The sequence below is a fragment of the Macaca mulatta genome, chromosome 8 (genome assembly GCF_049350105.2).
Source record: "Macaca mulatta isolate MMU2019108-1 chromosome 8, T2T-MMU8v2.0, whole genome shotgun sequence".
NCBI classification, from domain to species: Eukaryota; Metazoa; Chordata; class Mammalia; order Primates; family Cercopithecidae; genus Macaca; species Macaca mulatta.
The window spans coordinates 133582322-133700259 of record NC_133413.1 but is presented as its reverse complement, the minus strand read 5'-3'; the positions used below and the strand labels follow the sequence as shown (position 1 = coordinate 133700259).

General features: G+C 45.6%; 4 protein-coding genes, 3 non-coding genes and 1 pseudogene across 18 annotated transcripts; 4 read left to right on the top strand and 4 right to left on the bottom strand.

Moving 5' to 3' along the window:
* Positions 1-565: 565 nt before the first annotated feature.
* Positions 566-4002, bottom strand: LOC144330849 (uncharacterized). Its single transcript, XM_077944005.1, has 2 exons — positions 2876-4002; positions 566-2674 (listed from the first exon to the last, which is right to left on the bottom strand). Exons 1-2 carry the CDS (start codon positions 2896-2898, stop codon positions 2245-2247), a joined length of 453 nt encoding a protein of 150 aa, XP_077800131.1. The 5' UTR covers positions 2899-4002; the 3' UTR covers positions 566-2244.
* On the top strand, positions 3415-30517 carry ZHX1 (zinc fingers and homeoboxes 1). Of its 3 annotated transcripts, none has more exon segments than NM_001267014.1 (4): positions 3415-3486; positions 10287-10399; positions 22608-25457; positions 28788-30179. In NM_001267014.1, a coding segment is annotated over 1 exon segment (2622 nt). In that variant the 5' UTR covers positions 3415-3486; positions 10287-10399; positions 22608-22832; the 3' UTR covers positions 25455-25457; positions 28788-30179.
* LOC114680520 (small nucleolar RNA U13) lies at positions 10926-11028 on the top strand. Its single transcript, XR_003732737.1, has one exon. It is a non-coding gene; the product is annotated as a small nucleolar RNA U13 (small nucleolar RNA).
* LOC114680456 (U6 spliceosomal RNA) lies at positions 14770-14876 on the bottom strand. The gene has a single exon (XR_003732681.1). It is a non-coding gene; the product is annotated as a U6 spliceosomal RNA (small nuclear RNA).
* A 7722-nt stretch (positions 30518-38239) lies between the features above and the next one.
* On the top strand, positions 38240-60477 carry C8H8orf76 (chromosome 8 C8orf76 homolog). Of its 7 annotated transcripts, XR_013396816.1 has the most exons (7): positions 38263-38402; positions 41923-42018; positions 43463-43606; positions 50441-50898; positions 54159-54291; positions 59013-59176; positions 60149-60459. XR_013396816.1 is itself a non-coding variant. In NM_001194150.1 (6 exon segments), coding segments are annotated over 6 exon segments (1143 nt in total). In that variant the 5' UTR covers positions 38240-38285; the 3' UTR covers positions 60344-60477.
* LOC106999929 (ubiquitin-ribosomal protein eL40 fusion protein pseudogene) lies at positions 44115-44590 on the bottom strand (annotated as a pseudogene).
* Positions 60478-70795: 10318 nt separating the features above from the next.
* On the bottom strand, positions 70796-105176 carry FAM83A (family with sequence similarity 83 member A). Of its 4 annotated transcripts, XM_028852219.2 has the most exons (6): positions 103042-103139; positions 99978-101292; positions 89297-89464; positions 87105-87229; positions 73461-73720; positions 70796-71442 (listed from the first exon to the last, which is right to left on the bottom strand). In XM_028852219.2, the coding sequence occupies exons 2-6, from the start codon at positions 100455-100457 to the stop codon at positions 71363-71365; spliced, it is 1113 nt and encodes a 370-aa protein (XP_028708052.1). In that variant the 5' UTR covers positions 100458-101292; positions 103042-103139; the 3' UTR covers positions 70796-71362.
* Positions 102746-102961, top strand: LOC114680545 (small nucleolar RNA U3). The gene has a single exon (XR_003732753.1). It is a non-coding gene; the product is annotated as a small nucleolar RNA U3 (small nucleolar RNA).
* Positions 105177-117938: the final 12762 nt, after the last annotated feature.

Below are 117938 nucleotides of genomic sequence, written 5' to 3'. Positions count from 1 at the left end.
TTTGATGTCTTTTTTGACTGTTCTATTTCATGGTATCATGTTTTTAAAAAAGACTTTTTCACAAAAAGTAGAAAAAGGAAAAATAATAACAGAAGGGAGCTACTACAAAAAGTGCTGTTGGAAGCCGATTCCTCTTCAGATGACACCAGAGCTTAGAACTTTTTATCCAAAGCTCTTCATTTCCTACCAATATTTTTTTTCACTGTTCCAAAGGTGGAAGAGGCTCTGAATAGCAAAAGTGCTGTGCTTTTTAAAACCTGCTGAACAACTTCTATCTCTAAGAGTACTGAAGTTTTGCCATACCAGTTTGAGTATGACAAACTGCAAAACATATGCATAAAAAAATCTAGACTATTCTAATTGTGCCAATCCATGGTTTAAAAAAAAAAAAAAAACTTCTGGAGCCACGCAGCTGTTAAAATCCATCATATTTACAATTTTTATAAATGAATTTATTTTAATAAAAACAAGTTCCTCTGCGAGGCTGATCTCTAAGCAGATTTATGTGGGCTGGCACAATCTGCTATGCTAAACATATATTCATATTGCTTAAGTCTGCAACCAGTTTTTTTTTTTTTTTTTTTTTTTTTTTTTGAGTGGTGATGATAACAGTCTTGCTTTGTAGAAGGATACCAAGTAATTGGCAGCAATTCAGCTAAGGATATTGTTCTCAGCACTGTGTTTTCTTGGACAGAATTGCCCTGTGGGCATGACCCAAAACTGGGAGAATTCTGGGCTGCTGGCATTGGGCAGTGAACCAGGGAGACAGCTTATAGGGAGGAGGAGTGACTCTATAAACTAGTGCTAAAGAAGAGGAGGAGGAAGAAGCAAGCAAGGGAGGAAGTGGGGGTAAAACGTGAAGTTGCAGTCAAGGGCTCCACGTCCCTAAAGGGGTCTCTTCTTACCTTTCACTTGAGACATCTTTATGCTACTGTTTTTGCTTGGCCACTAGGCTGTACATTCCTGGAAGACAGGAATGTTGCCTAACTCAGCCGTACATCTCCCACAGTGCCTGGCATACACTGGCACACACAAAAACTAGTCATTGGCCGGGTGCAGTGGCTCACGCCTGTAATCCCAGCACTTTGGGAGGCTGAGGGCAGATCATGAGGTCAGGAGTTCGAGACCAGCCTGACCAACATGGTGAAACCCCGTTTGTACTAAAAATACAAAAATTAGCCGGGCGTGGTGGCGCGTGCCTGTAATCCCAGCTACTCAAGAGGCTGAGGCAGAAGAATGGCTTGAACCTGGGACGCAGAGGTTGCAGTGAGCCAAAATCGCGCCATTGCACTCCAGCCTGGGAGACAGAGCAAGACTCCGTCTCAAACAAACAAACAAACAAACAAAAACAAACGAACAAAAGAAAACTTGTCATTAAATGTGTAGACAAAAGAATGAATTTCTCTATTTGAAGCATTTCCAGACCCTTCCTTGGTCTAAAGAGGTTCCCAGTGAGGGCAGTACTGCCCCTTGGGGGCGTACTGAAGTTTTGCGGGGGGAAGTTTTTGTTTTGCATTGTATTGGTGGCAGAGTATTCGCATTGTGAAAACTCTGTTAAATTTTAAATTTTTTCTTGATATTAGTACATATTTTATTATAAACTACTTTCTATTTTTTCACCTTTATTAGAACATTACATTGTAGAGATAGTATTATTTGTAGAGATAGTATGCATTAGGAATTTAATTCCAGAGGAGTAAAGCAGTGTTGTATTTTTTGTTGTAAATACAGGGTGTGGAATGTGGCAGGGTTGAATACCTTTGCTTATAAGATTAAGCCTCATCCTACACAAGTTTTAGGATTCTAAGATGAAACCTATAAATAAAAAGAACATTGTAGAACACTGATTTCAACAGATTCCACGGGCAGGCGCGGTGTCTCACTCCTATAATCCCAACACTATGGGAGGCCGAGGCTAGCGGATCACTTGAGGTTAGGAGTTCGAGACCAGCCTGGCTAACATGGTGAAACCGTCTCTACTAAAAATACAAAAATTAGTCCAGCGTCAGGTGATGGGCGCCTGTAATCCCAGCTACTTGGGAGGCTGAGGCAGAAGAAACGCTTGAACCCGGGAGGCGGAGGTTGCAGTGAGCCGAGATCGCGCCATCGCACTCCAGCCTGAGCGACAGCGCGAGACTCCGTCTCAAAAAAAAAAAAAAATCATATTTCCACTTGAAACAACTGCATCTTTTAGGATTAATGTGGCTCAGCGGAGCTCTGCTGTGCTTTTAGGATTAATGTGGCTCAGCGGAGCTCTGCACAAAGGGTCCGCGACTGGGATGGGGGTGGGGAGTGAACGTCAAGGGGCCCAGGAGCGCTCGAGCGTCCAGGACCCGGCGTGTGGAGCGGCTGGAGGGTGAGTTGCCGCTCTCCGCTTTGGTTCTGTTCCTCCTCGTTCTGACGGCGGTGCGGGGGAAAGGGAAAGTGAGTGGAGAGGGTCGGCGACGCCGGGCGGTGTTCCCGAAAGCCCGGGCACTCGCTGACCCCGCTGCAGGGCTGGTTCCCTGGAAGCCGTCGAGATGTGAAGCCCTGGACTCGGAAAGAAGTCTCGGGAAGAGAGAGTGGCTGTTCGAGGGGAGGAGGGCGGCTCAGGGACAGAGGGCGGCTCCGCCTTACTCGGCGGTTCCAATTGCGGCTGAACTGAACTTTCGGTGTCAGCGGGTGGAGCTGCGGCCTGCGGAGGAGCGAGGAGAGGTGGAGCTACCGCTGACAAGGGGCGCGGCGACATCTGTCAGGGCACGGGGTTCCCAGCCGGACTCGCGGCGGTCTTGGAGGGGCGGGGCTTCCGCCCAAAGGGGCGGGGCCTGGGTCGTGTCTCCCCTGGGGATAGGCGTGTGATGACAAGGGGCGTTTCAGTAGAAGCCAGCATGCTTACCTCTCACGATCCAGCAGTGACATTAGGAAGGCGGAGTGCAAGGAAGGCGGGGCTGCCTTCTGTGCTGACCCGAGAGAAGACTAGGCTTCCGTCGACAGTGGGCGGAGCGGTCGCCGGCAAAGGGCGGGGCCATTTCGAGCCCTGGGAAGGCGGGGCTTCTCCTGACAGAGGGCGGGGCTTCCGCCGCCTGGGGCGGGGCTTCTGTTGACAGGGGGGCGGGGCGGCTCCCTACCTCCCGCGGTGCGCCAATCCCCGGACTAGGGGCCGGGGTCGGACCGCAGTGGAGTAGCAGGGTCTGGGCGTGGAGAGCCCGGCGCTGTACGGGGTGGGGGCGCGCGGAGGACGCGCGCGCGGGAGGGCCCCTCCTTGACCGGCTCTCTCCCCTCCCCCTCCGCCCCCGACGGCCGCTGGGGCGCGCGCCTCTCCTCGCACCCCCACCCTGGGTCCCCACGCTCTGCGGGGCCACCGAGCTGCTGAGGCCCCTTTGCGGGCCCGCCGAGCGGTTCCGGGTTTAGGGTTCACAGGTCAGAGTTGACTCCCTGAAAAGTGCAGCCGGTTTGAAATGCAAGATGGCGGCGGCGTGGCGCTGAGAGGCGCGGCGGCCCCTGCAGGTAGTGGCGTGAGCCGGCCCCGCGACCAGCGGGCCTGGAGACTCTGGGCTGCGGGTGGGAACCGGAGCGCAGAGTCCGCGACCGGCACGGGAAAGGCGAGTGGCGCGGGGCCCGGCGGGAGGAGGGTGACCTCACAGCAGAGACCCCTGGGGCTGAGCCCGCTCGCGGCGGCCGGTGGCGTGGTGGACCCGGCGCCGGGCGTCCAAGGGGACGGACTGGGCCTGTCTCGCGGCTGGGCAGTCGCCGCAGAGGGACAGACCCACAGCCTCCCTCGCTCTTTTTGGGTGTCTCCGCCACCGAAAGAGCTTGGGGGCGGGGGGCTTTCTGGAGGGAAAATCTCAGCCCCCTGCCTTGGTGAGGACTGAGCAACTTAGGATTGTTGAGGGGAGTGAAGACTGCGTATTCCCAGCGGAGGGCGCCGCCGGAGGGAGCACCCCAGTGATGTTGGGAGTCCTAGAGAGGTCGGGAGCGCTGTCCTCCGGGGGCGTGTGGCTACTTCGTGGGGACTCAGTCTCCCTGAGGGTAAGGAGAGATTCTCTTGCTGGAGCTGAGCGCACTGACTGAGGTTGGAGCCCGAGCAAACCCTTCGGGAGAAGTCCTTACCTCCAGTTCAAGGAAGGCTGTGCGCACCCGTTTCGGGGCCAGGCCATGTCCCAACTTTGGGGAAGACTGGGAGTTGAGTCCTTAAGAACCATATTACGATTGTGAGGAAGCCCTGGGATTTAGGGAGAAGTTAATTAAAGAGGATGGTAGGGGCGGGGGGGTGTGGGGGCTGACCCATGGGAATCCTCCAAGCCTTAGGGCCCACAGTGAACAATCTGCTAATTCCTCAAGGGGAATAAAAGGCTGGGAAGGAGAGGTTTGAGAGGAACAAAGTCTAAGGGCAGGAAAGAAGAGCCCTGGCAGATGCCCTTTCCTTATATATTTACACCAAAGTTGGAGGTAAAGGGACTTGGCAATTCTTTGTTTTAGTACCTTTCCTGTCCTCTCTCCTCCGTGGGTAACTGTGAGGAAAGAGCATAGCCCCTGAGAAGGAAAAGATTCCAATTTGATATCCTTAGCTTAGGTTAGTGAAGGATCCAGCAGCTGGGAAGGCGTCAATGAGAAACAGCAGGCAGGGGAATTAGAACAGGGACTAGGGATGAGAAAAGAGAAATACAGGGAAGACATCGGACAGCAGGAATTCCACAGCCCTTTCTGTCAACTCAACCCAGCTATTAGAAAAAAAAAAAAAATGCGAAGAGATAATCTTTGAGAGAAAAACGTAAGAAAAGGCTGAGAGAGAAGTTGTGATGTGATTAGGCTGGGATTCCATGTAACTTAAGCAATTCTTTTGGAGGTTAATGTGATAGCAGAAAAAGGAAAATAACAAAATTGGAAAATATACAGCGGTTCACGGTTAGGGAGGAAGAAGCAGTTTTCCCCCAGGAACAGTTAATATTTGGTTTGGGGTGTGTGTTGTGTGTATACATATATAAGAGCACTTTAGATTTGTTGGTATTGGTCATTGTTTCTCAGTCTTTGTCTGAAAGCTTTAATTTGTGTTGTATGGTGCTACATTAATTATCTTTGTGTATGAAAAATTATTCTGAAAAAGTCATTCGTTTTTTTGTTGGGAGTGAAGGTGAGCAGGAGTTGGTTTTAACAGGGAAATTGACCCTAGTATACCCATCGATTATTTTAATTTCTAAAGTAGCAATTCTGACTCCTGATTTTTAAGCAAAAGAAATGTGAGTGCTGCCATTGACAATAATGCGGGAACAGGACATAAAAGGAAAAGGGCTTTCATGAATATTTTTTTCCTTTTAGTTTTTCTCTCCTTTCCCAAAGCATTTGAGGGCTAAGCAGACTAATTTTATACAAAGTAAAATGTATAATCGTGGAGCTTTTCGATACAAAATGATAGCATTTCAGTTACCAATGAATCTTTATTGTTGAAGTACCTCTTCAGATTCCTTATTTAACAATCAGGATTAAAATGAGAAAGAGTAATACTTGGGTAACTGATGATAGTGATGATTCATAGAGATTTCTTGAACCATTCTTGTAATTTCAAAAGAACTTTAACGTCTTCAGTGGAAATGTTTTAAAGATAGAGTTCAAGTATAAACTAGTTTAGAACTTCACATTTGGAACATTGTATGCATGTGTGCTGTTCTTTGGTTTCCTCAGTGTGCATGTAGCTCTAGTTTTATATTCAATTCTGAACAGATTAGGCTGGGTGAACCAGAGAGGCATTAATGCCAGATGGTTTGAAAATATGCTAAAGCCGAAAACATAAATGTGTCTGTGCTAGTGAACACTCATTAGTACATTTCTTTCCTTTATAGCTAAGCTTATTATTTCACTGGATTTGGGAGGTAGTTCATGCATGATGTAGCAATTATTTCACCTTTAATGATAATCGTAAATTCTTTTTTTTTTAATAAATGGGGACAAAGTTTTACAGTTATTAGCGAAATTAATAGCATAGGAGAGGTGGTTAATTTTGAAGATTTTTCTCCCTTTTGTATTATTTTATATTAAGGTGGAAAGGTTACATTATGATGTATTATATTTCTTATGCTAATTAAGCATAAAATGTGATATTTGAGACTTAGTTTGCTGTAAATTATAACTTAATATTTAAATGAAAATGCTTTTAAAATTATTAAAATGATCACAAATGTTGCTGAGGAAATAACCCTTTTATTTGTGTTGCAGCATTGTGGATTTGGGCCCAAAAGACTTTACTTAAATTAACAGTGTTGAAAGTTCAGCATCTAGTTTTTAATCTAATATGATAGTCAATGCAATTATTCAGAGAGATTTTTAGAATTATCTGTTGTACTGTTTATGGTGCTAGCCAGTAATACACATTTTTTAAACCATTGTAAGTATTTATTTATGTTGTGATAAGCACATTTACTGTTAAGACTAAATTTTTTGAACTTAAAATCCTTTTAAATAATCATACGTATTTTCAAAAGTAAGTTATATTTCTGTTTTTGAAACTGCTACTGTCTTTAGAATAAGAGTCAATGTTTCTATACTACTACTGATAAATTTTATTGTATCCTTGTTGCTCTGATATATTTGTAGTCATGAATAACCAGATTTGCATGACTGAAGTTGCTGACTTAGATTATTAATCAGAATATACATTGAGTTTACATTCTGGAGATCTGCATTTTATACAGGATATTCTTAAAGTAAATAGTAATATGTAAATTTTTAGGTAGTTGCCACGTTTTGATCTTAAAAGATACTTAATCTTGGCATTTTATACAATTGGTTTCCAATTTAAGAGGTAAGACTGTATACCTTTGGTCTAAACAAATATGATGACATACTTTGGAAAATAAGTATACATGAGCAGTTTAAGAATGATGTTTAGTCAAGGGAGCCAATTGAATACTTTTTTTTTTTTTGAGACAGGGTCTCATTCTGTGGCCCAGGCTGGAATGCAGTGGCATAATCATGGCTCACTGCACCCTCAATCTCCTATGCTCAAGCAATCCTCTCTCCTCAGCCTCTCGAATAGCTAGGACTACAGTCATGTGTCACCCACACCCGGCTAATTTTTAATTTTTTTTTGGTAGAGATAACGTCTTGCTGTGTTGCCCCAGCTGGTCTCAAACTCCTGGCCTCAAGCAGTCCTCCGCCTTGGCCTCCCAAAATACTGGGAGTACAGGCGTGAGCCACTGCATTCGCTAAATAAATAATTTTTAATGCAAGATTTTAATTTTCAGTTCTTAGTTTTAGATTTAAAAAAAAATCAGAATTTATCTTAACAAAATTAAAATATTGAAGTCATAGCCATATCATATATTATTGTAAATAAAATAACTCTTTCATTAAATTTTGGCGATTTCCTATTTCTCAAGATTTCTAATCCTTTTTCCCCTTCTTAAAAGTCTTTTCCTTTTTTGTTTTTTAGTGAGAAATGAAAGAAGATAGGAGGTTCTGATATTTCTAAGCACTTAACTCATAATTATGTTTTTCTTCTATCCTAAGTTTATTCTCTTTTACAATCCAATATTCTTAAAAAGAAGTTTGTTAAAACTTTGCTAGACATGGGCTGTACTTGGGAGTGGGGAGGATCATGAAAACAATTTCTGCTCGTTACTATGATAAAATTACTTACATCAGATGTTTGCTAGTTCTATGAAATACCCCTTAAATATGTCATACAGTAATGATTCATTTTGAAGCTAAGGTCAGAAAATGTTTGTGGGGGAGAGGTTAAATTTGATTGATTAATACCTGCCTATTGAAGCCAACTTGTTCCAGCATGATTTAATATGCTCAAAGGTATGAAATGGCAAATACATTTTGCTGGTTGGTTGTTACCCAGATTCTTAAAGTATTTTATCACTTGTCAACAGTTAGCAAATTTTAAACAAAGATTTCTTTGCTAACATTCATTGTGTTCTGAGTACCAAGAAGTATTCCAGAAACTTTACATGTGTTACCTATTTCAATCCTCACAACCACCCTATTAAGTAAGTAGTATCCTATTAATATTACTAGCCCCATTTGTAGATGACAGGGCTGAGGCACAAATAGGCTAAGCCATTTGTCTAAAGTCACACAGCTAGTAAGTGGCAGTGCTGGATTTGAACCCAGTCTGTTCCAAATTTTTCAGGCTCTTGGTCTTTTTTTGTAATCCATCTACTACCAGAACAGCTTGTTCTGTTTTATTATATAATGTATATAGCTGAGATGAGCTCTTTAATTTTTGGAATTCACTCATACTAAATTAAGAAAAATACTTTGAATTAGATAGAAATGTTCTGAAGTAATCCCAGTATCAGGAACTTAACATCAGGCAACTCGGATTTTCATTCAAAAGCACTGATGAGCTCATTTTTGCTCCTCTGGTATCCTTGTGTCTTTACATGTCTTGGCAGCTCTTCTTAAGAGACTCATTCGGTAAAATATCTTACAATTACTGTGTGATTTTAAGAATGGATTGAAATAGGTTACCATTTTCCTACAGTATTAATAATTCATTTTGGAAAATAACCTTCCCTCTTTGGCAGCTGTTTCCTATCTTCTTTTCTAGTCCACATCCGTAGATTGATGGCTAACGAGTGGCAGAACAAGGAGATACCAGGAAATGAAATTGTAGAGTCCCAGGCTACAGAGATAACAAGATGCTTCACTGGGCCTACCAGGAAAATGCTCTTTTGCTTTTCATAAAAATAGTGTACTTATTCAGCCTAAGTTTTAACTTAATCTAGAGATATTTTACTAGAGGACTGGTGTATTTACATTATTTCTTGATGTGAGAAGTTTCTTCATAAACCTGTAATAGTAGCAGGAATAAAAAAATAAGGTTAATTGGGAAAATAATCTTCCTTAATATTTATTCATTATAGTTTACAGAGAATAGTGCTTAAAGAATACAACAAAAGGCCAGTTAGGGATCACGCCTGTAATCCTAGCCCTTTGGGAGGCCAAGGCGGGTAGATCACTTGAGCTCAGGAGTTTGAGACCAGCCTGGCCAACATGGTGAAACCCTGTCTCTACTAAAAATACAAAAATTAGTTGGGCGTGGTGGTGCATGCCTGTAATCGCAGCTACTCGGGAGGCTGAGGCAGGAGAATCGCTTGAACCAGGGAGTCAGAGGTTGCAGTGAGCCGAGATTACGCCACTGCACTCCAGCCTGGCGACACAGCGAGACTCTGTCTCAAAAAAAAAAAAAAAAAAAAAAGAATACAACCAAAATGCTTTAACCCTTCAAAAGTGTTATTTATGACTGTTCTAGTAAGAGAAGCAGTTGTAGCTTTATTAAACTTTTCTGATTGGTTTAACTGCTCTAGGTTATATACTACAACATATTTGGACAGTAATTGAATTTTCAGACAATTATTTTCTATTTATTTGATTGCATGATATTAATGCTTCACAGTGCACTGATTGTAAAGCCATTTGGTAGTAGCTTTCAGGCAAAAACGACATGGCTAAACACCAGTCATTCTGTTAGATAATCCCATGTTTACAGATCAAATACTACTAGTTTGTTTAACTTGTTTTGGCTTGTGTTGTCAGCATTAATAATCCTCTCCATTCTGATTAACGTAATAAATTAGGATACAAATGTCACTAGGTTTATGTACAAACACATAAACATATACAACAACTTCCATTTCTTAGTTTAACTAAATTGTCTTCATAACCTTTGTATACTTATTTATTTATTTTGAGTCAGAGTTTCGCTCTTGTTGCCCAGACTGGGGTGCAATGGTGCGATCTCGGCTCACTGCAACCTCTGCCTCCCCAGTTCAAGCGATTCTCCTGCCTCAGCCTCCTGAGTAGCTGGGATTACAGGCATGCGCCACCATGCCTGGCCAATTTTGTATTTTTAGTAGAGACAGGGTTTCTCCTTGTTGGTCAAGCTGGTCTCGAACTCCCAACCTCAGGTGATCTGCCCGCCTTGGCCTCCCAAAGTGCTGGGATTACAGGCATGAGCCACTGCGTTGGCCTATATACTCATTTTAAAGAACTCCCAATTTCTACATCTCAATTTTCACTTTACAGATGGCATAGATTCACATTTTGAAATTTTATTGAAAATGGTGTAGTAGTTATTTGGTTGTTCTGTATAATACAAATAGAATTTTTTAATGTGTAGTTTTTGTGTTTCCTACCAATATTAGGATTGGTATTTAAATGGTTCTTTTAAAGTTTTGATGAGGGAATAAACTTTTTTTTTTCCAAAATTACATTTATTTATTAAAAACTAAGCCATAAATTGTAGAAATTTCCTAAGGCTAAATTATATCTAGAATAATAAAATGTGAATTTTTTTGTAGGAGAAGACAGACAGCTGCTTTGGACCTGTTGGTGATGATGGCCTGAGCTAAACATCTAACTAGAAGGGATACCCTTCCATTTCAAGAACAGAATGCTAAGGAAGCTGTGGCAAGTATGTGTTTCATTGTTTTGGTATGGTAAAACTCAGATACTGAATGTACTCACTTTAGATTCCATGATACTATATTTGGCTGAAGTTTTTAAAAGCTTTCCTTAAAAAGCAGCAGACATATGTTAACACTTTTTTTAATATACTTTCAAATTTTAAGAGCTATAACTATAGGACTGCTTTAATTTCAAAAGAGACAGCATCACACTTCATAATAAAGCTTATATGGTATATTTATAATTGATTTTAAACTTAGTATTTGATGAAATCTGCGGTGTCAGGCACTATACCAAGTGCTGTGATAACAGAGGTAAACAAGACAAAATGTACCTTTGGTGTGGGGAAATTGATCTAGAAATTTTGCTATGCTTTTACCTATATCCAGAAAAATGCTTCAGGATGTTCAAGAACAAATCCTGAAACTATATTTTCAAAACATACGCTACTAATAATAGTTAATTATAAGAGTCAGAATATTAAATACTCTTACTTATATTAACCATACCAAAACCTAAATATTTGAATATTGATCCTTTTGTAGTTCATAAGTGTGATGGTTGGGTTTCATGCTCACGTGTGAAATGTGCCTTTCTCAAACCTTGTTATGACACTGGCACATTACCTGTGTGACGTTAAAAATGTATATATATATTTGAATATATTTGTACATAATTGCTTTTATATTTTATCTGATTAATTAATTGGCTTTTATAAGAAGCATTTATCCAATTGTTATTTTAGATGATTCCAGAAAATACTAGGAAAGATTTGATAAACATTAATGTGGTAGTTTTCATTTTTAAAAAATTGATAACAGAGTTCTTTTAAGTTGATACTGCCAATACTGATTACTATTATCTTTCAAAGTATTTTGAAAAATCAAATTATTATATCCTCAGTGAAGTGGGTAACAGTTACCTTACCTTTATAAATAGAGAAGATAATGACCAGATGAATGGTTTTTCAGTCTTCAGAGATAATCTCACTTGGAACTGAGAATAGCATTCTTGTGTTAGACTGTCTGTAAAAGACTTAACACACCTTCTTGAGAGAAGTAGGGAAAAATTGTTTTCGGCAGAAAATTACTTTTTGATCACGTTCACAAACTCTTCACAAGATAAGATATTTCATGATACTGCTAGTTTATATATCACTTTCAATGTATTACATACCTACCTACCTACCTGCCAGCTGTGCGGAGAAAACTAGGATGTTAGTGTCCTCGGGAGAGACCTTTCAAAAAGAGATTTCACTCCTCCAATCTGTGGTTGGAGCTTGCCAGAAAAAATCTGTCCAGTTTGGATTCTTCTTTTAATCTTTAGTGTCATTAAGGTCTGCTTTTTCAGATGGAAAAAAACAGGTAGACAGGATAGGGTTTCTTACCTTTCAGCCTTAATTAGCATTAGCAAAGGTATCCTCTGACATTTGGTTATCTTTGACCACAATTTCTTAGATGCTTTCACTTTTACTATTTTTATTCCTGTTTGTATATTCACTTTAATACTTGATTTTCTGTTGTCTTGAAACTATTTTTTGGCAGTTTTCTTGAGATTTATCTCTCAGGTAGTGATTCTAGGTTACCAGCAATCGTTAAGAACATCTGCTGTGGATATAAATTTGTGTTGTCAAATTCCTAATTTAATTTTTTAAGAACTTGATGTTTCTAAATATTTTAACATTTTATTTTTATTTTTACATTTTAACTTTGAAAATACCTTAATTGTGTAAAAGTAACCTTTATTTTTTTTTAACACAGTGGGTACCTTTTGTTTTAATCTGACCTCATTCTTTGTTCGTACTGTTTAGGCATTCCGTGATTTTTGTGTAATTGTAACTTTTAGTTTAATACAAACGTGTTAAAGTATTTTCAACTGGCTAAACAGAACTCTTGATTCAGAGAGAGAGAAGTGACACTAAATAGAATACAGAATCCTAAACATTCTCGGTATATATACAAATGCAGATTCCGAGGGATTCTCCATGTGCATGTTTTTGCTACCTAAGAACAGTTTTAGTTTTGATGCTACATCAAAATTAACATGATCCCTAAAAACTATGGTATCTTCTAAATGCTCTTTTTTTTTTTTTTTTGAGACAGAGTTTTGCTCTTGTCGCCCAGGATGGAGTACAATGGCATGATCTCGGCTCACTGCAACCTTCTTCTCCCAGGTTCAAGTGATTCTCCTGCTTCAACCTCCCGAGTAGCTGGGATTACAAGTGCATGCCACGATGCCAGCTAATTTTTGTATTTTTAGTAGAGACGGGGTTTCACCATGTTGGCCAGGCTGGACTCGAACTCCTGACCTCAGGTGATCCACCCGCCTCAGCCTCCCAAAGTGCTGGGATTACATGCGTGAGCCACCTCGCCCAGCTCTAAATGCTCTTATTTGACCCAGAATTGGTATAAAAAACAAAGTTAGTGGCCAGGCACAGTGGCTCACGCCTGCAATTCCAGCACTTTGGGAGGCCGAGGCAGGCGGATTACGATGTCAGGAGTTCAAGACCAGCCTGGCCAAGATGGTGAAACCCCATCTCTACTAAAAAAATACAAAAATTAGCCAGGCGTGGTGGCAGGCACCTGTAATCCCAACTACTTGGGAGGCTGAAGCAGAGAATTGCTTGAACCTGGGAGGCAGAGGTTGCAGTGAGCCAAGATCGCAACACTGCACTCCAGCCTGGGCAACAGAGTGAGACTCCGTCTCAAGAAAAAAAAAAAAAAGTTCGTTTTTATTCGCATAAAGTCTTACCAAATAACATGCTTTTGTGGCTAACTAGGCCAACATATTGTTATCTGTTAATCATTTAATTTGAAGTCCAAGACAGCCAGAAAAACCAGAAGCTTGCAAATTCAGTGCAGTTGTGGCTCTGCTTAATGATAAAATATTTTAGACTTTTTTTAGTAGTAGTAAGCATAGAATTTGAAACAGTCCACTAACTTCTTAGTGTATTACATCGAGGACTTTTTAATTTTTTAAAAAATGTAGTAGAACACTATTAAAGTATAGTTTTCTCATAAAACAGAGAAGTAATGATTCTAAGTACAAATTTGCATTTGCTGTCTTTATAGTAACTATACCCTTTTCTCCTGAATTTCACTGCCAAAATCATTCTTTGAATGTTTGCTCTCCCTTGTTTTACTCTTAAGTAATCCACAAATTTAAATATACTCAATTCATATATAAAACTGATGTATTACAATAACATTTTAGATGTTAGTAAATGTTTATTGAATGTTCATTGCTATACTTTAATAGAATGTTTTAGATTCAAGGATGTTTTAATATTCTTGACTAAGGTAATTTTTATTAAGAATTTTACCATCCAAAGTAATCTATGGTAAATCAAGCACAATTGTTTTTATAGCTCTTCTATAAATGAGTGTTTAATGAAGTAAAATGTATGTAATAATACATAGTATAGCTATATTTAATTTTTTTTTTTTTTTGAGATGGAGTCTCACTCTGTCACCCAGACTGGAGTGCAGTGGAGCGATCTCGGCTCACTGCAACCTCTGCCTCCTGGGTTCAAGTGATTCTCCTGCCTCAGCCTCCCAAGCAGCTGGGATTACAGGCACCCGTCACCACACTCTGCTAATTTTTGTATTTTTTTTAGTAGAGACGGGGTTTCACCATGTTGACCAAGTTGGTCTCGAACTCCTGACCTCAATTGATCTGCCCACTTCAGCCTCCCCAAGTGCTGGGATTACAGATGTGAGCCATCACGCCCGGCCTAAAGATATTTTTTAGCAAACATTATTGGGGTCCTAGTAAGTATTTTCTTGGGCCCTGAGAATATAGTGGATAGCTAAATAGATATTCTTTCTGATCTAAAAGAAGAACTTGGATAAGAACTCTTAAACTTTTTAGATTGTGATGAAACACATTTTGCTTTACTAAAATGCTTTTTTGTAGAGAAACATTAATTGTAAAATTGTAAAAATCAATTGTTTTGATGAGTTCAGAATCATAAGTTGATTGAAGGGTATCCTACCCTCAGGAGAAGATCCAGTATACAGATAGATATATGGTAACTGGCTAGTCTAGATCTACACCCTGGAGATTGTGTTTGGGTGGTCTTGAGGGCTCTTAGAGCCAGTCTGACTTCTCAGAGCTCCAAAAACTATACCTGAATGCTACATACTGAGGGATTCCTGCTTCCCTGGAAAATCCTTTTTTGTTGTTGTTATTTCCTTCCTTCCTTCCTCCCCTCCCTTCCCCTCTCTTCCCCTCCCTTCCCCTCTCTTCCCCTCCCCTCCCCTCCTCTCCCCTCCCCTCCCCGTCCTTCCCTTCTCTTCCTTCTCTTTCTTGTCTTTCTTTCTTCCTTTCTTTCTTCCTCCCTTCTTTCCTCTCTTCCTCCCTCCCTCCCTTCCTTTCCTTTTTTTTTTTTTTTAAACAAATTTGCATGTCATCCTTGCCCAAGGGCCATGCTAATCTTCTCTGCATGGTTCCAATTTTAGTATTTGTGCTGTGGAAGCCAGCACTGGAAAATCCTTTATGTAGCCATGTTTTTTGCCTTAATAATAGAAAAGAAACTTTGTTTCCAGCTTGACCATAGAAATATTGGTCATACATTGGCCATAGAAATATTTTAGTCTATTTGCAATTTTAGGGTCTTGAAAGTATTGTTTGTGGTACTTTATAATAAAGCAATGTGATAACAATATTAAAGAAAATTTGTAGGCTAGGCAGGGTAGCTCATGCCTGTAATCCCAACACAGGGAGGCAGAGGTGGGAGGATTACTTGAACCCAAGAGTTCAAGACCAGCCTGGGCAACATAATGGGACTCTGTTCTCCACAAAAAGGAAAAAAACACAAAAGAAAAAGAAAACTTGTGAATATCACACATAAAAATGTCACCCATAATCTCATGTGAAATTTTCATTTTTTACATATTCTCGTCTCATCTTTGTTCACATGCATACATATTTCCTCACAGTTATTATAATTAATATGCAAATTTTCTGAGTTTTAAAAAATTTAACAGTAAATGGGTAATTTTTCCATATTCCTTAATTACTCTTAAGATTATCAATTTTAATGGCAGTATAGCAATTAATTAATTTGATCAATTTTCTAAAAACACTTCCCCTACTGAAAAGTTAACTGAAAGCAGTTTTGTAAAGTAATTACATTCACAGTGCTGGATGCATTTACAGCATACTTTTTTTATTGGCAGACTTAATTTTAATTGTGTTTTAATTGCAGAGTCACCTAGCTACTGAGTTGTGCAACTGACCTCTAACCTCTTTTTATAGGTAAATAGTGCAAGCTTCCCCAAATTGATTTTGAGCCCTGTTTTTAGTTGACCTTCAAATAGAGGATGTGATGCCTTCAGCTAATAGTGATTTCTATACAGCAATTTTCCTGTCCCAGTCCCATTGCACTTTAATGATAAAGGGAGATGAATAGGAACAACATCCTAGAAATTCTTATTCTGTATTTTTACTCCTACTTTTTCATCCAATTTTTGTGCATTTTCAGCTGATTAAGTTGCTTAAAAAAAAAGTGAGAGAACTTATAATATTAAATAAATGGTGTTTCTTTTTTTTCCGGAAATAATTTTTCAGGGACTGAAAATAGCAACAATTAGGCACCTACTTTGTGTCAAAGTAAGTGAAGGAAGCATTTTTACTTCCTCTGATGTGGATACTACTATTTCTGTTTCCCCCAGGGAAGCCTTCTCTGCTTCTTTTCTGGAAGCCTCCTGCAGTGTGCTCATATAGTTCCCGATACTTCCTGTCTTACTGCACTAATCATAGTTATTCTAAGTAATTGTTTACTGCTTGCTTTCCTTGCTTCACTGCTAGTACCTGAAAAACCAGAGACTGCCTGTCTTGGTCACCATTGCATCATTACTGCCTAACACAGTACCTTTCACATGGTTGACATACAACAAATAGTTGTTGAATAGAATTTGCTGAATTGAAGAATCTTGGTTTTATACGTGAGAAAATTGAGGTTGAATTGAATAGCTTTTCCAGGCACCTAACTACTAATTGACAAAGATGACTGCAAAACCTGTGGTTTTACCCTGTCCACAATGCCTTTATGAATTAATTACTCTGGGCCTGGGATTCTTCTTCCATAAAAATGGGGCAGTTGCACTAAGATCCTTGTTTCCTCCAAACTTATGACTTTATAATAAGAATTCCAAGGATACCTTTGTTTGCTCTTTGGTCTATTTTTAGACTATAACACATTATGCAGAATTGAGCTTTTGGACCAAATCTTGAAACTCTTTTGGGACTTCTCAGTCTCTTTTTAGAAATACGTTAAATAATACATTGACCTTACTTTTGTTATTAAAATCATGGGGGTCTGACAGTAGATAATAGCAAGCAAATAGTCTTTTTTTCTTTTTTTTTTTTGAGATGGAGCCTCGCTCTGTCGCCCGGGCTGGAGTGCAGTGGCCGGATCTCAGCTCACTGCAAGCTCCGCCTCCCGGGTTTATGCCATTCTCCTGCCTCAGCCTCCCGAGTAGCTGGGATTACAGGCGCCCGCCAACTCACCTGGCTAGTTTTTTGTATTTTTTAGTAGAGACGGGGTTTCACCGTGTTAGCCAGGATGGTCTCGATCTCCTGACCTTGTGATCCACCCGTCTCGGCCTCCCAAAGTGCTGGGATTACAGGCTTGAGCCACCGCACCCGGCCTTCTTTTTTTTTTTTTTTTTTGAGATAGAGTCTCTCTCTGACGCCCAGGCTGGAATGCAGTAGTGCGATCTTGGTTCACTGCATCCTCCACCTCGCAGATTCAAGTGATTCTCGTGCCTCAGCCTCCCCAGTAGCTGGGATTACAGGCGCCCACTACCAGGCCCAGCTAATTTTTGTATTTTTAGTAGAGATGGGGTTTCACCATGTTGGCCAGGCTAGTCTCGAACCCCTGACCTCAAGTGACCCACCCACCCCTGCCCCCAGCCTCCCAAAGTGCTGGGGTTACAGGCATGAGCCACTGCACCTGGCCTCTCTAGATGAGTTTTTGAATTTCATGGCTGAGCAATGGCTCAATGAGAGGAGGATTTTTGATGAAACTGATATATTGTCTTCATATATATATGTATACACACATACATATATATACACACACATATATACACATATATATATTTTGTTTGTTTGTTTGTTTTGTTTTGAGATGGAGTGTGGCTCTGTCGCCCAGGCTGGAGTGCAATGTCTCAATCTTGGCTCACTGCAACCTCTACCTCCTGAGTTGAAGTGATTCTCCTGCCTCAGCCTCCCAAGTAGCAGGATTACAGGTGTACGCCACCACACCCATCTAACTTTTATATTTTCAGTAGAGATGGGGTTTCACTATGTTGGCCAGGCTGGTCTCGAACTCCCGACCTCAAGTGATCCGTCCTCCTCAGCCTCCCAAAGTGCTGGGATTACAGGCACACCCAGCCGGTACGTTTTAAGTTTTAAGCCAAAGGCTTTTATTTATTTTAATTAATTAATTAATTAATGTATTTATTTTTTGAGACGGAGTCTTGCTCTGTCGCCCAGGCTGGAGTGCAGTGGTGTGATCTCAGCTCACTGCAAGCTCCGCCTCCCAAGTTCATGCAATTCTCCTGCCTCAGCCTCCCAAGTAGCTGGGACTACAGGCGCCTGCCACCATGCCTGGCTAATTTTTTGTATTTTTAGTAGAGACGGGGTTTCACCATGTTAGCCAGGATGGTCTCGATCTCCTGCCCTCGAGTTCCACCCGCGTCGGCCTTCCAAAGTGCTGGGATTACGGAAGTGAGCCACCGCTCCCGGCCAAGCCAAAGGCTTTAAACACATCTCAGGATCCCTGAAAGGTGGAAGTGGGGATTGTAAGATTCATGGAATTTGGTCAGAGAGTAGTTTAACCTCTGCCTCCTCCAACCAGATAGCTCCTCTTTTTTCTTTTTTTTTTTTTTTTTTGAGACAGAGTCTCGCTCTGTCACCCAGGCTGGAGTGCAGTGGCGCGATCTCGGCTCACTGCAACCTCCACCTCCCGAGTTCAAGTGATTCTCCTGCCTCAGCCTCCTGAGTAGCTGGGGTATTACAGGTGCACGCCACCACGCCTGGCTAATTTCTGTATTTTTAGTAGAGACGGGATTTCAGTGTTGTCTAGGATGATTGATCTCCTGACCCTGTGATCCACAGGCCTCGGCCTCCCAAAATGCTGGGATTACAGAAGTGAGCCACCACACCTGGCTGATGGCTCCTCTTTTATCTGTTTTGACCTGGGATTTCTCATAACATTTTGTTTGAAGAAAGGGCTCCCTTGCTTAAAACAAAAAGTTTGAAAATCACCACTTTGAGGAAAAAGTTTCAGAAAGAAACCCTCTTGCCTTCCAACTATTATTATACCCCAATTAAATATAGTCTCTCTCAGATTCCAGGAAAGTAACAGACACAAAATAGCTTACTCCTCTGCCTTTCAACAATTCCCTTTACTGTTCAAAATACGAGTGCTGCTCATTTATTACTCTTCCACTTACAATTTTTTTAGAAACAGTATCTTCCCATGTTGCCCAGTCTTGAACTCGTAGACTCAAGGAATCTTCCTGCCTTGGCTTCTTGAATAGCTGGATTACAGATGTATAACACCATGTCTGGACCACTTATTTAGAGCCATTTAAGGAATTACCTGTTTCTAATGAGAAAAAATTATCAAACATCTGTGTTGATACTTGAAAAAAAGTAATGGCAACCCCTATTTGATTAAAAGATAACATTGGCTTAGTTTGTAACATTTGGTTAAGAAATAGTTGTAAATATGAGTGATTTCTTTATAATACCTTAGAAATCAAGAATGTTTTATTTTTTTTATTTTTTTTTATTTTTTTTTTAAGACGGAGTCTCGCTCTGCCACCCAGGCTGGAGTGCAGTGGCTGGATCTCAGCTCACTGCAAGCTCCGCCTCCCGGGTTCACGCCATTCTCCTGCCTCAGCCTCCCGAGTAGCTGGGACTACAGGCGCCCGCCACCTCGCCCGGCTAGTTTTTTGTAGTTTTTAGTAGAGACGGGGTTTCACAGTGTCAGCCAGGATGGTCTCGATCTCCTGACCTCGTGATCCGCCCGTCTCGGCCTCCCAAAGTGCTGGGATTACAGGCTTGAGCCACCGCGCCCGGCCAAGAATGTTTTAAAGAAGAAAAGAATGACGCCTTTGAGAGTAGGGATCTGGATTATTAATACCACTATTATTTTTAAACTGATGCTCTTTATTTGGTAATATGGGAAATTAGGGAACAAAGGACATTTAGTCCAACTTTACTTCTGCTGCTTGGATGTGTAGTCTCTATTTGAATAATTCCAATGAGGAGGATTTTACCATCCTTCAAAATCGGGGTATTCTCTCTTGGGACTGCTCTCTTTCCTAAAAATGTCTCTCCATTTACTGACTAGATGTATTGTCTCATAGGGACCTGGTTTTGCTTTATAATTTTTGAAGCACTCTCTTCTCTTCCATTAAGCTAGTGTGCCAGTAAATTAAAAAGAGCTCTAATTTGTGGTGGAGAATAAATGAAATCACTTACCCATTTTATTCATTTTCATTTGGATTAGACTTCAGAAACACAAACTTTAGCAGTAAACTTTTTATTTTACAAATTTTAGGTATAAAATTTATTTAAATATATTTGTATGATCCTAATTCATGTTTTCTTGATGATTTAGTTATTGTGAATTTCAGATACTGTTCTCTATGGTGACGCCTCCTGCAGGTCCTGTTGAGTTTTGTAGGACTATTTTCCTGTTCGTTCTAGTGAATTTAATAAACATTGAGTGATTACCTCCCTGAATTCAGGCTTCTTGTATGCACTTGGGAATGCAACATTAATGAGATATCAGCCAAAATAGCTCAGCTAGGAGAGCATTAGGTTGAAGATACAAAGTTTCTTGGCTCAATCCAGAGTTTTGGGGACTTTGTTTTATCTCAAAAAAGTTGTGTCTCAGTCTCTTCGTGTTCCTATAGGAATACCCAGAGCTAGGTAATTTAGAAAGATGAAGGGTTTATTTGGTTCACAGTTCTGCAGACTGTATAAGAAGCATGGCTCCAGCATCTGCTTCTGGTGATGGCCTCAGGCAGCTTCCACTCATGACAGAAGATGATGGGGAATCCATGTGTGCAGAGATCACATGGCAAGAAAGGAAGCAAGAGAGACAGGGGAGAGGTGCCAGGCTTTTCCTAACCATCAGCTTTTGTAGGAACTGATAGAGTGAGAACCACATGGACAGCACCAAACTGTTCACGAGGGATCTGACCCCATGACCCAGACACCTCCTGTTAGGCTCTACCTCCAACATTGGGGACCGAATTTCAACATGAGATTTGGAGGGATCAAGCATCCAAATTATAGCAAGCTGTTATTAAAAAAAAGAGAGAGACACAATATCTATAGTAAGGAGACCACAGATATGAATGGGGGTGCAGGGACAGAAATGTAATATTACTCTGCCATGTACAGTATGGTAAGTACTAGACTAGAAAATAAACAGGGGAGGAAATGAGACCAAGTGAAAGGGAGAAGGTGGTCTCTAGTAGGGCTCCCCATCCCCTGTACCACAGACCAGTACCAATCCATGACCTGTTAGGAACTGGGCCGCACGGCAGAAAGTGAGAGGTAGGCAAGCAAGCATTACCACCTGAACTCTGCCCTCTGTTAGATGAGTGGCGGCATTAGATTCTCATAGAAGCACAACCCTATTGTGACTGCACATGCGAGGGCTCTAGGTTGCACACTCCCTGTGAGAATCTAATGCCTGATCTGAGGTGGAACAGTTTCATCCCAAAACCATCTCATCCCCCTGCAGTGCGTGAGGTATTTGGAAAAATGGTCTTCCATAAAACAGGTCCCTGGTGCCAAAAAGGTTGGGGACTGCTGTCCTGGAGGGCACACAGAGAGATCAGTGCATCCAGTGTCCTAACCTAAGGAAGCGCCTGAGCAAGGGTCTGAAAGTGCATTGAATGTCTGTGGATTGTCAGTCATTTCTAGTGTACCTAAAGCATAAGGAAATAGGAGGAAGGAAAGCGGGGTTAGACTAGGTTGTGAAAGGGATTATATGTCTGTCCCACAAGGAGTTTGGACTTTATTCTTTCAACATTGGGGACCTGTATCAGGAGACTGATGTGGTTGGATATGCTTTATAACTTTTGGTAGCATTGTGGCAAGTGCTAAGAATAATGTTTCTGGTAGACCAGGCACGGTGGCTCATGCCTGTAATCCTAGCACTTTTGGAGGCCAAAGTGGACAGATCACCTGAGGTCAGGAGTTCGAGTCCAGCCTGGCCAACATGGTGAAACCCCGTCTCTACTAAAACTACAAAAATTAGCCAGGCGGCTGGTGGCAAGCACCTGTAATCCCAGCTACTCGGGACGCTGAGGTAAGAGAATCGTTTGAACCCAGGAGGTAGAGGTTGCAGTGAGCTGAGATTGCGCCACTGCACTCCAGCCTGGGTGGCAGAGTGAGACTCTGTCTTTAAAAAAAAAAAAAAAAGAGAATGATGTTTCTGAAACTTTGATTATTCATCCTCCATCTTTGCTATTTTTGCCATACTTGAAGCATGCTTTTGGCTGATGAGTTAGACCAGTAGGAAGAAGCGGACATAACTAATGAACTAATGGATTAAATTTCTTGTCTTTTTTTTTTTTTTTTGAAACGGAGTCTCACTCTGTTGCCCAGGCTGGAATGTAGTGGCGTGATCTTGGCTTACAGCAATCTCTGCCTCCTGGGTTCAAGTGATTCTCCTACCTCAGCCTCCGGACAAGCTGGGACTACAGGCACCTGCCACTGCACCTGGCTAATTTTTGTATTTTTAGTAGAGATGGAGTTTCACCATGTTGGCCACGCTGAATTTCTTACACACTTAATGGCCATAATATTTTAGTAGCTGTGAATGTTTTTTATAGTGTTAAAGTTCCTCCCTTGTTAACATTGCCATTTCACATTAATAGTAGTGTGCTTGCCAAAGCAGGCCCTTTCCCCCTTGTCTTCTAATATATAGCTGGCTAAAAAATTCAAATGAATAAGCTTGTGGCTGACTCAAGGTAAAGTACTTAACGTTCAGTAAGTTAGTTGGCTTGGAGACATTTATTTTGATCTTCAGAGGACATTTTTTCTGATTCTTATCTTATTCTAGATCTTTATAACTGAGCTATCCAGCCACTTCATATAAGTGAACTATAACTATAATTTGTTTAAAAGATCATAGTTACTTGTTTTAAAACATGTTTAAATTTATTTTAATGTAGGTGATTGGAGTTGTGCTTCAAAAATTTCAGAAATTCAACAGCATTTTATCTGCCAACAATAAGCTCTTTACTTGATTGCACCATGAGAAAGCTGCTAATGAGACTTGTTGAGCACAAAAATGGACTTGAAGAACGAAAAGCCATTGTTTTCAAATGAAGAACACTGAACAGTTTTAAGCCTCGATGCTTTTTAATCACCACTGAGCTTTTCCTCATAACATCAGAATGGCAAGCAGGCGAAAATCAACAACACCTTGCATGGTCCTTGCCAGTGAACAAGATCCAGACCTTGAGTTGATATCAGATTTGGAGGAAGGTCCTCCTGTACTTACACCTGTAGAAAACACCAGAGCAGAGAGTATCTCAAGTGATGAAGAAGTTAATGAATCTGTGGATTCAGACAATCAGCAAAATAAAAAAGTTGAAGGTGGATATGAATGTAAATATTGTACTTTTCAAACTCCAGATCTAAATATGTTTACTTTTCATGTGGATTCAGAACATCCCAACGTAGTGCTAAATTCATCCTATGTTTGTGTCGAATGCAATTTTCTTACCAAAAGGTATGATGCACTTTCTGAGCATAATCTGAAATATCACCCAGGAGAAGAGAATTTTAAGTTGACTATGGTGAAACGTAATAACCAGACAATCTTTGAACAAACAATAAATGATCTGACTTTTGATGGTAGTTTTGTTAAAGAGGAGAATTTAGAGCAAGCAGAACCTACAGAAGTTTCTTCTTCAGGAATATCTATCAGTAAAACTCCTATCATGAAAATGATGAAAAATAAAGTGGAAAACAAACGGATTGCAGTTCATCATAACTCAGTTGAGGACGTTCCTGAAGAGAAAGAGAATGAAATCAAACCAGACCGTGAAGAAATTGTAGAAAACCCAAGTTCTTCAGCTTCTGAATCGAATACAAGTACTTCCATTGTAAACAGAATACATCCAAGTACTGCCAGCACGGTAGTGACACCAGCAGCAGTTCTTCCTGGATTGGCACAGGTGATAACTGCTGTATCTGCTCAGCAGAATTCTAATTTGATTCCCAAAGTCTTAATCCCTGTTAATAGCATTCCCACCTACAATGCTGCATTGGATAACAATCCCCTTTTACTTAACACCTATAACAAATTCCCTTATCCAACAATGTCAGAAATTACAGTTCTTTCTGCTCAAGCAAAATATACAGAGGAACAGATCAAGATATGGTTTTCAGCCCAACGTTTAAAACACGGTGTTAGTTGGACTCCCGAGGAAGTAGAGGAGGCAAGAAGGAAACAATTCAATGGAACAGTGCATACTGTACCTCAGACCATAACTGTTATTCCTACACACATTTCCACAGGGAGTAATGGTTTACCATCTATTTTACAGACATGCCAAATAGTTGGTCAGCCTGGTCTGGTCCTTACTCAAGTGGCTGGAACAAACAGCTTGCCAGTTACAGCACCTATAGCCTTGACAGTGGCAGGCGTTCCAAGTCAAAATAATGTACAGAAAAGTCAGGTACCTGCTGCTCAGCCTACTGCAGAAGCAAAGCCAGCAACAGCAGCAGTTCCAGCTTCTCAAAGTGTCAAACATGAAACTGCATTGGTAAACCCTGATTCATTTGGCATTCGGGCGAAAAAGACAAAAGAGCAACTGGCAGAATTAAAAGTTAGCTACCTTAAAAATCAGTTTCCCCATGATTCAGAAATTATCAGACTTATGAAAATAACAGGCCTGACAAAAGGAGAGATTAAAAAATGGTTTAGTGACACAAGGTACAACCAGAGAAATTCAAAGAGTAATCAGTGCTTACATCTCAACAATGATTCCTCTACCACCATTATTATAGACTCCAGTGATGAAACCACGGAATCCCCATCTGTTGGTACTGCACAGCCTAAGCAATCCTGGAATCCTTTTCCTGACTTTACTCCCCAAAAATTTAAAGAGAAAACTGCAGAGCAGCTTCGTGTCCTTCAGGCAAGTTTTCTCAACAGCTCTGTACTTACAGATGAAGAATTAAATAGGTTAAGGGCACAAACCAAACTTACCAGAAGAGAAATCGATGCTTGGTTTACAGAGAAGAAGAAATCAAAAGCTTTAAAGGAAGAGAAAATGGAGATAGATGAAAGTAATGCAGGTAGTTCCAAAGAAGAAGCTGGAGAAACTTCTCCTGGAGATGAATCTGGTGCACCTAAGTCAGGGAGTACAGGCAAGATATGTAAAAAAACACCTGAGCAGCTGCACATGCTTAAGAGTGCATTTGTCCGGACACAGTGGCCATCACCAGAAGAATATGACAAGTTGGCCAAAGAAAGCGGGCTTGCTAGAACAGACATAGTTAGTTGGTTTGGGGACACCCGTTATGCTTGGAAGAATGGAAACTTGAAATGGTACTACTACTATCAGAGCGCCAATTCAAGTAGTATGAATGGTCTGTCTTCCCTTAGGAAAAGAGGGAGAGGGAGACCCAAAGGACGGGGAAGAGGAAGACCACGTGGGCGGCCTAGAGGAAGCAAAAGAATTAACAACTGGGACAGGGGACCATCACTCATAAAATTTAAAACTGGAACTGCAATACTTAAGGATTATTACCTGAAGCACAAGTTTCTTAATGAGCAAGACCTTGATGAACTTGTTAACAAATCACATATGGGCTATGAGCAGGTCAGAGAGTGGTTTGCAGAAAGACAGAGAAGATCAGAATTAGGTATAGAATTATTTGAGGAAAATGAGGAGGAAGATGAAGTTATTGATGACCAGGAAGAGGATGAAGAAGAAACAGATGATAGTGACACTTGGGAACCTCCACGACATGTGAAACGGAAGCTTTCTAAATCAGATGACTGAAATGTAAGTTATGTAAATTTTTAATCTGTGTATATGTTCATCAACCACATACATTTTGAACCGTCAGCTTGTTGTATCAGTCATCTTCATTTTTGATAGTTTTTTCTGAAGTAGTTTTTCTTTTCCCTAATAAGTCTAGGTACCACTAGTATAGCCAAGAGATAAATGCTTATCATGTGTAGTTTTATTATTATTATGTAGAGTTTAATGTCTTAATTACTAGTTTTCATATGAATTGGGGTTTTTTTTACTTTGTTTTGAAGGAAAGTTACCCAGTCTCTATGAAGGGAGACTGGCGGTCGGGTTGAGGGGATTCACAAACAAATACTAAAGATAACTAAAATGTATTTATTGCAACGCCCCCTTCACGAAAGCTTCATTTTTTGCCTATTTAAGGAAAGAATTCAAAAATGAAAACTAAAAGGAAGGGGAAAAGTACACCAAAGGAAAGACCACAGGGTTGAGGATTGCACAGTTTTTTTAGGAAACTAGGTGAAAATGGGTATCTTTTTTTCTTCATTGCATTGCTCTCAAAACTTTATTCGATTTTTAACTAGAGTTAAAATGTTTTATGTATTTATGAAATTACTCGGTATCTTTTTAGTAATTTATAAAATTACTCAATATCTTTTTCTGTTAAAAGTCAAAGGTCTGTTTTAGGCCATATATAAATTCATGTTTGCTTAGGTAGCATCTGTCTTTGAAAACTGTGATATAAATTATTTCTGTTTTAGAGATCAAAAGGCAAATAACAGATTTGATATTAACCCAATTACTTAAAATATCTTTTCATTCTTTGGTATAAAACAAACCTGCTACCAGCACTAACATTGTATTTGATTTAAAGTATATCTCTGTAGTCTTAAAAATGCAAATAAATATGGCTTAAATTTGAAAGGTTTTGGCATGTTCCTTAAATCTTAGTTATATAAATGGATTAATTAAAGTTGTACTGTAGTTGCAAATCAGATACCTGCTTTGGAGTTAGGAATTGAATTTTTAATACTTCTGGAATTTAATAACATAGTTTTGTTCTTTGCTATTCTTTGTTTTGGAGTGTTCCAGGGTAAAAGTACACTGTTTTGAAAACAATGCAGTTGTCATGAAATGTTTGTGTATGTCTGTCAGTAGTCCAAATAGCATCTTGCTATCAGAAATGACTGCAGTGTTCTCAAACAGTAAGAAAGGAAATGAGACGTTGACCCTCATTATTATTTTACAAGTGAGCATGCTTACTTATTTCCTTGGCTTTTTGCATCGGTATCCCATCCCCTACTTCTATGCTTTCTTATTCTGTGCAGTTTTTCCTTAATTCCCTTTTATCTCCTCTCTGGTTTTATTTATTTTAACAATTATTTATAGAGAGCTTAATGTGTGCCAGGCACTGTTCTTACTGTCTGGCAATCCTTTTTCAGGTTTTCTCCTTGTTAATATTTTTTAAGGGATAACAGATGAAACTAAAAATGTACCTATTTTAATAAGCAGTATAAATATCATTCCAGGTTATAGGGTATAATGTAATCATTTTAAGTTATAAGAATTTAAACAGTTTCGTACAGCTTTATCCTGAAGTGCAGCCCTCCATTTCCTAATGTCAGAAATCTTCAGAGCAGGCTTTCTTCTGACCCAGATACATAAAATATTTTTAACGGCCTTTTTTTTTTTTATTGCTAAATACAAGAATGTGCACTCAGCCAAGATTAAATCAACAAATTTGTTGCTGCAGTGAATGTTGTTGTTGTAACCTCTGCAATGATTTTTTTGGGGACTTGCAGTCTTTCAAAAATAATGCGAATTTTTTAGTACAATTTAGTTTGACCTTTAAGTTTGTATAGATAATTCTTATGTTATATATTAACACTGTAATGGATACTAATTCTGGTCAGAAAATTCCCCTAAAGCTACAGTTTTCAAAAAATTATATGATGTATGCTATACATGCACTGTATTAGTCCATTTTCACACTGCTATAAAGAACTACCTGAGACTGGGTAATTTATGAAGAAAAGAGGTTTAGTTGACTCACAGTTCTGCCGGCTTAACAAGAAGCATGACTGGGAGGCCCCAAGAAACTTACAGTCATGGCAGAAGGTGAAGGGGAAGAAGGGTAAGCAAGCACATCTCACCATGACCGGACAGGAGAGAGAGCAAAAGGGGATGTTCCATACAACTTTCAAACAGCCAGATCTCGTGAGAACTCACTCACTATCATGAGAACAGCCAGAAGGGAAGTCCGCCCGCCCCCATGATTCAGTCACCTCCCACCAGGCTCCCTCCCCCGACACGCCCTGATTAAAAGTTATGTATGGGCTTATACAATTTCAAATGTAAAAACAGCCTATTTACATGTGTTGAAACAATAAGATTTTGTGGTATCACTGTCCCTTAATAGTTACAATTCACGGTAAGATTTGGGTGGGGACCCAGAGCCAAACCATATTATATACATTTGTGGTAGCATAGAAGCATGCCTTGCTTTTTAAATACACAAAAGTCTAAATTTATAAAACATCAAGTTATCATTGGCTTAGTAAAATAATTTTTCAGTTATAAGAGGATTCACCATAGCCTTCTCTAAACAGTTATTTCTTCATTTAAATATTCTTCAATTTACCAAAAAAGTTACCAACCTTCCCAAAATAGTTATTACAGGAAGTGAGGTACATATATATCTTTTGTAGGCTGGGCGCGGTGGCTCAAGCCTGTAATCCCAGCACTTTGGGAGGCCGAGGCGGGCGGATCACGAGGTCAGGAGATCGAGACCATCCTGACTAACACGGTGAAACCCCGTCTCTACTAAAAAATACAAAAAAACTAGCCGGGCGAGGTGGCAGGCGCCTGTAGTCCCAGCTACTCGGGAGGCTGAGGCAGGAGAATGGCGTAAACCCGGGAGGCGGAGCTTGCAGTGAGCCAAGATCCGGCCACTGCACTCCAGCCTGGGCGACAGAGCGAGACTCCGTCTCTAAAAAAAAACAAAAAAAATCTTTTGTAGCTTATATAGAAATAGAAAAAAGTACAAGTCTTTAGATTTCATAGTCTGCTTATTACAGATGCTGACAATGAAATATATACTCCCTGCTAATACAATTTTAAATTAATTATTACATAAAGGTGATAAATGTTTATAAGCAAATCTAGCATATGAAGAACATATACATAGATGAGTTGCACACAAAGTCTAGTGTATTGTGTGAGACCTGTAGCAGGTGATTTCAAGAGAATACAAAAGATGTATTTTCATGAATAATTGATACTTTTATTTCTAAAAGTAGTAAAAATTAAAATGCGGTTTTCTTTAAATTTTCAGTGTTTTATGATGTTTTTCTTTTATAGCTGCCTAAAACGTTGAAGGAGAATCAATTCTTCAACTCAAGATGTCTGATTTACTGTGAATTGGCCCAATCTTTGATGACATTGAAAACGTTTTGGGGCATACACACTCAAAAAACAGGATCCAATACCCAAAAGAAATGGAACTTAATGTGCCAAAGTTAAACTACTGCAGTTGGTGGAAGTTCTGCAATGTAAATAGAACACTAATTAAAAAACAACTTGTAAAAATTCAATTTAAATTTTAATACAGTACATTTTTATTCTAATATGATGGAGACATTCTGAATCTTAGACTTTCTGAGGGGGTTTAATGACCACTAGAGCTTGTCCTCATATTCAGTCCAGCTTAATACTGTGTGTCTAGTAAGATGGGCTATATTGCCTCTATTCTTTGAGATATGATTAAGCTTAGAACTTTGACCAAAAATTTTACAGTAAAAATTGTTAGGAATGGGTAAAAAAACCAAACCCTGATTTATTACTATGTCTTATTTATCAGACCCTGCACTAAGATTAAAAGTTGTGCATGGGCTTATACAATTTCAAATGTAAAAACAGCCTATTTATATATGTTGAAACAATAAGATTTTATGGCTTCACTGGCCCTTAATAATTGGATCCTTCATTAAACACATTCATGGATACCACTGTTTCTAATGTTACTTGTTCCATTAGAAACTGATTTGCTTTTCTTAAACTGAAGGTAATTAATTCTGAAGAAGGAAAAGAAACTGGCATGATAATTTGGATAGGGAGAAACTTTGAAATAAATACTGCACCAAAAAATGTGAAAAATAATCATGTAGTAAATATATACTTAGTGTTTTCTTACAATCGTGGAAATCAGAAATGTTTATACAGGTGTCAGATCAGAATTTTTAAGAGTTATCTTTCAGTGAAATTCTACTTTTATAACAATTTCAGTGAATAGAGAAAAAATTCTGAACTGATCATAATGAGTTAAAAGTTAGCTTTTCACTTATGAATCATGGGAGTGTTAACTGTTAACTCGGCGTATCAGGAGACTGAAAGTTCATACTAACTTACAAACTTTGTAAAGACTGGTGCTGTTCATTCATGTTGGGAAGAACCCTTTCTTTTGTGACCATAGGACCATTTTTCAAAACGCGCTTTCTTCGTAGAAGAAATGTTCAGTTTAAATTAGCTTTGGATTTTAACATGTTTTTCTGAATGACCAGATGTAGGCTTGGCCAGTTTATTTTCTCTAATTTAATGAATAATAAATATTAAGCTCTTGGTTAAATGTTTTTCAGCCATTGAAAATGTTATGAAAAAGCCTTGAATATGCATGCTGCTTTCATTTTTATAAACTTTTTATTTTTTAACTATAGCTTTATTAGTAATTCCAAAATGCTGCAATGTAGCTGATTTCCTCACTCAGACAGCTGGCTTTGTGGGTGGCTTTTTTCATACTATTGTTAACTTTTTTAAAAAAGAAGCAATGTAAAGACTGTAATGCACTAAGCTTTTTTTTCTTTTACACGTTTAAAAACTTCTTAAAGCACTCTGTAATATAATGATTAAATTGCTCCCTTTTATAAACCATTGCTAATGTGGTCTGAGTTTTGTTTGACAATAATTTTAATGTTCTCAAAATTTGAAATGTCAAGTATTAGAAATGAAGCCTTTGAATATATTTGTTTCCCTTGCAATATGTTAACTCTGTGTAGCTGTAAATAACTATTAATAAATTTCCCTCATCTCTTTTATAGGCCTGATAAAATTCTTCTCTGACGTTTGCTAGCTTTTAAATACATTTATTTGACAGAGCAAAAGAACCCTCTTCTGGTTGATTGTGACCTTGAATACAAAATAAAAGTTAGTAGTGATTAGTAGTTTACAGTGACCTTTTTTTCATTTTATTAACGAAGTCAATTTTTAAAACATTGTGGTAAAGCATGTATCACATACTATTTGCCATTATACCAGTTTTTAAGTATAAATTCAATGGCATTAATTATATTCACAATGCTGTACCACCTTCACCACTATTTCCAAAAGTTTTTCATCACTCCAAACAGAAACTCGGAACCATTAAGCAATAACTCCCCATTCCTTCCAGCCCCTGGTAACCTCTAATCTACTTTTTGTCTCTATGAATTTGTGTATTCTTGATATTTCAAAGAAGTAGAGTCCTACAATATTTGCCCTTTTGTGTCTGGCTTATTTCACTTACAGTTTTCAAGGTTCATCCATGTTGTAGCATATATCAAGACTTTGTTTCTTTTCATGGCTGAATTATGTTTTATTATGTATGTGTGTGTGTGTGTGTGTGTCTATACACATATGCACTTCCCCCCACACACATTTTGTTTATCCATGTATCTGTTGATGGAAACTTTTTTCCCACCTTTTGGCAATTGTGAATAATGCTGCAGTGAACATTGGCATACAAGGATCTGAGTACCCGTTTTCAGTTCTTTTGAGTATATCAAGGAGTAGTATTCCTGAATCATGTGGTATTCTGTGTTTAATTTGTTGAGGAACCACCAAACTCTTCCACAGTGCCAGGATGTTCTCTGAAGCATCTGTACCATTTTACATTCCACTAGCAATATACAAGCATTCCAGTTTCTCCACATTTTTGCCAACACCTTTTGTTTTCAGTTTTAAAAAGTCATTATAAGCCCAGTGTGATGGTCTGTGTCTGTAGTCCCAGCTACCAGGGAGGCTGAGGTGGGAGGATCACTTGAGTCTAGGTGTTTGAGGCCAGTGAGAGCAATACAGTGAGACCCCATTTCTAAAAATAAAAAAATAAAAATTATAGCCATCCTAGTAAGTATAAAGTAGTGTCTCATTGTGGTTTTGATGTGCATTTCCCTAATGAAGAATGATAATGTCATTAGGAAAATGCAAATCAAAACCACATCTTTTCACATAATTATTTATATATCTTCCTTTGAATATATTGAAAGTCTGTTCAATCCTTTGCCCAGTTTTTAATGGGGTTGCCTTTTTGTCGTTCAGTTTTAGCTCTTTATATGTTCTGGATGTTACAGCTTTATCAGATACAGATGCTTCTTGACTTAGAATGGAGTTCGTCCTGATAAACCCATTGTAAGTTAAAATTTTTATAAGTTGAAAATGCATTTAATACCCTGATGAACTCACCATAAACTTGAACTATCATAAATTATTATTTTTTAAGACGGAGTCTCACTCTGTCACCCAGGCTGGAGTGCAACCTCTGCCTCCTGGTTTCAAGCGATTCTCATGCCTCAGCCTCCCGAGTATCTGGGATTACAGGTCCCCGCCACCATGCCCAGCTAATTTTTATATTTTCAGTAGTGACGGGGTTTCACCATGTTGGCCAGACCGGTCTCAAACTCCTGACCTCAGGTAATCAACCCACCTTGGCCTCCCAAAGTGCTGGGATTACAGGCATGAGCCACTGCACCCAGCCACAATCATAAATTATAAATCCACGTGTTCCTCAGTTTACCATGGGGTTAGGTTACCATGGGATTATGTGTTAGTAAATCCATCTTAAGTTCATCATCATTTGGGGACTGTCTGTATTACGATTTGCAAATAAGTTGATCCTCATCATGGATTCTGTATATGCAAATTTGCCTATACATTAAAATGTATTTGTAACCCCCAAATCAGTACTCATAGTACTTTCTTGGTCATTCCTGCACATATACAGAATGGAAAAAAACATTGTGTTGCTCAGTGCACATGTTCCCAGCAAAGGTCAACCAAAGAGATGCTTTGCCTTGTTTCAGGTCTCATACTGTAGAGACCTGAGTATGTGTGTGTGTACATAGGAATTAAAAAGCATCCTTTTTGTAGTCTATTTATTACTGTGTTTTCCATATTTTTCTGCTTTCTGCAGTTTAAAATGGTCCCAAGTGTAGTGCTGAAGTGCTGTCAGTGTTTCTAAATATTAGAAGGCTGTCATGTACCCTATGGAGAAAATGTGTGTTAGATAAGCTTCATTCAGGCATGAGTTACAGTGCTGTTGGTCATGAGTTCAGTGTTAATGAATCAACAGTATTAAGTAAGGTGTCTTTAGGCTGGGCACGGTGGCTTATGCCTGTAATCCCAGCACTTTGGGAAGCCGAGGCTGGTGGATCACGAGGTCAGGAGATCGAGACCATCCTGGCTAACACGGTGAAACCCCATCTCTACTAAAAAGTTACAAAAAAATTAGCTGGGCGTGGTAGTGGGCACCTGTAGTCCTAGCTACTGGGGAGGCTGAGGCAGGAGAATGGCGAGAAACTGGGAGGCAGAGCTTTCAGTGAGCCAAGATCAAGCCACTGCACTCCACCTTGGGCAACAGAGTGAGACTCTGTCTCAAAAAAAAAGGGGGTCTTTAAACAGAAAAATATAAAACATGGTGATGTTTTGATTGTTTGATATATATTGTGACCAGAGGCTCGCAGGACCCTAACCCTCGGAGCATGTATTCAGGATTTGCTAATTCAGTGTGACTTTATAGAATGTAATAACTGAATAATGAGAACTATTTTTCTCATTCTATAGGCTGTATTTTCATTTTCTTGATAATGTCCTTTGATACACAAAAAGTTTTAAGTTTTCTGGAGCCCAGTTTATCTATTTTTGTTGTTGTTGCTTGTGTGCTTTTGGTGTCATATCTAAGAATCTATTACCAGGCTGGGTGCGGTGGCTCATACCTATAGTCCCAACGCTTTGGGAGGCCAAGGCAGGTGGATCACCTGAGGTCAGGAGTTCAAGACCAGCCTGGCCAACATGACAAAACCCCATCTCTTCAAATATAAAAAAATTAGCTGGATGTGATGGCACACTCCCGTAATCCCAGCTACTCAGTAGGCTAAGGCAGGAGAATCACTTGAACCCAGGAGGTGGAGGTTGCAGTGAGCTGAGATCACCACCGCACTCCAGCCTGGGTGATAAACCGAGACTCTGTCTCAGAAAAAAAAAAAAATTACCAAATTCAAGGTCATGAATAATTTTCTTCTAAGGGTTTTATGATTTTAGCTCTTATATTTAGGTCATTAATCCATTTTGAGTTAATTTCTTAATATGGTGTGAGGCAGGGGTCCAACTTCATTCTTTTGCATGTGGTAATCCAGTTGTCCCAGCATCATCTGTTGAAGCAATTATTCTTTCCCCCATTGAATGGACTTGGGACCCTTGTCAAAAACCAATTGGCTATAAATGTGTGAAGGTTTACCTCTGAACTCTTAGTTCTGTTCCATTGGTTGATATTTCTATCCTTATGCCAGTACCACATTGTTTTAATTAATGTAGCTCTGTGGTAAGCCCAAGCTGGAGAGGCCGTGTTTGGGATGTGTACAAACAAGGCAGAGAAGTCACTCTGCCTAGACACACAGAAGAAATGAGAGTACCTAAGGCGCTAGAATATGGGGCAGGCAGAACCAGCCAGTGACAGACATGGTTCTCCACGTCTTCATGAAGCTCTGCCATTTTGTTTTCAGGTGATATTTAACAACATGTCAAATAAAGTTGACTTTGAACTGATCTACTCACTACCTGGGACTTTGGACAAGTTACCGCTCAGATCCTATTAATATTTTTTGTTTGTTTGTTTTTTGTTTTTTGAGACGGAGTCTCGCTTTGTCGCCCAGGCTGGAGTGCAGTGGCGCGATCTCGGCTCACTGCAAGCTCCGCCTCCTGGGTTTACGCCATTCTCCTGCCTCAGCCTCCTGAGTAGCTGGGACTACAGGCGCCCGCCACCGCGCCCGGCTAATTTTTTGTATTTTTAGTAGAGACGGGGTTTCACCGTGGTCTCGATCTCCTGACCTTGTGATCCTCCCGCCTCGGCCTCCCAAAGTGCTGGGATTACAGGCGTGAGCCACCGCGCCCGGCCTAATATTTCCTTATCTGTAAAAATGGGAATAATAACATCTAAACTCAGATTATGAGAATAAATAAAAATAATAGGGTGCCCATAGCATGACCTCATTATAGATGCTCAATAAATGTTGGTTCTTTCCCTCCCCTACTTGTAGATAGGACATGAATTTCTGACTTAGAACTGAGAAGTGCTCCTCTGCTCCTTTTGCCATTTCCTGGTTCTCGCTCTCTCTTTTTTTGAGACGACGTTTCGCTCTTGTTGCCTAGGCTGGAGTGCAATGGTGCGATCTCAGCTCACCACAACCTCCTCCCGGGTTCAAGTGATTATCTGCCTAAGCCTCCCAAGAAGCTGGGATTACAGGCATGCGCCACCACGCCTGGCTAATTTTGTATTTTTAGTAGAGACAAGGTTTCTCCATGTTGGTCACACTGGTCTTGAACTCCCTATCTCAGGTGATTTGCCCGCCTCAGCCTCCCAAAAAGTGCTGGGATTACAGGCATGAGCCACCTTTCCCAGCTCCTTTCTTTTATTTACCCATTCACCCATCCATTCAACAGGATTTGGATCTCCATAAATCAAACACATTTATTGCAGTGGTCTGAGCTAATCCCTGACTGGGGGCTGAGTTGACAAGATTGAAAAAGACACCACCTCTAACCTCCAACAGTCCACACAGAGTGCTAAATGCCACCGTGGATAGATAGAAGCATGGAAGAATTACAGGAAAGAAGGATGGCTGCCTGGAGGAGGTGGTGGTTACCTTGTGATAGGGAACTCAGTCACCTCAATCAAAAATCAGATTTTTATAGATAAAAGTCTACAGAAACAGGTTTTAATTGCAACCACACAATTTTAGATACTTGCAGAATTCTAGTTTCCTAACACTGCCTAACACTTGGCATTTCCTTAGTGTATGAGGTGGATTTAACAGTTACAGAGCATATAATGCCCTTCTATTTTATTGGTTTACTTTTTTAAAATGACATTACCCTAGCACCTCTCTATCAAATGAGGCAGAGGTGTGTAACTTGGGGTCCCAGACCCCGGGTCCTCAGTAGTGATAGGAGTCTTTGAAGTGTTTTCATTATTGCCTGAGGTCCGATGCTGATCATATTTTACCTTTCTTCAGGCTTCCCAGGGCCCTAACAGCTGCTGCTTTGCTTTCAAGTGGAATTCTAATGTACAGTGAGGCAATGCTGGTAGACTTAGGCTGGGTAGAAGTTTGGATTGGCTGTTATATAGGATCTGGATTCTATTTTTTAAAGGAAAAATAAAATAATTATTAGTTAATAAATGCAGTTTTATACAGAAATCCTCCACAACTTTCAGGGAGAAACTGAAAGAGTCATTAGTGGTAAAAAGGCTGGAAACACCCGAGCCCAGGAATCCTGAGTCTAAAGGGCAAAGAACTACCTTTTATCCGTAAGCACCCTAACACTTCCTGTTTCAGCAGAAATATGGTTTTTTTTTTGTTTTTTCTTTTTATTTGAGACGGAGTTTCGCTCTGGTTGCCCAGGCTGGAGTGCAATGGTGTGATCTCGGCTCACCGCAATCTCCACCTGCCGAGTTCAAGGGATTCTCCTGCCTCAGCCTCCGAAGTAGCTGGGATTACAGGAATGCGCCACCACACCCTGCTAATTTTGTATTTTTAGTAGAGAAGGGGTTTCTCCATGTTTGCCAGGCTGGTCTCGAACTCCCGACCTCAGGTGATCCGCCGGCCTCAGCCTCCCAAAGTGCTAGGATTACAGGCGTGAGCCACCACTCCCGGCCAGAAAAATGTTTTAAACGGATCTTGATGAATTAATTCATCAGTAGCTAATACCTGGAGGCTGTTCAGGTGGAGCCTCCCACCCCAGGCTGCTGGATAAATGAGCTGGTTCTAGATTTTGGCAATAATTAGCAGAGAGATGGATTCTGACACCTAGGGGAGTGGATTAGGTGAGTTTGTGGAGGAAAAAGTTGGGTTGAAGAAAGAAGGATGAACCTGGTTAACATGAAGGAACCCCTCTCTACTGAAAATACAAAAAGATAGCTGGGTGTGGTGGCCCGCGGGAGGCTGAGGTGGGAGGATGGCTTGAGCCCAGGAGGTTGAGGATGTAGTGAGTCGAAATCGCGCTTCTGCACTCTGGCCTGGGCGACAGAACGAGGCCCTGTCTCAGAAATAAACAAACAAAATAAAATTTTAAAAAAGAACTCTGAAAGACATAAATAGTGTAAGAGAAACTGGTGAGAGTGAAGAGGAATAGGAAAAAAATAGGGAAAACCTGTATGTTTATTACCTACCGTGTAATATGGCACAATATTGTGCTGTACGATACTGGCCAATATTTTGTCAACAATCTCTGCTTTCTAGAGTCAAAAGTGTAAGAATTGTAGTAAATTGTAGTAAATGTTAGTCTTAGAATTTTGAGATTTGGTGTTCTCCAGGGTCGAATGAATGCTCCCTGATCTAGCCTCCCACGGTATATTTCTGTGTTTTTTCTTTCATAAATGCATGAATGACTCCGGTGTTTTGTTATTGGTGGTAGTGTCTCTTGTCCGGAAGCACGGAGAGTACGAACTCATTTCTGTATTTCCCAACTTTCAGCCACGTAATGACTGAAACTTAACAAGTTACTTAACCTCTCCAAACTCCAATATCTTCAAAATAGGATTTGCAAAATGGGAATCACTGTGGCTTTCACAAGGTGGTCGTTAGCCGAAAAGAGAAAATGTGCTTAACACAGTGCCAGGAATGCACAGTGGTTAAAAATTGGTACTTGCACCGGGCGCAGTGGCTCACTCCTGTAATCCCAGCACTTTGGGAGGACGAGGTGGGCGGATCGCTTTAGATCAGGAGTTCAAGACCAGCCTGGGCAACGTAATGAAACCCAGTCTCCACAAAAAATACAAAAGTTAGCCAGGCGTGGTGGCACGCGCCTGTAGCCCCAGCTACTTAGGGGACTGAGGCGGGATGATCGGTTGAGCCCGGGAGTTCGAGGCTGCAGTGAGCCATGATCTCGCCATTGCACTCCAACCTGGGTGAGAGTGAGACCCTGTCTCAAAATTGTTTTATTTTATTTTATTTTTTATTTTGAGACGGAGTTTCACTCTTGTTGCCCAGGCTGGAGTGCAATGATGCGATCTCGGCTCACCGCAATCTCTGCCTCCTGGGTTCAAGCGATTCTCTTGCCTCAGCCTCCCAAGTGGCTGGGATTACAGGCATGCGCCACCATGCCCGGCTACTTTTTGTATTTTCAGTAGAGACTGGGTTACTCCATGTTGATCAGGCTGGTCTCGAACTCCCGACCTCAGGTGATCCGCCCACCTTGGCCTCCCAAAGTGCTGGGATTACAGGCGTGAGCCACCGCGCCCGGCCTTTTATTTTAATTTTTAAAAAGGTACCTGCGAGTTTTAAACAGCTACTCTGGGGCCAGCGTGCTTTTTGAGGCGTGCTGGTAAGGATCGTTCTGTCCATCTCCTGACAAGAAGTCAAAACCTCCGTCCTGGGGTTCGGTCAGTTAGTGGGTCAGATAATCATCTCAGCTCAACCACTACTCCCAGCCAGCAGCGGCCACATCCCCGCGTCGCCCTCGAAGACTACAAGTCCCAGCCTGCCGCGCTCTGGGCCGTGGAAGCCCCGCCTTTTCCGGCGGGCCCCGCCTCCTCGTTGCCCCGGCCGCGGGCGCGCGATGGATACCGGGTGCTGGTTGTTCGGCGGCGAGTTCGAGGACTCTGTGTTCGAGGAGAGGCCGAAGCGGCGGTCAGGACCGCCCGCGTCCTACTGCGCCAAGCTCTGCGAGCCGCAGGTGAGAAGCTGGGGCCTCTTTGACTCATCCCGCACCCCAGGCCTCGCCCTCCGGGGGTCCCCGGCCCGTCCGCCCGCGCGAACGCAAACCCTGGCCAGCTCCAGCGCCCACCGCCTCCCCCGCCGTCCCTCACCCTACACTGGGAAGCGGACTTCCCAGGCCCCATTCCGGGTCCATGGGCGAGAATCCCCGCGTTGTCAGCAGCTTGACTCCCAACTGGCATTTGGCCGGCCTGGCTGTTGCCGGCTGGACTCACGCCCCTGCCCTGAAATCTCCGGTACCTCCCATTTGCCTTCACTACTCCTACAGCCGGGCGGTCAGGCCCCCCAAAACGGTGACGTCCGGCAAACCCACTCGCCCCTCCCTCTTCAGCGACCTCCCCCTCCCCGTACCAACCCCGCGCTGTTATATTCGTTTTTCAAGGCACATCTTAAATGTCACCTCCTCCAGAAAGTCTTTTCCGATTTCGTCTTCCAGCCATATATTTTTGTCTTTGGCTCCCTTCCCTCTATTTAGCTTCTACTTAAAGCACTTGTCAGTATTCTCATGCAGTCCTGAGACCCGGAGTGCTAAATGATCGCACCAGCATGGGTTCTTGATGCCCTTGGCAGTGCCTAACAGTTTTTATTCATAATAGGGACTCCGCGAATATTTTTGAATTAGTACAGTATTACTTCCTATTCTTTCATGAGTGTAAATAGCTCATCAGTCAAAACTAATGTTTATGGAAAATACGGAAGTGTTCCGGGCACAGTGGTGGGTTCCTTCGCATATATTGTCTCATTCGTTCCTCACAATTGTACTGACAAGATGCCAGGCCCTCGATAATTACCGAATTATGTTTTTGGTTATTTCGGTTACATTTTCTCCTTATCACATAACGATCTTTCAAAGTTACCCTCAGCCCTGGATCACGTGGACTCAAAACAGGGAATGGGCTTGGAAACCACGTGGCAGAACATTAAAAAACTGGTTATGAGATAGGACTCTTGAATTCCAATATTGGCTTTACCACTTGCCTTGAAGGTGTCAGCTCCTTATTTGTCCCTTCAGAAAAATAATACATGCTGCCTCACAGAGTTATTGTGAGAGTGAAATGAGACGATGTATATGAAAATACTTTTGTCAGGTCTGATGTGCTGTACAGGTGCATAGAATTTAACACAAATTCTAAAGTCAAGTGATTTTTTTCTTTTTTTTTTCTTTTTTTTTTTTTTGAGGTGGAGTTTGTCGCCCAGGCTGGAGTGCAATGGCGCGATCTCGGCTCACCGCAGCCTCCGCCTCCCGGGTTCAAGCGATTCTCCTGCCTCAGCCTCGGAACTAGCTGGGATTACAGACGTATGCCACCATGCTGGCCTAATTTTGTATTTTTAGTAGAGACAGGGTTTCTCTACTGTTGTTAGCCAGGCTGGTCTTGAACTCCTAACCTCAAGTGATCTGCCCACCTTGGCCTCCCAGAGTGCTGGGATTATAGGTGTAAGCCACTGCCTTTCCGTATATTATTTATTCAATAGTCAAACAATCTCAGTCTCACTTTCCTTTTTATCCATAGGATTTAAATCAGTAGAAAAGCAAATAAAGGCCGGGCGCGGTGGCTCAAGCCTGTAATCCCAGCACTTTGGGAGGCCGAGACCATCCTGGCTAACACGGTGAAACCCCGTCTCTACTAAAAAATACAAAAAACTAGCCGGGCGAGGTGGCGGGTGCCTGTAGTCCCAGCTACTAGGGAGGCTGAGGCAGGAGAATGGTGTAAACCCGGGAGGCGGAGCTTGCAGTGAGCTGAGATGGGGCCACTGCACTCCAACCTGGGTGACAGAGCGAGACTCCGTCTCAAAAAAAAAAAAAAAAGAAAAGCAAATAAAGTATCCCAGATGGGCATTTCCTCAGACTTCTCTCCTACAGGTTTTTGGTATTTCGTTGCATTGGAGCCTCCGTCTAGCCTTAATTTCTGTCTCCTTTGCTGAAATTCTAGTTTTTTGCCATTATGACATTTTCATAATTGCACCATATCTATAATTCTTCTTTCCTATGTCCTTTGAGTAAAGAATTGTCAATCCCTATTCCAGTCACACTAAAATTTCTCTACAAGAGAGCATGTCTCATTTTAAAGAACCAATGTGGCCTGGATGCGGTGGCTCACACACTTTGGAAGGCCAAGGTGGGCTGAGGCAGGAGGATCACTTGTGCTCACGAGTTCGAAACCAACCTGGCCAACATGGTGAAACCCTATCTCTACAAAAAAAAAAAAAAATACAAAAATTAACTGGGTGTGGTGGCACGCACCTGTAATACCAGCTACTTGGGAGGCCCAGGCATGAGAATTGCTTGAACCCAGGAAGTAGAAGTTGAGCTGAGATCGTACCACTGCACTCCAGCCTGGGCAACAGGGTGAGACTCTCTCAAAAAAATAAATACATAAATAAAGTAAAGAACTAGTGTGAACTATGCTAGATAAATGTAGGTTCCCAGGCACCACAGCCCTATGTATTGAAAATGCTGTAGATAAAATCATACAGTTGTGTGCTGCTTTTCTAGAGAGGTATCATATTATTGTTGCGCTTATTACCTGTGATAATTTTTTTTTTTACTTATTAAATATATTTTTAGTTGAGACAGGGTCTCACTCTGTTGCCCTGGCTGGAGTGCTGTGACCTGAACACAGCTTACCATAGTCTCCGAGTCCCAGACTCCCAAGCAGTTCTCCCACCTCAGCCTCCCAAGTAACCACATCCCACATCCAGCTCCTTCTTTTTTTTTTTTTTTTTTGTAGAAATGAGGTCTCCCTCTGTTGCCCAGGCTGGTCTTAGACTCCTGGGCTCAAGCAATCCTCCCACCTCAGCTTCCTGAGCAGCTGGGACTACAGGTGCATGCCACCATGCCCAGCTAATTTTTTTTTTTTTTTTTTGAGACAGTCTTGCTCTGTCGCCCAAGCTGGGGTACAGTGGGATGATCTCTGCTCACTGCAACCTCCACTTCCTGGGTTCAAGCAATTCTCCTGCCTCAGCCTCCCAAGTAGCTGGGATTACAAGTGCATGCCACCACGCCTAGCTAATTTTTGTATTTGCAGTAGAGACAGGGTTTTGCCATGTCCACGCTGGTCTTGAACTCCTGGGCTTAAGCTATCCACCAGCCTTGCCCTCCAAAAGCGCTAGGATTATAGGTGTGAGCCACTGTGCCTGGCCTGCCCAGCTAATTTTTAAATATTTTGTAGACATAGGGTCTTTCTCTCGCTATGTTGCCCAGACTGGTGTCAGACTCCTGGCATCAAGCAGCCTACCCACCTGGGCCTCCCAAAGTGCTAGCATTGCAGGTGTAAGCCACTGCACCTGAGCAGCTTGTGATCATTTTAATAAAAATGGAGCCCTAATTAAAATGTTCGTTCTTTGTCAGTGTGTTTCTCCTGAGTCTCGTTTTGAAGAAGTCGTTGAGGTTTAATCAATTATATTATGGGAAATTGCTTCTGATATGAGGTGGAAAAGCATAGCTTCACTCTCTAATAGACTGTTTTCATGATTTCAAGTGGTTTTATGAAGAAACAGAAAGCAGTGATGATGTTGAAGTGCTGACTCTCAAGAAATTCAAAGGAGACCTGGCCTACAGACGACAAGAGTATCAGGTAGAATTCCACATACAGAAGATGGCAGTGCTGGCCGGGCGCGGTGGCTCACGCCTGTAATCCCAGCACTTTGGGAGGCCGAGACGGGCGGATCACGAGGTCAGGAGATCGAGACCATCCTGGCTAACACGGTGAAACCCCGTCTCTACTAAAAAGTACAAAAAACTAGCCGGGCGAGGTGGCGGGCGCCTGTAGTCCCAGCTACTCGGGAGGCTGAGGCAGGAGAATGGCGTAAACCCGGGAGGCGGAGCTTGCAGTGAGCTGAGAGCTGGCCACTGCACCCCAGCCTCGGCGACAGAGCAAGACTCCGTCTCAAAAAAAAAAAAAAAAAAAAAAAGATGGCGGTACTTGACGTGGGCTCTTGTTTTATCGATTATGGCATATGCAAATAACAGTGTGCCAAGTTAGTGTGGTGTTTATGAAGATGAATTTAACCTTTTGTGATGTGTGTTTGTAATCTGAGGTGCCCAAGTTTCTGTCCTTTTCTGCTTGGCTCTGTATGATTTGTTTGTTTCCTGTAACTCCAACAAAAGGATCTATTTGGGGTCCTTGTAGGTTTATTCCCCAAGGTTTTGTATCTCCTCATTACTTAGGACCCTCTAGCACAGATATTTCACTGTGCCACAGGAGCAAATCACCCCAAGATGTGTAGGAAAAAGGAAGAACTAACAACTAGATGTTAGATTGCATTACACATGTATCTCATTTCATCTTCATGAGAATCCTGTTTTTATTTTGCTCATGAAGAGGTTATAAAGTAAGTTAGTGGCAAAACCAGAATTCAAAGCCTGGTATATTTGGTCTCAGAATATTCTTTTTACTATGTCATGATTCTTTCCATAGTAGTAGTGATTATTTTCTCTAGCCATTCCTTCTCTACCTTTTAGGAAAATAGGATTGACTAGATGTATTAGTCCATTTTCATTCTACTGTGAAGAAATACCCAAGAGTAGATAATTTATTTAAAAAAAAAAAAAAAAAAAGAGGTTTAATGCACTCACAGTTCCATATGGCTGAGGAGGCCTCACAATCATGGCAGAAGGTGAAGGAGGAGCAAAGTCATGTCTTACATGGCAGCAGGCAAAGAGAGCATGTGCAGGGGAACTGCCTTTCATAAAACCATCAGGTATCTTGAGACTTACTAACTACCATGAGAAGAGCATGGGAAAAACCCACCCCATGATTCAGTTACCTCCCACCAGGTCCCTCCCATGACATGCGGGGGTTATGGGAGCTGCAATTTAAGATGAGATTTGGGTGGGGACACAGCCAAACCATATCACTAGAATGCTGAAATCTTCTTTAATTCATTTAAATATTCATTTAATTCATTGGTCAGTTATAACATTACTTTCCACCTACGAAAAAAATCACCCCTATTCTGAATCCTTTTTTCTGTTGTGTTTTCCTCCTTTCATTCCTTTATTTAACAAATAATTTCCAGAAAGCACTGCAGGAGTATTCCAGTATCTCTGAAAAATTGTCACCAACCAATTTTGCCATGAAAAGGGATGTCCAGGAAGGTCAGGCTCGGTGTCTGGCTCACCTGGGTAGGCATATGGAAGCACTGGAGATTGCTGCAAACTTGGTGAGTGATTTTATTGCTGATTTTCACACATATTTCTATAAGGGTGGTCGAATGGTGTATTTTTTGAAAACAAAACAAACTTCTTGCTGGTAGCAAAATCTATGGGTTTGGATAAGCAGAAGAAAATTGTCAGGGGTGTGAGAATTTTATTATGATGACCAACTTAGAACCTAGGCATAATCATTTTCTTGTAATACTTTTCTTGTGTCATTCTCAAAATTCTTTATTGCCTGAAAATCTCCTTTGCAGAGGTTTTTCTCTTGTTAGGAGTAACATTCAGTGTGGAAGGACTATGAGTGATCTGTTTTCTTCATTAGGTTGTTTTTAGACTTTGTTCTCCAAAATTTCTACAATGAACATATATTTTTCTAAGCACAAAAAAGGTCCCCCCCACAAAAATGACTAAATACTCATACCAAGCCACACTTAATAGTCCTTTTTATTTTTAAGTGAAATTTGCAGAATTTTTTTTTCTTTTTTCTTTTCCCCAATCAACAAAAGGGACACTTTATTGAGGCCCCAGGGCCATGGGGCCTGGGCAGGAGGCTGCTGTTTGGGGGAAAGAAGAGCCTTCTTTGGCCTTCTTCTTGGGGCACAGGTTGTTGGTTTGGCCGCCCTTCTTGTGGCAGTTGACAGCATAGCGGGGTGCAGGCGGGCACAGCACTTGCGGCAGATCATGTTGTTGCGGTTGTATTTCTGGGCGAACTGGCGGAGGGAAGGCTCAGTAATGCCACCTTGCAGGCGCAGCACCATGTGCAGAGTGGACTCTTTCTGGATGTTGTAGTCTGAGAGAGTGCAGCCATCCTCCAGCTGTTTGCCCGCAAGTATCAGATGCTGCTGGTCAGGTGGGATGCCCTCCTTGTCTTGAATTTTGGCGTTGACATTCTCAGTGGTGTCACTGGGCTCGATCTCAAAGGTCTTGCCTGTGAGGGTCTTCACAAAGGTCTGCATCTCTGCGTCTGGAGCTTGGCAGCCTCACTGAAGAAAAAGAGCGAATTTTCTTTCTTTCTTTTTTATTGATTTTTTTGAGGCAGAGCCTCACTCTGTTGCCCAGGCTGGAGTCCAGTGGCGCGATCTTGGCTCACCACAACCTCCGCCTCCTGATTAAGGCAATTCTCCTGCCTCAGCCTCCTGAGTAGCTGTGATTACAGGCACCCGCCACCACGCCTAGCTAATTTTTGTATTTTTAGTAGAGAAGGGGTTTCACCATGTTAGGCTGGTCTCGAACTCCTGACCTTGTGATCCGCCCGCCTCGGCCTCCCAAAGTGCTGGGATTATAGGTGTGAGCCACTGCAATCGGCATTTTTTTTTCTTTAAAAAAAGTTTTATTGCCTTTTTCCACACATTCTGAAGCGGAATTTTTTTTTAAGGGATAAAGAAAGGCCGTGCTTTCCAATTCTAGATTCTATTGCTTTTGTTTCTAGGTTAAGGCATTATTTGTATTGATTTTTGTGTAAATTTTATATGGGAATTAGTCTAAATGGACTAGTTTTCTTCCTCGGAGGGAATTAAGGAGACACTGTGGCACTGATTTTGAGCTCTGTGGATGTACCGCCCAGCGATCAACCTAACATATGCACACAACTGAGCTGACATCTGCCGTCTCATTAACTAAGATAAATCCCTAACCTTTGCTTGCTTAGGGCTTCACAGCATAGGACCTCCGCCTCTTGCAAGGAAACTTTGGCAGTAATTGTTCTAAGAACAAGGGAAACAGCTGTGTTTTGTTGTTTCTTTTCTGTTCTCTACTAATTGGGGGTTAATGCTTAAGCTGAAAGATACATTGCTTGAACAGGAAGCGTTTGCATGAGCAGTTAACTTGATGGGATTTAATTGTGTTCATTTCTAGTCTCCCCAGTCTGCAAATTAACAGTGCTCTTGGCCTTTCTGGTGCCTCTCTCTAGCCTTCATTACTGTCCTCCTCTCTCCGCTTTCTCGCACGTCACTGTTGTGCTTCCTCCTCTTTGCCTTGATCATTGAAGGTAGTGGCAGCTGGATTCGTGGCAGGGGTTGAGTCATCTCTGGTTCCTTCTAGCTTAGGGAGTCTGTTTTGGTGGCTCAGAGAAGGATCTGTTGCCAATCAGCCGATGCCAGGTCTTTGGTGCTGGGGATGGTTACTAGGCAGGAGAAACACCAGTCAGAGAATCCTGGACTTTCAGAACTGTGCATCAGGTGTCCCAGCAATCTAGTTGGCAGGACTGTCGGGTGGAAAGTGGGCTCATGGGGTTCGCCCCTTTCTGTGGGCTTTGCACATGATCTTGAAAAGGAGCTGGGCACATTCCTCAGCCCCGGGCTCAAAACTCCCTGAGCCTAATACAAACACATCCCATCCTCCCAACCCACCACATACCGCCATATATCTCTCAAACTCCCTGAGCCCAGTACAAACACCACCTGGAAAATCTCTGATAAGGAGACAGCCATTCAAGGTTACTGAAAGCGCGGGAGCCAAAAGAATTTCTTTGTTCCCCTGCAACTTTCGGGCTATAAAAAGCAAACGTTCGCATTGTTTGGGGCCCTCTTGCCCTCTTGTATACTGTGGAATGGAGGGACCAAGTTCGAACTTGTAGTAAAGATCCTTGCCGCTTGGCTTTGACACTGGTCTCTGGTGGTCTTCTTTGGGGAACAAACGGTCTGGGCATAACATCTGGGGGCTCGTCCGGGATTCCCCAAGCCCACCAGACCCCTGGTCAACGGATCTGCTAGGATCGATCTACTGATAGGTGAGCTGGCTCGTCTCCGTTTGTCTGTCTGTGTCTGTGTGTCTGTTCTAAATCTGAATCTGTGACTCGCGAGGTCTGAAACTGGAGCTGGCACAGTCCTGGCGGATGCGCTGTAGGATGGCCAGCGGAGTCCGGTGGGAGACGTCCCCTGGCTCTCTTCTGATTTAAATTGCTATCTGAGCTGCCGGAGCGCGTTCGCGATCCAGGCAGCAGCTGACTCTGACCCCAACTGCCGGGACACTGGTCTCTGGTGTTCTTCTTTGGGGAACAAACGGTCTGGGCATAACAATCTCAGTGGACCCTGCCTGTCTGCATGGCATTCTCATTTCCTGGTAAGCTGTGTTTTGTTTTGTTTTGTTTTAAATTTCTTCTCTACGTGAGGACCCTTGCCTTTTGTTATTAGCTCTGACCCATATCTGTTTTTTGTGACAGTAGTTACTGTCTTTTCACATTCTGTAGGGGACCTGTCACAGTATGTAACATTGAACAAAATAGACAGTCCCAAGGTGCCCATCAAGATACAAACATTTTCTGTTCACAATTTCTGCTGAAATTCATTCACCTCTTTTCATGATTTTTGGATAAGATTTATAATAGGACTTATTTCTTAAATAATTAGAACATTTTCTTATAGTGGTTGGTATGCTTACGTGGTAACTGTGGTAAGAAAATGGCTTTCTGGTAGTAAATGACTCCTTTTCATTTATCCACTCAGCACTCAACAAACATTTCAGTCCTGTTTTCCTGGTTCTGGGTTCGATGCTAAGGAGACAAACAATACATCGTGTACATGCAGTGCTCATGTAGTGTCTGGTGGGTTTACCAGCGCACGTATATATATCAGCTCTTTTTTTCCTTTCTGAGATGGAGTCTTGCTCTGTTGCCCAGGCTGGAGTGCAGTGGTGCGATCTTGGCTCACTGCAGCCTCTGCCTCCTAGGTTCAAGCAGTTCTCCTGTCTCAGGCTCCCAAGTAGCTGGGATTACAGGCACGTGTCACCATGCCCAGGTAATTTTTTTTGGTTGTTTTTTTAGATGGAGTCTCCCATTGTCAGCCAGGCTGGAGTGCAATGACGTGATCTCGGCTCACTGCAACCTCTGCCTCCTGGGTTCAAGCGATTCTCCTGTCTCAGCCTCCCAAGTAGCTGGGATTACAGGTGCCCACTACCATGCCTGCCTAATTTTTTTTTATTTTAGTAGAGACGGGGTTTCACCATATTGCCCAGGCTGGTCTTGAAGTCCTGAACTCAGGCAGTCCACCCGCCTCAGCCTCCCAAAGTACTAGGATTATAGGCATGAGCCACTGTGCCCGGCCATTTTTGTATTTTTAATAGAGGCGGAGTTTCACTATGTTGGCCAGGCTGGTCTCAAACTCCTGACCTCAAGTGATCTGCCCACCTCAACTTCCCAAAGTGCTAGGATTACAGGCGTGAGCCACCTTGCCCGGCCATATCACCTCTTCTTAAGTACCTTTTATTCCTTGACTTTTAGTATAACTGACTATAGCTCTCCTGCTTACCAGCCATATTATGCCAGGCAAGTTATCTAACCTCTCTGTGACCCAGTTGCCTTATCTATAACATAAGGAAAATTACTGAATCTACTTTAAAGAATTGTCAGGAGGATTAAATGAGGAAAACACTTAGAATAGTGCCTGCCACTGGGTAAGCACTCAGTAAATGTTAACTGTCATCATCATGTTATTGTTACAGGAGTTGCAGTATTCTGGAAAAATCACTCAAACTCATTTAAATATATGTATGTATGTATGTATGTATGTATATGTGTGTGTGTATGTGTGTATATATATATTATTATTGTTATTATTATTTTTTTGAGATGGAGTCTCGCTCTGTCGCCAAGGCTGGAATGCAGTGGCGCGATCTCAGCTCACTGCAGGTTCCGCCTCCTGGGTTCACGCCATTCTCCTGCTTCAGCCTCCCAAGTAGCTGGGACTACAGGTGCCCGCCACCACACCTGGCTAATTTTTTGTATTTTTAGTAGAGATGGGGTTTCACCATGTTAGCCAGGATGGTCTCGATCTCCTGACTTCGTGATCCGCCCGCCTTAGCCTCCCAAAGTGCTGGGATTACAGGCGTGAGCCACCGTGCCCAGCCTAAATATAATTTAATTTTAAGAAAGGAGTTTACTAATCCAGCTCTCAAAACCATACCATTGACAGGGCACGGTGGCTTACGCCTATATTCCCAGCACTTTGGGAGGCTGAGGTGGGCAGAGGTCCAGAGGTTGAGACCAGCCTGGCCAACGTGGTAAAACCCCATCCCTATGACAATTTTAAAAAACTCGCTGGGCCTGTTGGTGGGCGCCTGTAGTCCCAGCTACTTGGGAGGCTGAGGTGGGAGGACTGCTTGAACCTGGGAGGTGGAGGTTGCAGTGAGTCAAGATCACGCCACTGCACTCCAGCCTGGGCGAAAGAACAAGACTTCATCTCAGACAGACAAACAAAACCCTGTCATCAGAGTCATAGTTTGTGAGTAACAGCCTCCACCTTAACATACGCTTGCTTTCTCAATATCAAAATGTTTTTGAGGCCGGGCACAGTGGTTCGTGCCTATAACCCCAGCACTTTCGGAGACCGAGGTGGATGGATCACTTGAGGTCGGGAGTTCGAGACCAGCCTGGCCAACATGGCAAAACTCCATCTCTACTTTATGCAAAAATTAGCCGGTGTGGTGGCAGCTGCCCATCATCCCAGCTACTCCAGAGACTGAGGCAGGAGGATTGCTTGAACCTGGGAGGAAGAGGTTGCAGTGAGCCGAGATCGCACCATTGCACTCCAGCCTGGGCGATGAGAGCGGAACTCTGTCTCAAAAAAAAAAAAAAAAAGTTTCTGAACAATATAAAGCCCTATAGACTGATTACAGAAGAAGGGTAGCATTTGTTACAGATGTAGTCTATACATGTTGTTTTCCTTATAAATAAAAGACATGATTTGACTTTAGAAAAGTCATTACTCAAACGTGAGTTAACATCTGTGATGGCCGAGGAACTGTGCTCTATACTAGGAATTTGCATTGAACAAAAGCTCTTATGGAGCTAAATGGTCTGTTGGGAAGGACAGATGCTAAACAGTAGTAACAATAAAACGAGATGTGTTCTGTCTTTGGGAAGGTACAGTGTCACCACGTCAGTTGTATGGGGCTTTATCTCCTATCTCTTCACTCAGTGTGGGAATATTTAGAGCTGCCCACAGGCCTTCACTTGCTGGTGTATAGTTTCCGGGGCCATATACCAGGTAGTTTTGCTCCTGTTTCATGCTCAGTGTGGTTCTATGAGGGAGCCTGATCTGGATGCTCGCAGGCCAGGCTTTCCTTAGACCTCACATCAACTTGAAGGTAATTTGAGTCTGCCATCTGCTCTCTGCAGACTTTAACTTACAAAAAGCAGACCTGTCTTTACTAACCCAGAGGACATTTGCCATATGGCAGGTTAGGCAAGAGATGGTGGCTCTGGTTAAGGAGATTTGAAAAGGATTTTCTGATCAGAAGGAAACTAAGCAACCCCTTTTGGCCAAAAATAATTGACCTTGGTAATGGTTACCAGGGAAGGCATTTGGATTCAATTAGAATGCGTCATGAAGCATGGAGAGCTTCAGGGCTATCCTGTTTAAAATGTCTAAGCCAAATAAAATTTGGAAGTGGAGTTTGTTCAAATCCTCAAGGAAATTACCATTTGAATTTTTAGAAAGCCTTGAATATTACAGTGGAATCATTAGGCCAGGATCTAAGAAAAGTGGCTGGGTCTTTCAGATATCTGGCTGAAGACACTAAAGATTATAATAAAAATTGGACATAAATGGATATTTATGTTTTTGATGCCGAACTTCTGGCAGGCCACCATCATATGAATTGTTAAGTTATTATGACATTAGGATGTTTGAGAATGGCTGGCGACTATTTCTCTAGATAGCATGTATCTCTCTAGGTTTATGGTTTCAAACATGAAGTGTATTGAAATATATTTAGGTCACTCGTATAGCTACTGAAAGATACTTCTGATTTATAACATATACAACTTGGGTTTTTAGGCATTCTCATTTTATATGGAAAAGGCTTTGAAGTTTAAACTTTTTAACCTTTTTTTTTCTCCTTAGGAAAATAAAGCAACCAACACAGACCATTTAACCACGGTACTCTACCTCCAGCTTGCTATTTTTTCAAGTCTGCAGAACTTGGAGAAAACAATTTTCTGCCTACAGAAACTGATTTCTTTGCATCCTTTTAATCCTTGGAACTGGGGCAGATTGGCCGAGGCTTACCTGAGTCTGGGGCCAGCTCTTTCAGCAGCACTTGCGTCATCTCAGAAACAGCAGAGTTTCACCTCAAGTGACAAAACTATCAAATCCTCCTTTCCACACGCAGGAAAAGACTGTCTTTTGAGTTTTCCTGAAACCTTGCCTGAGAGCTCTTTATTTCCTGTGGAAGCAAATAGCAGCAATAGCCAGAAAAATGAGAAAGCTATTACAAATATCCAAAACTGTATGGCAGAAAAGAGAGAAACAGTGTTGACAGAGACTCAGCTGAAAGCATGTGCCTCTTTTATACGAACCAGGTAAGCTGAGAGTCGCTTAAGCAACACTTGGCAATGAGCTCAGAGTAAAGGCTTTATTTTCTAATTTTAAGCTTCAAAAAGTTCTAGGCTAGACGTTTGGTATATATTTTTGAATTTTTCCTATGGTTGTGTTGAACGTTTGTCATTCTAATACGTAATACTTGGAAACAAAACTACATTTGTTTAAGAATAAAACCTATGGTGGCTGGGTGTGGTAGCACATGCCTGTAATCCCAGCATTTTGGGAGGCTGAGGCAGGTGGATCATTTGAGCTCAGGAATTTGAGACCAGCCTGAGCAACATGGTGAAATCCCATTTCTACAAAAAAAATTTTTTTAAAAGTTAACTATGCGGGCTAGGCGCAGTGGCTCACGACTGTAATCCCAGCACTTTGGGAGGGCGAGGTGGGCAGATCACAAGGTCAGGAGATCGAGACCAGCCTGGCCAACATGGTGAAACCCTGTCTCTACTAAAATACAAAAAATTAGCTGGGTGTGGTGGCGCGTGCCTGTAATCCCAGCTACTCAGGAGGCTGAGGCAGGGGAATCGCTGAACCCGCGAGGCGGAGGTTGCAGTGAACTGAGATTGCACCACTGCGTTCCAACCTGGCGAAAGGGCAAGACTCTGTCTCAAAAAAAAAAAAAAAAAAAGTAACCAGGCATGGTGGTGCATGCCTGTAGTCCCAGTTACTCGGGAGGCTGAGATGGAAAGATTGCTTGAGCCTGGGAGGCCAAGGCTGCAGTGAGCTGAGATCACACCACAGCACTCCAGCCTGGGCAACAGAGTGAGACTCTGTCTCAGAAACAAAAAGCAATATAATCTGTGTCATTGCCCAAGATGGAATGTTAAGATTAGAAAACATTAAAAATTAGGAAAATAAAAATGTATAAAACACTGAAAAAGGGAGAGGAGATATTTTAAAGAAGGAATTTTCTGTTTATATGTTCCACAGAAATCTAAAGAAGAAAATCAGCTCTTGTGTTTGCATTGCTGATAATGGGAGTAGATGATGCTTAATTCATTCTCTAGAGAATTCCCATGGTTTGTGCCTAGGGATACCAAGTACTTTCCATCCTTAAAGTATAAGAGTTTGAGGGAAGGGTGGGGAGAATACACTTGACCAGTTCTGTAAATGATGAGAGAAGAAGCAGATTCTCTCATGTTTCAAATGGTACCAAAGAATGTACAGATTTTTCAACTCAGGAGGATTCAAGAAGTATTAATAGGCTTACTGAGAAGTGGTATCTATTTGGCAAATTTTATTTTATTATTATTTTTTTGAGATGGAGTTTTGCTCTTATTGCCCAGGCTGGAGTGCAGTGGCGCGATCTCAGCTCACTGCAACCTCTGTCTCCAGGTTCAAGCAGCTCTCCTGCCTCAGCCTCCTGAGTAGCTGGAATTACAGCTGTGTACCACTACACCTGGCTAATTTTTGTATTTTTAGTAGAGACGGGGTTTCACTGTGTTGGCCAGGCTGGTCTCGAACTCCTGACCTCAGGTGATCCACCTGCCTCGGCTTCCCAAAGTGCTGGGATTACATGTGTGAGCCACCGCGCCTGGCCAAAACCTGTGATTTAGAGAGCTCTGGTGACTGTGATGCTGGATTAGAAGGAGGAGCTAAGGACTAGAGGTTGTGGACTACTTAGTGGAAGATGATGAGGGCCTGACCTAGGCTGGTGCAGTGGTAATAAAAAAAAGAAATGGATATCACTGCATGATAGACAGGACGTGGTGACCAGCGGAGTGTGTGGGAAGGATGAGGGTGGGAGAATGGAAGAGTCTCTGCAGGCTCTCGTGGATGCACAGGTGGATGGTGGTGCCTTTCGCTGAGATAGGACACCTGGGAAGATGAGCAGAGCCGAACTGGGGTGGAAGGCAATGATTTTAGGCTTGAAGTACCGAGACTCAGGTGCCTGGAGGATATCCAGAGGGCGGAAAGCAAGTTACATCAAAGGGATCACAAAGGTGAATGCTTCCCGAGGCCGGGTAGGTGATGTCAGCGGGTCAGACTGAAGCAGACAGATGATCGTTTCACCTGTGAGTCAGGTCAGGCTCCTTTCTGAAACGCCCCGGTGGCTTCCCATTGCACTTACATCAGTTCCACGTTTCTTGCCACGGCCTGCAAGGTCTGATTTGAATTGGCCCTGCCTTTTTTTCCCCACCTCATTTCCTACACATTTTTCTCTCTGACTGTGTTCCAGCCACAGTGATCTTAATGATTTTCAAGCATGTCAAGTTTTTTCCTGTGTCAGAGCCCCCTTCTCCCTGGCCAAGCCCTCGCCCCCAGATGTTCTCCCACTGGTTCCTCGTCAGGTAGCTCATAGCTTGCCTGGTATCTCAGGAAAGCCTTCCTGCCTACACTGCCGCATCTGAAGAGGACACTGTGTCTACCCTGTCTTGGGTTTTTTGCCTAGCACTTGTCACTACCTGAAATGCTTATGTGCTGTCTCCCTCCTTCCATTCCATGAGGCCTCAAATGTGTTTTGCTCATCAGTATCTCTCAATGCCTAGCATAGTGTCGGGCACGTTCCGCAGTATGGAGAGCCGAGTGCTTCTGGGCATTGCAGTAGGTCCAGTGAGAAAATGGGGAAGATCTGCATATTATTTATTTAAAAAAAAAACAAAAAAAACCAGAAGGAACCAAATGAGGAAGACAGGAGGAAGTTAAATGAGAGAGGAGACCAGCTATGATCATGACGGGGAAGTCAGTGGTAAGGTATCGCAGAGTGGTTGTCAGAGGGTCATCAAAGATTTGGCCCTGCTTGGGGTAATTGAAGTGTGCTAGCGAATCTAATTAGTCCTTGCGGTCAAGTTGCTGTGGGGTCAGCGAGATGGAAGGGTCACAGAACACTGACTTCAAAGGAGCAAATCCAGAGGGCCTGTGTGAGAGGAGTCTGATTGGGAGGCTTGTTCCTTTCACTCCAAATTACTCATCCTTTCAATCCCTTGACTTCCACAGGAGGCTCTTTTGAGGCCGGAAGCTCTTTTCACGTGTTGCCCTCTAAAGATTTCTTTGAGCAGTTTTAGTCTTTATCTTTTAGAAAAGATGAATCTCCAATGTAAAGTTGGGCAATTGATTCCGAGTCGGAAGCTTTAGGGATTGAAATGATAGTTCTAGTGAGGGTGGGTACCTGCTTTTTAACCTGGTGGGGCTCGCAGCCAACTCAATACCTGGGCTCTCTGAACGTTTCCTCACGGCTTTCCTTTATCTGGAAGCGCTGGGACTTTTCGCCACGCATTGGGACTTTTCGGTTTTTCAGGCTTCTGCTTCAGTTTACCCAACCTCAGCAAACATCGTTTGCTTTGGAGAGGAACTTAAGGACTCAGCAGGAAATTGAAGATAAAATGAAAGGGTTCAGCTTCAAAGAAGACACTTTGCTGTTGATAGCTGAGGTGAGTGTATCCCTCGGGTTTATGTGAAACGAGGCATCATAGATATTTTCCCTGGTTCTGATAGCATTTTTTAAAAAGCAGGGTGAAATCTCATCTACTGAAGGACTTGTCTCCCTCCTTTGTGTGCCTTTTGATCACTCAGCAATCACCAAGGCGGCCTCTTGATCGGCATTCCCCTGCAGCGTGTGGGACGGCAGGGGCTGTGTTTCATGCACTTGTCAGCGCTTGTTAGCACCTGCCTGTCTGAACATCATCAATGCCCAATAATTGTTTCAGTGCTGAATAAACGAATGAATGAATGCTTACATTTGTGCAGCAGTTCTATTTTTTTTCCTCCATTCATCATAACAGCTTGTGAAGATGAGTAGAGCTAGAATTGAGGCTCAGAGAGCTTGTGACTTTCCTTCTGGTCAGATTTTCAGTGGCAGAGCAGGTCTGGAGCTTGTGTTTGCCAGCTGTAAGTCCATTTTATCTCTGCTCCACCCTGTTACTACTTTGATGGTTGCATAGAAATTCAAAGGTCAGTTTTTTTAAACTAACATTTAAACCTTCCTTGGCTTTTTTTTTTTTTGAGTCAGAGTCTTGCTCTGTCACCCAGGCTGGAATGCAGTGGCACGATCTCAGCTCACTGCAACCTGTACCTCTTGGGTTCAAGTGATTCTCATGTCTCAGCCTCCCAAGTAGCTGGGGTCACAGGTGTGCACCACCATGCCCTGCTAATTTTTGTATTTTTAGTAGAGACAGGGTTCACCATGTTGGCCAGTCCGTCTTGAACTCCTGGCCTCAAGCAGTCTACCCACCTCAGCCTCCCAAAGTGCTGGGATTACAGGCCTGGGCCACCATGCCACATCTCTTCCTTTTACTTCTGAGAGGCTATGCTAGTCTGTTTTTCTCCTGTGTTTCTTAACGTTCCTCTGCCTCTTGGGACTCAGCTGGTTTCTTCTGTAGCTTAAGTAATGGCATACTAAGGATTCCCTTGGCCTCTCTGTTTTCTACTTTTCTCTCACAGAAATCATCACCACATCCCTAGGTTCCATTGTCACCTCTGGGTTGATTACTCTCCAGTCTTTATCTCCAGTCTCATCTCTGGGACATGTGTCTCACGTCAGATTAATTGCCTATAGGTGGTTAACTTGGGATAATTATTGATTACTCTTCTGTCACTTCAAGTGCAAAATGTCTAAAATGGAACTACTCATCAAAACACTTCCTGTAATCCCATCACTTTGGGAGGCCAAGGTGGGTGGATCACTTGGTCAACATGGTGAAACTCCATCTCTACTAAAAATACAAAAAACTAGCCAGGCGTGGTGGCAGGCACCTGTAATCCCAGCTACTCAGGAGGCTGAGGTGGAAGAATCGCTTGAACCCGGGAGGTGGAGGTTGCAGTGAACTGAGATTGTGCCACTGCACTACAGCCTGGGCAACAGAAGGAGACTCCGCCTCAAAAAACAAAACACAAGAAAAACACTTCTGGTCAGTCTTTTACTTCCCCCAAGTTCTACATCCTCCAGGAAGCTTTTCTGGAATACTCTGTTCTGTTGTAATTTCTCCTTCCTCTGAGCTCAGATAGTGATTACTTGAATAGATAGCTCTTTGGGCCCTAAAAAGACATGAGAATGTGTCTTATGTTTTCATCTAGGTGTTAGGTTCCTTATAAGTAATAGTATGTTTTGAGCATCTTTGTATTCTTCACCATGCTCGATAAATCGGTTGGGTGGAAGAGTAGTTTCCTATGTGGACAATGCATGTGATATACCAGTGGAGCTTTTTAAAAAGATAGAAAATGTCCGGGCCCTCGTTAGGATTGTAATTAGGATTATAATGTACATTTTGTTTTGTGCTTGTTTTTATTTTTTTAAAGATAAGGTCTCATTCTGTCACTCAGGCTGGGCTGCAGTGCATAATCTTAGCTCACTGCAGCCTGAAATTCCTGGGCTCAAGTGGTCCTATCACCTCAGCCTCCCAAGTTCATAGGATTACAGGCACCCACCACCATGTCCAGCTAGTTTTAAAATTTTTTGTAGAGGCAGGGTCTCACTATGTTGCCCAGTCTGGTCCCAAACTCCTGGCCTCAAATGATCATCCCACCTTGGCCTCCCTAAGTGCTAGAATTACAGGTGTGAGCCACCATGCGGCCTTTTTTTTGTGCTTTTAATTTTAGTTGACTTGTGATAACATAACCCCATATCCTTAAATATTCTTTGATCATATGCTTTTTTTTTTTTTCCTGTTTATAATTCTTATATTTGAATTAGGATCCAAACAAGGTCTAAATATTGTATGTGGTACTTTTGTCTCATGTGTGTTTTTTATTCTATAACAACTGCTCTTCTCCCTCTCTTTTACTCTGATAAAATATGTAACTTAAATTTGCCATCTTAATCATTTTTGAATGTACAATTCAATGGAATGAAGTACATATACAGTGTTGTGCCACTTTGACCACTATTTCCAAAAATTTTCATCACCCCAAACAAACTCTACCCATTAAGCAATAACTCCCTATTCCCTTCTCTCTCTACCTGCTAGAACCTCTAATCTACTATTTTGCTCTATGAATTTATCTATTCTAGATATTTCAAATAAGTGGAATCATACCATATGTGTCCTTTTGTATCTGCTTTATTTCACTTAGCATAATGTTTTCAAGGTTTATCCATATTATAGCATTTATCAAAACTTCATACCTTCTTATGGCTAAATAATATTCATATGTATGTACATATCTCATTTTATTTATCCACTCATCTGTTGATGGATACTTGAGTTGTTTCTACCTTTTGGATATTGTGAATAATGCTGCTGTGAACATTAGCATATAAGTATGTTTGAGTCTCTGTTTTTTGTTTGTTTGTTTTGTTTGAGACGGAGTCTTGCTCTGTCACCCAGGCAGGAGTGCAGTGGCACTATCTCGGCTCACTGCAGCCTCTGCTTCCCAGGTTCAAGCAATTCTCCTATCTCAACCTTCCAAGTAGCTGGGGCTACAGGTGTGTGCCACCATGCCCAGCTAACTTTTATATTTTTAGTAGAGACAGGCTTTCACCATATTGGCCAGGCTGGTCTCGAACTCCTGATCTCAAGTGGTCTGCCTGCCTCGGCCTCCCAAAGTGCTGGGATTACAGGCGTGAGCCACTGCACCCAGCTAAGTCTCTGTTTTTAATTATTTTGGGTATATACCTAGGAAGGTAATTACTGGGTCATATATTAGCTTTAACTTTTTTAGGAACTGCCAAACTGTACATTTTATTTTCTATTTTGTGATATTTACCTAACATTGTGACGTGGGTATGACCCTATATCCTAAATATTATATTTGAGTACACAATTTTTAATGACTGGATAGTAGTCAGTTTTTGGACAAACTATAATTTACTTAGTTCCCTGTGTTGAACATTTAACAAATACTCAGTACCGAGTTTAATAAATCCTTGCAAGAAAATTAATGTGTGCATTTGTACCTTTTGGAACAGATTATTAGAAATAGAATCACTGGATTTAAATATATGAGTATTTTAAAGACGTAAAGCACATTTCCAAATTGTCATTTCCAAAAAGCACCTTTCCAAATTCTTATTTAGAAAGGTTAGTTCAATTTATGTATCCTCCAGCAATATGTGAAAGCACTGTTTTTTCTACGCTGATCCTGACTATTAGATTGGCCCATGTGAAATCAATCATTTTGGCCTCTTAAATCATCTATTTTGCATAATTTAACTTAATATTACTTTAAAAATTGGTAGCTTGGTAGGTAAAAATGTAATATTTTTAGCATTAATGTTTATTTATTTACTATTAAGTTGAACAATTCTTTCATATGTTTATCGACCATTTGTATCATGTCAAATGCCTGGTCTTGCTTTTGCTTCATTATTCTTTCTGTTTTTCGTAGCAATTTTAAGAGTTCTCTCTATATTACACTTAAGTATCTTTCTATATGTTACTATATTTTCTGAAGTTTATGATTCTTTTTTGGCATATGGAAGTTTAAAATGTTTATGTGGCTGACTGTTTTGGCAGATTTTTGGACACCTGTAAATATTGTACCTGCCCATCCCTCTTTGGGAAATAGTGTGTTTGGGCTTACTGTTATTCATTTATCTTTTTTTATTTTTAAGAAAGGCATTTTTGGTGTTTTATCCCAGATTTTAAAATACTACATTTCATTGAATCTAGAAAATCATCAGTTGTAAGACATATCATTTGATGTGTCACTAAAAGAAAAATAAGATGTCAGCCGGGCGCGGTGGCTCACACCTGTAATCCCAACACTTTGGGAGGCCGAAGCCGGTGGATCACGAGGTCAGGAGATCAAGACCATCTTGGCTAACACAGTGAAATCCCGTCTCTACTAAAAATACAAAAATTAACCAGGCCTGGTGGCGCATGCCTGTAATCCCAGCTACTCGGGAGGCTGAGGCAGAACAGCTTGAACCCAGGAGGCAGAGGTTGCAGTGAGCCAAGATCGCGCCACTGCACTCCAGCCTGGGCGACAGAGCGAGACTGTCTCAAAAAAAAAAAAAAAAAGAAGATGCCATTTACAGTATCACATAAAGCCTCACTCTAGTGGTTATCAAATACATTTTTTTGTTTGTTTGTTTTGGAGGTGGGGTCTCACTCTATCTCCCAGGCTGAAGTACAGTGGCATGTACTCCAGCCTGGAGCGACAGAGCGAGACTCTGACTCACAAAAAATGATAATAATAATTTTTTTTTTTGTAGGGACGGGGATCTTGCTCTGTTGCCCTGGCCGCCCTCTCTAACTCCTGGCCTTTAGCGACCATCCTGCCCTCGGCCTTCCAAAGTGTTGGGGTACAGGTGTGAACCACCACACCTGGCTCAGCTACATCTTGATTTTAGAGATGTTAAAATACAAAAACAAAAAGGTATCTTAGAACTGGTGACATACCAGGCTTTAGTAAATACTGACTGTTGCCTAGTGAAACTTGGCTCTCATTGGCAATTTCCTCAAACAATATGTAACCTTTGAAGATTTAAACCCAGTCCTCAAAACCATTCTTTGAGCTTGCTTCTTAATTCATTATAGTTTGAGTTTTCATGAACACATTCCATATCCGAGTTTGCAGGAACCTTGGAGATTATCTAATGCAAATCTATGTGGAACTTAAATTCCCTCCACAACATCCCTGCTCCATGGCTACCTACGTAAGCTTTCATGCCAGATAGTATGAAATGTTTTGGAACTTAATTTTAGTTCATTGTCATTACCCAAGGTCAGACTGCTTACTTAGTGGGTTCAGGTACAAGCTTTCTACAACCTAACTTTGTGATGTCTTCTCAAAGAAACTAACCCAGAATCTTGGGACATGACCCTGTGTTCATCTGGGCCTGATTCTGACCAGTAGGGGGCAGTATTGTACCTTCATTGGTAACGGGCTCCTTAAATCCCTAAGATTGCTTTGGTTATAGAGAGATTAGAGTCCTTTTGGGTCAGGAAAAGGTGGGCCCAGCTACATGGCACAGTTGCATTCTCACCAACAGAATATGCTCTTTGAAACAAAGAGGGTAACTCAGTACTCCTGGTAAGCCAAATAATACTGCTGCCACAGCAGTACCGAAGTGATTCTTTCACTTGGGGAGAATGAGAGTAGAAATATGGGATATTTTACTTGTCCTTGGATAACTACTTCTGAGATCAGATGAGATCGGGCACGTTCAGGGTGGTATGGCGGTAGACGGATAACTGCTTCCGAGCAAACATCTTTTCAATGGGTTGGGAATGTCCCCTGGCTGCTATTTTCTGCCTTTGAGTGAAAGCCTTTACAGTTGATAACTAGCATTCCATGTCTGCTGCCTCTTATTGGAACAGTTTTTTTTTTCCCCCCCTCCTGTTACAGGTTATGGGAGAAGATATCCCAGAAAAAATAAAAGATGAAGTTCACGCAGAGGTGAAGTGTGTTGGCTCCGTAGCCCTGACTGCCTTGGTGACTGCATCCTCAGAAGAATTTGAAGACAAGTGGTTCAGAAAGATCAAAGACCATTTCTGTCCATTTGAAAATCAGTTCCATACAGAGATACAAATCTTAGCTTAATGGGTTATAAAAAACAAAACCACAAACATCTTGTACTGTATTAGTTGTCCTTGTTTACTTCAGACAGGATCCATTGCTAATCATGGAGTATAAATGATTATTTATGTTTTATAAAACTGGCTTCTGTCTCAAATAATTTCTACTGCATTCAGTTTATGTTTTGTTTTCTTTTTGGATTTTTTCTATCCCGTTATAAGTACTGTATCTTAGGCCTATTACCCCTTTAGAAGGTAATCTGTTGGGGAAGTGTATCAAGGAGGCTTTTAGATTTGTGGTCTTTTAAAAACAGTTACTATATTATAGCCAGCACCATAAGAATCCACGTTGTTTAGGTAAATTCATTGGGAATGACCAAGAATGTTGAGATGTGAAACTAAGCTATTTCTAAGAAGGGTGTACCAAGCGCTGTGGAGGGTTGGAGATCTTACCCTGTGAAGCGTCTGAGATCTTATCCTACTTGTAAGCTAACAGGTTAGCCTCTCCCACTTTTCATGGATGCTGGCAGAAAGGAGACTCCTGGGTCAGAGACAAAGGATTTTATGACCCATGGCCCAGCAGGCAGTATAAACTTCAGTGTGTTTGCATCAGTTTCTCTTGCCTCCAAGTCCCAAGGGCACATAATGGGCACAGAAGGAATGCCTACGTTCACATACAATGAATGTGCATTACCATGTCTTGTGATGCACACATGACTGGTTGCCTTCAGGAGAGGAGTGCTGAGTTTGGGAAACTCTAATCTTTGATAATGGGCAGTGAGCATGCTTGCCCTTTGCTCCAGAGGTAGACGCTGTCTCCTTTTTAAGGCTGTTCGCCCTGCAAACATCTTGGAGAAGATAGACTGGAACAATGAGCACTGAGTGCCTCTTTCACACGTCGCACAGAAACACGAGAGCTGTGGAGCTTTGTCTGCTAGGTTGATCATCCTGTCCTTTTTCAGCCACATGAATTTTAATCACAGCCTGTAACATCATCTTAAATACAAAGGGCCATTACCTTACTCAGTGAATTAGCTGGGATGGAAGAGCTCCCTGATGAGGAATTTAATAATCAATCAAAAACTTCAGCAAATGTTGTCCTCACAGCTTTTTCTTTTGTTTTGTTTTTGAGACAGAGTCTTGCTCTTGCCCAGGCTGGAGTGCAGTGCCGTGATCTCGGCTCACTGCAATCTCAGCCTCCCGGGTTCAAGCGATCCTCCTGCCTCAGCCTCCCAAGTAGCTAGGATTAGAGGCACGCACCAACATGCCTGGCTCATTTTTGTCTTTTTGTCCTGCACAGCTTTTATTTGCTCTTTCTCAGCAGAGGAAGAGAATTCTAGCCGTGGGCTAAAAGGTGTAGTCATCAGGGTTTCCCTTCCACACTCCTCCCTCTCGCTCGCCCTTTCTAGTACCCTCCTCAAAACAGGCAAGGAACTGCTCTTACATTTTGAACAACTCTTTTTCTTTTTCTTTTTTTTTCCTTTTGTGATGTAGTCTCACTCTGTTGCCCAGGCTGGAGTGCAGTGGCGCGATCTCGGCTCACTGCTGCAGCCTCTGCCTCCCAGATTCAAGCAATTCTCCAGCCTCGGCCTCCTGAGTAGCTGGGATTACAGGCGTGCACCACCATGCCTGGCTAATTTATGTATTTTTAGTAGAGATGGGGTTTCACCATGTTGGCCAGGCTGGTCTCGAACTCCTGACCTCATGATCCGCCTGCCTTGGTTTTCCAAAGTGCTGAGATTACAGGCGTGAGCCACTGCGTCCGGCCAAACAATTCTTTTAGTGACTTTAATAGCATGACCAGCAATTGCACGTTTAGTCTTTAATCTCTAATGTGAAGCCAAAGACTTTGTATAATTAGTAGACATTTCAATTTTAGGAATTAAAAATTGTGCACATCCTTCCACAGCACCTCATTGCTGTCCCTCTATGCATTTGGTCTTTACCTATCATGTACTGAGCTATGATGTGTCAAGCGTTGTGTGGTTGCTGGGGAGACACTGGTTATCATGGAGTTTGTGGTCTAGTTGTGGATTGCCCTCAGGATGGGGCATAAACTCTAGCATGGCTTGCCAAGCCCTTCATGGTGTAGCTCTGGCTACCTAGAGCCCCATCCTTCACTGCTCCTCGCCTTTAAATGGACTGTGACCTTCACCTCAACCCCTCCCCCCACCATCCAATGGCTAATTCACATTCATTTTTCAGGTCTGGTTTACCTGCGGCTTCCTGGAAGTCTTCCTGACCTGCCATTGGTGGGAGGTTTCCCACTTCTGTGCTCCCTTACTGCTCATTCACTCCTATACTGACCCTTATTCCTGTGTTTTCTATTCCATGTTTGCCTGATGGGTTGCCACGATAGACTAAATTTTTTTAAAGTCAGGGACTATGACTGTTTTGTTTATATTTGTATCCCCAAGGCACAATAATCTGGCATCTCACTAAATATTTGTTGGAAGAATTGCTGAATGAATTGGCCAGCATCTTAATTTGTGCAAAAGGTTAATACCCTGCAGATGTGATACTGTGCTGAGGCAGTCCTAGCACCCTGCCTGTTTCTGTCTGTAGCTAAACCTCTTCCTTCTGTCCATCTGACCTCCCTAGAAAGGCCCCATTTTTTCCCCTAACCCCTCTAGGCTTCCGGTCTCTATCCTAGCCCACTTGCCAACCTGGCCCGTGCTTTGAGCGTTTCATCTTCTGGCTCTCCTCCCAGACCTGCTGTCTGCGCCATCCTGAATGCCAAAGTGGTCTTCACAGATCCTGCTCACACCTCACTTCCGCCCTGCCTCGCCTTCCTGGCAGCAATGTGTTGACGCTGTTGATGCAAGTGAGAACTTGGCCTCCTGAACTCTGATGCCTCTGCTGTAATAAAGGGTGAGAAAGGACACCCAGGAATACTGGGCATCTCTGGGTGTCATCACACAAAGTCATCACGATCATTTCCAGCACAGATGGTGAAGGTAATTGAGCAATGATTACACTAAAGAAAAACCTTCAGGCCTGCCAATTCCGACATCACTACCCGCGACAGTGAGTGAGTCACTTAGAAGGTGAGCAAATGTGTGCCACAGATGTGACTGTACTCCAGGTGCATGGGGTGGGACCTAAGGGAAATGTCTTGCCTCTTCCACTCTCAAAAGGCCTGTCTTCAACATTTGCTCCTCAAGAGGAATCTATGCTGGGTGTCTGAGCTGAGCTGATAAGAGTCTTCTTTTTTTTTTGAGATGGAGTCTTGCTCTGTCACCCAGGCTGGAGTGTAATGGCATGATCTTGGCTCCCTACAACCTGCCCCTCCCGGGTTCAAGCGATTCTCGTGCCTCAGCCTCCCAAGTAGCTGGGATTACAGGCTTGCGCCACCCCACCCAGCTAATTTTTGTGTTTGTAGTAGAGATGGAGTTTTACCATGTTGGCCAGGCTGGTCTTGAACTCCTGGACTCAGGTGATCTGCCCGCCCCAGTCTCCCAAAGTGTTGGGATTACAGGTGTGAGCCACTGCGCCCAGCCATCTTTTGTCCTTTATATTCTCACACCCCTACCATCTTCACACTGGAGCCAGAGGGATCTTAGAAAGGTCATTCTCACAGTCCTGGCTGGGCACAGAGGCTCATGCCTATAATCCCAGCACTTTGGGAGGCCGAGGCGGGTGGATCACGAGGTCAGGAGTTCAAGACCAGCTAGCCAAGATGGTGAAACCCCGTCTCTACTAAAAACACAAAAATTAGCTGGGCGTGGTGGCGGGTGCCTGTGATCCCAGTTACTTGGGAGGCTGAGGCAGATAATTGCTTGAACCTGAGAGGCGGAGGTGGCAGTGAGCCAAGATCGCGCCACTGCACTCCAGCCTGAGCGACAGAGTGAGACTCCATCTCATAAAAACAAACAGCACATCATTCTCATAGTCCTTCATGAGGCCTGCGAGGCCCCACATGGCCTGGTCCTGACCCACTCCAGCCCAGCTCGCTCTGCTCCCCTTGGTACTGTACTCACCCTGGTTTCCTCTCTTGTTCTTGGACTCCTCAAGCTTGCCCTTGCTCAAGCCTTTGCCCATCCAGTCACCTCCACTTTGAACATTCTCCCCTGCAATCCCCCAGCCCAGCCTTAAATGTCCCCTTCCTATGGATCTCCACCCAAAGGTCACTCTCAGACAAGATGTTCCTGCCCAATCCCCAGACTGGCTCACGTTCCCCTTCCAATGTCATCATATGCCCTGTGCTTTTTTTTTTTTTTTTAAACAAAGGGCTTACTGGAATTGTAATTAATTTATTGTATAATTCCTCCTGGCCAGATCACAAGCTCTAGGGTGCTGTCTCCGGTTTGCCTTCTGTGGTGGAGCTCAGCTCTGTGGACATGTGGGACATGTGGTGGCTTCTGCCATTGCTGCCTTCCTGGAGCTCAGGCCCTTGCAGAGGCAGTCTGAGGCATGGCAAGCCACAAGCACACAGCCCCGTCCACCAGCCCCACTACCAGTGCCTGTACCCTGCACAGTACCATGTTTCCAAAAAAATGTGCTTCCTTTTAGGAAAACCTTGGGTAAAAAATCTTTGTCGCCCAGGCTGGAGTGCAGCGGCGCAATCTCGGCTCACTGCAAGCTCTGCCTCCCAGGGTCACGCCGTTCTCCTGCCTCAGCCTCCCAAGTAGCTGGGACTACAGGCGCCCGCCACCATGCCCGGCTAATTTTTTTGTATTTTTAGTAGAGACGGGGTTTCACCGTGTTAGCCAGGATGGTCTCGATCTCCTGACCTTGTGATCCTCCCACCTCAGCCTCCCAAAGTGCTGGAATTATAGGCGTGAGCCACCGCACCTGGCCTAAAAGATGGTTTTAAAGGGCAGCTTTATAGTGCTTTTGAACTTGAATCTAGGTAATCTGTCTACACCCTGCTTTCCAGGGGCTTCATCAAAACAACAAAACAACGAGCAAGCAGAGAGGGATGTGCAGAAGAGCCGAGAACTCTGCCAGTGTGGCTGCACACCCAGTGAGGTCGGACTCGGTCATCCACGCACGCTCGCTTTCTCCGTGCCTGGCCCTGCGCTGTAGGGTCAGAAGCTGAGGAGAATGCCCCCTGCCCCCCAACCTGCAGAAGAACAGTCCGAAGAGTGACAGCTCCAGTTCCGTGTTCCCAGTCACAATGTGTCCATCGGGAGACTTTGCTAAAGAAGTTGGGAGAGGAAAGGCGTTTGTCCTTCTTGTCCTTTTCTCCCTCCTTCGCACAGAGTGGCTTCATCGCCTCGCGCTTTGGTGTTGCATCGGCCCAGCTTCTGAGCTAACCACCACCCCTGCCCCCCTGGGAACTGCCCCCTTCTTCACAGGGGCGAGTACCTAGCAATCATGTTTGCACTCAACGACCTTAACTGATGGGGGAGTCGGGGGGTGTACCTGACCCAAGCTGTACCTGGCCAATCAGATTCTCTCCCAGAGGTTCAGAATGATTCTTCTCATGGGTCTGACCCTAACAAGCTCAAAAGCGGGGGGTGGCTGTGTTCTGCCAAGGTGACTGAGGAATAGACAGGGCAGGTCTGCAGAGAAGCAAAATGAAGGAGATGCCCCAAAGGGCCAGAGGGACAGTTCTCTGCTTTGCTACTTTCTTTTTTCTTTTCTTTTTTTTTTTTGAGACAGAGTTTCACTCCTGTTGCCCAGGCTGGAGTGCAATGGCGTGATCTCGGCTCACCACAGCCTCAGCCTCCCGAGATCAAGCGATTCTCCCGTCTCAGCCTCCCGAGTAGCACGCACCACCACGCCTGGCTAATTTTGTATTTTTAGTAGAGACAGGGTTTCTCCACGTTGGTCAGGCTGGTCTTGAACTCCTGACCTCAGGTGATCTGCCTGCCTTGGCCTCCCAAAGTGCTGGGATTACAGGTATGAGCCACTACCCCTACCTGCTTTACTACTTCCGATTCCAGGCCCTTCCTGGTCTCTAGGGCCTGAGGCCTCCATGAGAACCCTGGAGTGTGGTCGGCAGAAGAAGGTCCTCTTCCCAAAGGTGCCCACATCCTAATCCCCAGAACCTATGAATACATTAGGTTACATGGCAAAGGGGAATTGAGGTTGCTAATCAGCTGACTAAAATAGGGAGATTATCCTGCGTTATCCAAGTGGGCCCAATGTCATCGCTGAGATCTTTAAAAATGGAAGGTCGAGGCAGAGAGAATCAGAGTCGGAAAGATGATATGGCACTAACTTAAAGATGGAGGAAGGAGCTATGAGCCAAGAAATTTGGGTAGAAAGGGCAAGGAAACATTCTCTCCTATAGTGTGTCCAGGAAAGAGCACAGCCCTGTAGAAACCTTGATTTGAGCCCAGTGAGACCCGTCTGAGAGTCGGAATGAGAGAGCTGTAGATGAAAACGTTGTGTTACTCTAAGCCACTGTGCGTGTGGTCATTTCTTACAGCAGCAACAGGAAACCAACACACCAGGTAACCCAGTCCTTGCAACTCAAGAATCCTAATGTGGGCCACTTGAATCCTTTTTACCTTGGCTTTAGAATAGCACTGTGTCTCAGAAGGCTCTTTATAAATGACATACTTTTACTCATCGGCTTAATGGTAAACCTTGATTTAGCATTGTTGTAGGCAATATCAAAGATCAGAGGCCACACCAGCTTTTAGGCAGCTCCCATCTACTAGAGGTTCAGGACATCCACAGAAGTGGAACTGTTTTTTTGTTTGGTTTTGTTTTGTTTTTGAGATGGAGTTTTGCTCTTGTTGCCCAGGCTGGAGTGCAATGGTGCGGTCTCAGCTCACTGCAACCTCTGTCTCCCAGGTTCAAGCAATTCTCCTACCTCAGACTCCCAAGTAGCTGGGATTACAGGCGCCCACCACCACGCCGGGCTAATTTTTGTATTTTTAGTAGAGATGGGGTTTCACCATGTTGGCCAGGCTGGTCTCGAACTCCTGACCTCAGGTGATCCGCCTGCCTCCGCCTCCCAAAAATGCTAGGATTATAGGCGTGAGCCACCACGCCCGGCCAGAAGTGGAACTTAAGAGGGGGTAGGAGGGAGGGAGGCCTGGATAGTGCAGCATGCAGACAAGGGCTAGGGCTCTCAAAGAAGCTTCAGGAAGGAGGTAACATCTGAGTTAGATCTCAGGAGAGGGGAAGGTTTGCAGCAGGCTCGGTGGAGAATGAGAGGTACCGTGTCAGTCCTCAGCTGAGGGATAAGGAGAGCAAAGGCAGAGAGGAAGTGGAGGTTGGTGGGCCAGGTGAGTGGCAGGAAGGGAGGTGGCAGGGAATGGGGCTGGCAGGTGAGCCAGCGCTGAATCACGAGGCCCCGTTGATGCCCTGGTGAGCAGCTTGGCTGTAGTCAGGCGGAAAACTTGTGAACGGGAATGGCTAGTATTGGGCTGTGCTTTAAATGGCAAATCTGATTTTACTTTCTAAATGTTAAACTACCTTTAAGCTTCAAGCAATATGTGTTTTCTGGGAAAGCCCCAGGTATAAGTGCTCACCTGGAGGGTGGAGGTGAACTCAAGAAGAGGCACCTTGGGGATCCATACTGGTGGAAAGGGCATCACGCTCGGTAGCTCCCTTTCCATGTTGAACAGAGCCAAGCTCTTCCCCAAGGCTCTGCCCTCTGGCTGGCATGCCTTGCCCGCCTTTTGTGTGGCTGGCTCCTTCTCCCTTCCAGGTCTCAGCACTGATGCCTCCCCTCATACAGACCTTCCCTGCCCCTGTCGCTGCTCCATATCATTCTCTGTCAGTCCAACAAACCACAGATCAGGGCAGTGCAAATGCCAGAGGCAGGGAGGCTCCGGACACCTTCATGTGAGCTGAGTGCCAGCACTAGTCTCTTTCCCCTGGCACGTTGTAGGCCACAACTGTGATGAAATACACGAATGCAGGTCCCTTTGAAGTGGAACCCAAGGCTGGCCTCCCCAAGCCCAGACCTCCACGACTCTATACCCCTTTTTTAATTGCAAATCCAGGATTTGGAATAGGATATTCAGCAGGGAAACCACTGCATGAGTCCCGTCCAGATTAGGAAGGATAATCTGTTTTACTCCATCTACAAAGTCAGGTGTTAGTATCATCCAGAAACACCCTCGCAGAAATATCTAGAAGAATGTTTGTCCAAATATCTGGACACTCCATAACCAAGTCGAAACATGAAATTAACCATCGTAGGTCTACCTGGCATCTGTGCACAGCTCCTTAAACTCTTAATCCAATTGACTGGTGTTCTTATAAGAAGAGGAAATTGGAGACACAGGAAGACCCCTGGGGCACAGGCACACAGAGTGATGGCCACGTAAAGGGGCAGCAAAAGAAAGGAGAAAGGCTGTGAGCCAAGGAGAGCGACCACAGAGGAATCTAGCTCTGTGGACACCTTGGTCTTGGACTTCCAGCCTCCAGAACTGTGAGAGAATACATTTCTGTTGTTGAAGCTGCCCATTGTGTGGTGTTTATGTCCCAGCAGCCCTAGGAACCCACTGCCCTTCCAAACACAAACAGGGAAAGCTCTGTTGGAATTTTCTTACTCCTCAGAGGATTTTCTTACTCTTCCCTTTTCTCTGGGCTGCTTTGCGTGCTTTGTCGGTGGCATCTTCCTTACCTCCAGGGTTTGCATTTCTTATTCCTCCACTTTCCTGAAAAACAAGGGAAAGTCCTGCTTATATTTTTCCAGGGAGACTGGTAAGATAGGGCTCAACGAGCTTGGCGATTCTTCACTTACCACCATGTCAGTGGGAGAATCTGGAAATCTCGGTTCTCAAGTCAAGGCCACTAGCCTAGAAAGTGTCTTCGTGTGAATTTGTGAAGGGCATCCTTGCCTGACTCAGGGAGTGGACAGTAGGGGAAGGGGGCCTTGGCAAGCATAGCTATGGTGGACTTCAGCCTCCCCTGCGTGCCGCCGCTGCTGTCTGCCGGGGCCTCTCTGTCCGCTCCGTGTGCTGCATCATGGTTTCATGTTCTCCTTCACCACACACTACAGAGGAAAGAAGGATGGAGCGCCCTAGGAAGCAATGCCTGGGTCAACGAAATATAGTGAATAACAGCAAGAGGAGGTTGTGTTTCTGTTTGCATGTGTATCTGCGATATTTACGTCCTCTAATAACAGTTGTTCCAACACACAGACAATCTTCAGGAGGAAGCTAGGAAAGTGAGTGACAGTTTCTCTGTGTCCACCGGCTTCTTGGATCAAGTTCAGAAAGTGAAATATTTGGGCTGGACGTGGTAGCTCACGCCTGTAACTCCAGCACCTTGGGAGGCTGAGGTGGGTGGATCACCTGAGGTCGGGAGTTTGAGACCAGCCTGGCCAACACGGCAAAACCCTGTCTCTACAAAAAATACAAAAATTAGCCGATATGGCGGCGGGTGCCTGTAATCCCAGCTACTTGGGAGGCTTAGGCAGGAGAATCGCTTGAACCCGGTAGGCGGTGGTTGCAGTGAGCTGAGATCACGCCACTCTAGCCTAGGCGACAGAGCAACACTGTCTCGGAAAAAAAGAAAGAAAGAAAAGAAAAAGTGAAATATTTGAAGAAGCTGCTTTGGCATTTCATGACAGGCCAGCAGGGCCAGCAGGAAGACTAAGTGAAGGCAGAGCAGCCCTTCCTCCCCTGCATTCTGGAGGGGCAGAGAGTGAAGGTGGTCTCGGAGTATCTGAATATTCATCTCCCCTGTGGGAGCAAAGCTCCTCACCAGTGTTCAACCAGGGAGGACTGACTGTGCCCTGAGACTGTCTGTGGCACCGTTGTGGCATCCTGTGGGTCCAGAGAGATACCTTTGGTCTCTGGGCTCCTATGATGTACATGGAGAGACAGGAGAGCAGGATCTGATGAGGACCAAGTGCAGGTAACAGATCGTTCCGAGGAGAGAGGGGCTCTGAGGAGCAGGGTTGATCATTAGCAGCTTACACCTCAGGCCATGCTGGCTGACAGTCCTGTAGACAGGTCCTGTGATCCTAAGTCCCTGGTTTGGGGATGCGTTTGACCCTAGGTGAGGTACCCTAGGACAATAAGATCATAGTATTTCTTTCATTCTCTCATGTTCTTCATGGTGGCTGTTCACATGCAGGTCCCTCCCAGTCCTCTCTGTGCCCTGGGAGTTCTTTGAGGCTGATAGATGTGCGTCCCGGAGCTGACATGGTGCCTGGCACGTGGAGATGCTAAGCTGCGGCTGTTGAAATTCACACTGTAGTTGAAATTCACACTGTAGTAGAGACTCCATATGTTTAAAGACACAGAGTGACACTCTAGCAAGCAGGCCCCAGCGAGGGAGGTACAGGTGTGATTATAACCCAGAGCAGAATTAACGATGGAACGTGACCTGGTTTTGTAGGATTTGAAAGTTGGAGAAAGACTTGCTCTGGCTTTCAGACGCACAATTGCCAGGTGTGTAAAACCACCCCTAATCCTCTGGTGGAAACAGTGTGTGTGGTGGGGGGTCTCGGGAATCCAGAGCAATGGCCCAGCCTGGAGTTGGGGGATCTCAGAGGCTGTATCACTCGGGCAAAGCTAGATCATGGTGCAGGAAGAAACAACCCCCAGATCGCAGCGGCTTAAACAACAAAGGTTTATTTCTTGCTCACTACATATCCACTGCGGGTTGGTGGGTGGGAGTGGGGATTCTGCTCATCGCTTAGGACCCCAGGCTGGCAGAGGAGGGCTTCAACTGGAGAGCTGCTTCTATGTGGCAACCTGTGCCCAGGCTCTCAAAGCTTCTGCCTGGAAGTGACCCTCAGCCGTTCTGCTCATGCTCCACTCGCCGGGGCAGCCCCGACCTAACCTCCCAGCAGGCAGCGCATCACACGTTACAGGTGCTCAGAAGAGGAGAAACTGCATCTTTGTCAACAAAGACGACCACGGAGGGGAGACTGCTGATGGAAGGTGGTCAGGAGTAGGGGGGCTTGTTCCTGTCTGTGGGTTCTCCCCTATCTCCCAGGACTGAGCTCGACACAGGCACAGGCTGAGGCCTTTGGAAAGCTGGGCTTGGGGGCTTCTATGACCTGGCAAGGTTTGCCTTCCTGAAACTTTCTCAGCAGATGGTGAAATCCAATTTGGAATGCTCAGCCGGGCCCGGCCATTCTAACCTCATCTCAGCCGCCAGCTGTGAAACCACAGGGTCAGGGCTGGGGTTGAGAAAGCCACCAGGAACCAAAGCGTTGTTGTTTTGTTTTTGTTTTGTTTTGTTTACTTTCAGGAACTAAGGAGAAGTAAAGTGAAGGACAGGAATACAATAATTATTAATAATAATAATAAAAGAAACTGGAAGCCAGGATGCCCCTGACCATGCTGGGAGCAGTGGAGAATTGGAACAGGATGGATGGGCAGAGGGGACTGGGGAGGATGCCACAAGCCATCAGGGGTCAGAGGCCACCAGGAGAAACAGTGCTGTGTTCTCGGCCCTCCACAGCGAAGGCTGAGCTTCCCAGCCAAAAACTGACAAAGGAGGAGAGGGCCTAGAAACAGAAGAAAGATGTGGAGTTGGCACCTGCTTCCCTCTGGCTGCCCAGCCTGGATCACATATCACTGACCCCGCTATCACACCTGAGGTGCAGAGTTAACTGTTACTTTCTCTGGGAAGTGTCCCTGATGTCCCACCCACCACAGGGCTGGCCACCCCTCCTCTATGCTCTCTCTCTCTCTCTTTTTTCCCCCCTGTGATGGAGTCGTGCTTTGTTGCCCAGGCTGGAGTGCAGTGGCACAATCTCAGTTCACTGCAACCTCCACTTCCTGTGTTCAAGCAATTCTCCTGTCTCAGCCTCCTGAGTAGGGGGGACTACAGGCGCATGCCACTATGCCCAGCTAATTTTTGTATTTTTAGTAGAGATGGGGTATCACCATATTGGTTCAGGCTGGTCTTGAGACCAGGTAATCCACCCATCTTGGCCTCTCAAAGTTCTGGGATTACAGGCATGAGCCACCATGCCTGGCCCCTCCTTTATGCTTTCTAAGCATCCTATATTTATTTACACTCAGCTAGGCTGTGCCCTTAGGACCTAGTACCACTGCAGGAACAAAGATGGGCACTGTGAATTGAGAAGGAATGAATGATGGGGTTTGTGAGGTTCAGCATTTATTCCTCAGGAGGTGACCAGGCTGGTCAGAGGCACCTGGATCTGGGGACAGCTGAGCCCTCCCTGCTGCTCAAGACTGGCCTGGGCACTGCGGTGGCGCCAGTCCTGGCCCCTGACAACTCAAGCTCCTAGGTCCAGCCTAGACTCCAGGGACCTCCAGGCCAGCCCAAGGCTCTTTGAAGCAAGAATCTGAGTCTACTAAACTGTCTTGTCCCACCCGACCCCCCAGACTCCTCAGCTAGCTCCATCCCTGGTGGCTACAGCTTCAGATGGCCCCCCATACAACTCACAGATACGGGTTCCGGGGCCTCACCCCTAACTCATCAGGCCCAGGGATACCCTAGTATTAGCCTTTCCTAGGAGGAGGAGTTTGCCCAACTTTCCCGAAACATCCAGAACGTTCCCACAGCTTCTCCTCTGTCTTTCCTGAATCTCTTGGGAGTGGACCATTCCTAAGCACTGGGAACTAGAAGTACCAACCTACCATCTACCTCTCAGTGCCTCGGATTACCCATTTGTAAAACTTGGGCTGCATTTCACACTTCTTACAGAGTTTAGGGGGCCATTAATATTAAAGCCCTGGATGATCTCTGGAAGACAGGGGCTCCGTTTTCATGATTTTGTCCTCTAGCTGCCCCACAACCTCCCTGGAACCTTCTGGAATGTGCTGCACAGGTCGAACTAGAGCAGGGAACCCAAGGATTGGTGGCGGCCCGCAAGTGGATGGCCTGGGACCTGGGAACATTGAACCATGGCAATGACTGTGTCTTTTCAAAGGGAAGTGGCTCAACGCCATTCGCTTTGTGGTGGGTCTTTGGGCCCCAGGGAGTGCCCAGTCCTGGGCCTGGAGAGGGCAGCAGGGGAAGGGACCTTCAGAAGTGAGGGGAGGCCTGCAGGAAGGGCCTCCAGGTGGGAGTCAGCCTCGGCACCAGGCCCAACTGCTCCAGCTGCAGCCGAGTGGGCCTGTAGGCCCCCAGGTTGCTGTAGACGGCGGCGGGCAGGCCGTCGTGGGGCCGCGGGGAGAAGTGGGCCTGGGGACTCGGGGCTCCCCAAGGGCCGTGATGGGGCTGGAACCGGGGCGGTGGAGGCGGGTGTGGGGCCGCGGGGCTGCCGGGCCCCGAAGACGCTGACACACTTCGGGTGCGGGGGTGGCTGCCAGCCGAGAGGCCGCTGAAGGGGTTGGAGGACGTGCGGTCACTGGCGGAGCCGCTGCTGCTGCTGAGGCGACCATTGGCGGGGGCTGCTCCGGTCGGGACGGGGGCGACCAGCCGCGGGGACTTCAGGCCCATCACGGGCTTGGAGGAGGCGTAGAGGTGGCGGAACTCCTCGTCAAACGGCTCCACCGCCTGGCCTGTGAACTTGGAGAGGATGTTCCGGTGCACGTGTCCGCAGAGCCAGGTGAAGCTGGAGGGGAAGAGGAGACAGTGAGGGAGGAGGAGGGAGGAGGAGGAGGAGGGGGAAGTAGGGGGAGGGGAAGCGGAGCAGGAGGGGAAGGGAGGGAGGAGGTGGAGGAAGGAAAAGGAGGGAGAGGGGATGTGGGAGGGGGAACAGGAGGAGGAGGAGGGGAGGGGGAAGGGGAAAGGGGAAAGGGAGAAGAGGAGGAAGAGGAGGAGGGGAGGGGAGGGGAGGGGGAAGGGGAGAAGGGAGAAGAGGAGGAAGAGGAGGAGGGGAGGGGAGGAAGAGGAGGACAGATAGGAGGTTTCGCCGGCCCGGGCCCCAAGACCCTCCTGGGTGACTAGTCTGGGAGTTGTGGGACCCCCCGGGGCAGGGACGTAAGGGGACCAACCCCCATGCCCACCCTCCCCTCCTGGCGGGCTCGTTTCATCCAGGCAGAAACCCTGAGAGGGAGACATTGCAACGCCTCTCTTACAGACGACGAAACTGAGGCTCAGGGGCCAGAATGTGTTTGCAGGCGAATAATTAAGAGGCCAGAGCGAATCCCTGGCCTCAAGGCTCCCTCGTGGTGCTCAGATTGCAGCCCCTTAGAGGCTCCCTGAGGAGGCAGAAGGGGGCTGAGTCCCAGGCTCCCGGACTCCGCGCTCAGGGGAGTCACCCAGCAGCCGGGGCCTTCTCTCTCCACCTGTGGAATGTGGAGCGCCAGCTCCTTTAACCACACAGGGGTGGGGAAAGCCCCTACAAAAGGCTGCTCTTGGGAAGCCGGGCTGTGTTTTCATGAAAATCTAAAGCATTCCTGAAAGAGGGTTCGGCTCCATTTTCAGGCACAGGGCCCCAGCTGGGATGAGCAGAGGAGGAGCGCCGTGCGGCCTGCGTCCCTGGAGACACGGGGTGGAGGGGATGGGGGAGTGGGGAGACACCCTCAAGGAGAGGCCTGGGGCCATCACTTACAGGTTTTAGGGAAAAACCAAATGCCTAAGGCAGTTATTACTTTGTATATACTTTGTATACCAGAGTTGTTTTTTTTTTTTTTTTTTTGAGATAGTCTCGCTCTGTCACCCAGGCTGGAGTGCAATGGCACGATCTCGTCCCACCGCAACCTCTGCGTCCCGGGTTCAAACGATTATCCTGCCTAAACCACCCGAATAGCTGGGATTACTGGCGCCCGCCACCACGCCCAGCTAATTTTTGTATTTTTAGTAGAAGCAGGGGTTCACCATATTGGCTAGGCTGGTCTCGAACTCCTGACCTCGTGATCCGCCCGCCTCGGCCTCCCGAAGTGCCGGGATTACAGGCGTGAGCCACCGCGCCCGGCCTGATTCCCAGATTTAACCCAAAATCTTTTCTGTTTCCGATGGAAAACTCCTTTCGTTCCCCCCTCCCTCCCCAATCCCCCCTCCCCCAAGCAATGCTTGAAACTCTGGTAATAGCATAGATCTCCCAAGAGCACCAGGCTAGAGGATCCTGGGCTCCCGCACAGGTGAACTTGAAGCAAGGGGAGAAGCATGGTCGGGGGAATGGTCAATGGTCGCCGAGCCGGGACAGCGCCAGAGCTGAGCAGAAAGGGGCCCACCAAGGATGGGGTCGCAGCCCCCAGCCCCAGCCCACCCGTCTTGCCACCCAAAGGCCTGGCCTCAGCCCGGGGTTGGGAGTTGCCTGCTCTGCGAGGCAGGGCGGGGCCGCACAAGGCTCGGATAATCCTGGGAACAGCAATGAGGCTTTGTTTAAATCTCACCTCAGGAAGGGAACAACCCACACCCCCAGAGAGGTAAGCGGAGCCAAGGACCAGCCCCGCCACGGGACAGGAGGCAAGCTGCAGGGACAAAGGGCCGCGCTACACTCAGAAGCCACTCGCCCTATGTTGTCTAAATCAGGCTACATGGGGCAACATAGCTGCTGCTTTGCTCAACAGAACAAGTCCAAAGAACAAGTCCAAAGACGTCCTGGCAATTCCTCAGGTCCCCAGCACCTGTGTCCCTGATTGCACTGTGCCCGGCACCAGAGCCCCCGACACCTACACACCCGGGCATCTCGTGCTTTAGCTTTTTTATTTCCTTTTGTTTTTGAGATGGAGTCTCGCTCTGTTGCCCAGGCCGGAGTGCAGTGGCATGATCTCAGCTCACTGCAACCTCTGCATCCCGGGTTCAAGCAATTGTCTGCCTCAGTCTCTAGAGTAGCTGGGATTACAGGTGCCCACCACCATGCCTAGCTAATTTTTGTATTTTTAGTAGAGACAGGGTTTCACCATCTTGGCCAGCCTGGCCTTGAACTCCTGACCTCGTGATCCACTTGCCTCAGCCTGCCAAAGTGCTGGGATTACAGGTGTGAGCCACTGTGCCTGGCCATGCTTTAGCTTTTATACTTTTGATCACAGCCCATGAGCAGAAATACATTTTATTTCTATTGTTGTTTGGCCCATAAGTACGTAGCATTCATTTAATCATCTTCGGCTCATGACCACTCTACTCATTGGTCTATTCATCACCCATTTTCACTTATTTAGCTATTTAATTGGTGATTTTAAGTAATATAGTAAGCACTTATGAACCCACTACCTAAAAGAAAAGGTCACATCTTTTCTTTTTTTTTTTTGGAGACGGAGTCTCGCTCTGTCGCCCAGGCTGGAGTGCAGTGGCCGGATCTCAGCTCACTGCAAGCTCCGCCTCCCGGGTCTATGCCATTCTCCTGCCTCAGCCTCCCAAGTAGCTGGGACTACAGGCGCCCGCCACCTCGCCCGGCTAGTTTTTTGTATTTTTTAGTAGAGACGGGGTTTCACTGTGTTAGCCAGGATGGTCTCGATCTCCTGACCTCGTGATCCGCCCGTCTCGGCCTCCCAAAGTGCTGGGATTACAGGCTTGAGCCACCGCGCCCGGCCAGGTCACATCTTTTCAAAAACTTTTCTCTTAAAAAAATTTTTTTGGCAGAGATGGGGTCTTGCTATGTTGCCCAGACTGGTCTTGAACTCCCGGCTTCAAGTGATCCTCCCTGCTTGGCCTCCCAAAGTGCTGGGATTACAGGCATGAGCCACCACACCTGGCCAAGGTAGCATCTTGAGGATAGTCCACATCAAGCCATAGCATCCCTCCTTGCATCCCTTTCCCAGGACCCCTGAACTAGAACTCAGCACGTCATGAATCCTGTGATCATAACAACCTTGCTTTCATTTTTCCATAATTAAAGAATTTTTTTTGTCTTTTGGTTTTTTTTATTTTTTTTGAGATGGAGTTTCACTCTTGTTGCCCAGGCTGGGGTGCAGTGGCATGATCGCGGCTCACTGCAACCTCTGCCTCCTGGGTTCAAGCACTTCTTCTGCCTCAGCCTCCCAAGTAACTGGGATTACAGGCACCTGCCACCATGGCTAGTTTTTGTATTTTTAGTAGAGACGGGGTTTCGCCATGTTGGCCAGGCTGGTCTCAAACTCCTGACCTCAAGTGATCCACCCACCTTGGCCTCCCAAAACGCTGGGATTACAGGTGTGAGCCACTGTGCCGGGCCTGCAGTACTTCATTTTTGACTGTTGTGTAATATGGCACTGATGGCTGTCTCGTGGTGCATTCATCACCTCCCTCTGCTAAGCATTTGGGTTCTGTTGTGAACAGTGCTGCCGTGAACATTCTCATACGTCTTCTACCATACATGTGGACCAGCTTCTTGTGGAAATATACCTAGGAGTACAGTTGGTGGGTTTTAAACTAGGTGAGTATTCTGCTTTTAGAGAAAGGGCCAAAATCCTTCCACAGTCAGTGTCCCAATTTGCAATCCCATCAACAGTGTGTGAAAGATCCCTGAAATCCACCATTTGGTATGGTTAGTCTTTTTCATTTCTATGCTGGTTGGAGAGGTGTGAAATGGGGACTCATTCTAGCCTCGACTCACATTTTTCGGATCTCTCATGACGCTGCACATCTTTCCACATGTTTTTTTTGTTTTTGTTTTTGTTTTTATTTTTGTTTTTTAACCATGTGTTGCCTCCTTGGTGAAATGCCTACTTACGTCTCCCACCCACTTTTCTGCTGTGCTCTTGTGCCCTTGTGAGTCTCAGCACTAATCTCTGTCAGGTGTGTGCATCTTCAATAGCTGCTTCCAGTTCGTAACTGACTTTTCACTTTCTTTAAGATATCTTTCCTTCCTTCCTTCCTTCCTTCCTTCCTTCCTTCCTTCCTTCCTTCCTTCCTTCCTTCCTTCCTTCCTTCCCTCCCTCCCTCCCTCCCTCCTTCCTTCCTTCTTTCCTTCCTTCCTTCCTTCCTTCCTTCCTTCCTTTTCTCGTTCTGTCCCCTAGGCTGGAGTGCAGTGGCTCGATCTCGGCTCACTGCATCCTCTGCCTCCTGGGTTCAAGTGATTCTCCTGCCTTGGCCTCCCCAGTAGCTGGGACTACAGGCGCCTGCCCCCACACCAGGCTAATTTTCGTGTTTTTAGTAGAGACAGGGTTTCACCATGTTGGCTAGGCTGGTCTTGAACTCTTGACCTCAGGTGATCCGCCTGCCTCCGCCTCCCAAAGTGCTGGGATTACAGAGGTGAACCACTGTGCCCAGCCAAGATGTCAATGAACCAACATTCTTAATTGTAATATCGTCAGATTAAGCAAACTTTTATGGTCAATGCTTTTTTTTTTTTTTAAAAGAAATCTACTAAGAGTTTTAAAGTTTATTTTCAACATTCAAATTCTTTTCATCAATTGCAAGTTGATTTGTAAACAAATGCATGTGAGGTGGGTAGTAATCCCGTTTTACATACGGGGGGGAATTTTTTCCACTTCCTCCTTTCCCCACTGCTCTGACATGCTCTGTCGTGTGTGAATCTGTGCCTGAGCTTTCTGTTCTGTGTGTCAATTTGTCCCTCTTCCAATGCCACATTGTCTTGATTACCGCAGTTTCATGACAAGTCCTGAACTCTGGTAGGGCAAGTTCTCCCTGCTTGTTTTTCTTCTTTGGATTTATCTTGGCTATTCTTGGAAAAGCACATTTTACATCATGACCTACAAGTACATAACCACACAATAATTTCCAGAACATCCTTTACCTCAGTGTGCTCTGATTATTTTTATTCTATTCTGTGTCATGTAAAAAAAATGCTAGACATCATCTACTAAATTGATTTCACACCCCACTAATGGATGGTAAGGCACAATTTGAAAAACTATAATCTTTCAGGACACTGAATGCTCAGAACCCAATGTGCTTTTATTCATTCATTCAACAAATATTTGTGGCCATGTACAATGCATCAGATGCCGTATTTACCATACTTCATGCCAGGAAAGCAACAGAGAAGAAAACATACCCAGTCCAGTCCCTGACCTCATGTTGTTTATAATCTTGGCTAATCAAGTTCACAAATAAATAATTCCAAATCATGATGGGAGTGAAGCCATGGAGGGTAAGAGGGCTCGGGAGGGGGTGATCAGAGGTCTCTGAGGCAATGATCTGGAAGCCGCCACCTGCAAGATGAGGAGTTAGCAAGATAGAGACAGCAGGAATGAGCTCTCCGACGGAGGGCACGAACACCAAGTGCAAAGTCCCTGAGACTTGAAAGAGCACGAAAGACCCAGGAGGCGGCCAGTGTGGCGCCAACCCCGTGGAGGAGTGGGGGCATCCTACTGAGATAGAGGCCCTGGTAAGGATGTAGTTTTTTGTTTTTTTTTTTTTTTCCCTAGGAGCAGTGGCGAGTATTGAAGGATTTTAAAGTGGTTTGATCTGGTTTGTGTTCTGTTCCTGGGAGAGAAAACCCATGGGCAGGAGGCCAGTTAGAAGCCAGGATGATGCCTTGCTGCTGTTGTTCTCCGTGCTGTTCCCAATGCCCAGTTTTGCCTGCCTCTTCCCCACCCCCTGAAATCATTCCCATCCTTCAAGACCCAACTCCAGCCAATGGCACCGACCTCCTGGACCTGCCAGGCAGAAGTGGTGGCTCCCTCTCAGCTGACCCCAGAGCACTTCCTTAGCTCCTGCTGATCTCAGAGCACACACGCAAATCCCCTCTGGCCGCTCTGCAATTTTTCTTGATGGCACTGGCATGGCACCTATGCTGGGGTCAGTCCCTCAACCAGCCCTTCAGTGTTGAAATGCACAACGTCAGCCCTCTAGCCTCAGCAGAGGAAGCAGGGCTCTTCAGTTTGGGAGAACCATATACAACCGGAAGGAGGGGCCAAAATATCTGAAGCCCCAGGTAGCTGGGCTAAAAGAAAGGGATAAAGGGCCTGCCTCTTCTGATTTTTTTTGTTTTGTTTTGTTTTTACTGGAAACAACTCTAAGGGGAGACTGGTCCTGAGGAAGATGATCCCCTGAAAGGCTAGTAAGCAGATCACCTTTGAATGTCAAGGGCAGAATCACTGTTGGTGTCCTGTGCTCCCTGCAGGAGCTGGCTCCTCCACAACCCTCAGGAATGACAGTAAACACAAATGGCCCTGCATGTATTCAGGCTACAGCCACCTTCCTCCTGGGCTGCACATCTGGCTAACAAGCCCAGCTCCCAGCTTCACAGGGATTGGAGAGCCAGTGACCCTAGTCAAGGAAGCTGGTGACCCTGGGTCAGTTGCCTCCCCTTTCTGTGCCTAAATCCCCCGCCCCACCTCTGTCAATGAGGAGGGTGATGGGATGATGCCTTCTTCAAAGTGTTGTCATAAGGATTAAATCCTGATTAAAGTCCGTTTTTTTTTTTTTTTGTTTTGTTTTGAGACAGTCTTGCTCTGTTGCCCAGGCTGGAGTGTATCTCAGCTGACTGCAACCTCCACCTCCCAGGTTCAAGCAATTCTCCTGCCTCAGCCTCCCAAGTTGCTGGAATTACAGGCACCTGCTGCCGTGCCTGGCTAATTTTTTGTAGTTTTAGTAGAGACAAGTTTTGCCTTGTTGGCCAGTCTGGCCTTGAACCCCTGACCTCAGGTGATCCACCCACCTCGGCCTCCCAAAGTGCTGGGGTTACAGGTGTGAGCCACTGTGCCCGGCCTAATTTTTTGTATTTTTAGTAGAGACAGGGTTTCACCATGTTGGCCTGGCTGGTCTCAAACTCCTGACCTCAAGTGAGCCACCCCGCTCAGCCTCCCAGAGTGTTGGGATTACAGGCGTGAGCCATCGCACCCAGCCCTTATTAAAGTTCTGATCACACCTGGCCCAGGCCCTGACATCCTTCGGCAATGTTAGTTCTGCTTCCTCCTGACTAGGGCAAGGGCCTCTGGGCTGTGTAATGGACTCTGGAAGGGCAAGTATAAATTAAAAATGAGATGCTTAGTTCTTCCCACTGAAAATAAGGGAAGAGACCTTCCCCTTCTTCGTTTTCTACTTGAAACATTTTAGCTGTGTGCAAGTCACACTCCATCCTCCGGTGTTCTGGAAGAAGATGGGCCTGATTGCAGCTGTCCTCCGACTCCACAAGCAGAACCTCCCTCCTGAAATGGGTTGGATCCACTTTGCGACATGAAAGAGGGACGTTTCTTTCTGCCTGCTGTCTCTGTAGTGAGTTGCCCATCATGTGCATTGTATTCTGGTCTAATGCTTACTTGATAACGCAACTGTTTTCCTTCACTTCTACTTTCGTAGGGAAGTTTTCTGAGAGGAGATTTTGTTTTTCATTGTAATTCCCCAGTAGCTCCCATCAGACAGGGAGGGATGAACTCCACTCCCATCTGCCTTCTGTGGACATGGTTTCCGACTTCTCTGCTGGCTTCTTTACTCGGAGAGTGGGCTGGGCAGCAGGGCGCAGAGGGGTTAGGGGTTGGGGGAAGGCATGTTTCTCCAACACTTTCCCTCTAACAAACCCTGCAGAAGGATTACCCCTTACCTTCACAAATAAAAAAATTAGTATACTTTCATAATAATAGTCCTTTTCTTTCTTTCTTTTTTTTTTTTTTGAGACAGAATTTCGCTCTTGTTGCCCAGGCTGGCATGCAATAGTGTCAGCTCACCACAACCTCTGCCTCCCGGGTTCAAGCTAGTCTCCTGCCTCAACCTCCTGAGTAGCTGGGGTTACAGGTACCCACCACCACACCTGGCTAATTTTGTATTTTTAGTAGAGATGGGGTTTCTCCGTGTTGGTCTGGCTGCTCTCGAACTCCTGACCTCAGGTGATCCGCCTCGGCCTCCCAAAGTGCTAGGATTACAGGCGTGAGCCACCGTGCCCGGCCAATGATAGCTCTTTTCTAATTCACAGAAACCAACTGGAAAGTGAGGTCAAACCACTTTATACAACAGACCAATGTTAGTTAAGCATAAAAATGCTGGTAACAGTAATAATCACGGCCTGCCTAGTAAAACTCAGTAATCCTCTTCAAACAGACCCTGCTTGGAACTATAATTATTAATATCAAAATAAATTTGAAAGTATTAAGTAATACCAATGTCTTAAACAACAATACACTCTTAAGTGACCTTTTTTTAGTGCATCTCAGATGCCCAGCAGCTAAGTATTTACACTTGCTGTTTTACTTAATTCTACAACAATTCTAATACAAAGAGAATGTGTTATTATTTTCCATTTCGTTCTGATGAGGAAACAGGCCCAGAGAGATGACAGGTACGTAGCTATTAAGAGTTGGGTATAGAAGCTGGGAGCAGTGGTTCACGCCTGTAATCCCAGCAATTTGGGAGGCCGAGGAGGGCGGATCACTTGAGGTCAGGAGTTCGAGACCAGCCTGGCCAACATGGTGAAACCCCCCCATCTCTACTAAATATACAAGACAATTAGCCAGGTGCACGCCTGTAATTCCAGCTACTGGGAGGCTGAGGTGGGAGTATCACTTGAACCAGGAGGCTGAGGCTGCAGTGAGCTGAGATCACACCACCACCACGCTAGGCAACAGAGCATCTCGAAACAAAAGAGTGGGGTACGACCTAACACATTCACATTCTTGTTCTTCTAGGGGAAAGCATAATGTATGAGAGATTGTTTGGTTTAAAAGTGAAATGATATGGATTTGAGGATTCGAGGGTGGAACAATTCATATTTTGAGAAGTTGAAGATAGACACTGTTTTCCTGAAGGTGTTACAGGGAAGTTTATCTTGGGAATGTGTTTCAGCTTAATCTGCCCAGCATTTGACACCATTTGGTAGAGGGAGGAAGCCCCCACAACTAGCGCAGTTCTGATCTCCCTGAAATGTTCGAAATCCCTCCCGGTCGCTTAAGCTCCTTCATCAGTTTTCGTCATACACACAGATAATAAGAAGTTGTTTCTCAGCCTTTTATCTTTACATCTCTGTTTCCAAATGACTGTGTTCCCAGGCCTTCTCCTTTTTTCCACAGAGATAACCGCCCCATGGTCCTGTGCAATGCAGCTAGTGGGTCCTGGGAGGGTGCAACATTTCTCAGAAATAATTGTCTAATCTTGAACTTTGGGCAGGATGTTATAGATAAGAGCCTCTGGGTAAGAAGTTTTTTTTTTTTTTTAAAACATCCAAACTTTGATCTGTTGAAGTTCAGATCACTTTATTTATTTTTTATTTTTTAATTTTTTTTGAAGGAGAGTCTCACTCTGTCACCCAGGCTGGAGTGCAGTGGTGCGATCTCTGCTCACTGCAGCCTCTGCCTCCCGGGTTCAAAGTGATTCTCGTGCCTCAGCCTCCCCAGCAGCAGGGATTACAGGTGCATGTCACTGCGCCCAGCTAATTTGTGTACTTTTAATAGAGACGGGGTTTCACCATGTTGGCCAGGCTGGTCTCAAACTACTGACCTCAGGTGATCCACCCGCCTCGGCCTCTCAAAGTGTTGGCATTACAGGTGTGAGCCACCACGCCCGGCCCAGATCACTTTAAAGTGTATCATATTTTGGGGCTACTGAGGAGACAGCTCAATACTGCACCTGTTCTTTGATTTCTTCCCCATGTTCAGGGAATCCTCAGCTATTCTAGCCCACAGCTCAACCTCCTTCTTCCCTTTAGTGATACAAAATCTGCATTCCCCAGGGTAGAATGTGTGCCTTGAAATAGAGTGTCAAGAGCGCTGCAAGAATTCCTCAGCTCATATTCACAATCGCCGAAAGGAGGAAACCACCCAATGTCTATGGATTGACGACCAGATAAACCAACTGTGGTCCGTCCGGTCCATGCAATATTGCTCAGCCACGAAAAGGGAGGCAGCACTGACACACGCTAACAGCTCGATGAGCCTGGAAAACGTTATGTTAAGTGAAAGAAGCCAGCCACAAAATGCCGCATATTGAATGATTATTCCATTTACATGAAACACCCAGAGCAGGCACTTACATGGGGACCCTCAGTGCTAGGACGGACATTCCAGACCTCAAGGCAAGCTGGGCAGGAAGGTGTGAACTGCACTTGAAGTGCCTCCTAAGCCACATTCTCTTTTTTTCCATAGCCTTGTTCTCCTACCTTCAAATTCTAAAAAGTTTGAGGACGGAATGACATATTTTAGAGATTCTTCTCTGAAAACTTGCCCCACCCTAGGCCTGGGTGAAGGGCAGCCATGTTTTCGCCACGTGCCAAGTTCCCTTCTGCCACCCCTGCCCCAGCCACAGGTTACTGGCTCTGGGGTGGACACCAGCCTCGGAGACAGCTCATCCACTGGTTGGTGATCTGGGCTGACAGAATGGCTGGACCAGAAGTGATGGTGGTGGGGGCTGGGCTGGGAGGCCCCAAAGCTTAGGGATGAGGAGGTCAGATTTAACTTATACAATCCATGAGGCAGGAGAGAGAACCAGAAAAAGAAGCTAAACAACAGGCCTGTGGACCCATAAAAGCCAGAGTGAGCAGCTTTTACCCTAGCTTTTCCCAGACTCGGGGAGGCCTGGCAGGCGCTGGTCCTGCCCTTGGCTGTGCCTGAGATTAACTGCCACAGCCTTACAACACCCCCTCCCTTCCGCCTTTACTTAGCCAGTTTAAGTAGATTTTCTGTGCCTTACAGTGAAACAGCCTTGACGAACTTAATAGGAACCAAAATGTTGAAAAACAGTGCACGAAGGTCCTTGTTGTATTTGGGAGGAGAGGAGAATTATTACACAATTTTGGACTTTGTTTGGAAAACGTGTAAAGTATTTTAAAAACTGAAGGAGTCCCATTACAAGAAAAGAGTAAAAATAAATTATTAAGCTTCGTAGCGAGCAGAGAAAAAAAAAGGAGCTATCTAAAAGAGAAGTAATATGAAAACCTGTCCATTCAACTGCAAACACAAAAGGGGAAAAGCAAAGCGAAGTCAAACTAGAAATATTAGAAATAAATCCAAATAGATCAGCAATCACAATAACTATGTGGATTATACCTATTAAAAGACAGATGATAAAATTATACTTTTAAAAACTTTAATGAGGCTGGGAGCGGTGGCTCACGCCTGTAATTCCTGCACTTTGGGAGGCTGAGGTGGGTGGATCATCTGAGGTCAGGAGTTCGAGACCAGCCTGGCCATCATAGCGAAACCCCATCTCTACTAAAAATACAAAAATTAGCCAAGTGTGGTGGCAGGCACCTGTAATCCCAGCTACTCAGGAGGCTGAGGCAGGAGAATCACTTGAACCCAGGAGGCGGAGGTTGCAGTGAGCTGGGATCGCACCACTGCACTCCAGCCTGGGTGACAGAGCGAGACTCCGTCTCAGAAAAACAAAAATTAATGATATGTTGTTCACAAAAGACACACTTAAAATCTATCAGCAAGTTTGAAAATAATGGGATGGAGAGAAAGTTATGCTCTGTGCTCTAGACTGAATGTCTGTGTCTCCTCCAGATTCATATTTGAAATCCTAATCCCCAATGTGATGATTAGTCATGATTAGGTCATGAAGGTAGAACCTTCAGGAATGGGGTTAGTGCCCTTGCAGAAGAGGCCCCAGTGAGCTCCCTCACCTTTTTACCATGAAGGGATAAAGATACACTTTCGCTGTGTGACACAGTGAAAAGACAGCAGTCTATGAGACAGAAGGTGGGCCTTCCCCAGACACTGAATCTGCCAACACCTCGACCTAGGACTTCCCAGCCTTCAGGACTGTGAGTAATGGGTTTCCGTTGTGTATAAGCTATCCAGTCTATGGGATGTTATTATAGCAGCCCAAATGGACTAAGACACTGTACAAGTATAAGCCCAAGGAAGACTGGAGGTACCAATGTTAATGTCATTAAAAGTGGAATTTCAGCTAAATGGCACTAATAAGGCTAAAGAAAGATAGCACATTTTAAATGTTAGGGTTTATTTATTTATTTCTTTTCCCTTTCTCTCTTTCTCTTTATGCTCATGTGTCTCTGGCTAGAGATTTGGCAGTTGGCTTCACCTGGCTTTGGAACAGCATTGCGGGCTCCTGCTCCCTGGGGAAAGAGGGCATCCTTAACGCCCCCGGAAGCCTGCCTTCCACTCGCAGCTTATCCCAATGTTTGTGCTCATATTTCTCTGGTCACTGCTATGTATTTGCAGCAGAGGAAGTAAGATAAGATGCAACCAGTTGCCCCCTCTGCACTCTCTGTCACACTCATCACCTTCCTAAACAAAATGTTCCCAAATGACCTTCGGCTATTCCTTCCTTCCTCAATTGCCCTCTCATTTCATCCCTCCCACAAAACCCACCATCAAATCCACTTCCCTAGTGCCACCACTAAGAACATTTCAAAGAATATCTTTTAAGCTCTGAATCAAGTTTCAAAGACAGACCCAGGCAAGGTAGCATTGTTAGAATAAATGGGTGGTCAGTCATTTGGATGCAGGAGTCTAGTGTGAGGGTCTAAACACAAACTGAGGCCGGGCGCAGGGGGCTCATGCCTATAATCCCAACACTTTGGGAGGCTGAGGCTGGTGGATTGCTTGAGCAAATAATAAAAATTTAAAAAATAAAATGGGGCTGGGTGCAGTGGCTCATGCCTGTAATCTCAGCACTTTGGGAGGCCACATGGGTGGATCACCTGAGGTCAGGAGTTTGCTACCAGCCTGGCCAACACGATGAAACCCCGTCCCTACGAAATACACAAAAATTCGCCGGGTGGGGTAGCGGGTGCCTGCAATCCCAGCTACGTGGGGGGCTGAGGGAGGAGAATCGCTTGAATCCCGGAGGTGGAGGTTGCAGTGAGCTGTGATTGCACCATTGCACTCCAGCCTGGGTGACAGGGCGAGACTCCATCTCAAAAAAAAGAAAAAAGCAATGGGGTATGCACACACACAACTAAACAAATTGCATCACTTCATAATCACATCTAAGATATCCGAGGAGGGAAAAGAAGAGGATTCTATGTCCTATTGCAATATCAAGGGAAACGGAGGCACCTGGAAATGCCTCTCTACCTGGAATTCTTGCCAGCAAGGGCCCACATTTCCTGCCTCTCCCCCCATCTAGGTGATGCAGCTCCAGCTCCAGGCAGAGGGATACCTTCCGGGAGCTGGTGGGGGTGTGTGTGTCTGAGCGATGGGAGCTGGGCTCCACCTCGCCCAGCCCTTGTCCTCCACGAACCCTTGACAGGAGACGAATCCAGGGCTCACCTGTAAGATCCAGAGAGGACGAATCTCCAGTCTGAGATGATGAACTTCTCCCGGATTTGGCCAGCGAATTTCCTGCCTGACTTGGCACAATACACCTCTCCTTCTACACTCCGGATGGAAATGTTCTGTTGGAGGGAATGTCAAGGTGTCACTTCCTAATTCTGTTTATAGAGATATAGTTGGGCTTTAGGCTGGATGTTTGTGTTCCCCTTACCCCCATTCTATGTAGAAACCTAATCCCCAGGGTGATGGTACTAGAAGGTGGGGCCTTTGGGAGGAGATTAGGTCATGAAGGTGGAGCTCTCATGAATGGGATGAGTGCCTTATAAAGGAAGCCTAGAGAGCTCCCTCACTCCTTCTGCCACGTGAGGACACAGCAAGAAGACAGCCATTTATAGGCCAGGAAGTGGCCTTCACCAGATGCCGAATCTGCCAGAACATTGATCTTGGAGTTCCCAGCCTCTAGAACCATAGGAATAAATTTCTGTTGTTATAAGCCACCAGTCTATGGAATTCTGTTATAGCAGCTATGATGGACTAAGACAATTTGTGTAAGAAAATGTCTGGTAGAATGTTCATTAAGATGAAAATGTATTATCTCTGGTTGGTGGGATTCTGGACCATATTAGTATTTTCCTTGGGCTGAATTGTTCTTCATTGTCCTGGCATTAGCTGGCAAAAACAAAACAAAACAAAACAAAAACAAAAACAAAAACAAAACAAAACAAAAAAAGGAAGGGGGTAGAATTCAAATAAGGCAGCAAATAAAAGCAACGGCCTGATGCCTATGGAGCCCCGAGTCTAGGCCCCCATGAGCCACAGGTGGCCTGGCAGTTACTTGGAGGCAAGCCCAGCCCTGCCTTGTAAGTGGCTTGACCTGAGTCCCTGACTGCAAGCTGTTCAGAGGGAAGGCTGGGTGCAGCCAGAGGAGGTAGTTTTGTGGAGGTAGCAATAGACCCTGTATTGTCTTAAGCAAAGGTGAGTCTGCAATCGTACCATGGCTCTATTTATCCCTTGTCTTCCCTGTAACACCTGCTGCTCCCACCTTAGGGCTGGAAGGCTGGAGAAATGGAAGGCAGGTAAAGTGTGGAAGTCTCAAGGTTAAGGCTGAGGGAGGTGGAGTACTGTCTGCATTCCTCAAAAGACTGCTGCCAGGCTCTGGGAAGGGCAGTCCTGCCTCCAGCCGCTTCCCCTGGGTTTCTCCATAGCTCTGTGAGATCTTGAGAGGAGGGACACCATTGTCCTATGGTGAGCAGAGTACTGTCAGGTGTGGCCAGCATAGGCCACGAAAGCAAGGCCAGTTCTGACGGTCCTGACCTGTTTCAATGGCCTGGTACCAAGGAGATGTGATCCACGTCATGCCAAACAGACCAGCAGTCAGAGGTCCCAAGGCCTATGGCAGCAGGAGGCAGCACTGAACTCAGCTGCATCCATGCATAGGAGAAGGGAGGGAGGGAGGAGGCTTCATTCTTATCTGGGAGGTTCTCCCAGAGAACAGAACCTCTCTTGCCTGAGCTAGAGGAGACTTATCAAAGGAGATCTGAGGGCCACCCATCAGCTGCTCAGCTGGGCCTACTCATGAAAGCTATGGGTGGTGTTCACATTTGAATTAGTTGTCCTCAAATTTGTGTGATGAATTGAACCCTTATCTCTGGGTTTCTTTTCTCTTTACCAGGAGAGGGAAGTACAGGGTTCAGTGAAGTCCAAGAGGATCAACATCTTGTTGGGGCCAGGGAGTTCTGAACGTATCCCACAGACCCTGGAGGTTGCCTGCCCTGTGAGATGCAGCCCCTGGGCTTCCCCAGCTGAGAGGAGAACAGGAGTACATGGCAGAGATGCTGCTCACTAGATACCCATGACCCTTTACATTTCCTAGCATCTGTGCATCTGGGTAAGGTCAATGGGTTATAAGAGAAAGCGATGAAAATCTCTTCCAGGTCAGATCCTGGAAACATCCTGCAGAGTCCTCCAGCCTTTCCCTGTCATGGCTATCTTAGAGGCCATGTATTTCTCAGGATGTAGCTACAAGATGGAGGAGGGCCATCTGACCTACATAGGAGTTTGTTTGAGCAAGAAATGAACCTTTATTATGTTCAGCTGTTAACACAAGATGGGGACATTTGTTACTACTGCATAGACTATCCTGTCTGGACTAATATGAGTACCCTTAGGACTCTCATTGGGGCCCCTACCTTGAGGTGACTGTCAGAGATCTGGATTTTGTCACACATCTCCTGGAAGAGCTTCACACCTCCCTGGTCCAGGAGCACACAAACGAACACCCCACGCTTGTTGGCTGCCTCTAGAATGTCACAGAAGATCTCCACATCCGTGAACACATCCATCAGGATGACCAGGACCTGGGCCAGAGTAGAGGGCTCAGTTACCAGAAAAGTCAGGGCCAGGTGCTAATTGGTTTCACCCAAACTGCCTGAGTCCCAGTGGCCCTGGGAGAGCTGTTCCCACTGGGCCAGAGGGGAGAGGATAGGGGTAGAGTGGGTCTGACAGGGCAGGATTAATGGAAGGAAAAGGAAGAGCTGGAGTGGAGGCCCCTGCCCCTGTCCTGATACCATCTCTCCAGCCTCACCAGCTATCTGTGGGCCCCTATGCCCACTGTGGGAGTGGGGAGTGCTGAGGAGGAAGGGAAAAGGCTAGAAAGAGAAGGAGAGCAGAGAAGAACAAGCAGCAGCATCTCAGCGGGTTCCAGGAGAGGAATAAAGTTAAGGTCATGGATTCTCAGCCACTTGGAGCTGGAGGGCACACTATGGCCACTGATTTTCAAATGCTGTTAAGCGGTGGAATCCTCACCTCAAACAAAATCCCATGTGGAGGCATCATATATAAACGCCTAGAGCAAGCTGCTCCCCGTGAGACGGAGAAGGGAGTGACGCTCTACCCACAGCTACTGTATCATCTGTCACAGCAGAAACTGGGGAGGGGAGTCCTAGACATCCAGCGAGCAGGAGAAACATCTGGGTTCCTCCTGCCAAGCATTCATTCCCCCTTCTTCTGCCAACAGCATCGCAGCCTGACTTAAGGAATTGCCTCTCCTCCACAATCAATGTGGTTTGGATGGGTCTATTGCCATCCCTTGATTAGATATGGGGAGACCACATGACCAGGGCTAGACCAATAGGAGAATTGCATCTCCTGTTGGCCACGGAGATTGGTTCAGAGGTGGTCACACGAATAGGTCACATGATCTAAGTTATTCTAATGAGAGTCAGCCCAGGACTTTAGCTGGGACTCCTAGGAAAGGAGGTGTTCTTTCTGCAAGGTTGCTTAGCTGGCATTTTATAAGCAATGGCTGCTGGCAACCATTTTGCTACCTCTTGGGGAGAGCCTGCCTGACAATGAAGCCAGCCCTGGAGAAAGCATCCAGGAGGTAGAAACCGAGTACCAGCAGTGTCATTTGGACACCTGGTTCCAGCCATGCCTGAGACCAGTGCCACCCTTGTCTTTTCCACTGTAGATGTCAATGAATGTTTCTCTTCTTCTTAAGCTTGTTTGGGTTTACTCTCTGTCACCCAATCATGAGTCCTTTCTAATACCTTGTGATATATTGACAAGCAGCTTATTAGGCAGTCATTAAAAATGTTAATTACTGCCAGGCACTGTGGCTCACGCCTATAATCCCAACACTTTGGGAGGCCGAGGCGGGCGGATCATTTGAGGTCTGGAGTTCGAGACCAGCCTGACCAACATGGTGAAGCCCCCTCTCTACTAAAAAAAAAAAAATTATTATTATTTTTTTGAGCTGGTAGCCCACGCCTATAGTCCCAGCTACTGGGGAGGCTGAGGCAGGACAATCGCTTGAACCCAGGAGGCGGAGGTTGCAGTGAGCCGAGATCACACCACTGCATTCCAGCCTGGGTGACAGAAGGAGACTCTGTCTCAAAATAAATAAATAAATAATAAATAAAAATCAAAAATGTTAATTACAATGGTTATGTAGAAGCTATAAGACAAGGTGAAATGTTTATAGCCTGAAGTTAAACCTGCTGTATAATCTCAACAAATGTGTGTTAACAATGAATTAAGTGAAGAAAGAAAACAACATAAAGTAGAAGTGTGTCCATGATGACTGCCAGTGAGTGAATACAGATACAGTCAATGGCACTCAATGGCGGAGACACAGAGTAATCCGTCATTAGGTGACTTCTTCATTGTGTGAACATCACAGAGTATATTTACACAAACCTAGATGGTATATATGTTCATATATATATATATATATATATATATTTTCACATGGAAAACCAAATGTCCCAGCACCATTACTGAATATTAATCATTTCTCCTATTTCATCTGCAATGTCAATGTCAAGTGCATATCACGTTTCTGTGTGTGCTCCATTATAATCTTTTCCTTCCTTCCTTCCTTCCTTCCTTCCTTCCTTCCTTCCTTCCTTCCTTCCTTTTCTTCTTTTCTTTTCTTCTTTTTCTTTCTTTCTTTCTTCTTTCGTTTTCTTTCTCTCTTTCTTCTTTCTTTTTCTTTCTCTCTTTCTTCTTTCATTCTTTTCTTTCTTCTTTTTCTTTCTCCTTTCATTCTTTTCTTTCTTCTTTTTCTTTCTCTTTTTTTTTTGTTCTGTAGACATGGGGTTTCACTATGTTGCCCAGGCTGGTCTCAAACTCTTGGGCTTAAGCAATCCTTAAGCCTCAGCCTCCCAAAGTGCTGGGATTACAGGAGTGAGCCACTCCACCTGGTCCATTATAATCTTATGGGAGCACTGTCATAGATGTGGTCTGTTACTGACCAAAATGTCATTATTCCGTGCATGATTGTAGATAAGCCCAAAGCAAAAACTAGCAGTCATGTTAGGATGGGGCATGTGAACCCAGAAAATGAGACAGGTCTCAGTTCATTTAGAAAGTTTATTTTGCCAAGGTTGAGGACGTTCCTGAGGAAGTCCTGATGACATGTGCCCATGGTGGTCGGGGCACAGCTTGATTTTATACATTTTAGGGAGACATGAGACATCGATCAATGTATGTAAGAAGCACTTCGGTTCGGTCTGGAAAGGTGGGACAACTTGAAGCAAAGGCAGGAAGACTCAAAGCTGGGAGGGAGCTTCCAGGTCACCGATAGGTGAGACACAAACTGTTGCATCCTTTTGAGTTTCTGATGAGCCTTTCCAAAGGAGGCATCAGATATGCATCTATCTCAGTGAGTAGAGGGGTGACTTTGAATAGAATGGAAGGCAGGTTTGCCCTAAGCAGTTTCCAGCTTGAGTTTCCCTTAGTGATTTTGGGGGCCCAAGATAATTTCCTTTCACAGGGAATATGGCCATTCACTTTTTTCAAGATTACCTGCAATATTAATGTCCCATTCTCTTTCTAATAATTGCAATATATTTTTTAAACCACTGCCATCTGGGAAATGGCAAAGGAAAGAGAGGTGTCTCGCTGGCAGGCCAAACTGATAGCTGGTATCCACTTGGAATCTACTTTCTGTGATGTGGATGGATAGCCAGACAGGAGAGGGAACTCCTCAGAAATTGCTCACCCTGGGCAGGAAATCGGAAAAGATGTTCTAATAATGAGGGTGTGATCATTAGAACCATGGCCCTGTAATCACACAATTAATTGTCTTGCACACATGTAGCCTTATGGCACCGAAAGCAGCTGAGGCTTTCCCTGTTGGCTGAAAGATAAATGCCTCCTCTTCCAAGGTATTGACGAAAGAGACCCTTGCCTCCCTGCCTGATAGGTCAGTAAGTACTTCCAGTTCTGTGCCAGTGAATCACCATTTTCCCGAGACAGGGCTGGGTGAGCTGGTGAATGAACAGAGACGGGGCAGGTTTGGAAATAACCCAGCATCTTGAATTAAAGGATGCTTGGAAATACAGGCTCACCCTGTCTAGGGTTATCTTGTTTGCTTCCTGTTGGGATTGTCTTCCAGCTGGATTAATTTGAAGCCAGTAACTGGTTTGGACCACTGTTCTTCCTTAGAAGGTATAGTGGGTTGAAGGCTAGGCACGGTGGCTTATGCCTGCAATCCTAGCATATTGGGAGGCTGAGGCTGGTGTATTGCTTGAGGCCAGGAGTTCGAAATCAACCTGGGCAACATGGCGAAACCCCATCTCTACTAAAAATACAAAATCAACTCAGCGTGGTGGCGCATGCCTGTAATCCCGGCTACACGGGAGGCTGGGGCAGGAGAATCGCCTGAACCTGGGAGGCAGAGGTTGCGGTGAGCTGACATTGCACCACTGCACTCCAGTCTGGGTGACAGAGAGAGACCCTATTTCAAAAAAAAAAAAAAGAAAGAAAGAAAGAAAAAGAAGGTGTAGTGCGTTGAACGGTGTCTCCTCAAAAGAAACGTCCAACCCCGACCACTAGAACTGTGCATATGCCCTCATTTGGGAAAAGCTTCTTTGCAGATGTAACTGAGTAAAGGATCTCAAGATGATTATCCTGGGTTATCTGGTGGGCTCTAAATCCGATGATACATGTCCTTATGAGAGATATCAGAAGAGAAGCACTGGGAGAACAGGAGAAAGCCGTGTGAAGCCCAAAGCAGAGATTGGAGCGACGCGGCCATGAACCAGGAATGCCTGGAGCTACCAGAAGCTGGGACAGGCAAAGAAGAACGCTCTCCTCAGGCCTTTGTAGTGGGCCTAGCCCAGTGACGCCTGGATTTCTGACTTTTGGCCACCAGAACTGTGAGGGAATAAATTTCTGTAGTTTTAAGCCACAAAATGTGCGGTAATTTGTTATGGCAGCCCTAGAAAGCTAACACAAAGGGTAGCACAGAACCCAGAGAAAAAGCGATCTGTCTGGAGTTAGGGAACTTTGACACTCATCCTGATGCTGCTGGGAACTAGCCTTCAAATAAGTCAACACCTCTCCAGAACTCAGTTTCTTTACCTCTAAAATACGACGCAGTAATAGCATGTTAGCTATCAGAAAAGATGGGTCTAACTGTAAACCCAGATAATGTGAATTACAGCACTATAAAATAAAGGTGATTACGTTAGTATATCACATTTAGTTAATGTATATATAGAGTTAGTACGTTAGTATATATACAGAGTTTAAAATATAACTCTCGGTTTTATGTGCATTGTTCATGAGAAAGTGTGGGTAATGTTAGAATAACAGAATGCAAGAGTGTTGTTCTAAGCCAGGTTATGGAAGAGGGTTAAAATTAGTGCCCAGGCTGGGTGTGGTGGCACGTGTCTGTAGTCTCAAGAGGCTGAGGCAAGAGAATTGCTTGAGCCCAGGAGTTCGAGTGTAGCCTGGGCAACATAGTGAGACCCAGCATCTAAAAAAAAACAAAAACAAAAACCTAGTGCCACTCCTCTATGGGTATAAGCCAAAGAAACAGGATATAGAAGGCTGTGTCTTGTAAGGCCACTCAGAGAGACCAGCACAGCAGGGAGGGGTGCCGAGAGGCAGAAGGACACACTCTCCGTGACACCTGGCTGAAGAAAGAGGGTCTAGAAGTAGAGCCTGGCACGCCCAGGAGTCCCGAGCTCCAGTGAGAGGGAGGCGCCCAGCCAGGTGATGCTGTCTGCGGGACCACAGCACTCTCAGGGCCATCCGTGGGGACCTCGCATCCTGGCTGAGAATTCCTTGCTCCTTGCCAGGTGGATGTGAGTTTCTCAGGGGCTGGAAATCCTCAGGGGAAATGAGATTTAGGTCCGGTTGGGGCCGCCATCCATGTTGGGCACAGTTGTTGGGGCCACTCAGCACCCCACCTCCACTCTATTTTCCTCTTTCTTTTTCTCGCCTATGTTTTGGTGATTTTTCTGAGCCTGCTTTTGAGGGATGAGTAATAACAACAGCAACTTCCTGTTGAGCACCTTCTATTAGCCCTGTGTCCACCTCAGATGCCTTTCACCACACCATGGCCCGGTTTCCAGATGAGGAGCGGAGGTGCAGATCACTTTCCGACTCCCCCGGGCTAGAATGCAGAGGTGGCCCGGACCCTCCCAGAGTCCACGCCTCGCACCTTCTGCTTCAGGACTAAGAGAAGGACTGATGTCCATCTGTCTGCCTATTTGTCTGTTTCCATCAGATACAGCCTGAGGGAGGGAGGGAGAAAGGAGGACATGCTAGAAAAAGAGCAATAGGCCTGGTGCAGTGGCTCACGCCTGTAATTTCAGTACTTTGGGAGGCTGAGGTGGGTGGATCACTTGAGGTCAGGAGTTCGAGACCAGCCTGGCCAACATGGTGAAACTCCATCTCTACTTTAAAAAAAAAAAGTTAGCTGGGCATGGTGGCACGTGCCTGTGATTCCAGCTACTTTGGTGGCTGAGGCACAAGAATTGCTTGAACCTGGGAGGTGGAGGTTGCAGTGAGCTGAGATCGTGCCATTGCTCTCCAGCCTGGGCAACAGAGCGAGACTCAGTCTCAGAAAAAAATATATAAATAAATAAAAAATAAAAATAAAATAAAAAAGCAATAATTCCAGCCCCCAGAGTTTCCCTGCCAAGAACATCATCCCATCTCATCCCCACTTCACTTTCTCCACTGGCCCCGGCTTGCCTGAAACACTCCCTGTCCATTTGGTGTCAGGACCCCCTTCCACTCTGAAAAATTATTGGTGATCTCAAAGAGCTTTTGTTCGTGTGGGTTATAGCTATTGGAGTTTGCCGTATTAGAAACTAAAACTGAATAGTTTTTGAAATAGTTCTTTATTATTAATAGTTATTTTAAAATATCAATAATAAACCCATTGTATGTTAACATAAAATAACAATTTTCATGAAAAAGAAATGTATTTTCCAAAACAATAACAAAAACGTGGTGAGCAGAGCGGCACTGTTTTGCATTTTTGCAAACCTCTGATGTCCGCACCTTCACCTCATCAGAGCCGCTTCTGCGTGAATCTGCCGCGAAGGGTTGTCTGGGAGGAAGTGGATGGGAATAATCTAGCCCCACATGGGATAAGTGGTTCGAAAGGGCAGGGTCTTATGGCCGCTGAAAGGGCCCCAGGGACCTCAGGGATCCCCCACACCACGCTTTGGGAACCACTGCTCTCAGTCTTTGGCTCTGACCCTGACAGCCTCTGTTCCTGTCCTCCCCCTTTATCACATCCCCAAGCTCTGGTCCCATCACCTCTAAGACACATGGGCCCTCTCACACCTCCTGGCTTTCACATGTGACCCTCCTTAGGTCTGGAATTCCTTTCCCTTCCTTCTCTGCGCAGCAAACGCTTACTCATCCTTTGAGACTCAACTCCGAGACCAACTCTTTCGTGAAGCCTGCCCTAATCCCTCTCTCCACCTCCAGGCACCAAGGGTTGCCCAAGCCTGGGACTGCCACCGTCTAATTCTTTCTCCTCGCTCCTAAGGAGCAGGTGGTTGGCAGGGAGCTCCCCAGAGGGAGGGATCCCTCTTGGTCCACTCTGCCATCCTGGGTGTGGGGGCACGTTAGGCTTTGTGGAATAAGGGAAGTGTTTTTTTGAGACAGAGTAGTCTTGCTCTGTTACCCAGGCTGGAGTGCAGTGGCACCATCTTGGCTCACTGCAGCCTCCGCCTCCCATGTTCAAGCGATTCTCCTGATTCGGTCTCCCGAGTAGCCGGGATTACAGACATCTGCCACCACACTGAGCTAATTTTTGTATTTTTAGTCGGGATGGGGTTTCACCATCTTGGCCAGGCTGGTCTTGAACTCCTGACCTCAGGCGATCCGCCTGCCTCGGCCTCCCAAAGTGCTGAGATTACAGGTGAGAGCCACCGCGCCCAGCCTGGAATAAAGGAATTTGGGCATGAAGGGAAGGAAGGAGAATTCCTGCTTCTTCTAGAGTGGAAAGTGCTCCAGGAAACACCTCTCAGGCTGGGTCTCTCAGTTTGTTCCCTTCCGACTCCGCTTGGGGGCTGAGGCTTAGGAGAGGGAGAATTCAAATCTACTTCCTCGCTCTCTCCTATTCTTCTCGCCACCTACTTCCAAGGACAGCATAGGCTGAGGCTCCAGCTCCCCAGCTGTGTCTGTGGGAACTGGCTGTCCCCGAGTCCCTGCACATGGGGGTGTGTGTATGTGCATTTGTGTGCATTCGTGTGTGTGTACGTGTGTGCATATGTGCCTATGTGTGTGACAGGGACATCACAAACCCTGCTTTCTACTCTTAAAAATTATTGGTGATCTCAAAGAGCTTTTGTTCATGTGGATTATAGCTACTGATGTTTGCCATATTAGAAACTATAACTGGCCAGGTGCGGTGGCTCATGCCTGTAATCCCAGCACTTGGGAGGCCGAGGTGGGTGGATCGTGAGGTCAGGAATTCAAGACTAGCCTGGCCAACATGATGAAACCCCATCTCTACTAAAAATACAAAAATTAGTCTGGCGCAGTGGCAGCTGCCTGTAATCCCAGCTACTCAGGAGGCTGAGGCAGGAGAATTGCTTGAACCCAGAGGGTGGAGGTTGCAGTGAGCCAAGATTGAGCCACTGCACTCCAGCCTGGGGGACAGAAAAAAAAAAAAGAAAAAGAAAAAGAAAAGAAACGAAAACTGTGAATTGTTTGAAATAGTTCTTTATTATTAATGGAGTGCCTGTTAACCAATAATTATAACCAATTAATTATTATTGGATGCCTGGCAGACATCCAAACGAGTGAACCCCTGAGGGTCCCAGGACAACAGGGAATGGTAGGGACTGTGGCAAAGAGGACCCACCCAACGAAGCAGCCACAACTCCATGCCAGCAGAGCCCACCTGCTAAGAGGAGCTGCAAGTTCTTACTTTCAGGTAAAACCTTCAGATTTTTAAGTGTTGTCCTAAGTTCGTAACACACTGTGCTGGTCCAAAGGACATCAGTGGTCTCAGGGTCCTAGAGGTAGATGCAGAAGCCTCACTGGGTGTGGAGTGGGGAGGAGAGGGACTCAGCCAGGGGACTGTGTTTTACAAGCCCTAACCAGGCTTCCTTCCAGGGATCCTCCCTCGCCCTTCGAGCAGCTGTGATTGACAATTTCCCCCAACAGTATTGATCCCCGCCCCTCAGGAGAGCACTGAACTTCATGCAGAAAGACCAGAACTGGCACACTCAGGAACAGGCCTTTGGAGCCTGGAGGGACCTTAGTCCGGCATAGAAGCTGAACCCTGAGGAGTCCAGGGACTTGCCTGAGGGGGTGCAGCCAGCGCTGGGCCGCAAGGGAGCGTGGGCACTCCTGGCCGCCTGCCTGGACGCATCCTCAAATGCCGCCCTGCCACGGAAACATGAAACACTGCTCCAAGCAGCCCAGCCGCACTGAAAGCCAACGCCCCACCTGTTGTTACCTTCCACTAAATTTTCCAACTCCGCTCCCTCCCTCCTCCTCCACGCATGGCCTCTTCACCCTTGGTGGCTTTTTCTGGAACCTTAAGATTTCACACGGTATTGAACTTGGGAAGGAATTCAGTTATGAGACTGGGACCTAGCAAAAAACCAACCTAAACATCAGCACGGTCTTTTATGAGTTCTTCTAAGGGTAACAAAATAAATAATTTTAATGAGAGAGAGGCAGAGAGTGAGACAGAGAGGATTTTACAGACGATGAATGTTTTTCCTTGGGGTCCATTCTCCCCTACTCCTCTGCAGTATCAGGAGCGAGGGGTGGGCACCCACAGCCTGGTGCTGGAGTCATTTTGTGCACCTGGGATAGAACAAGACCCCAGAGGTCGAGTCCCTCCACTCATTTCCGGCTGACAGCAGGATGTCACTTGAGGCTGGAGATCCCGGGGCATTGGGAGAACTCCTGATCCAGCTCTTATGGTGCCTGAAGTCCTACCAGCCCAGCTCTGGGCTTGAAGGGCTTTTTCTCTTCTAAAGACACTTATCAAGGTGTGAAAATTCTGGGGAGAGAGAAACGCCCTCTGCTGCCTACCCCATCTTCTGCCTGGCCACTGGCTGGATTCAAGAGCCACAAGGTCATTTGTGGGCAGACAGGTCTTAGCAGAGTCTGAGAGGAGAAGGGGCAAAGGTGAGCCCAGCGGAGTGGTCCCCTTACATTTGGAAGCGCGGAGGTGGGTACCCCAACACAGCCTGGGGAATTCAGGAAAGGCTTACTGGGGAAGAGGCTTTCATGCTGGGTCCTGAAGCAGGAGTAGGTGTGCATCAAATGAAAAGCAGGGAAGGCAAGCGGGGCCAGGCAGAGGGCACAGCACACGCAAAGGCCCACAGACAAGCTCTATAGGGCACTTGGTATGGAGCAGGAGGAGGTGCGAACCATGCTAAGGAGTTTGCTCTTCCCACTGTGGGCAACTGGGAGCTACCAAAAGCTCTAAGCAGGGAAAAGACCAAATTAGATTTGTAGTATAGAAAAGCTTGCTCTAGCAGGACACTGTGGCTCCCGCCTGTTATCCCAACACTTTGGGAGGCCGAGGTGGACAGATCACCTGAGGTCAGGAGTTCCAAACCAGCCTGGCCAACATGGTGAAACCCCATCTCTACTAAAAATACAAAAACCAGCCAGGCGTGGTGGCATGCGCCTGTAATCCCAGCTACCCGGGAGGCTGAGGCAGGAGAATCGCTTGAACCTGGGAGGTGGAGGTTGCAGTGACCCGGGATAGTGCCACTGCACTCCAGCTTGGGCGACAGAGCAAGATCTGTCTCAAAAAAAAGAGAAAAGAATAGAAAAGAAGAGAGGAAAAGCCGCTCTACTGTAGTATGGAGACTGCAAGGATGGGGATCAAAATGGAAGAGGGGGCCAGGCAGGAAGTGATTGCAGGAGTTCCGGTGATAAGTGGTGGTGGCCTAGACCCCGGTTGTGACAGGTGGGATCAGGAGGTCAGTGGTCCAGGGCAAGGCGGACAGCAATGCCCCTCCATCTGAAGCCCCAATCATCTGGACTCTGACCCTGGGAGCAAAATGCATCCCCCTCCCTGCTCCATCAGCCCCCCATCCTCCCTGCTACTTAGCCACGGAGACAGGGTTTTGCCATTGGTACCTGGCTGGTCCGGGTGATGCAGCGGCGGACGAGGTCTCTGATGTTGTTGTGCTTGTCGGTCTGGAAGTACACGGTGGCGCTGGATTTATCCTTCAGGTAGGGCTTCTCAGCTGAGGCCCAGCTGTGCAGTAGGGCTGGCTCGCTGCTCTCTGAGGCCACGGGGAAGTAGGTGCCGGACTGTAGGGAGCTGGAGTCTAGTCCCTTAGGGCCTGTCTCTGCCCCTCCCAGGGTGTCTGGGGGACAGGGGCGCTCCCAGGCCTGGGCCTGGATGTACTGGGCCTCCACCGAGGACAAGAAGTCCACCTCGCCTTCCTGGCTGAGCACCCGCCAGTAGGCTTCAGGACCCCCATCCAAGAGGGCGTCCGTGGCCAGCCGGGCACTCTCGTTGTCACTAAAGTCAGCCCTAGCTGGCCGGACCCACTGGCTCTTGACATCTTCCAGACGCTTCCGGATTTTGCCCAGGTGCCTTGACCGGCTCATGCCACCCGTCCCTGGGTGGTGCTGGGGGAGGCTGGCACGTCAGCTCCTCCAGATGTGGGAAGCAAATGGAACACACCACGGAGGAGTGGGGCTCCCACACCCCCGGGAGGCCGCCTGATCCCAGTACCGGCGTGCAGGGCACCTCCAAGAAGTGATTTACCGCTGTCCTGAGCAATGCTTCTCAGAACTCCTCATCTGCAGCCGAGGGATTGGCTTATCTCTCAGGGCCACCTGCCCTGCCCTCGGGCCGGGAGGGCTGGCTCAGACACCACCTTGGCACAGTCAGTCATGGGATATTTCCTCTCCTCCCAGCCGCGGGGGGAGGCGAAGGTGAGCCGGCTTTCCTGCTGGGTTTCACAACTCTCCCTCAGGCCTTTGTTACCAAGCAGGGAGCCTCCCCAGCACCACCAGCCCAGCTGGAGGATGGGCCTGAAGGAGGCCTGCCTGCCTCTGCTCCCCTCCTGGATGCCTCGATTCCCACGCTGTGTCAAAGATGAGAATTTCCCTGTGGCGGGAAAGATGCCATCCCTGAGATGCCTCCCCCCGCCCCATGTCAGGAGGGAGCTGGACACGGGCCAGGGAGAGCTGTAGACCAGGTGCGCCTCCTCTCCTTGGTCACACCCAAGTGCCCACCCCTCGCTGCCCTATGAAGGTGCTCCTCTCTCCCATGCCTTCTCAAGTGTCATTGTCATTGTCCTGTTTGCAGAGACCGCAAAGAGTTTCCAGTTCTCAGGCCAACGCTGCCTTGCTGGAAGAGGCTGCTTGGAACACCGTCTGGAGAACGAGCCAAGGCTGCCCGCAGCCCACGAGCCCAAAGGACCAGTCGGTCTTGGTGCTGGAGCAGGAGGAGCAGCACGTGGGTCTGAAATCCATGAACTCTGAGGGGAGTGACCACGTGTTCTTTCCAGATCAGGTCGTGGCCTGACAATGGGATGAACTGCCTAAAACCCTGACTCTCTTTGATTGGGCTCTGGTGGAAACAGGTTCTGAGACTAGGATTTGAGTACAGGTGGTTAATCAGAAGGTCATTCCGAGAAGCACAGAGAGGAATGGGGAAGAGAGACGGGAAGGGAAGGAAGCCAGGCCAGGTGAAGGTGATGAGCAGGCCACTGTTGTGGACATCTGGGTTCATGGACATCTGTGGGGACATCAGGGGTTTCCAGCCTGTGGGAACCTCTGGGTGATGGTGGCAAATACATCTTAAGGTTTTCCTGCCCAAAGGGTGAGAAAGCTGCAGAGTTTATCTAAGGAGTCCTAGTTATCATTGGCTGAGGGCTGCTCCCGGAGCCAGTTCACCAAGCACAGCCCTGAACCCAGAGAAAGTCTTCGGGCAGTGTCAGGTGCTACAGGCAGAGAGTGCTGTGGGAGTGGTGAGGAGTGAAGAAATTAAAGCAAGGCCCTGACGCTATCTGCTCAGGGACGACAGCAAGAAATCAGGACTGTGTGGTCTTCAGAGAGCCGGGATATGGTAAGAACTTGATGTCTCTCAGTGGCATAGCCATTCTTTGGAGAAAAACAGCTGTGAGCACCTGTAACCCTACTGTAGCTGTGTCTTGTGCCTCAGCCCAGCAGTACCACAGTGTTTTTTAAAGTGCGGTGCGGCTGGGCACAGTGGCTCACGCCTGTAATCCCAGCACTTTGGGAGGCCAAGGCAGGTGGATCACTTGAGGTCAGGAGTTCGAGACCAGCCTGACCAACATGGTGAAACACTGTCTCTACTAAAAATACAAAAATTAGCCGGGCCTGGTGGCTTGGGCCTGTAGTCCCAGCTACTCGGGAGGATTAGGCAGGAGAATCGCTTCAACCCAGGAGGCAGAGGCTGCAATGAGCCAAGATCACACCATTGCACTCCAGCCTGGGCAACAGAGCAAAACTCTGTCTCAAAAAATAAAATAAAATAATCTCTTTTCTCTCTCTCTTTTTGGAACATCGAAGGAATCCAATTCACAGTCTTGAGCAATCCTCTCTTTATCCTATTTTATCTACTCCCTACAATCCCTGGCGGTCAAAGAGACAAACCCAATAAACTCTCTCTCCCATTGCCTTTTGGATCTATGCCCTTTCCCTTCCGCCTTTTGCTAACTCTTGCTTCTGTAGATTGACGGAAGCCCTTTTCCCACATCCTCTTCCCATCTTCCCTCCTCTCTGGTCTGGTCTGTGTCCTCCTCAGGCCATTCTCTGTTCCTGCATCACCCAAGTCCTGTGCCCAGTCTAGCGAGATAGACCCCGGGGCAGGGCAGTGGTCCATGGATTTGCTCAGCTTCACTCCATGGCTCCGAAGCTGTCCATAGACTATGCTCTCAGCGACCAGTTCCCAAATTCATTACTAGAGAAGTTTCTCTGAACGTGTAGAGCCCTGGGAACTAGGAGGGGGAGGTGAGCGTTTTCTCCTGAGCATGAGGTGGCTTTAGGTATTGCTTCATGGCAATTTGGCAACTGCCATGTGCCATTGAAGATGGTTCTTATCTTCCTCTTTCAGAGGAAGAGGACACAGTCTGAGTGGTTCCCATTTATGCTAATTTTTTTAAAAGTTGTCAATTGCTCCCCGTTGCCTGTTAAACTAAGTGCCAAGTCTTGAGCCTACCTGAGACCCTGCACAAAATGGTCCCATATGTTCATTCGAGCCTGGCTTCTCCCGTAGTTGGCCATCGCTGAGTGCTCACTGCTTGCTGGTTCTCTGTGCTGAGAGAGAAATGGATTATTAGTTCTCATTTCACTAAAGAGGAAACCAAAGCTCAGAAAGGTTGAGTTACTTGCCCAAGATCACACAGCTGGTAAATGGCAGAGCCCATGTACTTTCCACTATTTCAAGCTTCACTTTTTTCTTTCCCATTCACCTTCCCTTTCTATTCACAGTGCATTACAAATCCTCTTATTGGTTCCTGAATATGTGTGGGGAAAACTTTAAAAGTAGGTGGGTATTCTGGGGTTCTCCTTTCACCTGGACCTAATTCTCTTTCTTGGTTGAATAAATGCTTGAGTGTCTCCCTGAGACAGAGGTATCTGTGACCTATAGGGACCATTTTCTCCTTGTCCTCTCACAGAGCAGCTCTTTAAAACAAAACAAAAACCCGAATCTGAATGAAACTTCCCCTCTAGAGTCCTGCTTCTGTCCCCAGCTCTTGGTCCTCACACAGACCCAGAGATTCCAGTTGAATCAAGATGAATACATGTTGGTGTCACTCATCCTCCATCCCTGGCAGACATTACTAGTTGATCATAGGATTCTGCCAGTGAGCTGGAAACTGTTCTTTTGCCACTCTTTGTAGGGATTATCTTAGTTCATTTTATGCTGCTCTAACAGGATGCCACAGATTAGGTGATTTATAATGAACAGAAATTTATTTGGCTCATGGTTCTGGAGGCTGAGAAGTCCAAAAGCATGGTGCCAGCATGTGGTGAGACCTTCTGCACTGTACATCCCATAGTGCAGGGCGGAAGAAAGAGAGAGAAAGAAGGGGCCGAACTCATTTTAACAAACCCACTCCTATGATAGTGACATTAATATATTCATGAGGGCAGAATACTCACGGTCTAATTACTTCTCATTAGGCCCCACCTCCCAACACTTTTGCACTGGGGATTAAGCCTCCAACGCATGAACTTTAGGAGACACATTCAAACCATAGCAGGAATCACAGGAAGTCCTCACCTGAAGGAATGCTGAAGGTACTGCAAGCTCTTCAGTTACCGATGAGAAAACTGTAGCCCAGAAAGAGGAAGTGACTGTTCTCAAAGTCATCAAACTGGTTGGTGATTCTCATCAGCTTAGTCTCTCATCTCTCCTCTGCAGCCCAGCCCTGTGAAGTGTCCTCATTCTTGCCCGCTGCAATAACAAACTTCCCCAGCTAGGATTGCACTTCTGAACCAGGAAGTCTGGCCAGCTGTTGAACTGCACGTTCATACCTTGAAAAATCCTTATCAAGGAGCCCTCAGTGACAGGCACTGTGAATTATGGAGGACTCCACTTCCCTTCTTCCTTCCTGTGGCCATCTGAAGTGTGGTTGTCTCCTTTTCATGAGGTCATCCAACAATCAGAGAAAGGATGAGAAGCCAGACTCCTGTTAATAAATGAGTGGTATATTGGGGCTTCCTGAAAATTCCATTTATCTAGGACAGTGGCACTCAGCTGGAGGCGATTTTGGACCCCCATCCAGGGGACATCAGGCAACGTCTGTAGCCATTTTCGGTTGTCATTCTGGGGGCGTGGGTTGCTAACTGGCGTTAGTGAGAATAAGCCAGGGGGTCTGCTACATCCAACAACACACTGGAAAGTCCCCCACAGTACAGAGCTGCCTGACCCAGAACACGTGTAGCGCTGAGGAACACCCTTACAGGTGACCGATGTGGGGATCCCAGTCTCCTGCCATTGTTCAGTCTGTTCCCCCAGTCCTTCCCTCCACCATCATAACTTATTCAAATCTTTCCCAGCGTTCAAGGTCTATCCGGAATCTGACCTATGCTAAGAAGCCCCCCTGGTGAATTACCAAGCGGCTGTAACTGCTCCTCCTCTGGTCCACAAGGCGTTTGTAGAATATGTCTCAGGCAGTCTTGTCCTGGTCATGGGTGTATTGCCCCATCTCCCACTGCTTCTAATTCCTTGAGCAGTGCAATGGCAAAAGGCTTACATGAACTCTGAGTTGGGCACAACTGTGTCCAGACTGTGCCTATGATAGGGGACCTCAGGAAGGTATCATAGAGGACCTCACTGAACTTCACTCTTCTCGTCCCTATAGTGACAGCTAACAATTGTGGGGCACGTCCTATGTGAGTGAGGTGGTGTCCTACATCATTTTCATGTGCTAACTCACTTCAGCCTCATGACAACCCTGTGAGTAAATGCTATTACCATTCCGTTTCATGCATGAAGGAAATAAGGCACAGAGGTAACCTTAAAGGGTGTGAGAACTGCACTGGGTGGTCAGTGAACAAACCTTGTCCAGTTTCTGCTTGGCTCTTTAGCCGGAGAGAGTGCCAGTGTTTCTTTCTGAGTTTTCTACATCATTGATGTTATACTCTCCTTACAATTTTATATATCTTGCCTTCTTTTTTGCTTAGCATTACTCAGAAGTGTCTTTTCCATGTCATTAAAAGTGTGCATGCTTCCCTGCTCCACACTTCCCTTCTCTTTTCTTCTGGAACAAGTCAGTCCTAAAGCCAATGGGTGGGTCAAAGCAAGGTGGGTGTCAGCGGTGGGAATGGGCTTGGTGGCTCAGAGCATGTGTTGGAGCCCAGGCCAAGTGAGGAGGTGCAGGGGACTGAGGGGGTGAGGAAATGTCTGCATAGGGTGTGAGGGTGTGTCCTCACAGGGACCAGTCGGAGCCCAAACAGGGCAAAGAGGGTGTCCATGTGGGCAAGGGAGCTGCCTAAAAGGGGTGTCAGATCTCTAGCTGGAAGAAGTGGGGGAAGATGGGACATTGGTTACCTACAGGAGCATTGATCAAATAAACAAATAGATTAACAGTAAGGGAAACCAGGTTTCTTACTGTCAGAGCAGGAAGCACACATGGAGAAAAGGGGGAAACTGAAATGGACTTGTTAGATATGAATTGGAGGCACCAATTTGAACTCACAGCTTTCAATAGAGATAGATAAACTTAGATAGATTAAAAAAATACATATAAAATATTTCTAGAATTTGTTTTCTGTATTTATATTCTATTCATTTATAATATGTATTATAGATTCTCCTGTTCTGTCTGCTGACAGTGACGCTCAGACTGCAATGTGTGCCCAGGGCTTCTTGGAGAAATGGCCGATTTCAAGTCCAGAGCAGACGAAGTACAAAGTGATCATGGAGCATCTCAGGCCAGAAAGCAGGAAGGAGCTCAAAGAGTGATGAGGCCATGTCAAAAAGACATGGAAGCCAACTTGGAGGGGTTCCCACTGGCTTACCTGGGACAATCTGAGCATGAAAATCATAGCCATAAAGGATTATAATGCATGAAATAATGTAGGAAACCACAAGACCAGACTAATACAAATAAACACATATTTTGAAAGTTTGAGAAGGAATGGGTTGAAATTTCAAATAAACTCCCGACAGGGCCTGGTGGCTCACACCTGTAATCCCAGAATTTGGGGAGGCCAAGGTGGGTGGATTGCTTGAGCTTAGGAGTTTGAGACCAGCCTGAGCAACAGGGCAAGACCTTGACTCTACCAAAAAAAAATTAGTGTCGTGGTGCGTGCCTGTAGTCCCAGCTACTCGGGCAGCTGGGGCAGGAGGATCACTTGAGCCCAGGAGGTCCAGGTTGCAGTGAGCCGTGTTCGTGCAAGGCACTCCAGCCTGGGCGACAGAATGAGTCCTTGTCTCAAAACAATAAAATAAAATAAAATAAAATAAAATAAAATAAAATAAAAATAAACTCCCCATAAAATACTTGAAAATTACAAAGGGGAACAAGAAACTTTGCAACACAGACACTTATCAGACACCACCCTAATCAAGGGATCAAAGTCACCCTCATTAATAAAGGGACAAACTGAAATCTTGAGCCACCTGAGAGGATGCAACAAGATGACAGAATCACTTCTGTGATGTTCCTGGCAAAGATACATGATCAGAATCGAATTAGGAGGAAATATCAGACAAAGCCAAATGCGAGGACATCCTACAAAGTAACCGCCCTCTCATCTCAGAACTATCAAAGCCAGTATCTTAGGGAGGTCTGGGGAACTGCTCCATAGTGAAGGAGACTAAAGAGCTCTGATAACTAAATGCAACGCGTGATTCTGCACTGGATTCTTCTGCTGTGAAAGACATATTGGGACAGTTGGCAGAACTTGCAGGGGACCTGAGGATTAAATGGCAGCAATTTATCACTGTTGATTTCCCAATTTTGATGGTTCAATTGTAGTTTGTAGGAGAGAATCCTAGCTTGTAGGAAACACACAAAAAGTAATAGGGATGGTGGCGCATTCTGTCGGCAGCTCTCTCTCAGTGGTTCAAAAGAAAGGAAATGGCCGAGTGCAGTGGCTCATGCGTGTAATACCAACACTTTGGGAAGCTTGAGCCAGGAGTTCAAGACCAGCCCGGTAATACAGTGAGACCCCCATATCTACATTTTTTTTTTTTAATTAACCAGGTGTGGTGGTGCATGCACCTGTAGTCCCAGCAACTTGGGAGGCTAAAGTGGGAGGATTGCTTGGGTTGTGGAGGATGAGGCTGCAGACAGCCATGATCACACCACCACCCTCCAACCTGGGTTGCAGAGTGAGACCCTGTCTCAAAAAAAAAAAGAAGCAAGACCCTGTCTCAAAAAGAAGAAGAAGAAAAAGAAGTAACAGGAGGAGGAGGAGGAGGAGGAGAAAGGAAATACTTTGTACTGGTTTTGCACTGCTTCAATAAGCTTTTGATTTAAAAAAAAAAATGTTTTTTAGGCCGGGCGCGGTGGCTCACGCCTGTAATCTCAGCACTTTGGGAGGCTGAGATGGGCGGATCACGAGGTCAGGAGATCGAGACCATCCTGGCTAACATGGTGAAAACCCGTCTCTACTAAAAATACAAAAAATTAGCTGGGCGAGGTGGCAGGCACCTGTAGTCCCAGCTACTCAGGAGGCTGAGGCAGGAGAATGGCGTGAACCCGGAAGGCGGAGCTTGAAGTGAGCCGTGATGGCGCCGCCGCACTCCAGCCTGGGCGACAGAGCGAGACTCCGTCCCAGAAAAAAATTTTTTTAGGTCATCCCATGAAAAGGAAACAATCAGAAAGATCCGGAACATGGGACAATCTACGAGACAACAGACAACAGGCAGGGTGGGTAGAGAGGGCAGCGGCAGGGACGGATAGTCCTGTTGCATACACTCTGCATCCTGGCGCAGACTGGTAATGTTTTTCCAGATGAGGAAACTGAGGCACAGGGAGGCTAAGTAAATTCCTTAAGGGCCCCATGACAGAGCCTGGATTGGGCTTGTCTGTAACTGCTGGTTTAAGCGGGAATCTCCTCCTTTAGGCTGTGAACAATTTGGGGTGGGGGTGGGGCCAGACATGACTTAGCTTCTTGGAACTCCAAGTGCCTATCCCAGTTTGGGGCTGGGACATCCAAGGCACCGAATGAGCACTTGTTAAACGAACAGACGGCGAAGAGCTCCTGAATCACAGGCCAGCTCACGCGGATAGAATGCACACAAATAGGACTCTAGCGCTTGTTCACGGGGCAGGAGTCAGGCCAGGGACACAGCGACCTGGAGGAACAGGGTGCCTGTTTGACCTCCAGGGGCGACTGCCACCCTCTCCTGCCACTTCCTCATCAAGGCCTGCAGCAGCATGAAAATCATACAGTCTCCTTACCCAATGACCCGAGAAGTGCAATTAAGTTGAAATTAGTTGGCATAATTAATTAGATGGGTAAATAGCTCCCTGTCAACATCAATCAATCCATTCTGCCTAAAATCAGCTCAGCGAAGGCAGGCTGAGGAGCCCCTGCAGCGCTGGCCTCTGCTGGCGGGCAAGGTCAGAGAGTGGCAGCCGGAACAGCCCAGGGTGTCCTGCCGGTCACCCTAGACCCCACTCCCCCATCCACAGGTCCTTTACAGTTGTTTTTTTTTTTTTTTTTTGAGATGGAGTCTTACTCTGTTGTCCAGGCTGGAGTGCAGTGGCACGATCCAGGCTCACTGAAGCCTCCGCCTCCCGGATTCAAGCAATTCCCCTGCCTCAGCCTCCTGAGTAGCTGGGATTACAGGCACGTGCCACCAAGCCCAGCTAATTTTTGTATTTTTAGTTGAGACAGGGTTTCACCATGTTGGCCAGGCTGGTCTTGAACTCCTGACCTCAAGTGATCCGCCCACATTGGCCTCCCAAAGTGCTGGGATTACAGGCGTGAGCCACCGCACCGGACCTTACAGTTGCTTTCCATGGGAGCGGCCTCTCTGCTGGGTCGTCCTCAGTGATTCCATCTTCAGCATCCGGCGAAAACTCTGCTCCATTCCCAGAGAGCCACAGCTGCAAACGCCTTTGCCCCTCGAGTTTCCTACTTCAGAATCGCCATTCCACTGCTCAGGATTTCCGACATGCATAAAAACCATGGGGCCTCTGATGGTTTGGTTAGGATATCGCAGAAACTTAAAAAATCAAAGTATAACTTATTGGCAATAAAATGTACCCTCGTTAGGCAGGGCGCGGTGGTTCACGCCTGTAATCCCAGCACTTTGGGAGGCCGAGGCGGGCAGATCACGAGGTCAGGAGATCAAGACCATCCTGGCTAACATGGTGAAACCCCGTCTCCACTAAAATCACAAAAAATTAGCCAGGTGTGGTGGCGGGCACCTGTAGTCCCAGCTACTTGGGAGGCTGTGGCAGGAGAATGGCGTGAACCCGGGAGGTGGAGCTTGCAGTGAGCCAAGATGGCGCCGCTGCACTCCAGCCTGGGCGAAGAGTGACTCAAAAAAAAAAAAAAAAAAAAAAAAAAAGAAAGAAAGAAAGAAAAGAAAAAAAAAAAAGAAAAAAAAAAAACCCCTTCATTACTGTACAACTCTCTGAGTTTTGAGAAACACGTATAGTCATGGAACCACCATCATGATCGAGATACAGAATATGGCGGGACATGGTGGCTCCTGCTTGGAATCCCAGCACTTTAGGAGGCTAAGGCAGATCACCTGAGATCAGAAGCTTGATACCAGCCTGGCCAACATGGCGAAACCCCGTCTTTACTAAAAATACAAAAATTAGCTGGGCATGGTGGCACGTGCTTGTAATTCCAGCTACTCGGGAGGCTGAGGCTGGAGAATTTCTTGAACCGGGGAGGTAGAGATTGCAGTGAGCTGAGATCAAGCCACTGCACTCCAGCCTGGGCAAGAGAGCAAGACGCCATCTCATTAAAGAAAAAAAAAAAGGATACTGAGTATTTCCATCACTGCAAAAAATTCCCCCTGCTCTTTGTAGTCACTGCTTCCCCTACCCCAACCCCTGGCAAGAACTGATGTGTTATCTGTCCCTAAATTTCTGCCTATCCCAGAATGTCATATAAATGGAACCACAGAGTATAAGTCTTTTGAGTTCTGCTTCTTTCTCTTGGCATAACACACTTGGGGTTCATCCACCTTGTGGCGTGTGTTGGTAGCTAGCTGCTTTTTATTGCTGAGTAGCATTTTATTGCATGGATGTACCACAGTTCGTTTCTCTACTTCCCAGCTGAAGGATGTTGGGCTGTTCCTAATTTGGGGAGTTTATGACTAAAGCCACTATAAATATTTATATACTGGCTTTTGTATGAACGTGCTTTCATTTCACTTAGGTCAACACCTGGACATGAGATTGCTGGGTCTTATGATAGGTGTCTGTATAACTTGATAAAAAACTGCCACAGCGCTTGCTGAGGTGCCTGTACCATTTTGTATCCCCAGCAGCAATTTCAGTTGCTCCACATCTTTGCCAATGCATAACTTTAAGAAATGATAACGTGCACTGCTGGTCATAGCAGGGCTGGCTGCATACTTTTCAAGGCCCAATGCAAAATGAAAATGTGGGGTCCTTTGCTCAAAACAAAAGGGAAAAAAATGCCATGAAATGTACTAAAACAGAAAGGGTTTCCCTTCTGCAATCTTTCTCTTGACTTCTTGTAGTGTTTTTCTTATTTGCTTGATGTTTTAAGTAAATAAAACTTAAAATTTAAGATTATTAGCAGGCCGGGTGCAGTGGCTCATGCCTGTAATATCGACACTTTGGGAGGCTGAGGCAGGTGGATCACTTAAGGTCAGGAGTTCGGGACCAGCCTGACCAACATGGTGAAGCACTGTCTCTACTAAAAATACGAAAAATTAGCCGGGTGTAGTGGTGCGTGCCTGTAATCCCAGCTACTCATGAGGCTGAGGCAGGAGAATCGCTTGAACCCGGGAGATGGAAGTTGCAGTGAGCAGAGATCGCGCCACTGTACTCCAGCCTGGGCAACAGAGCAACACTCTGTCTCGGTAAAAAAAAAAAAAAAAGATTGTTAGCATTCATGTTTACATTGTGCAATGACATTTTAAATGCAAATATGAGAGCGTTTAACTTGTACATGGAATTACTGAAATTACACAACCCATATTTTGTTTGTACATGCATATGTATTTAATTCTTACCAGAAAGTAGAAATGCTGCACAAAACGAACACAACTAGTTTTATTTCACTTCTTGATATGCACACATTCTACCAACACTCTCTACCTTTGGCTTGCTGATGAATAAGAAGGGCAGAGCAGAAAAGAAACTGTGGGCTGCCTTATCTTTTTTATTTTTTATTTTTTGATATGGAGTCTCGCTCTGTCACCCAGGCTGGAGTGCAGTGGCATGACCTCGGCTCACTGCAACCTCTGCCTCCTGGGTTCAAGTGATTCTCCTGCCTCAGCCTCCCGAGTAGCTGGGACTACAGGCGCACGCCTCCACGCCCGGCTAGTTTTTTGTAGTTTTTTAGTAGAGACAGGGTTTCACTGTGTTAGCCAGGATGGTCTCGATCTCCTGACCTCGTGATCCGCCCGTCTCGGCCTCCCAAAGTGCTGGGATTACAGGCTTGAGCCACCATGCCCCGCCCCAATGCCATCTCTTTAACAACTTAGAGATGATTCTCATGAATAGTGAATAGTTCAGGTCATCAAACAGTCAGAACCTGCCCAAAGTGGCCCTCAGGTTGACAGGGGTAATCAGAAGGATTACCACACTTGGAACTTTTTTGTGCTCTCATTTCATGTTTTGGTACATCATGCATCAAATATCTTGAAAAGTTTGTAACGGTTTAGAAAATTAGTCCCTCCAAGCTGGGCTGGGAAACCCTTCTTCCGCTGGACTCCACTGTGTCTCCTTTCCTTGAAAATAACACTACTGGCATTTGCACTTTGTTTTGTAAATATTACATGTTCATTGTAAAAATTGGGGAAAAAGAGACAAGCAAAAGAAATAAAATAAAAATTAAAAAAAGCAACAGAACATCTTTCATAGCCACACCACTGGACATCAAACTAGTTAGGCTGGGCGCAGTAGCTCACGTCTGTAATCCCAGCACTTTGGGAGGCTGAGGCCGGCGGATCACCTGAGGTCGGGAATTTGAGACCAGCCTGATCAACATGGAGAAACCCTGTCTCTACTAAGAAATACAAAGTTAGCCAGGCGTGGTAGCACGTGCCTGTAATCCCAGCTACTCCAGCTACTCGGGAAGCTGAGGTAGGAGAATTGCTTGAACCCAGGGGGCAAAGGTTGCGGTGAGCCGAGATCGCGCCATTGCACTCCAGCCTGGGCAACAAGAGCGAAACTTCATCTCAAAAACAAAAACAAAACCAAAAAAAAACCTGTTACCATTTTGTTGTGTGTTGCAGCAACAGTGGAGATATTAGATACCTTGGGTCTCCCTGCAACCTCCCTGGAGTGTTCTCTTCCAAGGCATCTGAGAAGTTCAACATGTCTTTTGCCTGGCTGGGTGCGGTGGCTGATGCCTGTAATCCCAACACTTTGGGAGGCTGAGACAGGTGGATCACCTGAGGTCAGGAGTTCAAGACTAGCCTGGCTAACATGGTGAAACCCTGTCTCTACTAAATATACAAAAATTAGCTGGGCGTGGTGGCGCATGCTTGAAATCCCGGCTACTTGGGAGACTGAGGCAGGAGAATCGCTTGGACCTCAGAGGTGGAGGTTGCAGTGAGCCAAGATTGTACCACTGCACTCCAGCCTGGGCCACAGAGCAAGACTCCATCATAAAGAGAAAAAAAAAAAAAAAAAGCCTTTTCCCAGCCCTACCCAAAGCCAGAGCTCTTCTAGGGACCTGGGTCTGACAAGTGGGAGCATCCCTGCACGACTTGGAAGGCATACATGAGCCATCTGAGCAGACCACTTGCAGGAATTGGTTCTTCTTCAGCAGCTTAGACAGGAGCAAGTGCTGGTGCCAGGCCGTGTGTCAGAGGGGGAGGTGAGGGCAGCAGCAGGGAGGTCCTGTGGTGTGGTTGGGCCTCCTCCTGGCTGGGTTGTCCTTGTTTTGTGGCATCCAAGCCCGGTTTCCTGATCCTCCTGGAAATTCTGTAACGAATTAACTCTCTGTAACAAATCCCTTTCTGCTTAGTTAGCTAGAGTGGATTCTGTTGTCTGCAACAAAGAACTTATTCATTAGGCTTCAGCTTAACTCTCATCACCTCCTTCACAGCACTTCCCATAATGTGGAATTAGCTCATTTATGCATTTGTTTACCTACTTAATGTCTCTTAATGAGGGAGGAACCATGTCTGTCTTGTTCACCAGTTTAATCCCAGTGGCTGTCTCATAAGCGCACTTCATCAATGCCTGTTGAGTGAAACATTTGGTCGCCTTCCAGCAGCCTCTGTCCCAAGCGAGAACAGAATACCAGCTTTAGTCCCTTCTGTGGACCAAGTGGGTTGTATTCTTTTTATGTGTACTGTACAACCTCCTGTCACCCCCATTGCCAACTCTTGCTGACTGCCTCTTTTTGCAGATAAAGGCAATGTTCTAGAAAAGGGCTGTCCAATCTTTTGGCTGCCCTGGGCCATATTGGAAGAAGAAGAACTGTCTTTGGACACACATAAAATACACTGACACTAACAATAGCTGATGAGCTAAAAAACAAACAAAAAAGGGTCCGTGCATAAATCTCATAATGTTTTAATAAAGTTTATGAATTTGTGTTGGGCTGCATTCAAAGCTGTCCTGGGCTGCATGCAGTCCTCAGGCCATGGGTTGGACAAGCTTGCTCTAGAAGATTCTGGTTTACACCCCTCTTTGGCTCTAGTGACTTACAAATTGTAAGGCTGAATCAACTCACTGTGACCAATTCCCTGCTTCCCTTCAATAAGCAAAGACCTGTGCATGCTGTCTCCCTCTCTCCCTCTCTCTCTCTCTCTCTCTCTCTCTCTCTCTGTCTGTGTGTGTGTGTGTGAAGTGAGGGCAGATGTTTGAATATTAAAAGGCAGACGGACTTACATCATGCATTCACTTATAAACTTACATCATGCATTCATTTCACACTCAGGGAGTGCCTACTGTGTATGTATGTGGGGGTTGCTGGAGTCTCTGTTCTGAGATCCCCAGATCAGTCCTTTTTGGGGGCCTGGACCTCCCAGTAAATGCCACTTTGTAATCAGACTTTCTCCCTTGGGCCATCGAACTGTCATCTAAAGTAGTGAAACCTCTAAGCCTTAAACTATGAGCCAGATGATGCAACTGCCACAATTTAATTGTGCAACTTCAGGGACAAAAGCTATGTTTGAGATATAGACTCAGGGGTAGATTTTTGTGATATGATTTGAAAACCTTGGTGCTCAGACAGCCCAGTCCCTGTGTGCCTGGCTCCTGCAGATAAGAACCATGAGACGCAGTAGCCCTGTGAAGGAGGAGGCCCCATAGCTCTGTGTCCTCATGACTCTGGCCTGGGGTGATGGGGGGTGATGGGGACATGCACTGTTACCCCATTGCTGTTATACCTGTTGGAACTGTGGGCAGAACCACTGTGTTGTTCCAGGCCTGAACTTGGAAGGAGCAGGCCCACAGTTCCTTGGGGCCCCAGGGCTGCTGGGACCACACCCACTCTGACTTATCTCATCAGTCAGTAGGAGCAGAGTGGGAAGGCCCTGTGAGGTGAATCCTGTAACTCTTTCCTCTCCTCTGGCTAGGGGCCTTGCTGTCTCCCCACCAAGTATACTGAGAGAGGGCAATGGCCTCAGAGCCCACTGTGGGTGAGTCCATGGAAAGGTTTACTGAGTTACAGAAATCAGAGCCTGCATGCCTTTGGAACTAGAAAACAAGTCTTTGATCAGACTAAAACTGGGGATGCAGAAATAAGTCAACAACAGTCCCTGCCCTCAAGAAAAGTCGAGCCATTACAGTGCAGGCTGGGAAAAGCTGCATGCAGTCATCAAACACACAAATGCTCCAGGGCCCGCCATGAGCTCGCACAGTGGGTACCGCACGGCCCCTGTTGCCTGCCTGCCTGTGATCTGGTGGGAACAACAGTAACTGAGAAATCACGGCACCGCACGGCGATGAACCTAAGGTCCGGGGAGTACAGGGATGGGAGGGTGAGCAGCAGGGAACCAGCTCAGGAGGCCTCTCAGTGGCCACAGGGGAGAGCAGCAGGACAGTCATCAGCCGGGTGGGCGGGGTGGAGGGAATGGGGTGTCCGTGGGGTATGGGGTGGGGGTGGAGTGGGAAGAGATGGGCTGGGAGGTCAGGCCGCAGGGGCACGCGGGCACCCTGGCTTCTATGTCATGGGCAGTGGGAGCTTCCGAGGCTGTTCAGCAGGACACGTTAGACACGTTAGCATTTATGACGGCTCCCTCTGGCCACAGTGTGGGGACAATGGAGGCTCTCTGGGAACATTTGGGTCTGCAGGGGTGAGGCCTTCCTTCTTCTTCTGGGTGCTTTGTCAGCACCATGCAGAGCAATGGCTCTCAGTCCAACAACAACAGGCTGACTCACAACTCGTCGGCCACTTGTTGAGTAGGAAATTGAACTGGGACGACCATGGCCTTCCGGTCCCCTGCACAGATGACAAAAGAACTGCTGGCTGCTTCCCGCAGGGCACATCTGGAGAAAACCCTGCTCCCTGCTCCCTGCTCCCTGCTCCCTACATCCGGGCTCCCTGGGCCTCCCTCGGCTTGCCCAGCTGGCTTGTCACAGCCAGGATGAGGAGCTGAGACACTTGGGCTTACCACCAAGTCCTGCCACGTCACCAAGGCCTGTGGGGAAAAGGCCAGACCTGGGGAAACTTTGCTGCTTCCCAAAGCGCCAGGGAGGAACTGAGACCCACCATAGGCCCTTCCTCCCCAGCCTCCTCCCGGCCCTGATAACCCTTCCCCTCACGGAGCCCCCGACTCCCTCTTTATCTTTATTATTTTTATTATTTTATTTAATTATTTTAATTTTTATTATTATTATTTTTTTTGGGAGATGGAGTCTTGCTGTGTTGCCCAGGCTGGAATGCAGTGTCGCGATCTCAGCTCACTGCAACCTCCGCCTCCCGAGTTCAAGCAATTCTCCTGCCTCAGCCTCCTGAGTAGCTGGGACCACAGGCGTACGCTGCCACGCCCAGCTAATTTTTTGTATTTTTAGTAGAGAAGGGGTTTCACCGTGTTGCCTAGGCTGGTTTCGAACTCTTGAGCTCAGGCAATCCGCCCACCTTGGCCTTCCAAAGTGCTGGGATTACAGGTGTGAGCCAGCGCGCCCTGTTATTATTTTTATTTTAAGTAGAGAGAACTGCCAAGGAGAGGGGAGTGGCGGTGTGCGTAGACTCTGGAGCCAACTCACCCTGACGTCCCTCCAGCTGGAGCAGCCCCTGCAGAGAACTGTTTCAAGAAGCCAGGCTGTGGCTGTGGCCAGGCCAGATGCAGCCCACAGTCCAGCTGTGACCCCTGCCAAGCAGATGGAGACAGTGACCTGTGGGCGGGTGGGATGGAAGTGCAGGAAGAGGCCAGGAGTGAAAAGAAAAGCCCTGGCCGGCTCCTGACGCCTGTGAATGCCCTGGCTCAGCTCAGGCCATTCTCGGGGCTTCTGGTCCTCACCCTCAGGGAGATGGAAAATTCTTCTGGGCGCCCTGGGGTGAAACAGCAAACCTGCCGAATCTAGGACAGCACAGATTGTTTGGCTGTCCACAAGCTCCTCAGACATTTGCTATCAAATACATGCGTAAGATGTTCACTGTAGTATTTGTTACTAATTGGGAAGGATGAGATGTTCTAGAATTAGAAGACCTAGGGCTGCTAGGGCTAACGTAACAAAAATATTACAGCCCAGGTGGCTTAAACAACAGAAATTTATGCCCACACAATGCCGGAGGCCAGGATGGAGGTGCTGACAGGGTTGGTTTCTTCTGTGTTCTCTCTCCTTGGCTTGTAGATGGCCATCTTCCTCCTGGGTCTCCTTATGGTCTTCTCTCTGTGTGTATCTGGGTCCAGATCTCCTCTCCTCAGAGACACTACTGCAGTTACTAAGAACAGGGAAGATATCTACGTATTGGCAAGGAAGGAGGTCCAGCTTACTAAGCGGAAAATGTCACAGAGCAATGAGTACCATATGATCTTTTGTAGATACCTAAAACCCAAGTGTTTATTTTTATGTTTGTGTGTAGGAAGACCACTCACAGGGCTTCTCTCTAGAGGGGGAACAGGATTAGGAGTGACTTGAGGGGGCTTGACTTGTGTACGTCTATGTGTGTGGCACATTGGATTATTCTTTTTTTTTTTTTTTTTTTTTTTTAGATGGAGTCTTGCTCTTTTGCCCAGGCTGGAGTACACTGGTGCTATCTCAGCTCACTGCAACCTCCACCTCCCGGGTTCAAGCGATTCTCCCGTCTCAACCTCCTGAGGGGGCTAGGATTACCGGCACATGCCACCATGTCTGGCTAATTTTTGTATTTTTAGTAGAGGTGGGGTTTCACCACGTTGACCAGGCTGATCTCGAACTCCTGACCTCAAACTATCTGCCTACTTCAGCCTCCTGAAGTGCTGGGATTACAGATGTGAGCCACTGTGCCTAGCCTGGATTATCCTTCATTCTTTTTCCTTCCCTTTGGCCT

Excerpts from the sequence above, each read along its gene's own strand:
- LOC144330849 (XM_077944005.1), bottom strand. The coding sequence starts at position 2,898 with ATGTCACTGCTGGATCGTGAGAG. Across the intron at positions 2,675-2,875 it reads TCACTGCTGGATCGTGAGAG|GCCGCAGCTCCACCCGCTGA; the intron begins GTAAGCATGCTG and ends GCTCCTCCGCAG.
- ZHX1 (XM_077942516.1), top strand. The coding sequence starts at position 22,833 with ATGGCAAGCAGGCGAAAATCAACAACACCTTGCATGGTCCTTGCCAGT.
- C8H8orf76 (XM_077942512.1), top strand. The coding sequence starts at position 38,286 with ATGGATACCGGGTGCTGGTTGTTCGGCGGCGAGTTCGAGGACTCTGTG. Across the intron at positions 50,899-54,158 it reads GCCTCTTTTATACGAACCAG|GCTTCTGCTTCAGTTTACCC; the intron begins GTAAGCTGAGAG and ends TCGGTTTTTCAG. Across the intron at positions 54,292-54,394 it reads CTTTGCTGTTGATAGCTGAG|GACTTGTCTCCCTCCTTTGT; the intron begins GTGAGTGTATCC and ends CATCTACTGAAG.
- FAM83A (XM_077942510.1), bottom strand. The coding sequence starts at position 100,457 with ATGAGCCGGTCAAGGCACCTGGGCAAAATCCGGAAGCGTCTGGAAGAT. Across the intron at positions 89,465-99,977 it reads GCATCACCCGGACCAGCCAG|GTCCTGGTCATCCTGATGGA; the intron begins GTACCAATGGCA and ends ACTCTGGCCCAG. Across the intron at positions 87,230-89,296 it reads TCTCTGACAGTCACCTCAAG|AACATTTCCATCCGGAGTGT; the intron begins GTAGGGGCCCCA and ends TCCCTCCAACAG.